Source organism: Lissotriton helveticus, chromosome 10 (assembly GCF_964261635.1).
Source record: "Lissotriton helveticus chromosome 10, aLisHel1.1, whole genome shotgun sequence".
Taxonomy (NCBI): Eukaryota; Metazoa; Chordata; class Amphibia; order Caudata; family Salamandridae; genus Lissotriton; species Lissotriton helveticus.
The window spans coordinates 1,089,514,440-1,089,658,618 of record NC_136071.1 but is presented as its reverse complement, the minus strand read 5'-3'; the positions used below and the strand labels follow the sequence as shown (position 1 = coordinate 1,089,658,618).

The window sequence follows — 144,179 nt, the reverse complement described above, 5'->3', positions numbered from 1 at the left end:
CTCCCTCCCTCTGTCTCACTCACACTAACTGTTACTCCCTCTCCCTCTCTCCTTCCCTCTCCTTCTCTCTCCCTCCCTCTCCTTCCTTCTCCCTCCCTCCCTCACCCTCACTCTCCTTCCCTCTCCTTTCCTCTCCTTCCCTCCCTCACACTCACTCCTCTTCCCCTCTCCCTCCCTCACTCCCCTTCCCTCACTACCCTTCCCTCACTCCTCTTCCCTCGCTCCCCTTCCCTCGCTCCTCTTCCCTCGCTCCCCTTCCCTCGCTCCCCTTCCCTCGCTCCCCTTCCCTCACTTCCTTCCCTCACTAACCTTCCCTCACTCCCTCCCTCACTCCCTCCCCCACCCCCCTTCCTCACTCCCCTTCTCTCACTCCCCTTCCCTCACTCCCCTTCCCTCCCTCACTCTTTCACTCCCCTTCCCTCCCTCACTCCCTCCCTCACTCCCTCCCTCACTCCCCTTCCCTCACTCCCTTCCCTCACTCCCTTCCCTCAATCCCTTCCCTCCCTCCCACCCTCACTCCCCTCTCCTCACTCCCTCCCTTCCCTTCCTCCCTTCCCTCACTCTCTTCCCACCCTCCCTCCCTCACTCCCTTCCCTCACTCCATCTCCCTCCCTCCGTCTCCCTCCCTCGGTCGCCCTCCTCCCTCTGTCTGTCTCCCTTTCTCTGTCTGTCTCCCTTTCCCTCCCTCTCCCTCTGTCTCTGTCCCTCTGTCACCCTCTGTCATCTCACCCTGCCTGTGTGTCACCGGGCTGAGACAGCTTCCCCAGCCAGCTTCCCCAGCGCGCACAGACACACAGCCCCACCGAGCACTTCACAGGTCTTTAAAAAGATTATTTGCATGTGAATACGGCTTTGTTCACCTCTTAGCGCCCCTGCAGCCCCACTCTGGCCTCATAGAATGAATCGCCCGGCATCACAGAGCAGCAGAGTCTCTCAGAGTGTCTCTGCAACCGGCAGTGTTTGCAGACACTCTAGGAATTTTTTTCTTTTTTAAACATGGGTACGATGTCTCATGGTCCGCGGGCCGCCACGGAAGGCTTGCCGGGCTGCTGCCGGCCCCCGGGCCGTACTATGAGTACCCGTGGCCTACATGGACTTGTACCGGAAGGCAGTAAAATGGCCAGTGAGATAGCGGCGGAGTGATGATGGTAGGGTGGAAGACAACATAGAGACTTGAGAGAATTGGGAAAGTGAGGACGCCAGTGGATAATGCGAGCATTGGCCAAATATTGTAGGGTCACCATGTTAGAAAGAGAGAAGAGAGTTCGGGAACTTTAAAGCAGCAGTCATCAATAGAAAGCTGTGTGTGTGTGTGTGTGTGTGTGGGTGTGTGTGTGTGTGTGTGCGCGCGTGTGTGCATGCATGTGTATCATTGAAAGCAGACATGAAGATCCTCCATGTTATTCACTTTACAGGTACATGGTCAGCAGAACTATGCTATGGTAAACAGTATGTTAAACAGGAAGTGTTTATTGTTAGCATATATTAAATTATGTATGAGAATTTTCAACGTAGAGGATGTCACAGTGACATGGAGATACATAGGGCCTTATTCGCAAAGGTAAACTTACAATTTAGATGTAAGTTTTCTATTTTTTGCTATTTACAAGACCTCTGCAGCCTAGATACTGCACCTAAAACTACACTCGAGGTTTTTGAATAGCAAAAAATAGTAAACTTACACCTAACGTGTGAGTTTAACTTTGAGAATAAAGCCCGTAGGGCCCGTTTAAGGGCATGGGGAGTTGTCAACTCCCACATTAGTAAGAAAAACACAAAACAGGACCCAAACTGATGTGCAACGAAGAAATAGGACACAGGGTTGCCTGTGGATTTGACTCCATCAGGCTCTGTAGAGACAGTGAGCGGAAGGAATTCCTATGCACGCTGTGGTTGAAAAAAGAAGGAAGTTAGAATACCTACCTAGCATCAATAAGTGAATTGCACAAATTGACCACCCTTATGAGGCACCTAAATTTTACAGTGCAGAAATACTGCTCATGCTGTTACCACTACCAGGGGTAAATGTAAAATAAACTGAGGTATAGGAATTACAAATGAGGCATTACAATTGGAATCAGTAATATTGCAGGGCTCATAATATTTCCCCGAGTAGAAACTCATGTTTCCACCTAAAACAGTATTATTGTTAGGGCCACTGTGTATAAAAAATATTACACATGGCAGAGAGACGGTTGAAACCTTGGGGTTAGATGATGGGGTAAAAAAAATTACCCACATTTGGGGGAGAATTTTAGGGGACCCATAATCCTGGAGGCAGGTAGCCAAAGTGGTCCCTTTCGCTCAGGTGGACACCACACAGCCATGCTGCACCACCCTGGAAGTTCTGTGAAGCTCAGTGGTGGCTGGCATCTACTGGGAGGAGGAGCAGGCGTGCGCCAAAATATACAAAAAATAAATAACTTACCTGAAGATGACCACGCGTCCTCTGCACCCGACGTCTTCTTTCACCGTCAGCAACCCGGCCAACAGGAAACTCCCTTGGCCAATCCTGGCACTGCTCTCACAAGTATGAGAGCAACTCTAGGATTGGTGGGAGTGGCCTGACTCGGCGCTCCACAGCGCTGTGGAGGCTTTCACTTTCTATAACCCAGCTGTCTTAAAGACATGTGTGGCTGGCCGTGGCAAGACGGACGGCCAAAAAGACATGCACACTTTAAACAGTGCACAGCCAGCCTACCCTCCTCCCTGCTGCTGCCAGTCATCAGCGGCCTGCCCCATCCTGACAATTTTTATTTTTAATCCCTGGGGCTTTGCTGGGGGGGTGGGGGGAGGAGTGGGGCAAAGCTCCTCCGCTCCAACGGAGGAACTGCTCCTGGAGAAGCTCCAGGTGGCAATGTGAAATAGGGGAAACAGCCCACTCTTTGCCCTGACTTATACAGTCTGGAATTAAGTCATGAATTCACTTTGTATTTGGCGTTTTTCATCTGGTGGATGCGAGTTCCTTCAGTATTAATAAGCGCCTCAGGCTGCTTGGTAGCTGTTTTTTGTCTTGTGTCCAAGTGTCCCCTATTTTGGCAGATAATCCAGGATCACACAGTTTGTTCAACTAAGGAACCTATGCTAAGGGCTCATGACTCATTGAGGCACAGATGACAGTTCATCTAAAGTGGTGCTGCTTTACCAAATTGTAAAGCCTGAAAAGAAGCGGGGACCAGGAAGAGGATTTTTTTGTGAGATTTGCGAAACTTCAGCCAATATCTGTTTTGAAGTGTGTCCTTTGTTAGCAGGAAACAATACAGTGAGTGTGGAAAATGCCCAGTTTATAATTATAAGCAATTGGCTGCTATTTATCCAACACTCAATAGCCTAATAAGTGCATAGTGTATTGCCTCTGTTCCAAAAAACACAATTTTAGGGGCTGGATTACACGCATTGCACTCGTGACTGAGTAATTTTGCACCAATAACTGATCAATATTTGCACCAGAATTTGCACAAACTCGTGCAAAATGTTACTTCCAGTAGATGTAACTAGTTCCTGCACTGGTGGAAGATTGAAAATGCCGTTTTGCAACGGTTACTTGTAAAATACCCAGACAGGCTTCTTTGATTTTCGGAAAGTTTTAGCAATCCGCACATTGGGGAATTAGAATTCCATGTGGGTGGCACCATCTTCCCGCAGCGCCCTGTCCGCCACTGTCACTTTTTCAGCCTGACACCGAGGACTGTCGTACATGAAATAGGGCTGTAAATGTTTTTAGCATACATATGCATGAAAGATTCTCCTTCGAATAAAAATTTTGCTGCGCGCTTTCAAGGTTCCAAGGATGTGAAATAAGGCACTCTGTCAAAAACCTGCGCATACGCTTGTTGGGAAAGGATTGCATTTTTTTTCACAGCCAATATGTTCAGAGAGCTTCAGCTGCCCAATATTTATGTCAAGTGCTGACTCTAGCTGTAGAAGTGTGAAATCTTAAAATGACTATACAGAAACACTGCCTGTCTAAGTGGTATTTTAGGAGAGCAATTAATCGGATACTGTTATTATAAATAAGCAACAGTGCTGGAGCGTGTGTCCTGGCACAATGCTCTTCCAGTTGGTGGGTGGCAGAGGCCAACGCTCAGCAGATGGTACAGCCCTAAAAGCCGAAATAATGATTGCAGTGATTTTCATTACTAGCTTTTGATGACACGTACAATAGTGTGAAAAAGGCCTGAACTATGTAATCACCGTAAATACAGTCAAAGGCAACAGATGCTCGTCAGACAATCGAACTGTTGACAGATGCGCAGCCCGGCGTCCCGTGCGCATGCGCGGGAGGCAGCCGTTTCTATGGGTAACCCGATGTCATCTGATTTGCAATTATTTGAATATTGAATAGGAAAATAATTACATATCTAAGTGCGCTGGAAAGTTATTCTCCATAGGTTGCAGTTCTGTGAATGGCTGCTTCATGCATTACCGCGGCCAATGTATTTGAGAGTTTTATATAGTGCCTCGTGCCTACTCCAGAGCGCTGTAAAGTTGAACCATGAAAGTCGGGGATTGTGGAGTCGCAGGAGTTGAATTAAATGCATGGCATGACTCCTATCTGATATCCCTCTGTCAGGCCCAGATATACAAAGACTTTGCCCTATATTTGGGTTCCTTTTTAACACAAACCCGACGCAAAATGGTGTGTTGGTTCTTACAAATCAACCCCGGTTGCGATAGCAGTTGGATTGTAACCAAAAGTAGTACAAAACTGCACAATCCACAGCCTTGCGTTACTTTGGAGCACGGGGGTGTTCCATGGATGGTTCATCGGCATTCCCTGGAAACCATTAATGGGATCTGACGCAAATCCCTGACTACAAAGAATTGCAGACAATGATTTACGCCAAAGCCCTGCACCTCATTGTGACAGGTGTAACGAAGAGACATGTTTTCATCTCTCCTCGTCTTTCCCTCTCTGCATCTGAGCTGCATTCTTTGGCACACATGGGAAGAGGGAAACGCCTGAAATCATAGTTTTGGTACAGGATTCTACCTCTTCCTGTATAAAAACTATGCTTACCAAAATGCAGACATGCTTGCACAACGGTGCAAGGGTGCCTGTGTTGACGTATGGCAGCATAAAGGGCACTAGTTCATGGAGAGAGCTCAACAGTGGCACATCTTAGTAGATACAGAGTTGTTCTTCTCTCTCTCATCCCAATAACACAGCGCAGCACCTTTACTTGTTGTGAGCAGTGAATTATCCCTTAGTAAATCTGGGGTCAATATCAACAGTTAATTGGTCTAGTCATGGATGGTACAAGGGTGCCTGTGTTGATGCATGGCAGCAGAAAGTGCGCCTGAGCATGGAGAGCTCAACAGTGGCACATCTTAGTAGATACAGCGCTGATCTGGTCTGTCCGTTCCAGTAACGCAGCGCAGCAACTTTACTTGTTTTGTGCATTGAATGATTTCTAAGTAAATATCAACACTTAATTGGTCTAGCCAAGGCCAGCCTGAATAACTCGGTTTTTAAAACGTGGGTGTTTGGGTTCTGCTGCCACGATCAGGTTCACAGCCGTCCTTAGCTTTGGTCCTTGAACCCTGAGGGATCTGTATCAGTTGTTTTAAGATCTGGAAAGTTTGGTGAGAGGAGAGTCTTCGTTAGGGTATAATGAGGGGCAAGATTTTGATTGTACTCCATGCTTTTCTTCTAGTATGCTTTATGAAGCAGACCACAAATCTTTAATTGATGTGCTCTTTTCGTGGCAGCTAATGAAGTTTGGCCATCCTAGCTTTACATAGTCACTCTTATGGGCATTTAGGGAAAGGTGAGCTTCATTACTTTGATGTTGGTACACTTTTTCATTCAATGTTTTGGGAAGTGCAGTGTATAAACCACATCACAGTAGCTAACCAATATTCACATCCTTGGGATATATATATATATATATATATATATATATATATATATATATATATATATATATATATTCTCCATGGTTGGTTCCTTTCGCCACTCCAACAGCGCTCAGTACGGGTGCGGCGCCCTGCAGCTGAACCACGCTGCTGATATCTTGTCCACAGCTCCCTCACAGGAAACAAATGGGTCGCACTCCACGGGTATTCTTTTTGCAGTTTTTTTATTTTTTCGTTTTTAAGTTACATTTCCACAGGCAGATGTTCCGATCTACGCGTTTCGGTATTACAAATACCTTGCTCACGATCAACCGTTCTCTGGGCTACCCCTTCAAGATATACCACAATACAATGTATTCCATACATCACTTCCTGTTCGGGGTGTGTCAGAGCCTCTAAGCTTTATGGGACATGTAGTTTTTTTACCAAAGTGTCAATATTACTTCATATCGCCCAATTTTTACATTTTATATTTCATTAGATGCAAATAAAGATGTTGTGACATGATGGTGATATTAGGTTCCCTCTAGTGGGATTAGTAAACAGTATGGTAACAATTTTAACTCCGTTTGTCTCTGAGCAGCTGCATTATTTGTTTCTAATATTTTCCCTCTGGTGGGATGACATTATATATGTAGGAATCATATAATTAAACTCAGCATTATCGGTATCACTGATTTATAAGTATAATTTGGTTCTCACATAGTGTGAGGCTTTCTTAGTGTCACAGATTCCCCATAATGCTTAATTCCACCTTCATTATTCTAACAACCGCTTGGGTGATTTCACTATTATAGTATCACATTTTCGTCATTACTTGTTTCTTTTGCACCTGTTAACATCAGTCAACATGGAGTAGATATATGTTGGGCATCACAAAAGTTAAGAAAAGAGAAGTTTTCATAAATGTATGTACAGTTCTTCAGATTGATTCAGCCCATAGGGCGTTAAGGTTCGTAGGTTTAGGATATGGCGGGATTCCTTTTGTCTTAAGAGTCTTTCTCTGTCTCCTCCTCGATCTTTCTTGGGGACACTTTCCAGACCAAAGAATTTTAGTTGGCTCCAGTCACTCTGATGATACAGTTCCATGTGCTTGGCTATTGCGTTAGCCTTGTCTTTGTGGATGGTGGCACGCACATGTTCCAGTATGCGTTTTTTAAGTTCACATATTGTGCTGCCCACATACCTCATGGGGCATGGGCATTCCACGACATAGACCACATGGGTTGTTTTGCATGTGATCAGCTCCTTTATCTCCCAGGTCTTTTTGTTGGACATTTGTACCTGTTTAATGGGTTTGGCAATCTGACACACCTTGCAGGCGTAGCACTTCACGAACCCCGTTGTTTTTAGCCACTCATCCTTTTTTGTTTTTTTAAAATGGCTATGGATCAGATGATCCTTGAGGTTCTTTGCCCTTCTGTAGGTGATCGTTGGATGTAGTCCCACCATGTCTTTCACAGTTTCGTCCAGTTGAAGTATTTTCCAATTACGCTTGAGGATATCAGCAATTCTTTTGCTCTCGTTAGAGTAGTCCATTATCATGCGTATGGGTTCCGCTTCCTCTGTTGATTTTTTAGGTTTTCTCTGGAGACATTCCTCTCTTGTTTTTTTGTCTGTTCTTTCCCAGCATTTTTTCACAATGCCTTTGTTGTATTTGCGTTTTTCGAATCTCTTCGAGGTTGCAGTGCTGTGTTTTTCCCACTCTTCATTTTCGCTGCAGATCCTCCGGATTCTCAAGAATTCCCCATATGGGATACTGCTGATCAGGGATTGTTGGTGGAAGCTGGTTGCTTCTAGTGTGGAGTTGGTGGCAGTAACTTTACGATGCAATGTTGTTTGAATTTGGTTCCCTCGAATATAGATCTCAGTGTCCAGAAATACAATCCTCTCATTGCTTATAACATAGCTAAATTTGAGATTTGGTATGCTGTTGTTCATGATGTTAAAGTATCTCTGGAAATCCTCTTTGCTGCCATCCCAGATGATGAGTAAATCATCTATATAGCGGGTCCAGCTTATTACTTTATTCAATGCTGTTTCGTTGCTGTTGCTCCACGCTATTTCCTTCTCCCACCATCCCATCGCCAGACAGGCATAGCTGGGACTGAAGGAAAATCCCATCGCCGTCCCGCTGTTTTGGGAGTATAGTTCGTCCCCAAACATGAATATGTTTCTGGTTAAACAGATCTGGATCATATCCAATATCATCTGGTTGTGGTGTGAAAATTCCATTTTTCGTTCTTTCAGGAAGTAGTTGCACGCTGTAAGGCCCATGTCATTCCCTATGTTGGTATAAAGGGAGATGACGTCCATGGATACCAATTGGTACGTGTCCTGCCATGGAGTATTTTCAAGTTTCCTGAGCAGATCACTCGTGTCTTGTACATAGGAGTCCAGGTCTAGTACAAACGGATTCAGAAAGTGATCGATGTAGTTGGCAATGGGTTCCAGGAGTGAGCCTTTGGCAGAAAGGATCGGGCGTCCCGGGGGCATCTTTGCGTGCTTGTGCAGTTTAGGTAGAAAATATATGGTTGCGGTAACTGGGTGCGCTACCGTTAGATATTTCCTTTCTTCTTCGTCAATTAGACCTTTTTCTGACCACTCAAACAGTCTTGCATCCACCATTTCCTTTATTTCCATGGTGGGATTTTTTCTCAGTTTGTCATAATACTTTGTATCTCTTAATTGACGGTGCGCTTCCGTGATATATGCCGTTTTTTCCAGTATTACCACATTTCCGCCTTTGTCGGCCATTTTTATTTCAATTTGTTTGTCTGCCGCGAGTTCCTCGAGCGCCTTTCTCTCCAATTCTGTTAGATTGTCTTTGTACTTGATGTTTTTCAGTTTATATAAGTCTTGGGTTACAGCCTCCTGAAAGAGATCAATTTTATTTCCAGGTGCCAATTGGGGATAAAACTTGGATTTAGGTTTCATCCCACTCAATCCTGCAACTGTTTGTTCGCAAGCTTCTTCCAGGGTGATGTCGCGATTCACATCATCATTTAAGTTTATCAGGGTCATCAGGGCTTCCGAGTCTTTAACTGATAAGGCTGTGACCCCTTCCTGTATAGGGACTTTATTAGTCCTTTCAGTTTTGTGCTTTTCCGCGAAGTATTTGGCTAGCTTGATTTTTCTGATATAGAGGTAAAAATCTATCCGGACTTGGGCTAAGTTCATTTTTATCTTTGGACAGAAGTTGATTCCCTTCTTCAGAAGTTGTTCTTCTGTTGTCGATATTGCCCTTTTGGATAGGTTGACCACCTGTAGTTCGTCCTCTATAGGTTCATCTTCCTGCGCATACTGCGCGTTTCTGTTCCCACCTTTGTTCCTTCGTTGCCTTTTGCACCTTTTTCCTCTCCTTTTTGGTCTTTTTGGGGCCATCTGCGTCCTCTCCCTCTCCCTCTTTGTTGTTGACGAGGGGGTAGATTCTGCTCCCACTGTTTTTGGTGCAGTACCAGTCTCATGTCCCCTAAAAAAGGCTGCTGTCCTGTGGCGGCCGACGTTCCAGGTTCTCCTTCATTATTCTCTGATATCAGGGAAGATGCGCTGCTCGATAGACTTATAGAGCTGGTGCTCAATACTTGTTGTCTCATTTGATCAAACTTTTTTGAGAATGAGAATATTCGACCTTCTGCGTAATCTGTTGCATCCCTGATAAATTTCTGATGCTTGCGTTCTCTCACAGTGTCCTCATGCTTTTCAATTTGCAGTTCTAGTTCTTCCTTGAACTTTGTCATGTCGGCATTTAGCTTTAAAGTTGCTAGCTCTTTCTCCATTTCATACAATTGTTCTTTTACTTTTTGTAAGCCGATTTCAATGTGTTTGACTAGAATTGCTACTAGTCCCAAAGATGACTGTAAGATGAATTCTCCCCATTCTTGTAGTAAATCATTAGAGCTGTCTTGGTGACTCGGCATGAGCATGATCCTTAATCCTCTAGGTACACGTTTCACCTCTAGGTATTCCTTTAGGGTAATTAATTCCCAAGACTTATTTATTTCCTTCCTGCTCAGTTTCTCCCAGTTTTTGAGTTTCGATTTGGTATCCGTTTTAGCTTGTATACTTGCTCCGCCAATTTCCTTTTCCACAGAACCTTTCTCGAACATTTGACGTAATAAATCATTACGCTTCGCTTCTCTTTTTTCCATCTTGCTGCCTGTCCAATTTTAATATGTGTCTCGTTATAGATATTTTATACTGCGCACCCGTGTACTACATGTCCCATAAAGCTTAGAGGCTCTGACACACCCCGAACAGGAAGTGATGTATGGAATACATTGTATTGTGGTATATCTTGAAGGGGTAGCCCAGAGAACGGTTGATCGTGAGCAAGGTATTTGTAATACCGAAACGCGTAGATCGGAACATCTGCCTGTGGAAATGTAACTTAAAAACGAAAAAATAAAAAAACTGCAAAAAGAATACCCGTGGAGTGCGACCCATTTGTTTCCTGTGAGGGAGCTGTGGACAATATATATATATATATATATATATGAAAACCAAATCCTTGAAAACACAAGTAGGGCAAGATCCACCCGGCGTTTTCTTCAGCAGGAACGGACCACACAGAAGGTAAAGTTTTTAAAGTGCACATTTATTTTCTTCCAACATGACGCGTTTCGACCAGGTTACCCCGGCCTTGATCACAGGGCAGGGCAATGATTATCCATTGAGTTTTTAGCTTGTGAATGTCTGGGCAAAGACACAACACTTCTGTGTGTAGCCTGTGTGTAGTGAATGTTTAGAGCGTATGATGTCCAACGTCTGGTAGGATGCAACAGCACTGAACATATCATGGGTGGGATAGAATGATGGTTTCCTCACATTTTAGTCAAGGAGGATAAAGGTCTGGCACATTCCTTATCAGTGGTGGGTGAGGTGCACTTAGGAAAGATGATTGTTTTGTTCTGCTGCTAGACCACTGGTGGGCATGGACTTGCAAAGCTCACATTTAGGGTGAGCCTTCTGATACTATGGTTGACAGCTTGTCTCCTAATTGGGACTGCCATGCACGGCATGGTGCTGCCAGACATGAATAAAACAAAATGTCCTCTAGGAGCGAGGAGAAAACGTTTTGTACATCATAAACAGTGCATTTGTATTTTCCGAAAGAGCCACTGGTTTAGGGGTTTGTCTTTTGAAAATGAAAAGGTGCTGAGAGGTCTGCTATACTGTCAGGTTATGACAGAACTGCAATCCTTGTTTTTTTCATCAACACAGCTCCCACTATGGATGTAGGACCTTTTTCAGTGAAAGAAAAAAGGATATGCACAAAAAAACTCACAAGAAACTCAAAATAATGTAACCCTGATACAGCTGTTGCAGGTGGGCATGCAGATGCAGTACCTCTTCTGTCGCTTCCCTGTGGTGGTTGGACCCGATATCCTTGGTGTGGTTTTGCCCCGACTTATTTCCTTCCATCCGCCTGCGTTTGCTGGCTTGTTTTTGCTAGCCATAGGACTCTGCACATTTTACCACTGCTAACCAGTGCTAAAGTGCTAGTACTCTCTCCGTAAAACATGGTAACATTGGCTTCCACCCAATTGGCACAATTAATTTACCTGTAAGTCCCTAGTGAAATGGTACTACTTGTGCTCAGGGCCTGTAAATAAACTGCTACTAGTGGACCTGCCGCACTCATTGTGCTACCTGTTTGAGGAGCCCTTTAAACATGCCTCCATCCTGTCATTGCAGCATGTGAGTGCAGTTTATACTGACATTTCGACTTTGCAAAATAAACCTTTTGCCTAAACCTTTCTTTTTAATACATATTAGTCACCCCTGCGGTATACCCTAAACAGCCATAGGGTACAGTGCAGTGTGTTTGAAAAGTTGTACATGTACGTTTGACTTTTACATATCCTGTTAGTGAAAAACTCTTGCATTTGTTTTTCATTACTGCAAGGCTTGCCTCTCCTATAGGATAACATTAGGTTACCTTATTTCATTTAATAAGTGAAAACTTTCAATTAGAAAGAAGCAGGAATGTCCAGGATGATTTGAAACCGTGTTTAGTTGTAATGTTGGATTTTAAGTCATATTTCTGAAAATTCCACTTTTAGAAAGTTAAAAAAACAGTAGATGGACAGAATGCTGAACAATGCAAGCATTCACCCCCAGTAATAGAGATCTGGGTTTATCCAATCGTTTTTTTGCTCACCTCGTGATTCCAATTTGAACCCAGCCTTATGCAAAACCGTCTTCACCCAATTCCTCATGGGAACAGGACAGCATGAATTGCCAGGCCAGGTCCTCCCTGGACCGGAAACAAGCATCTTGAGCCTGGTTTCGGGGTATCACTCTTCATCAGCCAGGCTAGCTTGAATCCAGTGGCACAGTGAGCACGGGACCCATGTCTGAGCATACCCTTCCCGCTTAGGTCGACAAAAGCAAAAAAAAACTATTGTTGGACAGAATGCTAGATCATGTAAACATTCATTCCCAGTCCAGTCACAGAGATCTGGGTTCAATACATCATTTGTTTGCTCACCACACCACCCCAGTAATATATTTTATAAAAAACAAAACACATAAAACGTTTGCTGATTTGCATGCACTTACACAGTGACCATCTTGTAACGTCTATGATTGCCATGTGTGAACCATTTAATGCCTTCGCAGGTGTGCGCATGCATGGTGTACATCTTGGAATACTTCTTATCTCAGTGTTAAGTAAACCAATTCCAACATGGCTACGATGTGCGTCTGTGTTTGTGTGTACATGCACACACATCGCAGCCATCTCGGAATGTTTTTTTTTTAGCATTAAAACAAAAGATTTTCCAAGGATGTTTCAATGCAAGCATGGGTGTGCTTTTGTTCATGTGCACACATTGTTGGCAATCTTATATTTTAAAAAGGACTCCAAGCTGGGCATCCAATGATACTGGTGATCACCAACCAGCGGGAAGAGTGAAGGGCCTGCAGTGAGGGTTAAAAAAGGAGCAGGGTTGGATGCTGCAAGTTTTACATATGAAGAAAGGGAAAAAGGGGAACAGAGACAAAAATGAGAAAAATAAACTAATCCCTCAAACAATGCAGTACATAATTTCACTATAGGTAGGCTGCAACAGAACAAATCAAAACAAGATAAACCTGAAATGCTCCTTGGCCGGAACCAGGACATTAATACGGAGGAAGACCTTCATGGAAATACGAGCAGAGTAAGAGATACACAAGGAAACCATTGAATCAAAAGCAAAGGGTCGGCCTAAAGCCCAGTTTATGTTGATTTCGATAGATCTGTTTGCAAACAGCCTAATGCTATTTGTAGGGAAGACATAAAAAGCCTGTAATTCAAAACAGAGGCTAGACATTCTTTGAAGGAGATTTAAAAATGAAGTTCATGCGTCCTATAAGAGTTCAACCTTCAACCTCCTGGAATTTTAAAAATACAAAAACGAGCTCATAGTGCCTTAAGGGAAATCACCTCTCCTGTAGGGTTTAAGGAAGATATAAAGGATGACCTTAAGCAAGGTTTATCCAATTCCAACGCAGATGTATGGTGGAATTCTAGGTCACTTTATTTTTGTAATATTTTCTAATATGTGCTGAATTATTTAAAAAAAAATCTAGACTTAGCCAATAGTCATTTAACTGTCTTCGTCACCTTATGTAATGCAGAGTATAATAGTCCTTTTAGTGCCTTCCACTATCCCTGCAGATTGGTGATTCTAAATCCTGATGCTTACCAGTCACACTACCATGAGCAGTGTGGCCAAACATCCCAATACTACATATTTTTAATGTCTTCAACTCCTCAAGTAAAAAGTATGCACCCTCTATTCCTGAAAAATATCCCATGATCAAACTGTTCCAAACCTCTGCAATCTTATTTCAATGAACAGCCTACACATCCCACATTGTAATTTTGACCTTCATCTCTCCATCTCATGATGCAAGTCTGCTAACTCAAATTATGCTGTTCTTTGGGTCCGTGATCCGGCTTCCCTTTGGTCAATCACATACATTCTAGTTTTGGTCTGCAAGGAATATTGATTTACTTTAATGTGTTTTCTTGTGTTTAGCTTTCAGAAGTCTCCTGGGATATACTTGCTTTGTACAAGGCTATAGAACAGAATATTGCATTATGTGCCATTGCATGATCATAGATGTAGCCTTCATTCAATTTTCCAACAGGTCAATTACAGCTATTGTATTCAACATAGTATTTAACAGATAAGTTGATAGCCAAGAACCCAATCCTCACTAACCTTGTCTCTTTAAATGGACTGGAACTGTCTCAACAAAAGACAGTATTAGAGTTGCAAGCCACTGAACAAACCTTGCACTACAAACATGGAGTACTTGGTAACAGAACTACTAAATGATTAAGCCTAATGATTTCAGGTTGCTTTTCTTCTTATTCCCTAAAGGCATTTGATATTGCTAATCACACAAGACTCGTAACTCATGTATAAAGTTCAGCGGAAAGCCCTGGAATAGTGTGCATGGTAAAGTGGTGAACTATAGGCACCCATATGTAGTTGAGTGAAGATTGTGAATGCTTTGGTGAAGTCTGATGAAAGTTTGTACAGAAATATTTGCCAAAGTCATCCTACAAGCATTCTGAGCAACCTATTGAGTACTGAGTATTGATGTCATTGTGTCCGAGCCACAGATAGACTGTGTGTAATGTAGAAATATGAGTACTCATGAACAATGACACTATGCATGTCGTCCACTCTGTTATAACGACAGTAACCTACCACAGAAAGGAAATAATATCCGACAGATCCTAGTTTATACAAGGCAGTCTCAGGTTACCGCGGCCTATCCCAAATTATCCTCTTTCCCTACAACAATTGACAATTTAAGATCTGATCGGGGAGGGCAGGAGTTAATGCACTTTCTTTAAAATGAAACAAATCTGCATCTATACAATAAAGTTTGTTTGCGTGCAGTTCTTTCAAAACGGGAGTGGTATCCCTAGTGCCAAATAAGGCTTGGGGGAGTGGGTCATGTGGCCCCTCTCTGATTTATTTAAAAAAGGCTCTAGGGAGGGGTCCCTAGAGCCTAATCAGGCTTGGGATGGGGCGCCATCCCTCATGGCCTCTTTCATAAAAAAGAAGCCCTGGGGATGGGGCCCCCGGGGCCAAACAAGTCTCCGGGGAGAGGGCCATGTGGCCTCCTTCCTTTTCTTCAAATGAGTGATCCGAGGGCATGAGATCCCCAGATCCTAGCAAGGCTCTGGATGGGGGCTGCGTGACCCCTCCCCTTAATTATTAATAATGACCCTGGGGGATAGGGTCCCCAGCGCCTAGCAAAGCTTGGGGAGGGAGGCTATACAGCCCCCTCCCTTTTAGTTAAAAGAGTGGCCCTGGGGGATGGGTTTCCCAGGACTGGACAAGGTTCAGAGAGGGTGGTCGCACAGCCCACTTCCCCTACAATTACAATAAAAAGGGTATGGGTTCCCAGGGCCACACAGGTCACAGTGAGGGGCCCCAAAGGCCCCCTTCCGTGTTTGTGAAAAAGAGGTTCTGGGGAATAAGGTCCCCAGGGCCAGGTCCTGTACCCAACACCTCCCCGCGCATGGCTGAAGGCTGTGTGCAGTTTGTGGTTGGCTGCCTTTTGGGGAGTTGGTGACAGGCCTCGTGGCTGACACCCCACTGTGCAAGGCTGAAGGCTGTGCACAGCATGGGTTTAACTCCATGCAGGAGGTCGGCCTTGCATGGTGGAAAGTAGGATTTACGTATGGAAATTAAATATAACTTTACAATAAAAGAACCCTAGAAATTCACTGAAATAAACAAAGGTTAAAGTAACGTTATAGTTAGGTGTGATAAAAATATCTGTTTTGTTTTTTAAAAACCAAACATTAAATAATGTTATTGTTAGTTGGGTTTGCCAGTGAGAACATTAATCTTGTGGAAAAATAAAATCACATAAATTCACCAGTTATAGTTAGCAGAGGTAACTGTAAGTTGCGCTTCACCATGCACTGCTTATGACCTCACATATCAAATCACTTATGACATGTTCTATGACATAATTTATGATATCACTGATGACATCTAAAATGATATGAAAAATTCAGTGAATTGATATATGTATGCACACACATACATATGCACTCTCTCTCTCACACACGCACACACATATATAAACAACTGGGCTTTGTAGTTTGCTGGCGTGCTTCCTGATTGCCAGTGGTGCAGGAAAGAGTGATACCAAATATGCCTTTTAACACCTGCACTATTTCTCCCCATCAAGAGAAAGCCTACACTCAAAATCATGAGAAGGCTCCATTTTGTTGCTGACAGCTCTTGACACAGGAAGAGTTTCAGCTGTTCAATCACATTTTGACTATTCAGTCAGCCTTTGTCATGATATATATATCACTCAGTGGCGATTCCCACTGGGTAGTTATCGTTAGGACAACACTTCCATAGGAAATAGTTTTTTTGGTTTGCTCATAACTTTGGTGGCGTCTTATGATTCTTCACACAACTTTCCCAAAAAAAGTCTCCTCCACCTCAGCTCCTTCCTGGAAAGTTTTAGGGTGATCCATCAAGCGGGCGTAAAACGGGGGGTCCCAAGACATATTTTGCCTATGCAAATTTCCCCTAGGAAATTTTGATACCAAATTTGATAGAAAGCTAGATCTTTACTCAGAAAGTGTGCTTTTTCAGGTACTACAGACCTAACTGATCAAAAGATTGGCTTCCACAACATCAAAAAAGATGTTGTGACAGACATTTTAGGGCTTGAGAACTCAGTCCTTTATCCTGTAAAAAGATTTAAGAAACAAAAGGGGGCAGGATGGAAAACCCTGACATCCAAATCCTCGTGGCCAAAAACATATTTAACGGTACAGCAAATCCGCAGATCTGTGGTCCTGGTATAAACAAAAAGATGGGCTCCTGCCCTTTTTATTTTCAATACCCCTGGGGTGGGCGAGGGCCAAAGGAGTGAACGAAATTTATTAGGAAAGGGAGGTGAGTGTGTGATTCCACCCTCCCTAGCCAATACAAGACCCTAGAGACCCCATCTTCCAGGTCCGATTTCGTTAGTTTGAGGGAGGGGGTGTGGGGCCCTCTCCCTGAGCCATAATATAGCCCTGGACACCAGGGTGAGATGATTTTTGGAAGGAGGTGGGAGTAGGGTCCCTCTCTGCGAGCCATCGTATGGCCCTGGGTTCTTCAACCCCCCGGGGCACGATGACATTCTACCATCCCACATCCCCCATGACACTATGCTGTTCCCCGCCTGCAAGAGCACAGCCAGGGCAATTCCCTGCCCATGCTCTTGGGGCAGAAAACACAGGATTGCTCCCGCCAGGAGGGAATGCATACCAAAGCTGCTTTCCCGGGGTGGGAGCAAACCATTGGACCGGGCCCCTTCCACATCTGGCATGGATGCAGGCTGGGGAGCTGACAGGGCTGCAGGGCCATGGGCCACACTCGCAGCCCAAATGTTAAAAAACTTGTTGGGTGGCCTAGGTAGGACTGGGGTACCAAAGGCGGGACCCATCCGAGTACTGATGAGCATCCCAAAATTCGGGTCCATCTCACAAACCCTTAAGGAACAACACAGGTTACAAATCAGAGCGAGACTCCAGTTCAAAATCTTATGCTGGGCCTACAAGGCCTTGCACCAGGCTGGTCCACCCTTCTTTCAAGAAATCTTCAAATGGAATGTCCGTGCTTCATCCCTGGGGTGAAGCGTTGCAAGACAGGTTAACATTCCCAGAATCAAAAAAGCACACTGGGGAGGAAGAAGTTTCTCCTAGTGTACCTGCAGATGGTAGAATTCAATGCCTGACCATCTCAAAGCTCAGCCAAATAAAAAAAAAATTAAGAAACAACTAAAAACTTGTCACTGCTTCATGCCTTGTCCCAAATCATCTTGATTTGACACCAGCTGCAAGACGCCGACTGGTATTTGAGTGCTTTACAAAATTATTAACATAACATAACATTAAAAAATAGAAGTGTGTCCGTTTCCCCTGCAGGGAGCAGGCAGGGTCTCAAGGGCTTTAAGGATCCCCCAGCAGTCCTAATAAAGACAGAAATCTGTGGGTGTCCCAGGTAGGACTAGGACACCCACAAAAGATATAACTAAATGCTGGATAGAATAATAAATGAGCGTCTTTAGCCGCTCATTTATTATTCACTGCTCCAGCAAACATTTTATTAAATGGCATTTTAGACTTTTGCATCAGAAGCCCAAGAATGTGCTCCTATTTCAATCATTTGTTGTTGTCACTATGGCTATTAGGAGTACTTTGTTTATCTGGCCTGATAAGCTTTAAATACACATCACAGGATGAAGGCATTATTATCGTTTTGGCTGAAAACACATTGATTTACTGTCCTCCTGAGTAAAACTAATAAATCGGTACTAATCGAAATGGACGTTTAATTATAGTATATTTTCCCCAAACACTACTAGGCAACATGTAGTTAGACAAGCAAATGAATAGTCCAGTGCTTGCGATTCCGCTGATGATTACTTATTTGTGGGGACAGCGATAACCTTGTGCTCAAGTCTTTCAGCTTTTGTTTTCCAGATAAATTAGCTAAACCTCAAACGCACAAAAGTCACTTGTCATGGGGCTAGCAACTGGGATACGAGATGTTGCAGGAAGCCCTACAGCCAGGGCACAAGTCCTAAAAAAAGAAGTGGGGGGACGCTGATGTCACAACAGGAAGTGACGTCACAAAAGGTGGCTTGCACTCAGTTGGAGTTTATAGTTATCGTGCATCTGCTCCCGGTAAAATAAGTGGGGGGACGCCATCCACCTGCGTGGTACCCCAACTGGAGCCCAGGCCTGCTGTTGATTAGAGTTCAGGCTGCCTCATAGTTAGAAGTCAGGATGTGGTGCAGTTTGTAATCTCGCAACAGCAGGGGGCCTTGCCATGGGAGGGGGCCCCTGGGGTGGTGCGGTTTGCGTCATTATCTACAGGTGAGTCGAGCTGATGAGTGTAGATAGGCCCTAGCTTTCAAGCATTGTGGCAATGACGAAAATTCCAGCCAAATCCATTGCATCTTGGAACTGGTTATTTGTTCCGTTTACCTCTCCTCTCCCCTCTGCCTCTTTCCCTCCCTCGTGTTGTTTACGGGTCCAGTTTGTACCGTGTCTGAGCTCAGTACAAAACAGCAAACACTTCAACCTATTGACAGCTTGCTCTGATTGAAACGTCCAGCCAGTACCCTGCTGTCCAAACCCTGGCACACTCGCCCCTCTCTTGCCTTTTATATTTTTAATTGCCCCTGACGTACAGGTATTTCTAACTGTTTTAACAATCACGTTTTACTGCCCGCCTCCTTTTGCATTGATTAGGGCAACATTTCATACTTTATGGGGCAATCGGGCAAAAGGATGGCGTGTGTCCTGGCTGCTGGCTCGTGCCACATGTCCCTCGCCCCAGCGCTCACGCACATCCCCAGCGCTAACGCGCAGCCCCAGCCCTCACGCACATCCCGAGCCCCAGAGGTCACGCACATCCCCGGCCGGGTATGGCTGCATCTGGTGCCCAAGCTCGGGTCTGTTACTCAGGGGCTCTAGGTGACGCCTACAGCCAGACGTCATTCACTGTATCCTTGTCTGAAACATGACACAGTACTAAGTTCTTGCTTTATAGAGTTTACCGCTAAAACCATTATTTGTTTTAACATACATATGTGGAAATATTTCTTGTTTTTATGTCCCTGTGCCTTTTGCTCGTAGCTGTTTACTCCGACCCATGCTCACCAGAGTGCAAAATGTACATGGAACACTTGGTTGCCGTACCGTGAGAGCAAAAGCGTTGCATACTTCTTGAATACTTCATGGGACTTTTGGGCAGGGGGGACGGCGTCCCCCTGGTAAAATAAGTGGGGGGACGCCGTCCACCTGCGTGGTACCCCGACTCGAGCCCTGCCTACAGCAGTAACGTGGCAGATCAGTGGCGTCCCGGAGGTACGGCAGCTTTACCGTGCTAGACGCCCTGTCTGCTGGATGGAACGTTCCCGTGCGTCCCTTTAAGGACGTCAATCGCTCTCCGCGTTCTCATTAGTTAGCCTTACGCATTGGTTAGCGCGAGCATTCCCAGCTGCGCTGGAAGCGCGCGCAGAGGAAACGGCTGAAAGGAGGACGGCTTAAACGCTTGGCGACGGTTACAGTCCAGACAGGCCATATTTTTCATCTCGCGAAGAAGTACACAAGAGGATACTCCCATATTGCTTACGGCTTATTGCCATTTACAGTAAATAGAGCTCCGGCACACGAGGCACCCGCGCGGTCTCTGCAACAGCACTGCTTAGTTTTGAGATGTGTGAGGAAATACAAAACCAGCTCTTTCCACTGTCTGTTCAATGCCAGAACTGAGTAACTCTTAAATATTTCCAGGACTAATGTCACTCTGATGTTGAAAGGTAATGACATTTTTTATTTCTTTATTGAGTTTGTTATTCTTGAAGAATGGGCTTAGTAACTAACCATTGGCGCGTTGGGAGGTGCTTCTTTTGCCTTAGCCTTTATTGCACCCTCTGAGCCTGTTACTTTCTCTCATGCCCAAGAGAAAACAGCCTGACATTAAATGCCCCATGTCTTGCATCAAGCATCGACCACCGCATGTCTGCACACACGCACACACGTGTGTGTCCATGAACGGATGGGCATGCATTGAGCTGTTTAGGCATAAATGGGGCAATCCCCTCTTCCAGAGCAGCCTCTGCCTCACAGTGCCTGCAATGAATTGCCATCGTGCCTGCAATGTGTATATAAATGAAAGAGAACTCAAATTATCACAGTGATCTACTAGAGTAGGGAGATAGTATGGGACTTTAATGAATACATTTTTGATTGATTATTACTATTGCAATTTTTTATTTATTGTGCTTTTTAGTTTGCATGCTCTAAAATAACGATAGCAATACCATTGACGATTTTGGTACACATTCTTATAGTCACACTTGAAACATACATTTAACAACATCGACTTAATATATACAATGTATACAATGCTAAACACTTTGGGTGTCATTGTTTTATATTTAAATAATTAATGAGAGTGCCGTATATATCCATAACCATGAATACACGGGTCGGATTCTCTTTAGCTAAACCTGCTTATTCTGACCCTATTCCTCACTGCTATTCCTTTACAAAAGCAGGGACATTCAATACTTTCTCACTGCCCTCTCCCTGGCGCCAACTTTGCGATGCATTTACAGGCAATTGAGATGTGCAATGAGTTCTACAAAAACAAATATAAACATTAAACGCATTTGATAGTTTCACAGAGAGAACACAACCTCAACCAGGACGCTTGAGACATTTCAATTCATACAGTGGACTCCCTGGTTGTTCTGGACCTGGAGGAGACCCATGAGTATGGTGTGTTGTGGCCTTAACTGTTTTCTCTATCGCTGAGTCCATCATAATCTGCCTGGGGGGATGGGTGATGGTCAGCAAAGGAAATCCTTGAACGCTCGGGACAAGTTAATGAATATATTGTACTACACACATCTTTTTGTTGCCAATGAATTACTTTTTTGTGCATTAAGATTTACGCATTGCATTTCGCTTACTCTTCTTTTTTTAAAAATTAAAATGAGACTGTTAGCTTTCCTCTCCTTTGCATGAGGAGCCACCTTTAGCTTGTGTCTGGATACAATGATTGCACTTATCCTCATCTAGGGTAAAGCAGCACAATTTGTCATTTTTAAATAACTCATTGAGCCTGATTTAGAGTCTGGTTGATGCTCCGTCATGTGATGGCTATCTCGTCCGCCGTATTACAAGTGCCAGAGGATATTATGTACTTGTAATAAAAAGAACAAGATATCCAGCACATTTGTGACATAGTAACCCATCTGCCAAACTCTCAACCAGCCCCTAACTATCTACATCAATATCCTTAATCGTGGCTGACTGCTCTGAGGGTGGTCCTTGCACTTGGTCTCAGTCTTCCTTCCTTGCTGCCCAAACATTAACCTTCAGGGCCATTGAAGTTTCTCTCATTTTATTGCCTTCACGATCTCCATCCCTTCCACGATTGAATCCTTGTGTCCAGCTAACATGAATGGCTTCTCTCTGCTTGCCAAGGTCTACTTCCGAGGTTCAGCCAACTTTTTCCATTCCTCAGTGGCAGGACATTCTGCTAAGGTGGAGGGATTAAGGGTGAATTATTTTGGGGTCTTGCACTGGGGGTCTTGTACTGTCAAGAACAGAAGCTCGGCTCTCCTTTCTTCCTTTTGGGCCTCCACAATCCTCTGCCATGCCACTCTTTTAATTCTTACCATAACTACCTACATTCTGTCCCTAGGATCCCCGAGTGATTCTGACAAACACGGTTCCCTGTCTATGGTGCAGGGTCCATCGCCACTGAGAGTGGTATTTGTGTAGACCTTTATACTGTCTTGCACATTGGTGATTTTTTAGGGCTGGACTGTTGCTAATCATGGCCCCATGTACAGAACAACAGACTTACATGCATTTTCGTATACACTGGTTCCTTAACAATGCCGCAAAAGAGGACGTCCCTACGTCCCTTCTAATTGAATACCACATGCTACAAACCATCTTCCCTTGACATTTGTCAGGGGGGGCGTTCTCATTGGACCCCATACAATATACAACCTGACTGCATAACGGTGCACACTGATCCCTGAAGGCTAATTTTTTTAAGAAGAAGGTAACTCATATTCCAGAATCAAGGTAAAAATGCAAAATATGTGTTTCACTTTATATAACACAAAGGGAAAAAAAACAACGGCAAAAAAAGTTGACTTTATTTTGGTGGCCAGATTAGGGAACTTAGGCAAATACTAAATGGATATCTTAAGTTCGATTGGCTATTATCTTTCTTAGGCTTCTGTGAACTGGAATAGAGTTATTAAACTTGGCTGCTGTTGGGACATAGACATGGTTAATCGGAAAATGGGTTCCCACCTGCTCCAACATTTTAATATGGTAAAAATGACCAATGAATTATAAAACTGAACTGATGGTAATATGTTAATCAGCAGCTCACCAGTGACACTTGACCTCTGCCGGCTTTGAAAGTACCGCCCCTGTCGTGGCACTTCTACTTTAAACTGAAGAGGCTCCGTTATTGAAGCTGGTTTTAGCGTTTATTTCCTATATATTAGTTATGTTGACAGAACGTAGTAGGCACTCATGGGGTTGCTCAAATGTGATGCTGTGAAGCAACAAATGAATAATACTGATATATATATATAGTTAAGGACATATACTAGGCAGGATGGTAGGGTTCACATTAAAAAACAATCTGAGTTCGTTTTTCAGAAATCCCTTTAGGGGTAACTCATATGTTGGCTTGGGAGGAGTTCTCAAAGTAATGAGGTTTATTTATCAAGCATGTACAAAGGGGCATAGAAGCTGCACGAGCTGAGTATTCCCGCTAGGAAACATTAGTTCCTGCAAACACTGAACAGCTGGACTGCTTTGGTTTGCGGATTGAAGCTGGCATTTGCAAAGAGATCCGTGCAGGATAGGTATTTGCAGCAAACGGTAGCTGGTAGGACACCTCTGTGAGTTGAGTGTCTGTTGCTGAAACACCTACCTGCTTGCAGGGCATGGGTTTAAACCCTGCCACGCGACTCAGCTATCAATCACTTTAAAGTAGACAGAGTGGGTGCCACTGGACTGGGCAATAATAACCCCTGTGACTTGCAGCTTTTGCAAGACAGCAGGCATGTCTTATGTAAAAAGTCATTATTAGTGCATGGGCTTCCAGGATGAGCTGGTCTGTAATTGTTTGAAATGTAACAATAATAAGTGTAGAAAATATATATTTTATTCAACATCGACACATGCCACAATTCCTATACCCAGTCCTGTACACAAGAGCGATTCCAAGCAGCTAGGCTTAGAGAGCACAGTGAGAAGGTGTGAGTCTACAAATCAAAACAGGGCAGTGCATTTTTTTAGTTCCAATGGGCAAGTAATTATTTTTGTATTTATTTGTTTGTTCATTTTATTTATTTGTGCAGCTTTATATTACACCAAGTGTTGGGAGCACATGAGGTCACTTGAGTGAAATAACAAGGTGAGTAAAGAAAATACTAAAGACACTTGAAAGTATCTTGTGCAAAAACAGTGAAACATTTTAGAAGATCATGATTATAACATTTTTACTTAACCCCTTCGCTGCGGCGGCTATTCCGCCGCAGCGCTAAGGGGGAGGCGGGGCCGTGCGGCGGTCCCGTGCTCGTGACGGAACCGCTCCGTCACGGCCCGCGGGCGAGCTGTGCTTATGACGGAACGGTTCCGTCACGGCCCCGCCCGCTCTTCAGAACGTCAGCGCATGCGCGGAATTCACGCCGCGCAGGCGCGGCGAGCGGGCCGTGACGGAACCGTTCTGTCACCAGCACAGCCCACCCGAGACTCATGACGGAACGGTTCCGTCACGAGCATCGGAGGGGTTAATTAAACGGAGATAAGGTATGGCAGGGACTCACCCAAAAATATTTTGGAACATACACATCCAGAGGACTTGGAGAGGGTTATTCAAGGTACGGAGAAAAGAGGTGCTGCCTCAGCGGAAGAATGTTCAAGTAATAGTAGGTGTGAAAGGAAGGCCCTGAGGGAGTAATTGAGTGATACAGTAATACAAGAGGAAATAGATAGAAGGGGAAATGATCAGAGTGCTAGGGGGACATGCCAAAAAGAGAAGAAATTCCAATTATTTCTTGAAAGAGTCTATCGATGTGGTGGTATGTAGACTCGGTGGAGATTTTCAGACTCTTACAGCACTCCCAGAAAAGGAAAGTTTCATCATACCGTCCTTTTTAAAAGCCGGAGATTTTAGGAAAATAAGTTGGGTACTGTGTAGGTTTTCTAATTCACCAGATATGTTTAGGTTTCAGGCTAAATAATGGAGGTTGAAGTGTGTAGGACCTTGTGGGTAATGCATGCCATCTTATGTAGTGCTCTTGGTTTCGTTAAAGCCATTTAAGGTTTGAGTGCACAAGAAAGATACAGTCCTATTTTTAGGTCGAGCCTGGGCAGCGCATGCGCTGCTCTGCGAGGTATGCTGCATTCAGGTAGAGACTTGAAGCTCCACCCACTCTCCACCCATCTTTTTCATTGGCTTGTGTCATTGTCCATAGTAAACTGTGGCTGTTCATTGGTCAATAGGCTTATTAGTCCCTTAGTAAGGCCTTGTGTCCTTTTGTAACCTCCCATGGCGACACCCCCGGTGACGTGTGTTGTTACTCTGTAGGCCTTAATTACAGCCTCTAAGCACTATTTTCCCAAATAGCTTTTTCCTGCAGGCAGGACACGCTTTAACATTTTTTATAGCATGGGCGCAGTACGCATTTGCAATGCAATAGGTCTTGCATTAGTGAGAATTTAAGCTATTGGCATTGTAAATGACAATGCATTTTATTTATCTGTTTTAAAAACAACACATAAATAAAAGGCATTGTCATTTACAATGCTAATAGCTCGAACTCTCGTAACTGCGAGACCTATTGCATTATAAATGCTTGTTTTGGTTCCTGTGATGAAGCAGGCAACAGCATAAATTACCACTTTTAAGGGAAAATGTGTATTCTCAGAATACTTGTCAAGAGAGTATTTCCATAGTCGATACTATATAACACTAGAGTTTTAAGTTCTTGTTCGGGTATATACTGACAAATTCCTTAATGAGGCTTCATTGGAAGCATACACTTTTGGCTATTGCATTGATCTGAGATTGCAGATTGAAACCTTTATCGAAACTGTATAGTTCCTGACAAAACATATACATAAAGTTGTTTAAAAAAGATAGATCCATGTATCGTCAGTGTACTGATGATATAATATAGCTGAATTGATGAGTATGACTCTAAGGAGTTCAAAAAAGAGGTTGAAACAAGTGAGCACCAATATAAAACCCTGAGGTACTTCCTGTGCCAGAGAAACAAAGCTAGGAAAGAATTTGATGATTTAAATGTATTGTGCTCAATTGGATAAGTTGTAAGAGAATCATTTGAGAACCATGCCTTCAATCTCTGTGAGCTAACTGAGAATTTAAATGAGCAGGAGTGACCAATGATACCAAGCACCCCTCAAGAATATATTTTTGAGTCGAGTTGCCGCACAGCTCTTGAGGACTTTCATGAGAATGGAAAGACTTTGCAAAGTCTGAAAAATATTGAGTTCATCCACATTTGCAGCGGTGGTTTTAGCACAGAAGTGACATGGCTGATCTTAAGGAAATCAGGAAAAGCCTGTTGTGTGCTAGAGAGGTTTGTTAACTTAGTCAGAACTGTCAGAAGACGGTAGGCCACATACTTTTTTTTTTTACTTTCTTTTTTTTTTTTTTTTTTAGGCCACATACTTAGTGATATTCTGGGTCCAGGAAATAGTTTGAGGTCTTAACTTTTGAAATAGTATTATGAAGATAAGTTTGGTCAAGGTGTTCAAACTTAAGCCATTTCACATTGGGTTTACAAGTAAAGGACAAGACTTACTTAGTGTCCTGGAAATGGGGTAAAGAAAGTTTAGAACTTTTTATTTTCTGGTCAAAGACCTCAGCACATTCTTCAGTAGGATTTTCAAATCTATATGAAGGAGAGTGATTAGTCACTGGTTTAAGTATGTAGAAGAGCTGTTTCGGTTGGGCCCTATCAATATTAATTACCAATTATCTTTTTATGTAAGTTAGCCTTGGTTTTGAAAATGTTTTCTTTGTAGTGCATTTTAGGCTCCCTTATAGTTTCCAGATGAAACAATATAGCCAATTAAGGTCTTTCTTTCCCCAAACGAATCTTTGGAAAACCAAAGCGCAGAGGCTTTAGGCTGTTACCCTTAGTGGTGATATTGACATCATCATTGCAATCGATAGGAAGAGGTTTGTGCTGAGTTAGACGAGCAAAACTATTACGATCCAAATGTTTACTATCGTGAAACCAGTTGAGATTATTTTTTGTTTGTCTGGAGCCTTAACCGTTTAAGACCGTGTTGTATCAGGTCAGCTGCTGAATACAATAATTGCACTGTTACCACCCCCAGTGAAGGTTCAACTTACCCAGAAGGACATTAGAATTTGATGGATGAGTAATTTGTCATATAATCTGGTAACACTTCGAGAAAGATTTGCCACCAGGACAGGGTTAGATGATATGCAGTCTAATGAGAGAGGCAGCCTTAATTTAATTTAACTTTGCATTCACTAAATGGAAAGAAGAGTATGCATTTCTAGCAGTCTTTCCGCACTTCACAAAATGTGTGTAACTGGACTGAGCTGTTCCCATTGGAGCAGGATCAAGACTGATTTGCTTATGACTGGGTCCAACTAGAGTGGCATATTGTGCAAAATAACGATGGACTGGGATGCGGCCCGAGTAATTACCAGTGGCTGAAAATAATTCAAGCATTCTAGTGAGAACTTTTTTGCATACTTTAGCATGTCACACTTAGTGGGATGAGTATGCACAGACATGGATCCTGTGCAGACTGTGACACTGGAACCAAGCTATATCTTGCTGATGAGCCCTAATTAGTGCAACACTGGTACTAGGTTGCTTGTGTTCTGGTTCAGGGATGACCTGACTTGGCAATTTTGGCTGGACTATTCCCACTGGAGCCTGGTCAAGCTGAATTTGCATAAGGCTGGATTCAGGGTTAGGTGGCATGGTGTGCACAATAACAATAGACTGGGATTCGTCCAGAGTGATTAACAATGGCTAAGATTAATTCAAGCATTCCACCTATCACTTTTTTGTATAATTTATCTGTCCACTGATCACAACTTCAGAATGGATTTGACTGGTTCACCTGTTCTCAAGCAATGGTGATGTTTGCACTGAATAGGGCATTGAGATAGTATTGGCAGGACTCTCCTTTTCCACTTATTAGAGACTCCCCATACAACATTTTGGTGTTCTGAATAGAGGAAATATATTGAGAATTTTTTGTAAACTGTTTAAAGGTTCTCATGAGAACTAAAAAAGGAAAACATTGGCAAAGTGAATTTTCACTTTCTTATATTATCTCATATTATGTTTTGAAAATAGCAAAGTTCATTTACTTCACTGGTTTTGGAAGTCCATTTTTAGGCCCAAAATTTCATGTTTGTGTTGCTGATTAACTAGAATTGAAAACTGGTTGTTTCAATTTGAGGCAAGAGTTTAAAAGTCACTGTCTTCCTTTCCAAATGTGCTTTCACACACAGTTTGGATAGGCATCGCAGCAGGAAAATTCATTTACATGAATACTGCATGAAGAAAAATGCCCTTTTGGTAGCTGTGGCTATTGAAAATCGCAAATATTATAAAACAAAGTAAGGGTAAAGGACAAACGTATTGTTTATCTTGTTGAACATTAACGACTTACAGTCTTGGTGTGCTCCATTGCCTTATATAATATTCTATTAAACCTGCAGGGTGCACTGCAGAAGCATACATGACTATGTTGCTCACTAAGTAACTTGTGCTCTGAATGAAAATTAACATAATATTCTAGTGGTATTCTTTGGAATATTTTGAAGCTCAAGCGGTTTACTAGCTAAGTCAGTATTACTATACCATTCAAGTAACGTCCTCTGAGGTACTCTTGGGAAGCATGTTTCTTTTTACCGCTGATATAGGGGTTTTAGTGTAGCTCAATATCAGCTGTCCAAAAAGACTTGTGCACATAATTAATTTATACTAGGGGTGGGCAAAAAAGTCTTCTCCTTCTGCGGAGTTCATGGAGTTTTGCCCACTCTGCGTTGTGCTTGTAACACGGCGTTCCGGAAAAACTCTGCCAACCGCCGCATGGCAGTTTTTTTCTCATGTGTGGCTTATCAATGTTAAGTTGGGGACCGAGAATGGGTGTCTCCTAGTGAGATTTTCGAGTGGTAGAACGGTATCCAGTGAGCACCCTTTCGCATACCGCGTAGTACCATTCACGCTAATTTTGCAGCGCTGAACAAGCTCCCAGTGCTAAAAACCAGCACAATGTACCGATTTCTGCCCGCTCACAGATCTCTGCAAAATCTCACAGTTTTTATGTAACTCTGCGGAATACCACAAAGTGAAACTCTGTGAGTTTTACCCAACACGAAAATAAACCTAGTTTGTTTACGTTAGCAACCAAGCATCATATGCTATAAGAGGAAAACTCTTTGATACTCTCTACACACATTATCTGTTTTGTTGCAGAGCAAGTGACTTATAGTCTACAGAAATAGTAACATAGCATAATAGTGGGATACTCGGTAATATTCGTTGACAATATGCTTGTTTATAATGTTATCAAAGCACTATATGGTTTGAGTCCCAATTACTATACCATTAACGTTCCATCTGTGGTACTCTCAGGAACCATGCTCTTTATATGACGATATAGTGTTTCTTGTTCTAGGTAAACAACAGCTGTCCGAAACTTGTTTGAATTGTCAAGCTAGTGATTTATATACTAAGTCCATATAACAAATACTAACTGGAAGGACCATCTTTTGTACTCTCTAGAAATGTGGTTGTTTATATAGTTGACCGAGTGACTTGCTGTCTATGGAAACATTAGTGGATCGTACTAGAGGAATTCTCTCTGCTATTTTTGGGAAATCTGACTGTTCTAAGTCAATTAGAGTTGTCCTAAAGATCTGTGCACATAACTAAGGGCCCCATTAGGATAGAGGGCGAACTTCAGTCCTCCCGCCACCATAGCAGTGCTGGGACCTTCCGTGAGGAGTGCAGTGGTCCTGCACTGCCAATTAGGATGCGACTGCCACCCTGGCGGTCGCATCCAGCATTTTTATCATTGCAGCGGGTGCTGCTATAAGCAGCACCCGCTGCAATGCCAAAGAGGCATGTTCTGCATTACCATACACAACGTGACAGGCACCGTGCAGTGCCTGCCACCTTGTGCATGGCAATGAAGAGGGGTACCATAGGTACCCCCCAAGTGCAATCTCCCACCCCATGCAAAGAACTGAACCGCCAGGCATCATAATAGGCACCGCCACCATATTCTGCCCGAGTTCCGCCCGACTGGCAATCGTGATGATTCCCGACCGGCGGAAAAGCGACAGACGGACTTTCTGTCCGCCACAGTACCCCGCGCCAGGGTAAAATGGTGAGGGGTAAATGAGGCTGTGATGGCAGGCTGATCGCCACAGCCGGCCGGGCGGTGACGATCCTCCCACCATCATAATGGCTCCCTAATTCTGAGGTAGCTTGTTTACATTGGTGGCAAAGCAGTTATGGTCTTCATCAACAATGCGGTGGCTTGCCAAGAGAATCTACCTATTTGGAAACATGCAATATTATGTTGGTTAACAAGTTACATTAACTAATTGAACATTAACATACCATATGAGAAAAAACCTCTATGGTATTACTTGAAAGGTGTCTGTAAAGTCTGTGTTAACCCTTACTTGTGATTGGCCGGCTTTTTGTGTATATAATTTTTGTCTCTTAATTTGATGTTTTCCCCCTAATATTGAATTTGAACTTTCTAAGGGCATTTTGGCATCATGGTGCTTTGATTGATTGATATGTATTCTACCACTGCTGACATCAGACCTTGCATTACATTGCATTTGAGGGCCTATTCTTTCTCCTTTGCCTTCTCTCCCTGCTCCTCTCTCTTTCCTCTCACCTCATCAACCAACAGCCACTTGCCCTCTTGTCCCCTCAGCGCCCTGGCATTTTGGATGCTGCTGAGTGAGATTTCGGCAGACAGCCATCTTAAAATATTTTTTTAACTATTCCACGATGACCACAAATGTTTGTGCGTGTACATGTGTCAAGCATCCTCGAATATATTTTGTTTTATTTAATGAAATCCCATTCAAAGATGGCGGCCTTGGCTGCATGTGCATCAGTGGTAGCCATTTTTAATTGGAATTTCTTTGTACAAGTATCTACATTCAACGATGACAGTGTGAGTGCATGATCTTGCAGTGACCATCTAGGATGAAAAAATAAGCTTTAGGTAAAACCAGTGGAATTCACAGCATGAAATATTGGTCTTGTCAATGCTTATTTTTTTTAGTGACCAAGCAGAGTCTAAGTCTCCATTACTATGCTAAACTGGAGGGACATTTTATGGCGCAATTTCAAATTGAGCTGCTCTCTATTGGCGATATAGCAGTTTATAGTTTGTCAATTGGCCACAAGGCCCATTTAAATTATTACGTTATAGACATTTCACCAGGGAGAATGTATTGTCACCTACCTAATTTTGATCTGAAAGAGTTCTTTAAAAACATATCCACGCCTAAAGAACTTTGTATATTCTCTGTGAACAGATGGCTGTAACTTGCGCCTTTGTTCCTGTGTTTTCAGATCTATGTTCTAATTTGTCTAAATCTCAAGGATATAATTATGATAATCCAGTGCTCTGGACAAAGGAGACACAGACTTTGTGGAAAATTAATTAGTTCACATTTGAATATTCCTAATTATTCTTTGCATCTGACTGTACAAAAATAGTTCTTCTTGATTGCCTGGGGGTTAAGGGATGAGCCATCATGACCCAATTAAACAAAATTACACAATAAAACAGGTTAACTTCAGAGTGTTTCTTTGCGCTGATCCCACGTTTGGTTTATATGGAAGAGGTTTTCTTAATGCTGGTAAAGAAGAGTCACATATTTGTTGTGACAGAGAACAAGGAGACCTTTTCCATATCAGACAAAGTGAATGATAGATGGAATAATGGACAATTGTATGCATATAATATTGATTGGTGAATACTGTGTTTCTTAAGAGATTCGTTCCTATCCTTTAGAGTAAAAAAGAGTTGTTTGAAATACTCATGCCTTCATTTTAAATGGGTATAATAAAAAGAATAGGCAACAATTAGCAGTGTTTCGGCAAAATGCTTTGGAGTGTGATTTGCTAGCAAAATCACATTGGTCAACTGAAATATGGTGATGGATTTCATTACAATTACAACTACATAGTATTATAACCCACAGCCAACACCAAAAGCTGAACATTAATGCCCTAGCCTGCTGAGGATGTTAAATAGTGATTAATGCCATCTAAACAGAATGTTAACTGCTCTCACTTGCCCTGACAGCAGGACAGAGACAAAGGTGAAGCCCATAATGAGAGAAGGAAGAGCAATGAATAGCTGTTAATGCCCAATAGTATGTGTACAAACAGATTATTAATGCCTGTTACGGCAACTTTACCCAGCACAAACAAGCACACCCATTGTCTTTGTCGGTTTCATGCTCTTTTCACCAAACGTAGACCGCACACAAACAAGATCATTTAGGGTTGTAATTGGAGTATTAGTTGAGGGCATGAGAACCCACCTCAAATTATAATCACAATCTTGTCAGGGTGAACCACAAAAGTGACTATATGAACCTGTGCTTAAATCTCTGGTAGCTTGGAACTGAAACAGTCAGACTTAACTTAGTAGCAATGCGTTAACTATTTTTGCAGCACTCAAACAGTAATAATGTGAAAACACAAAATAGAAAAATCCCAAACCAATTTAGAAAAATAGAAAATATTTTAATAACTAAAATGACAACAAACAAACAAAAATCCAATGAGTAGAACTGGAGATATGAATTTTTAAAGTTTGAAGTGAAAAATAAGGCCAAAAAGAAAAAAGCGCTAACCTTTATCTGGTCGTACTACACCATGACAAAGCTGAAGGTACAGGCCGATTGTGATGGAGCACAAGTCGAGTGCAGGACCAGGTTCATCTTGTTGGAAAGTTTATCTTCTGACTTGGAAACTTGCATGGAGAAAATGTGGTTGTCAACAAGTGGGCAGTGGGAAAGCTGCACACTGGATACGAAGCCGGGCTCAGCCACAACAGGTTGCTGAAGAGCGGTGTCCCATTGCAGACATTGATGAAGTCAGGAAAGCTCTGAGTGGGTGAATTCTGAAGTCTGTGCTCAGGAAGGCATTGATGTTGATGGGTTACTGCGTGGCGACAGTCTTGATGAAGCCATCTACGTTCTGACTTTGAAATATTCTGGAAGTCAGATCTCCTTCAGTGGGGCAATCCAATAGATTGAATCTGACTGAGGATTCCACATCAGTGGTTCAGATCAATGGTGGTCCTGGTCTCCCTCCAATTCTTTTGGCCTCCCGAATACACTCTCACACCATAGGAGAGCCATTAACAGTCAGGTGACCCTGGACACTGGCAGAAAGGTGCAACTGGCTTAGGCAGGAACATGAACATTTTCTAAAAGGGTCATTTTCAAAATAGTAATATAAAATCCGATGTGTCATTAGGTTGGATTCCAAATTAATATTAAAATGATTCCTTGAATCATTTTTCTAACTCGTCCCAAACTAAAGTTAGGTATTATAAGGTGCGGAAATGTAACCCAGTTTGTGTATACGGGAAAGTCCTCTTTGTCACGGTGCAAAATTACTTTGGAGGCTTTTCACTGCTAGGACATGTAAACTTTATATATACTGGTTCTAGATTTTTAATATCATGCCCCTATGGGCATTTAAAACACCCAAGATGATGGACAGAAAGTCCAAAATATTCACCCCCAGTCACCGATCTGGGTTTAATCCATTGTTATATTGCTCACCAAGTCACCCCAGTTCAGACATGGCCATGTGCAAATCAGTCTTGACCCTGTGCCTCATGGGAACAGTCCAGATTGAACTGCCAAGCCATGTCTTCCCTGGACCGGAATCAAGCATCCTAGGACCGGTTTCTGGCTATCAGCCTTCATCAGCCAGTATAGCTTGACTCCAGTGGCGTAGTGAGAACGGGACCCACGTCTGGGCATACCCTTCCCACTTAGGGTGAACAGCAAAAGACACAAGATGATAGACGGAATGTTGCACAATGGCAAAACATTCACCCCCAGTCACAGATCTGGGTTTAATCCATCGTTATTTTGCTCACCAAGCCCCCCCAGTTCAGACATGGCCATATGCAAATCAGTCTTGACCCTGTGCCTCATGGTAACAGTCCAGACCGAACTGCCAAGCCATGTCTTCCCTGGACCGGAGTCAAGCATCCTACAACCGGTTTCTGGCTATCAGCCTTCATCTGCCAGAATAGCTTGATTCCAGTGGCGTAGTGACCACGGGACCCACGTCTGGGCATACCCTTCCCACATAGGGCGAACAGCAAAACACACAAGATGATGGACGGAATGTTGCACAATGGCAAAACATTCACCCCCAGTCACAGATCTGGGTTTAATCCATCCTTATTTTGCTCACCAAGCCACCCCAGTTCAGACATGGCCATATGCAAATCAGTCTTGACCCTGTGCCTCATGGGAACAGTCCAGACAGAACTGCCAAGCCATGTCTTACCTGGACTCAACCCACATAAGGCATTTAAGGCCTGCCTTAGGAGTGACATACATGCTAAAAGGAAGGTTTAGGCCTGGAAGAAAGGTTTATTTTGCCAGGTCGAAATGGCAGTTAAATATGCCAATTAGGTGAATGCCAATTTTACAATGTTTAAAAGGGAGCGCACAAGCACTTCACAGCTGGTTAGAAGGAGTAAAGTGTGCAAAGTCCTATGGGCAACAAAAAACAGTTTCAGCTAATGAAGGAAAAAATCTGGGGGGATACCATGCACACGATTGTCCTTTCCAAAAGAAGTTGTATTCTAATTGGCTAAGCCTATCTCAGAAGTCCTTATAGGGTGCCTCTGTTTGATGCATGACTGTCCCCTTGAAAAATCTGAGTCAATCCCACATTAAGACCAAACGTCTCTTTAGCCAAGGCCATTACACCACTGGAAGCAAATAAGAACACATACTCTCAGTAACGGTTGGTGGTGGGAGTAGCTGCCGGTCGGTGACCTGGGGAGGGGATGGGCGGGGTGGGGGGTAGTAATCTATGGATTGCGGAGGATTACAGGTAAGTAAACATATAAATAAAATGAATTTAGTTGCTTGCACTGCATCCCCAAATGCGATGCAGTGCACCCAACAAAATTCGTTTTATTTATTTATATGTTTACTTACCTGTAATCCTCCGTAATTCATAGATTACTACCCTCCACCCTGCCCCTACGTCACCGCCCAGCAGCTACTCCCACCACCGGCAGCTTCTACATACCCTGCACCTGTACTTATAGAACGTCCTAATTGATAATTAACCAAATGGGAACAATTAGATCAAAAGTCCATATAGCACAGAAGCAGAACATGTATTGTTTCTTAGCCCTCTTAGACTAAAGGACTACTTTTTGAAAGGATGCTCTGTTCCTTCTCTACCTATTTAAAAAGAAGTGCTCAGTTATCCATGCCTTCAGTCTAATTTAAGGGATAGTTTTTCTTAAATGGTTAGCCTTGTCGTCACAGATACTTTGGACACATGAAGTCATATATTGATTCAGACACGTCACTGATACTGTCAGAAAGATAATCCTCATCCAGTTGTATCAAGAAACGGGCATAGATAGCAGCCAGGCTGTACCATCATCTATTGGTGCAAAAATGTCACTAGTGACTCCTGTGCTTCGAGGAGGAGCACACCATAATGACCCACTTTTTGTCTTCTTTTACTTCAATGATTACTCTATGTACCTCCTTACGTGTAATAAATGCTGCAGAATACGGCTATAATAATATTTTGCGATTGTTTCCAACAAAATCCTGAACACCTATAATGTACATGGATTCTCAGAGGTGCATGTAGCTATATGAAACTTTCATGTTCAAGCATAGTCATGTCAATTATACAAAAGCGTCTTATATAAAACAAATATTTGTCAGCATTAGGGCCATTGCAAATGATCTTACAGGTTTAGTTATCATTTTGAAACTCACTCTATAATGTCATATTAACAATTGCATCTTGTTAACTAAGTGCTTCATACATTATTTCTCCTGTTTCTAATTGCTGTGGATATTATTATTATTACTACCCAATTTAATGGGACTCAATTTCAGTGCTTAATTTGTAACAGAATATGTGACAGTGCCCAAATCTCTGTTCAGAATCCATGACCAGTTCCATTAAATGTCAGTTTACTAGCCTCTTTAATCCACTTCCAGACACCCAATCTGTCAATCTGTCAGAATCTTGCTTTTTTCATTCTTCATGATGGTTTTTTCATCTTTCTATTACTCCGTCTTTCAACTGTGCGTTTTTTCCTCTCTTGCACTTGGTAAATGTCTAACATAGAAATATATGACGGCCCCCAAAATAAGTGCTGGGGGCCATCCCTGAGAACCACCGTCTCAAATTAAGTACTGCAATTTACCCACCACTGAAGGATCAAAGGCTGAGTCGGGCTTACTGGTTTTGAACTTCTGACTTGCCAATCACCGGATCTTTCAGCAGCAAGCTTGCAACTTGCTGAGCCAAGATTTATTGAACATACATTTAAATTTAACAGTGATAGAACCAGCTCCTATTGTTGTCTCCTGAGTTGTAAAGTATCTCAATCAAATGGAACAACATGGCTACTGGCATGCACACACACACACCAGAAGTACTACAGGAAGCTTCTTACAGTTGCAAAGAGTGTTACCACCGTTGGTGCTGTTGAATCAGGATCTGAAATTACACTGGAGTCCCCACTGTGGTGATGCCAATAACTGACAGCACATATTGCTAACACGTCAAAGGAAACCTTGCCCGACTACATGCCAACACACACAGCTGGCTTATATGCTCTTTCACACAGCCGTCCAATTTCACATCAGCCTTAGGTGAGACAACACTCCTGATGTTAAAACATCTGTGATGTATCAGATGCGGGCTCTCGCTCTATAGCTTTCTGTATGTGAGGTACCAGGAAGGCTTTGAGGATGAGCAATATGGACTCCTCACAGGCATATCCATGGCTGAGTCACTGTATGGCCAAGATGCCTGTTGATGCAGTGTGATTGAAATTGTTGTGTCCTATGTAGAAAGACACTCAGGCTGAGCAGCTAGAGGCAGCAGGGCTAGAGTACATGTTATACTAGTAAATAGGATATAACAGAAATCACAGAAGCTATGACGCTTGCTGCAATTGGGAGGGAGGGGTCGACATTATAAATTGTCATGTGCAGAGGGGTTTTGTTGCAACCAGCAAAGTCTCTTTCTAGCAAGAATAGCATTTGGAAAATACATCAACCTATTACAGGACGATTGAGCGTGTGAGATTATTTGTTTTGTACTGTTGGATATTGATAGAAAAAAAATAATATGCTTCATAATTATTCAGGATCTGCTTGCCACCGCTCCTCCATTTATTCCCCATCCCACTCCACCTTCCCTGAGAAGCTTACAGAAAATGTGAATAAAGAAGTATTTCCTAATGAGAAAATTCATTTTGCTATTCAGCTAGAAAGAGGCAGGAGGAGAGGATGAGAGACACTGGAAATTTAGTGAAAGGCAGACAAACAGTTGGTCACATACCAGCAGTTAAGAACTATGGGGCACATGCATCAATATTGCATTTTGCGATTCCTTAATTGCGAAAAATAAGGAATCGCAATTAAGGAATTGCAAACTGCAATGCATCAAGAAATCGCTATAAAAATAGCGATTTCTTAAAATTCCTTAATTGCGATTCTCTGATTGAGAATTGCAAGTAAGGAATACCTCCCCATCCATTCCTAGGGGCCTAGAGGCCCATAGGAATGAATGGAAAGACATTCTTAATTTGCAATTCACCATTAGAAATTCGCAAATTAAGAATGCAATTTCAAGGGGCAGGGGTGTCCAAAGGACACCCTGTTGCACCCCTGAAATCTGCTTAGAAGTACATTTTGCACACTCACATGCCCCAAGGGCATGTGTGTGTGTAAAATGGAACTTTGAAAAATGCACTTTAGTGCATTTTTCAAAGTTTTCGCAAATTACCATGAAGGTCAACTTCATGGTAATTTGCTCCCCTTATTTGAGAATTCGCAAATTTTTAAAGTTTGATGCATTGCATTTAAGGAATCTCAATTTGAGATTCCTTTAATGCAATTGCAATTTAAGAAATCGCAATTTTGCGATTTCTTAAATTGCGAAAATTACAAAAATGTTAATACATCCCAAAAAATGGAATTGCATTCGCAAACGGCTGAATTTTGCGATTCGCACCATTTGCGAATGCAATTTCCATTGATGCATGTGCCCCTTAGTTCAAAGAATATCATTGGGAAGATTACACTGACATTTCCTTTTCTGGTCCAATACTAACATATATTTGTCTCACTCTCAGGCTTTTTATCGTACAAGTAAATATATGTAATGATATTCACACGTTGCCCTTGGTCACCATCAAATTCGGTCAGTAGGCTAGTCAACCCCTTTCTGATGACCTCAGTCAATGAGGGTTTTCGTGATATCAGTAGAGAAAGTGAAACATCTAAGAGCATTGTTCAATCAGCACAGCTGAGCTCAGCCTTTATAAAAAGCACCAACTTTCAACTCATACTACTCTAAAGGGTCCTTCCGTGCTTCCAGAAGAGTTATTGAGTGAACTCCCCATCACTAGAGTCCGTTTTTTGCAATGCAGTTTTAGATGCTTGATGTATGTATTCTTTCCTCATGTGTTTCTTCCGCAAAAACTACAAAGTATAAATTGTGAGAGATTTTTTTGTCAAAGGTAGATTTTGCCATCAGCTGTCTCATCCAGAATCCATTTTTTGTGCAAACATTTGCTTGCAATAAATTCCAAGCAAAAGTAAAAGTCTGTAGTCCTACACAAGACTCAGGGCAATCTTCTCGGGGGCAAGGACACTCTTTATTCTCTTTCTTGCACTTTGCTCACAAAGTGAATACAAATGTCTTATTATTGATTCATACATAGTTTTCCTGCACAACACAAACATATACCAAAATTCATTGGAATGTTGGGGGTGCGTCAGGTAAAATATTAGTTTGTTGATGCTATTTTTACGAAAATTTCAGAGTCTGATATGTCTTAAAAATGCGCCTTTAAACGTGCAGAAACAAAGCTTTCACAGGTTATCAACGAAAGAACTACGTGTCTAGAAAACCACGTGAAATTTAAATTGATTTCAGAAATAGTTTTCACATTAATTAACGAGTCTAGAGTTTATCTCAATTATAGACTTTTTTCGATCTGCAAGATATCACCTAGTCAAACCTTTGTCTCGCCCTTCTTTGACTGGTAGCAAAGGTGCCACTTGGTAGTCATTTTGAGAAGTTATTTGATCTCAAGTAATACCCATAAATATCATACTGGATTTTAACAATGCACTCATACCATTTGTATTTTTTTGTTTCTTATTGCTTGATTGGCTGATTCTTCATGCTCCTTCAAATAAGCGATTCAATACATTATTGTTTTCTGCTCAAACTTTGTGGTTGTGTTTGCCCTTTTTTAGGGTTTGACACACAAAAGCCTCTTTGTCTAGGTTTTGTTGCTGCCAGTGGTTGCTGGTCAGCATCAGTGGTGGGTGCTGGTTAGCACTTATGTCACAGGGTCTCATGTACTCTAATTGGATAACCAAGTAACCACTTTTGTGTACTTGACTTTCAAAGGGTGGTAGGTCCAAAACTTACAGCTTACACATAGAGATGGCAAAAGGATTTAAAATCAGATTTATTAAGACAAAAGTAATTGCAATTAATAAAATGAATGTCCAATCAGACCATAATCTTTGAAAAAGAATGCATTTTGATTACTGGTGGGAAAATATTTCAGTTTAAATAAAGAACCACAAGAAAAACAGAATGCCTTGGCAATTGCTATTGGCAAGATATGACTCCGAATTTTAATTATAAGGCGTCCTAGTAAGGTGCAGGAAATCACCTCTTATGGGGCTCTGTGTTCAATGTTATCTGTAGCGGAGTATATGATATTCCTGACGGATCATGTGAGCTTTTAGGTTTACTATCATTTCCATCTGCTACAGCCAGTCGATGGAGCAAGACAGACAACTACAATGCATCGTCTTGACCATGATGCACATACCCCGTGCTCTAGTTTTCTAGTGCACTGGTGGCAAGACAGAATACCTCACTATGTTTGCACCCAAGTAACTAAAAGTCTAGAAAAGGTCCACATTTACAAGTAACCCAAAATAACAACACCCAAAGTGACCGCTCCCAATGTCCAGAGTGTAGATTGTAGGGGCCAGTTAACCAGTTCACACTGGCATTGCATCCTTTTAATAGAATTTCTTGCCCCAGCAGAGGGGATTCATAAGGAATCACAGTTCAGGTGGAGATCAGAAGCGGTTTAAACTGGTTTTGCAATCCAAGGACAACTCAGGCAAACAACTGATAATGGATTAGGGATACCACCCAATTATACCAACCATGGATTCAAAATATCTCAGATTTTTATCAGTTGTGGTCCGAATTTTTAGTTAGCCAGAGTACCAACCAGACTGAGAATCCATTGAGCTCTCAGGCTCACTAATTGAGACTGGCAGTCTGGGTTATAGGACAGGGTTCAACTGTAAATTTACATATTGGTACCCCCATAACTCAAAGGGCTACACGGACAATTACAATAGAGATGAAATCCAGATACCTGACCACAGTCAACAGACACTACCTATACGCTCAGATGAAGATGGAAGGCAACCATGTCCCTCTTTTGCCTGAACGTGGTAGTGTTCCACATTCTTGCTCGACTTGCTGTAAAGGCAGAAGAAACAGGGGGTTATGACTTGTCAGGCTATGTGGGAAAACCTTTGACCAAAGGGAGGAAGACCGAAGGGAGGAAGAGAAACTGGTATTTTGGAAGAGACAAGCTGGCTGGCGCTGAAGCAGAACGTATATTGCTACAATCCACCAGACATCAACAGAGACTCTGCAGCAAAGCCATAGAGGCAGCAGTATGCTGAGTGCCACCTCAACAGGAAACAACAACATGTGTCTTGAAGGGGAATTGCCTTTTTGTGTAATCACTCACCATATTCTTTGAAGGGTGCAAATCCCCCTGCACAAAGGTTTCCAGTCAAATTACACACATTCAGCATGCTTCACGAATGCACATACATGCATGTCCACACATGCATGTGCACACACACACACACACACACACACACATCTGTTGGTAAATAGACCTGTAACTCTAAACTATGAGCTGCCACAAACAGTCATTTTGCCAAACCCTGGTCCGAGGGGATGCAACCAACCTCAGACTAGTGCTCAGCTGTGAAGTGGTAGGTAAAATTGTGGAGCACTTCTAGTCGACTGGCCTGGCGAGTTATATTGCCAAGTCCAGCGGTGAAAAACACAGAGATTAAAGAAGCTGAAAAGAGACAGATGGCACATCTATTCTAAGCACCCAAGTACTATTGTCCATATAGTCTGCTTATGGTCTTTAGTGCTATCTAACATATCAGTGTGTAACATGCATCTGTTTTACAATAAATGGTTCATAAACCATAAACCACCTTTTATTTGACTACTAATCATGATAAATGATAGCATGAATTGTTTTCAGTCTTAAATCCAAGGGGCATATGTACAAAAGCATATTTAAGGTCGGAAACTGCCCGATTCATAGAATTGGGCCATTACCGACCCTCAAAATAGATTTTTGATATGTACAGAGCACAAACTGTGATTCTGTAACATGTTACAGAATAGCAATTTGTGTTTAGAGATTCATTATTTGGACAGGCGTGTTTAGGGCGTCCCTTCCAAATACCAGATTGCAGTGCTTTGTAAGAATTTTTGCAACTGAATTACAGTTGCAAAACATTAATTCTTTTACCGACACCTCATGGGTGCTGGTAACTGGACCCCTTCCGCATTGTGAATGTTACTACAAATATTTTTTAGCAGCAAGCATAGGTCCAAGGGACAACTACCTACTCTTAAAAAATTTAACGTAAACGTTTCATTTAATTTTTTTAAACGCAACCTGTAAAATAAAAAATCACTTTATCAAAAAGCAATCACAAACTTGGTAGTCTGCTGACCCCAGCAGGCCACCATCCTGTGATGGCTACTGTTCCTAATGGGTCGCGACCTACCTCATTAATATTCATGAGGTAGGTCTATTGCAACTCCATTATGAATCAAAATTACTAACTTGTGCATTTTTGTACATTAGGAATTGCAATTTCCTAATTGCAATTCACAAAGACTCAAAATTAAGAAATCGCAGTCCCTAAATTCTGTACACATGGCCCGAAATTCAGTATTCTAATGTACTGCTTTGGCAGTGAGTTAATATAATACTTACACATACAACTTCAGGAGTGTGCAAATGTGTTTCATTGAATTACTGTACAGTAGCTGTTGTTTTTATTGAATCTATTAGCAAACTGGCAATCAGTAACAATTCCAAAAAATCAAGGTAATTGTTAGATTTGGGGGTCTCTAGTTGGCACAGGTAGGTACTTGTGACAAATAGGGACCCTTGCCTCTAGTCAGGGTAAGGGGGTACACTCGTAAATAACCCCTGCTCACCCCCTTGATAGCTTGGCATGAGCAGACAGGCTTATCTCTGAGGCAGTGTGTAAAGCATTTGTGACCACATACAGTAACCCAGTGACAACACTACAGATGGACACCACACAAGGTTTATATCAAACACTTCTCTCGATGCGGTGCAATACGACAGCTCCAGCGGCAACACCCTTGTTCACAGAAGAAACGGCAGCAGCAGCGACACGCTTCTTCCTCTTGAGTCGCGCTTCCAGCTCCTTGCAACACTCAGTCTCTCAGAAGGCCCAAAACAGCAGCAGGCACTTCCAAAGAACTCTGGGGAGCTGGGGTGAAGTCTGTTGTCCCTGAGACTTGTGCAGGAGGCAAGCTCTTTTCCAAGCCCTTGGAGGTCCTTCCCAAGTTGAAAGTAAAGCACACAAAGTTCTTTCTCCTCTCTTTGGCAGTCAGGCAACCACTGCAGTCCAATCCCCTAAGCAGCACTTCCGCTTAGGAGAAGTCTCTCCTCAGTTTCTTCAGGTTTCTCTCCTCAGCAGAGGTTTCTTCTTATAGTCCAAAAGTAATCTAATTTCTTGGGATCAGGGTCCCAATATTTATACCCCAAAATCCTTTGTTCTCTGAGGGCAGAGGGGTCTTTGCCTAGTCCAAATCAGTTCCAGGGCACTCTGTTTACATGACTCCTTTCCTTTCACAGTGCAGGGCAGAAACATCAGACGCCCCACAGGAGGTGGAGCCAGCATTGTGGAGGGAAAGCACAGCCCTGGAGCACTTTGTTGACATGATTCCTTCTCTCCTTTCACAGTGCAGGGCAGAGACATCAGACGCACCACAGGGGGTGGAGTCAGCCCTGTGGGGGGCAGGCACTGTCCTATTCTGGTCCCAGGTGCAACTCCTCCCTCCCATCTAGATTCAGATCTCTCTATTCACCACTGGGCTGACTCATTCTGTCTCCTGGAATCCCCCAGCCCTGTGACTCAAACTCCAGACAAGGAATACACAACCTAGCAGAGGCAGGCCTGGATAGTTAGACAAGAAAATACCTACTTTCTAAAAGTGGTATTTTCAAACACAGAATGTTAAAACCAACTTCACTAAAAGATGTATTTTATCACTCTGAGTTCAGGCATACTAAACTCGAATTCCTACCATGTTCCCTGAGTCAGTTAGGATTATAAGATGTAATAATCTAACTGCCCATTCTGGCCTATGGAGAACAGCTAGCCTTGCAAAAGTGAAAACAAAAAAGGCTGTAATTCACTATTTGAACATGCCACACACACAGGGCATGTCCTACCTTATACTTATAATGCACCCTGACCATGGGCCTACCATAGGGGTGTCTGATATGAAGAAAAGGGAAGGTTTAGGGACTGGCAAGTGGGTGCACTTGCCCACTCATCATGACAGTACCAGACTGCACACAGGATCTGCAATGGCAGGACTTAGACACACTTTTACAGGCTGCTTCTGTGGGTGGCACAACCAGTGCTGCAAGCCCACCAGCAGCATTTGGTTTACTAGCCCTGGACACTCCGGGTGGATTGTACTAGGGTCTGACAGGTAAACCAAATCAGCCAATCATGGAGTCACTAATCCATACATTAATTTACAATAGGGAGAGCATATGCACTTTAGCACTAGTCAGCAGTGGTTAAGTGCCCAGAGTCATAAAAGAGCCAACAACAGGTCACAAACAATTATAGGAGGAAGGCAAAAAGTTCAGGGATGACCATGCAAAAAGGGACAAGTCCAACAGTAATACATACACATAATCCCATAACAACAGCAAATCAATATAACATTTCAAAATGTTAAAACCTTTCTCAAAGAAGTTTTACATTTTTTGATTTTGTAGTGTGCAGAATATCAAATGTTTTGGATACCTCTTGAATAAAGTAAAAAGTTAAAGCAGAAGAGTCAGAATACCATGGGAAAGTCCGCCACATTACTTGAGAAGCCAAGCCTTAAACAACCTATCTGTGGTAGACCTGAACAGCTACAACTATCAGATGTGGTTTCCCCATAGGGCCCAAATGTCTCCCATGTATGACTCAAATCGTGTTGTTCACAATACAGTACTTCAGAGAACATTGTGAAGGGGAGGATGTGGGCTTGTCAATCAAAGTCTTTCAGTGGTACAATGATAACACAGCTGAAGTGTATTAAAAAGAACGCTGGAGTCCAATTTAGCAGTTGCTTTCAATATTTATTAGGTGACTGTAATAATGGGTATCAGTACTGGGAAGTTTTTTTAAATTTCAATTCCAAAGCCCCAACCTTTTTTAAACCGATAACATTTTAGAATATGGTTTCTTTATGTTACATCTGGTAGACAAACAAAACATGTGAGTTGTCTGTTGATGCATGCACATGAACACTTATGGATTAACTCTGAACTCCTGGGTATAATTCTGATGGGTGGTAGCAAGTTTTGGATAGGGTGACTCATAGTATGTCTGGGACAGTTCATCTGGGAAAATGAATTTAAGCCCTGTGTTGACCTTCAACAAGAATTTGGCTTGCCCTAGAGTGGTGCTGTTTTAAGTATCTATAAAATTGTAGTTTATAGGGAAATAGGTTTGGGGGTTGGGGGAAGTGATGATTCTTGAATGGGTCTATTCTGATCCGGTTAAAGCAGGTTTCTATCAAAAATATATCGACCGCTCATTGAACCACATTTACCAAGCCATGATGATATTACGGCACCTGGTGGAAAAATAGTGGCTTTAGAAACATCATTGAAAGAATGGAAACTTCTTCAAGATTAGGGTTCTGATTATGGTAATTAGTGAGTTGTTTGGAATTTATTGCAGGTGATAATTATGATCTATTCAGCTTTTTTGTGGAGTACTGTTCTCTGGCAAGGTGATATCTGTTGGAAATTCCAATACATGTAAGGAATTGGAGTGTTCTAGCATTGTAACTTACACTAGAGGGTTACACTTGCTTACCAGGCTACTACCAGTGGTGAGCAGACGGCACAACGCGGTCAAAACACCGCGGCGCCATTATTACGCGTCTTTTACAATGCAAGTCGTTACCACGACTTGCACTGGAGGGCGCTCTAGACTAAGGAATAGTAGATTTTCTATTCCAACACCTTCCCTACTGTACGTAGGCTGGAGTTGGAATAGTAAATCTTACTATTCCTAAGTCCAGCACCCTACAGCGCAAGTCGTGGTAATGACTTGCATTGTAAAAGATGCGTTGTGATGTACCGCGATCATTTTGATCGCGTTGTACCATCATACATCCCTACCAGTACATTACCATTATTACCGTGGAGCATTGCAATCCCATATCTGTTAGATTTTTGCAAATACAGCTCAGTAATCTAACTGCCCATTCTGGCCTATGGAGAACAGCTAGCCTTGCAAAAGTGAAAACAAAAAAGGCTGTAATTCACTATTTGAACATGCCACACACACAGGGCATGTCCTACCTTATACTTATAATGCACCCTGACCATGGGCCTACCATAGGGGTGCCTGATATGAAGAAAAGGGAAGGTTTAGGGACTGTCAAGTGGGTGCACTTACCCACTCATCATGACAGTACCAGACTGCACACAGGCTCTGCAATGGCAGGACTTAGACACACTTTTACAGGCTGCTTCTGTGGGTGGCACAACCAGTGCTGCAAGCCCACCAGCAGCATTTGGTTTACTAGCCCTGGGCACTCCGGGTGGATTGTACTAGGGTCTGACAGGTAAACCAAATCAGCCAATCATGGAGTCACTAATCCATACATTAATTTACAATAGGGAGAGCATATGCACTTTAGCACTAGTCAGCAGTGGTTAAGTGCCCAGAGTCATAAAAGAGCCAACAACAGGTCACAAACAATTATAGGAGGAAGGCAAACATTTCAGGGATGACCATGCAAAAAGGGACAAGTCCAACAGTAATACATACACATAATCCCATAACAACAGCAAATCAATATAACATTTCAAAATGTTAAAACCTTTCTCAAAGAAGTTTTACATTTTTTGATTTTGTAGTGTGCAGAATATCAAATGTTTTGGAAACCTCTTGAATAAAGTAAAAAGTTAAAGTAGAAGAGTCAGAATACCATGGGAAAGTCCACCACATTACTTGAGAAGCCAAGCCTTAAACAACCTATCTGTGGTAGACCTGAACAGCTACAACTATCAGATGTGGTTTCCCCATAGGCCCCAAATGTCTCCCATGTATGACTCAAATCGTGTTGTTCACGATACAGTACTTCAGAGAACATTGTGAAGGGGAGGATGTGGGCTTGTCAATCAAAGTCTTTCAGTGGTACAATGATAACACAGCTGAAGTGTATTAAAAAGAACGCTGGAGTCCAATTTAGCAGTTGCTTTCAATATTTATTAGGTGACTGTAATAATGGGTATCAGGACTGGGAAGTTTTTTTAAATTTCAATTCCAAAGCCCCAACCTTTTTTAAACCGATAACATTTTAGAATATGGTTTCTTTATGTTACATCTGGTAGACAAACAAAACATGTGAGTTGTCTGTTGATGCATACACATGAACCCTTATGGACTAACTCTGAACTCCTGGGTATAATTCTGATGGGTGGCAGCAAGTTTTGGATAGGGTGACTCATAGTATGTCTGGGACAGTTCATCTGGGAAAATGAATTTAAGCCCTGTGTTGACCTTCAACAAGAATTTGGCTTGCCCTAGAGTGGTGATGTTTTAAGTATCTATAAAATTGTAGTTTATAGGGAAATAGGTTTGGGGGTTGGGGGAAGTGATGATTCTTGAATGGGTCTATTCTGATCCGGTTAAAGCAGGTTTCTATCAAAAATATATCGACCGCTCATTGAACCACATTTACCAAGCCATGATGATATTACGGCATCTGGTGGAAAAAAAGTGGCTTTAGAAACATCATTGAAAGAATGGAAACTTCTTCAAGATTAGGGTTCTGATTATGGTAATTAGTGAGTTGTTTGGAATTTATTGCAGGTGATAATTATGATCTATTCGGCTTTTTTGTGGAGTACTGTTCTCTGGCAAGGTGATATCCGTTGGAAATTCCAATACATGTAAGGAATTGGAGTGTTCTAGCATTGTAACTTACACTAGAGGGTTACACTTGCTTACCAGGCTACTACCAGTGGTGAGCAGACGGCACAACGCGGTCAAAACACCGCGGCGCCATTATTACGCGTCTTTTACAATGCAAGTCGTTACCACGACTTGCACTGGAGGGCGCTCTAGACTAAGGAATACTAGATTTTCTATTCCAACACCTTCCCTACTGTACGTAGGCTGGAGTTGGAATAGTAAATCTTAGTATTCCTAAGTCCAGCACCCTACAGCGCAAGTCGTGGTAACGACTTGCGTTGTAAAAGATGCGTTGTGATGTACCGCGATCATTTTGATCGCGTTGTACCATCATACATCCCTACCAGTATATTACCATTATTACCGTGGAGCATTGCAATCCCATATCTGTTAGATTTTTGCAAATACAGCTCAGTGAATATCTTCCTTACTGAGCATAGCTACATCTTTTCAATGGTACAGATCAGAACACTTGATTTTGTAGGCCCAGAGAAGGTCCCCTAAATAGTTCAACCCATCATCTCTAATGGGATTGCCAAACGACTTTTGAATTCATATTAACTTCTTATTCAGCACTCTGGGTGCCTAGAGCAATAGCTTCCTCTGAATGCAAGGCCATTAGGAACTGTGCATGCCTTGAAAAAGTCCCAGAGGGAGAAAACACAGCTGTTTAGACACAATACATCAATCAGTAGATTTGTAGAGGGCTACTTGTCACCTGTGGGCGTATCTAGTCGCATTCCTTATATACTGCTTGCGAAGAACTATTGCTCTGTTTATGAACTGTTGACAGTAAATGCCTATTACAAAGTGGTACTTTTTGTTCATAACCAAACATCAAACATCTTTGATGAATTTCCATTGCTTAGTCTTATTTTATCAGTTACCGCCGTTTCCAGGTTCAGAAATTTGATCTATGGACATACTGTTCATGATTGTTGATGTTTGGAATTGCTACACCTTTATGCCACTTTGTGCTTCATTCATCTTGCTGTGTTATAAGATGACAATATCAGAAAATGCCCTGTTTTGCATTTCATTATATATATTACTGAGCATATTGTCAAAGGCTGTAAATTTTAGTAGAGTGGATGGAAGTCAAGGATGGTAGCGATATGAATATTTATATCACATATACGGAATAATTAATTGTCTAGGAACTTAGTAATAGATGTTATTTATTACCCATCTCAGCACTTTATTGGCCAGCTTAGTGGTATATAGTTTATTAACCTATGCATGGCAAAACCCTGAATTGACCCTGTTGGTGTTCAGACCAAAATGAACAGTGTAGCCTGAGCAGCTGCGGCCGGTGGTGGGAGTACCTGCGGGTGGTGACGTGGGGAGGGGGAGGGGCAGGGTGGGGGGTAGTAATGTATGGATTACGGAGTTTAAAGGTAAGTTAACATATATATTAATAAAACGAATTTCGTTGCGTGCACTGCATCACTTCGTTTTATTTATTTATATGTTTAGCCAGACTGGTGTACAGCTACAGCCAAGCTAACAAATGACAGAAGGGAATGCTTTTCAAAGGAAGGCCAGGAGTTTAGTAAACATTTACCCAACAGTTTAGGCTGTGCTGCTCCTTTTGATCATGTGGACATTCGATTTATGTATGGCTCGTCTCCTAAGATCAGCTTCACGTAGTGGCACAGAATGACACAGAGGCCAACTCACAGTGTTTAAGTGTTAGGTCAAGTCTTTCTATGCATCACAATTCCATTGTCTCGGACAGCCTGCCTAAATGAGACAAGTAAGCTAAGCTCAGGGATAGAAGCTGCACCTCACCTTCTCGGTTACTGGTCCTTTTGTTGCAGAGCTCATCCTGGATCACAAATTGTTGCCTCCTCCTGTCATGGCAAAAAAGTATCTCTCGTGGTTAGAAATCATTGGCCCTACTTTGGCACTGATCACGTAGGTTTCAATCAAACTTTTCAACAGAGCAACTTTATCAGCCAATGTAATGTCTTTGGATGACTCTATGCTGCTTTCATATGTCACTGAATACTTGGAGGTTGGCCTGCTTCCATCACTTGTCATAAGCCATTCCATAAATATCATACATAGTAGTGGCTTAATGCCAATCTTGAACAGCAATCCGACCACCTGAGTCAATTGTCAACAGAGAAGGTACCAACTGCAGTGTAATAAAACAATGTAATAAATGTCTGGTGTGTGTGTAACACACAAATAATGTTATAGAAAAGCTAAATGCCTCCACCAGGGATCTGAAATACAGCTAACATTGTACATTTTCAGCAGGTTGTTGGCTTCTGTTTATGAGTGGGTTATTTCGAAGGACATGCAGAGATTTCAACAAGCTTTAACCTAGAAAATGAATCTATAAAACTCGCAGATTCCTTTTCTTTCTAATCCAAGTGCTCAGACCTCGAATCATTAGCCAGCATGCCCTGTGTGTATTGCACCAAGTTAGACAATATCACATTGGTTTCTTCTTTTATCTCTTTCTAAATTGCTTCTGTAGATGAGGCGTGCTATTTGTATTTTGTATCTATTGGCAGGCAAATTGCTCCTTTAGTATTTACCAGCCCCAGGACCCTTTTATTGCTTACATGTGCAGCTGCATCAGAGTCACAGTCATAATTGTAAATGCCATTCTTCACTGTGAAATAATCTCATTTTGTACAAAAGGCAGGGGACACACAAAAAAGGTGACTTGAGAAGTACATCAAGCCGAAACATATTTTCAGTGTACTATACTGTACTATATACATTTCTCATAAGTACAAGACATATTTTTGTCAAGATTGCACAGACACCCCTCACTTTATTAATAGCATAGAGATTCTTATGTATGCTGTCAGTCTGGTAAAGGATTTTGAGTACAGCAAGGTAATGTTTATTGCTCATGGTTAAGTTTGGCCATTTATGCCAAAATAATGGGTAATTTTAAAAGAGAGGATTTAGGTTTGGTTTGTGGAATTGCATGGTTTATGATTAGTGCAATAAAAAGCTAATGCGGGATTCTAGCTTTAGAAGCGATGTTTAGCTGCTGCACTATGTTAATGCGCCGTCTTCCGTTTTCATTAATGAAGTTGTTTTAAAAAAGCCCTGTTTTCAAAGAATACCCTGCAGTGAAAAGCTTGGTAAAATCACTGCATTCTCTCACTGACATAACTTACACATTTCCAAGTGTTTGGAAAGGCCTTGCACCTCTCATGTCCCGCCATAACATTTGATGTTATGAAGTGTTCATGTCGATAATGATATGTTAAGCACTGAGTAAGGCAAGCAGAGTAAGGGAAGTGCCACTGTTGCAAATTTGCCTTTTTCGTGTGTGCTGTGGAAACAAGTTGAATTAATTTGCAAGGAAATAATATTTAATAAGTTACATTTTTTTAAATCATTAAAATTAAATCTATACTTTTCAAATATGTTTAAACCTGTGAAAGGTGATGCACGCAGACTGCAATATAATGAGCATTGCGCCATGTATGCCAAACGTGACATTTGATTGCATCCTGGGAGTTGTAGTCCTCATTTGCTGCACCTTAGCCAACAAAACTAAAACACCTGCTAAAGTGCTGTCCTGGATATCTGAAGTTCTTGGAATTAAATTGAAATTCGAATTCGAAAGTGTGGGAAACTAGAAATTTGCAGGCACATAGGTGTCTGTAAGCTTGGGTGCTGCTGGTATGTGCCTGGTTGCTGTAGTGCCTGTGTGTCTTCTTGATCCTGGGACCCCGTCGCTTGGGTGCATGTGCGGAAATCCGCTGGTTTGTATGAATGGATACTTGTATATGTGTGTGTGTCGTGTGGTTGGGTGCTTGTATATATTTTATCCTGTGTGCCCGGTTGATTGCATGTTTGGGGTATGTGTGTACGAACGCCTGGTTTGTGTTGCTGTATGTTGATTGGTTTGTGTGCGTGTGACTGTTTAAACCTCAGCCAGCATGGTTTCTTGTATGTCTGTTGGCCTCTGTGTATTTTTGTCTATAGGTACGTTGGTCTGTGAGTGCATATAGGCGATTAGAATGGTTTAAAAACCGTCTATGCTTCCATCTACTCCTCTGTCTCACTTCATATAAGTGCTGAGTTACTTTAAATGCAGCAGAATTGACATTAATGCATCAGATGTGTCTACGTTTGCACAGTATTGCATAATCCAACATAAAATGTAATATTGTCCCCAGCAACGTTACGCTTATTATATTTTCACAGCCAACATTTGTCAAAATTGAACAGTGTGTAAAAATATATTTTGAAATGTCAAATAAACTGCTTGGAAGTCCTTAGAGAGACAAATCTTCATATATGAAGGATTTGCCCGAAAGTCAGTGCTCTATAGAATCAGCCATTCGAATAAAGATGTCACAGGAATAGAATAAGCCTGACTGGGGAGATAATGACGTTTGATAATGGCGACATTTTGCTCGGTTGGATGCAAGGAGCGCGATATATCGGTATAATACACTTGATGCATGCACTCCGGGTGCTGCTCTGAGACTGATGGCAGATACAGTGTGTCTTAAAAGTACTCGTAGCTTCAATTTACATTTTAATGTCTACCTTTTCCTTGGGAACAATGGTTTTATTGCTTCCCATAATTGGCCCCGTACAGCAGATCCAATTTCTATGTATTTTACTTTCAGCTTCACTACCACAATAATGATGTAGCTTCATCGATCAAGGGTAGAAAAACCTCTCTACCTTAAAAGGGAGAGATGTTTCTTGCACAAAAATACTTTTATGAATCGGTTACCATATTTGCATATTCGTGGCTTGTGGTGTTCTGTGGGAGTGTGATGCAGAAAAGATAGTTGAAGATCGTAGGTACTAAAATGTTTCTCCTTAAAATTTCAAAAAGTAAAAAATGCAGCTGAACTTATATTCTCACGTGTAGGTGAGTTCTATTTGATTGTTTCTTTAAAGGAGACCACAAAAATCAATTAAGATATAATATACATCCAAAAGATAAAACAATTCTAAAAATCCCCTATACGGTATACCTTAAAAAAAATAAAAAATGTTAACATTCAGAAATAACTTGGGAAATTTTCCGAGGAATAAATAATTTCTAGTGCCTCCACATTGTCCAAGCACGACAAGGGAAAGAAGCATCACAAGAGATCCTTCAGGCCTGCTGAAGAGTGTATTATTTATCACATTCTGGTGCACAGCAGCTGGGCACACTAGTGCCCTCTGCTTGTACTAATGCACCTGCACTCTGTCTCTGGTCTACTGAGCTTGCTTTGGTGGTTGGCACCCTGGGAGAGGAGGCATGAGTGTACAGTGGGGGAGGCTCACATCATTCATGGGAAAAGGGCTATCTGATGCAGCTTGCAGCTGTGGTATCTTGGTGCTCCATACTGTTTGGTTTCATAGCAGAAGATACAAAGGAGAAGCAGTGTGTGGAGGAGACGTGAATGAGTGTGTTTGCACTGATACCTTGTTGCTGCTGTGGGTGTGATGCTGACATGCAGAGTAAATAGCGTGTGGCAGCTGAGTGTAGAGTTCAGAAGCCGGAGACTGGAGTTTCATCTTTTCATGTTGTAGATCAGAGTACGGTTATTATTAGCTTAAGTACTGTTCACACTCTTTTTCTCTCTTTTATACGTTTGAGAAGTGAGATCTTAAGTTAGCACTGTGTTATACTGTGTTACATTTTAATTTATTAGGTCCCTGATTGGAGGCAGTGAGTGATAAGGGTTTTAGAATAACAACTTATTTCATTATGTTACTGAATACTGTACACAAAGTATAGTGCCAGCTGAAGTGCTGGCAGTTTCATAATTGTAACACAATATAAAGCATCTCCTTTCAGGTTATGGTGTGCTGTTTTTACGGAAAATTCTGCTTTTCTGACTTTTGTCTGGCTCTAACATAAGATTACAGTAAGCACAAAGTCAGGACAGCGTTTTGGAACTCTTTCAAATGCTGATGTATTTGACTTTCTTTGCTGTTTGGATTGTCAGAGTGGTAGACCTTACATCGTACACGTGGCACTCTGGGGTCTCATTTATGTATATCTCTATAATAGAAAGGTCTTAGTGCCTCCACTGCAATGTGCAAACTAAGATGCGGGATGGTTGTTGTGTTGCATGACTATAAAGGATTAAATAAAAGGATTCTATAATCTGGTAAGTGTAATGCCAAACCCTGCTCCCAAAGCAAAAGTGAGCAAAAGAAGTAAAAATTGACTAATGGTACACCAATGGGCCTAATTTACAAACCGTAGCGGCTCGTCGAGGGAGTGGTGATGGGCGGTGAGGTGGGGCGGGGGAGGGGCAGGGTGGAGGGTAGTAAACTACGGCATAGGCCACACAGAGATAAGTAACTAGAAAAATAAATAAAATGAATTACATTGCGCGCCATAGTTTACTACCCCTCAACCTATCCCTCCCCCACCCGCCGCCCCGCACCACTCCCTCCACGAGCTGCTACTGTTCACAAAGTGCCTCAGCACTCATAGCGGAGGACCTGCAGTCGTGGGGAAGTCTCACACCTGGGGCGGGAAATCCGCAATGAGAGGTGAATCAGGTCCAATGTGTATCCTATAGTTGGTCGGATCAGAAGTTGATCTGAAAAATATTGAAGTATCTGCACATGAGATATCGTGCTCTCTGAGTCTAAAATAGCAACTATCATAATTTTTAAACAAGCAGAAGTTGAGGCAGATGTTGCAGCTCGTGAATAACAAGAACATTATGGTGACGTTCCATGAAGAGGTTGCTGCAGTTGAGCTTAAAACTACCCAAGCTGAATGCTCTGCCATCTTTTGCAGCAGATATTCATGCGATGGAGCACGCTTTATTTGATTTCAATAACTCCAAACTAGATAATGTTTGCTCAGTCCCTAAGGCTTTGAAATTAGGATCCCTGGTAAACTGGTCAGTTTGGAGCTAGGCACTCTCAGACTGATGAAAGATCTGTTGTTGTGAATGATCTGCGTAAACATGCTTTTCTCTCCTTCACAGAGGAGGGTGCAAAAGCTGATAGGGGGCATCACCAAGTGTTTGCTTCTGTCTACATGAATGTATTGCAGAATCTCCTTTCTCCAGCTGCTTTCAATTACATTGTGCAGTGTGGATCCCATTTTGGACAACTTGACCAAAATGTTTGTCTTCAGCGGCTCACCTTATGGTCTGTCCAATGTGTACCTGTATGCAAGGAAACACAAAGGGAATCCAGATGTTTTGTTGTCAATTCAGAAGGCCATTGGCAAAATATAGCAAGCCTACTAGTGCTTAAATCGGCAATAACAGATAAAGAAACAAACACACACTCTAATTTGGATAAAAAAACTAAACATTTGGGGCATGTTAAACAATGCTTCTGGATTAAATATCCTCATTAGAAATAATGTTTTAGTACACTCACAAGTGGAGAATCAATATTGTAGTAAACCAGGAAAATGAGGGACTTTGGAGGGCAGGATTTTTCAGTTCCCTTCGTCCATAGAGCCCTCCTAGATGCCAGGATCCTGTCCGATTTGTACAGTCCTCCTATATTTACCCAGGGGCCTTACTGAACTCAGGATCCTCCTCACCCCAATCTTCTCTGACTCATTGTGGAAGTGCATTGTCACAACTGTGAGTAGAGACGGGATGGCTAAAAAAAATCACATTGCAAAGCGCTTCTGCACTCTAGGCTTGTTTACTGTAACTACAGGAAAATGTCAGACCCCAGCCTCATCCTTTAGTGATATCATCTTTGTCCCAGCCACTCCCCTCTCCCACATTCCAAGATAAGTAGCCAGTGAATACTTAATCTCTGTCCTCCTGTCAGCACAGCCAGGTTTATTGTGTCTGGGCAGGGATGAGAAGTATTTCACACCTCATCAAAGAGTTAATAACTATCGGGGGAGTGGCAGCCCAGCAGAACTGATTTATTTAAACTAAAACTTCTAGGTAGCATAACATGTTTTTACAAAAAATATCACATTGCCATATATTAAAAAAAATCTATCTTTTACAACTGAACTGCTTTTTTGGTAAATATTAAAAATAATATTTGAATGACCCCTGTAGCATTTACTGAGTCCAACTTATGAAAAATGTACTTTAGTCAAGGGTAGGCTTTCTCAGTAGGAAAAGCCACAGTAGCCTAACCAGTGAAAATAACACTTTTTAGATTGTCACTGTAGGGACATACTGCATTTGTTTAACATGTCTCACTTCTAAACACCCTGCATTGTTGACTACAATGCACACTGAGCACTGTCTTATCTAAAGTGTATTCTTCTGCCTTCTTAAACAAAAATGCGAACTAAAAAGGCTGTTTTTTTTACATCTCTAGACAGTTTCCTTAAACATGTTGCTGTATTATTTGAGACTGCAGGGAGTCAGGCTACAATGGAAAGCCTGAAACAGTCTTTTAGAGTCACTCATTGCGGGGTGTAAATGTCCACATTCCATATGTGACATTCAACAGTCCATATGTGACATTTAACTTTTACGCCACTGGTGCAATTTCAGCACTGTTATTGTGGCCTTACTTAAATGGTAAATTTAGCGATTGCGTGCAGACAACCTTTCACCAATTTGAATGGGTTAGAGCATATGCAGTGGAGGGCTGAATGGCAATCTATCAGTGAACAGAGTCCAAATGGCCTGCAAAACGCATCCAACAAAATGTGGACCATTCAAATGTGCACTTGCTTACAATGAACATTAGTGAAAGTATTTTCCATAACACATCTTTTGTATCAGGATAATATTTCTTCTGAGAACGAAAATTAATTTCTTTAAGTGTTGTTTGCTTCCAAATTTCTGCTTCTCAGAACATTTTAATCAACAGGTTTTGCTATCACCCAATAGAAGCATTTTTGTTTTTTCAATGGCTGAAGGATGTAGGGCCGAGTCAGCCCTTTCAAGATTCGAATGAGCATTGAGTAGCAGAACCCTAGACATTTCGTAGGCAAGAGTATGATTGACGAATGCGCAGGGGCTGGAAAATGTGCATGTATGTCAAACTCAGATGCCTGGTGAAAAGAAGGTAGGCCAAGAGAATGCGGGTGAGGAGCACAGATCAAATATAATTAGATACAAATTTGAGTCATATCCACACCACCCTGTCTGCACTGCTTTGGGGAACACCAACAGGACAACAAGTACACATAAAGGAATTGAGTAGCCACCTGAGATGACATATTGGGAAACCTGTTTCAAGCACAAAGGAATCAACGATAAGGCCACAAAAAGTATTCCAGCACTGTTTCACTCAATTAGTGCAAACATAGCCGTCCATAAACCGTAATCGATACACAAAATACTATATGAATAATATAGCAGGATTTCTTGTGCCGAACTTTGGAAGGAACCGAAAACTATAAAACACTGTAAAGACCTTGGACAAGGAAGTCCTGGCATCCTGAAATAATGTCTTAACACCACTGTTGTAGTCTCTCAACTACCTTACGACCATGTGAAAAAACTGTGTGTTCAGCCAAGGCTGTATATAGTCAGTCTTGGCTTTCTTATCATGACACTTTTCTTGGTAAGTCTTTTAGGCCTAAATTTAAAAAGGTGATGTTGGAAAGTGGGTTATTGGTAGTGTAGGTATGCACCTACCACTAGTAATTAGTCCACTGACATGGTATAGGGTCCAGTAAAGTTCTCATTAAGTTAGTCCCCTGTTCAATCCTTGGTAGCAGTAACCAAGCAGTGAGTCCTAACTTAGGAGACGGGTATGGAAAGCATTTAAAAACACCAATTCATCAAATAATTAAACCATAACACGCAATAAAAATCCCATACAAATGTATAATAATAAGAAATAGAATTATGAACAAATGAAGACCAACATAATAAAAATCCAATGTAGGGAACCAGAGATATGAATTCCTGAAGATTAACCAATATATAGCGCTTAAAAACCTAGAGCGCCACTCTGGGACATCAGGTCGCACTTGACTGGGACAAAGTCAATGTTTCAGGCTGACCGCGATGAAGCCCTTGCCAGATACTCTAAGTGGGGCGCCCCAGTCAAAATGTTGCCTTCGCACTTATAAACTTTTCTGGGGCTTTTTCTTCCGAAGGCCCTTGCTGCTCCTCACCAGGCCGGATTCGGTGAGGGTTCACTGGCTTGCTTTTCAGGGAGCTCCTGGTCAAATCCTGGAAGGTGAAGCTCTGGAGGTTTCAGCAGGACGAACCTGGAAACCTGGCTGGGTCACGGTGGAAGCTAGTCGGCTTGCCTCTCGACATCGGGTTGGTCACCTCCTGGAGCTTTTTCCCATAAGTTCTCCAAAATGTTCCAAACTTCAGAAGATGGTTCCTGAATGTATCCTTGTATGCCTCCTTGTATGCCACAAGTGTCCAAAACAAAAATCCAAAGATCTGACATTTCCTGGATGGTCTCTGGATGGTCTGGACCACAACTCACACAATGCACTAGGCTAAATCCTTAAAAGCTCACTGGATGCACTCCACGATGGGGACTCTTGGTGGACATTATGCAGGTGGGCTCTGTTAACCTGTAGCTTGCAGGGAGGCAACTCCTTAATCCTTCTTGAAGCGAGGCATAGTCCACAGGGCTGTAGTACCAGATTGTGCAGCAGACACAGAGATTCTGAGTGCAGGCCTTTGGGTGTAAATCCAGATTCCGGCCGGGTAGTCCTTTTTCTCCTTGTAGCTTCAGGCAGCAGATCTAAGAGACTATGCAGCTCTCAGATATTTATTCAGTGCTCTGTGGTGACATGCAGGGGGCCCCTCTGTCCAGTGAGATGCTGGGTGCCACCCAAAAGCATGACAACGTCCTTCAAAGCGTGGCATCTTCTTGTCCCACAAAGCACTGCACCTCCAAAATCCAACGTGGATGATTTCTCTCCAGAGGAGTAAGAGCTAGCTAAACCAACCCACAATATGGTTAATTTCCATTAGCTCTACTCCCCCTGCCCTCTGCAATTTCCTGCCCCCTGTCATCTTGCTGGGGCAGAGGATGTGGGGTAGGCATGCCTGGCATTTGTTACTGATCTGCTCTCTCTTTGAGCTCAGTTTGATTTACCCAGCCCCCTCTGCAGGCCCGATCCTTCCCAGCTGCAGAGCTCTCCATCATATAACCTCTGCTACTGCCATGCCACTTATCATCTGATCAAAGCAGCCTGGCTAAGCCTGTTAAGGCTGACCAATCCACACAAACCACCAGAAGGCTGGAATTTGGCTTGCCGAAGAAAAAGTTCCATATCTGCTCTTCTGTACTGTACTAGTATTGCAATGTTATAGAGAGAAGTATCTACAATGGGGAAAATTAAATGGGCAGTTTGTCCCTCACCAGTGCTTATAAAACATCATTTATAAGACCCCTGCTTATGGTTACATGACCCCCCCCCCCACCCTTGGGACACCTAGAGGAGACCTAAGGGATGAGGGGAGTGTCTAATATTTAAGAGTAGGGTAGATTCTAACTTTTTAAGTGCCCATACAACTTAACTCGAGTCTGCACACAATTTTCTTTTAAAGACAGTCTGCAAAGCTAGGCTGCTTTTAAAATAACAAGCACTCAGCAGTGCACACATGCAAGTGCATGAAATCTGCTGGGCCTCAAAACATCCAAGCCTTATTATATACTAGGGACTTAATGGGTCTGTGAATATCAATTGAGAGAATTTACTTTTAAAGACCGGCTGCGAGGCATACTGCCTTTAAAAGGATAGCCGGCGCAAAGCAGCGCACACATGCACGTGCAGAAAATCTTCTGGGCTTCTAAACTTACATGCCACATTATCTACTAGGGACTCATAAGGTCTGTAGTTTCCAAACGTAAGTGTTCTTCTATTATCTGTACTTTTTTACACATAGCACTGGCCCTGGGCCTGGTTAACAGAGCCCAGGTTACAGTCGGTGTCAGTTAACACTAGTATCATTCAGCAAAAGCATGGGGGTGAGCAGGGCAAAGGGATGATTTTCTCACACGTTTGCAAAGGCCAGACATTGTCTTTGCTTATGCTTGTTGACATATGGATTGATGAAATAGCTTCACAGTGCAGGCACATATCTTGTGGAAAAGTCAAGGACTACTCAATAACAAACTTAACAAACTTTATAGTGATGATTAATTCAACAGTCCAAATGTCTGTAAGCACAGAGAGGTACTCCTCAAAACGACCTACTAGTAGCAGTGAGAGGTCGCAGCTTCACATAATCACGCTGATAATCAAAGTAGCCCTGGATGAAAAGCAAGACGGTATAAGATTGGTAATCGATTTACACGTACTACTGGTGGTAAATTACAATTTTACATAATTCAGAAAACTTTTAAACCTAGGCATGCAAGATTTACATACGCAGGAAGAATATGCGGCATTGGGATTCATTTAAAAGTGTGACTTTCAGCTGGGTGTCTAACCCCACAACTGGGTAGGTAGTCTATGTATTACACTGAATAACCAGCACTGGAATTTTTTTTATCACCTTTTAACTAACATTGGATTTTTTTCCCATTTAAAATGTTTCCCTCATAAGGGCTTGATTGAATAAGCTGTGCACAGTTTCTTGAAAAAGTTATTTTGCTTGCTTTAAATTCGTTTACACTTTCACTTTTTAAAAGTGCAGAACTATGGATTTGTCCAATTTCTAAAACATGGTAACACGGCGAACTTAAAGCAATTTCAGTTTGACTCGTGCTTTTGCCTCTTGAAAACTCTTTAGGTAACACGCTTGTCCCATTTCCTCCAGCCATAGGAGGCCAAATAGCTTTTGCACGTTTATTTCACCGCCTATTCGCCATTCCTATGAAAATGAGAGTATAGGTTTGGGGGTGGGTGGGAAGGAGGGGAGGGAATCATGTTGAACATTTGAGTCACTTACACCTGGATCTTCTAGGGTAACCTCTAATGTATTTGAAGCATGGAGACTGGGTTTGCCATTTTTGTCAATCACCATTACAGCCCTGATGATAATGATAGGGTGAGTTCTCTTTTAGTTACAAAGTCCTTGTTGCCCCTTAAACGGGATTCCAAGTTACGTGGTATTTGCTTTGTGCTAATTAAACATGTGCTATTTGCCCAGGCACAAACTGAACATTCCTTCCTGTAGGCCCACAAGTCTACTTATGTCAGGCAAAATCTGGAACGGAATAGTGTGCACTTCCGATTTGAGCCCCTAGGAATGGCTTTTTCCAGCCACTTGTGCATGGTTGAGGATAACAAACGAGGTTTCCAAACTTTGGAGCAAGAATCATTCACATAAACCTATCAACACTATCAAATGACACCAAAACTACCCTCTTTACCATTTTTCCAATTTATGTGTACTTATTGGTATTCTACACACATTGTGGAGCATCACAACAGAGAGCCAAGTGCCTGTGTTATAAAGTTCCAACAGAGTACCGTACACGGCTGAATACCAACCACCGATACCAACACTCCACCAAACAGAACAAGGCATATAGAATGGGCTCCTACGTCTTTTTCTCTTTTGGACACATAAACCCTGTAGGAGCAGGTGCTACGCTCTCTCCTGTCTCTATGGTCTGCAATAGATGAATCTATGTGGAGTAGCAGGATAAAATGCACCCCTGGGATTTACAACTGGAGACTGATCTCTGGATCAAACCCGCTACTCAGAAAGTACCATTCCTCTCTAGGATAAAGTCAAATGTTAGCCACACCTGGAGTAAATCCAGACACTTCCTGTGGCTGTAGTCAAGGTGAAAACATGAAGAACTTCAGTCACTATACCGCTAGCTAGCCATACAGTGCATGGTATTTAACTTTGTGATGATTGTGCTGAATAAGCAATACCTGTTTTGATGCCTGCGGGTACTCATGTCAATTTCCCTTGTATTAATGACTCCGGATTTTGTGATGAGTGTAACTTGCAGAGATGCCTAAGAGATTCTGGTCCAGTTTCACCTTTTGGTAAACACTTAAAAATGCATTTATATCAAGTCGTGGATCCCTAAAGCCTGTGGTGCTTAGATGCTAATATTCAAGTTTCTTTAAAGTTGTAATGGTTTAATAGTGCTTAAAATGATGCTGATTAATTCTCGCTGATAAACATGGCCTTGGCCAATATCTTCAATAAAGTTCATTTTTTCTGTACAGCATTTCTGATGACATCGGCATTTAATGTTTTAATCTAGCCATTATCCTGGTCCTCCTTCTCTGCCTCTTCTAGCTATGCCTCTTTCCACTTACTTTGCTCTGTCTCACATTGTATTTGTTCACCTTCTTTCCAACGGTGGCACTTTAGTGATGCACTTTTCTCTGCTTAGCCCTTTTTTTTACTAACACAGTCCTCTTGAAAGACCCCTTTTATCTCCACTCTAATTTGCCCTAAAAGCTTTCTGTTTCAATTTTCACCTTGGTAGCTGTCTTTCTGACGTGCCCTTTATTTCTACAATAATGCACTAAAACACATGCACCTTACTGTGTATTGGTCAATAGTAGTCCAGCGATAAAATTAGCAATGCATTCATTATAACAGGTATTCAGCGGCAGATCCCCAAAATATATTCCCAATCTGTTCTAGTGCAGCTCAAGGAAAAAGAGCATGTTGATCATGTGTTGATTCACTAATCTAATCAGCTCTCTGTCGCTTTTTAGCAAGGTTCGTGCGTTGTAACTCCACCGTCCTAGACACATGGGAAAAATTTATTAAAATCTAGAGCAGCGCAGAGAAGCAAGGAAGGTTCCTGCACTGAGTTGAGCTAGGAGGAGAGAGCAGGCCAGCACCACATCTGCAATGATATTGCATCGCTGCACTCTTCCACAGCACTAGCATTCTTCGGCTGCCTAGCACCGCATACCCAGCTTTGCACAATAGTGCACAAGGCTGTGTGTGATGTCTAGTATGGGTCTTGTCAATGTATATAACAAGGACCCCCTGAATGTTATGTTATGTGGTGAACTTATATCGCGCACGAATCATCGGGGGGCATCTCTGCGCTTTCCTCAGTCACACCTGGAGAGCGAAGTAGCAGGACAGAAGTCAGGGCCACTAATACAAATATGCTTTGAGGTGTTTCCTGAATGTAAATTAGTTCAATTCCTAGGTCAGGGAAAAATAATTATGAAGAAAAACAAACCTAGGCAATTGTATATTCTTGTCTACTCAATGGTATATGGGAAAATTAACAAATCAAAGAGAATTCTGTCTTTACTGTCAAGATTTTAATAGTTCATAAAAACTTTTTTATACACATCAGTTAAAAAACTGTATAACCATACAGTGTGGAATAAATCAAACATAGAGTTATAATTAACAATTCATTAAAATTAGCAATGTAAAAACCACAAATAAATAAAAAATACACAACAAAGGCAAAATAAGTGGCACAATAGTTATCGACGCGTGTTTCGGCGAACTAGCGCCTTCTTCAGGATTAGCCACAAGTTACCTGAAAAAAGAAAATATAACAATAATACACATTATGTTGAAAAAAGGGTTCTATTACTCATCTTACATCTCTATAAAAAATGCATCGACAGAACTCGTTTTCCCAAAATGGACAAGCAAGACTTATCAGCAATTTAAGTCTATAAGTGGGGTCTGCTTAAGTGCTCATCTACATCTGTGGCTACAGATGTAGATGAGCACTTAAGCAGACCACACTTATAGACTTAAATTGCTGATAAGTGTTCCTTGTCCATTTTGGGAAATTTTGATCTAGCTTTGTCAATGTACGAGTTCTGTCGATGCATTTTTTATAGAGATGTAAGATGAGTAATGAAACCCTTGTTTCAACACAATATGTATTATTGTTATATTTGTTGTAGATTGTACGTAATGCTATTTAATAAAAGTATTTTTTTATGAACCTTTTTCTTTTTTCAGGTAACTTGTGGCTAATCCTGAAGATGGCGCTAGTTCGCCGAAACGCGCGCCGCTAACTATTGTGCCACTTATTTTGCCACTTATTTTGCCTTTGTTGTGTATTTTTTATTTATTTGTGTTTTTTACATTGTTAATTTTAATGAATTGTTAATTATAACTCTATGTTTGATTTATTTCACACTGTATGGTTATACAGTATTTTAACTGATGTGTATAAAAAAACGTTTTTATGAACTATTAAAATCTTGACAGTAAAGACAGAATTCTCTTTGATTTGTTAATTTTTCCATATACCATTTTGTAGACAAGAATATACAATTGCCTAGGTTTGTTTTTCTTCATAAATAGTATGGGTCTTGTGCCAGAGATGCAGCCAATTCTGTCTTTTTAGAACAGGAGCGTGAAATGAGCTATACAGTGCTCAGAGGAAGAGAATGAATATTGAACAAGACAATATTAGTTGTTGTTCTTTAAATTTCACTTAGTGCGTCAGGGGGTAGCCAGGGAAATGTTGTGCAAACAAGGTGAGTACATCCAACCAGGTAAAACTATACTTAAACAATGGAAGTGTCCAGGTACAACTGTTGCAGTTACTGTGATAAGACGCATGGGTCAGACAAGTTTTGATATAGTGGGCTGGAGGACCAAAGGGAATGTTAGAAAAGATTGGGGAAGATTTACAAGCCCCCTGCGCCAACTTTATGCCGCCGTTGCATCCCTTCCGTGACTTAGTGGCGTTGTAAACAATGCGCCAGGATGCAACATATTTACAACGTGACGCATCTAGGGAAATGCGTCACGTCGTAAAGCCCTGCGCTACATTATACCTGCATCAGGTATAATGTAATCAGGGTGGGCGTTCTGTCTCAAGGAAGCCTTGTAAAAGTGACGCAGTGAAATCTACAAGATTTCACTCAGTCACTTTTACGACGACACTGCGTCAAAACTTTGCGCCTGCTTGAAGCAGGCGTAAGGAGTGATGCAGCATGATGGGAATAGGCATTCCTGACTATTGCTGGAGTTGCGTCGTGCTTACTACACAACTCCAGCAATGTGTTGCCTTTCTGACAAAACCTGCATCACGGATCTGTCTATCCTCGCACCACCGTGCGCTGCATTGTAAATGCGGCGCATCCATGGTATCGCAAGGCTATTTTTCAGTCAAGCAAATTAACTGGCGCATCTCTGCTAATATGCAGAGATGCGCAAGTTCTTGTAAGCCTGCCTCATAGGTTTAAGTCATATCAAAAAGGGTTTATTTAAAAAAGGCATTTACTAAGCCAGTAGATCTGCTTCTGATGTTTTAATGCACACAAGCAGAATTTGATGTTCTAATGTGCAGACATTTGCACGTGTTAGCACATTAAAGCAAGCTCTCTAGGCTTTGACAATGCTTGTTTACAATTACGACATAAACCGTTGGTGCCTTGCCAACACGGAGAAAGGTAGAAACCCTAGTGGCGTACAGCTATCTAGCAAATTTTATGTGAGTGATGGCTGGTAATGTTGTGAAATGATAATCTGGAATGGAAAACTGAACGATCCAATAAAGAAAATGGTTGTGAAATGCTACAAATCTAAGGGAATGCATTACATAATAATGATGTATTTACTGGATGGCCTGGCAGTGGCTTGTTAAAGTGATTTTTGCATTGGCAGTTGCTATTGAAATGAATGAAAGCATTCATATTTCAAAATGGCCGCCCCTTTCTGTCTGCTGAGCTGCATTTACAAGTACATTCAGTGTATCTGTAGACACAGCCTAACATGCATTGGCAGGTGGTTCTGGTGCTGTACCTATCCTGACCCCCTCCTTCCTCCCTGTGTTGTCTTTCATCGCAGGTAGCTGGGTGCTACTACAGGAGTTGGGTGTTGTGTGTCCTCATATATTTGAGATCCGCCCGCTTGGGTAATGCGTTGAGGTGATACCCGCCCTTTATTCCAGTGGGAGCAGTCTATGTGGTGGGATGGACTAGATTTAACCCCCTCCTCGACATATTGAGGAATTTCAAGTGCCGCATGTCAGTACTAAGGATCTTTTTTTTCTTTTCACACTTGTACTTCCTTTCTTTACTATGGAAAAAACACGAGTGTAAGTGCCAGGGTGCAAAGAAAAGAAGACAAGTCCATCTCATGATCAATATGGGGCTGTTTGAAAGTATGTATGTGTTCACTGACGAGGCATTCTTAAAGCAATTTTAAATGCAGTTATTACATTTTTTAACTAAAACATATGATAAAAAGTGGGCGGAAATTATGTTGAAGCCATGATCCAGCACATATATCACTGAAATTCCTTAGTTACCTATGCACGCTTAAGTTCCCGGTGAACTACCCAAAACTTCAAATATAACATCACAACTAACACAGCAATCACAATGGTGTCATTGTGACATCACTTATCATATTGCCAATTACACCATTAGCTACACCTCTGCATTGACGCACAATTTCACTTTTCAGATTCTTTTCTGCCAGTGGAAATTCAGTCTTTCTTCCATATGAAATTTTTTATGGCTATGCGAATTTGTCAGCTGTATAGGCAACAATTCATGTCCTATTAGAAAATTAAAATTTGCAAATTGAATTATCTGGATGGCCCCAAGCACTGCAGAGTTGATGAAAGCTCGCTTCAGTTTAGTTCTCTGGTTTATGCTTTAATGCGTGCCTTCAAGCGGATTGGCATATTGTTATCAGGAGGAATAGATGTGGTTTCAAGCCCACGACCCTGTGATCCAAATGTACTCTTTGTGTGTCCTGCATTGGCAGAGAGAATGAAACTTAGGGGTCTTATCACAAAACAGTCCTAAATTAATCTGTGCCATAAACCTGCGAATGGCCTTATTATACCCCTCATATGTATATAACACATGGTGGAAACAAAGCCTGCGATGCAACTGTGTGAAATGATGTATGCCATAACAAGCGTCGAGGAGTGCGGTATTCTCAAGCATTCTGGATGCAGGACCGTTTTCTTTACCCTAAATATATGTAGTGTGAACTTTCCATAGTTCCCTTAACCATGGAACTAGGAAATTGGTGACATTTAAAACACATCTTGTGATTTCGTCTTCGTGTTTAAAAAAATGTGGTGTTCACTTCTAGCACTTACATTAGATTTTAAGGTAATAAGTATGGGAAATGCACTTATCTATGATCACCACAGCCCACAAAGCTTCATTTATTTGGGGGCTCATGATTTGCATTGAATTGCATTTCCCAGACCTCTCCTCTTACTCCACAGCCAGCAAAACAAATCCATAACTGCTTAAGTTACTCACACTTGGCGCAGATTCCTTGCATGCACACCTAGAGGTTTTTGACTTGGTGATTTTGCAGCCAATTAGAATGCTGATTTATGACTTTTCTTATGTGTAAAAAATGGTTACACCCGTGAAGCAGAAATGAACTGCTTGGTTTGGCCCCTCTGGATGGTTCCCATTTGTAGAAACAAGATGGCCTCTGTGAAGCAAGTGGATAGGTTGGGAATGGTGCAGCCATTTTGTTGCTAGTGAGGGAACTTTGATAGATGACAAAGGCTTGGCTTAAAAGCAAATAGAGGAAACCGAGAATAGACCGCAAGTGATGAAAGGCACCTACAGCATCCCATTCTCTCTTACACCGCTACTGCCCTGTTTAATACCACTTATAAGAGACCAATTTTCCTAATGCCGATGGTTTCAATTAAATATCCATTATGACTTTTTTTTTATTCTCGCGGCTGCTAGCCCAATCCAGTCCCATCACAGCCTTTTCATTCCCCAAATACAGTGAGAAATAGATTACGGATGAGAGATTTTGATTAAAATCCAGCTCCCTGACCTTTCAACGTGTGATTGCGTTTAACATTTTCTTTCCGCGTCTACGGCGAGCGGCGCTTGACAATATTATAAAGCAGGCCGGAGCAGGTGGCGCGCATCTGAGGTTTCATTTCCAAGGAGCAGGGCTTCGCTCTGTTTGCGTGGAGCACCTGTCTGAAAGCCCACTTCACCATTCCCAGCCCAGCATAATTTATTCCATGTGCAGGAGCGCACTTGCGCACTGGCAATAAAGAAATAATAGATTTGCAGTGCCCTTTTCAGCATCACTGGCATATGGCGGATGACTGATTGCCAATTTTATAATGTGCAAATCTGCAGAGTGACCTTAGTGTCGAGCGGAAGAGGATTCCTCTATGTCCAAATTGTGAGAACTTGGCAAAATCCTCTCATTTTCCCCTGCTATCCTCTCTCTGCTAAACTTGGGTGCATAGAAAAAAGTTTAAATGCCTGTCTTTAGTATGACATGAAAAAGGTGATATACACATTTACAAACATCTTTTTAAATGATTGATACCCCTTGTGAAGTCTTCCTACACAAGTATGAGTTGGTGCATATCTTGAAATGAGCAATTTCATACAGTCCCTCTTGTATCTAAACAATAGTCAAAATTTCTGATTTTATGAAGTTACATCTGCTCTCCATAGTCAAGCTAAAATGACCTGGATACATTATTTCATACATTGTATTCTTGGTTGCCTGGTAAGGTGATGTTCGCTATTCACATGTTCAGCTTGTCCTATATTTCCTATATTTTCCTATATTTCAAGAACGTGTCCTCCTCCCTCTAGTGTTCAAAGTGATTCTTCCCATTGAAGCCAACTTTTCCATCTCTTGCGTCCAGTCTTAATCTTCCTGGCTGATTCCCAGTCCTTTTAGCACTATAGGTTAGCCAAGAATGAGGGCCGCTTCGGTCCACCCTCATGTTGTTGATGTGAAGGCGCCGCCCTTCATAGACAAGTCGTGAAGAGCAAAGGTCTGTCAGTCTGTCGAAAGTGGCGGGTGTTGTCACAATTAGTCCTTGCAGTAGATCAGCCCCCAGTTCTACTTCTGGAAAGACTAACGGCAAATATATCATTATAAACGTTTCTTATTGTATCTCCAGGTTTTACCAGAATTAGGGAACTTCAATTTCTACATTTTTTGCAGAGCCTTTGTAGTATTACATTTTCATTGAACTTACGGCGCACGCACCCATTTAACAGAAGAGCTTTGGAAGTTTCTGACTTTCAGGGAGTTCGCCTCTTCACACTCTATTGTCTCAGTGTCTAAATACCTTGGTTCGGTTGGTGGCACTGGATGAGAACTTTCCAACAAATGTGGAGCTCAGATCAAATTCCTTTACAGCGTCTGGTGGCAAGAGTGACATGGTTTCAAATGCAAGAGTGTGACATCCTGAGATGCAGCTGTGGCACGCATTAGTGACTCTCATCGAATGGTGCATATCATATTACTCTGCGTTTTTGGCATCATTTAGGTCTTAAACAGCTTCTGAAAGGAGAAATATCCTTCTCCTTCACAAAAAAGTTGCTCTACGGTGACTCGACAGAGGAGGGAATGGGCAGTCCAGGCAGTGGTGGCCCGTGGATGGAGTTCCGTGGGGCGGTGAGGCGGGGTGGGGAATGGTGGGGGTAGTAAACACTGGAATATGGATGAACGGAGGTAAGTAAACAATTAAATGCATAAAACAAATTTCGTTGCACGTGCTGCATCGCATTTGCCCGCTACTGAGTCCAGGATACCATTGCACTGCATGAACACCATCAATAAAGCTGAAAACTAATTTTGAAACTCCCTTCCAAAGGAACCACTGTGATCATGACTATGTTCATAGGATACTTCACACAAAATAAGTCTTAAAGTCCTGGATTATCCCATGTAAGTGTTCCCCCATGCTTACTCTTCAGCCCTTAGCACTAGCAGCATGTTCCACAACTTGCTCTGTGCATCACCAGCCCTGTGGACTACCGTCCCTATGCACGTTACCCTATGCACAAAAAATCCTGGAACTAAAGTTAAATGCATTGTGATCATTAGTTCTGTGAAGATTCCCAGTGGGTTTACAGCCATATGTTTTCATGTGTTCCAGCACAGTAAGTGCCTTCCCAACTTGACACTAGTAATACATTAAAATATAATTATGCTAATTCAGAACTAGCGTCTTATCCCCGATGGGTATAGTGAGGAAGACGGAATGGATGTTGAGTGCATGGTGGAAACGAGGCCAAAACCAGTAGGTGATCATCCCAAAAGGCTTCGAAACAGGTTTCTGACCAGGCCCTAGCCCGTTTTCATGGACATTCCTCACCAGGAGGGGGATATGATTAATTTGAAGACTGTTGAATTGAAAGGTCTAAGCCTTGATTTAACGAAGCCATTCAGCAGAACCATTAAACAGCATCATTGCTATAACTGGGCTTGCTTTCCAGAGAGATCGAGTGGGTTAGTGTTAATTCGCTGTATGGTTTTCCTACTGGTAAGTTCCAGCAGCTAAGAACGTCACATGTACTTACTGTAATTTACATTTTATCAGTCAGTGCTCTTGGAATCCTCAATGCCAAAGAACAATCAGAATCAAGTACCACACATGCGGTGCCAGAACCCTCCTATCAAACTACCTAGAGGTTGCATACTTATAGATCACAGTGTCACCTATAGCTCTACAAACATCAGAGACGTTATTTGCCCAGCAGCAGCCTCACCCTGCTTTGCACTCACCTATATATAATCTTATTGAGCACCAGGCATCCTTGCCTGTGCCAAAAATACATACAATATCATTGTATATAATAGTTCTGTAATGTTTATGCCTTGCAACCTTTCTAAATGTGCTTTTAATCATTTTGTAAGGCAAGAGGAGTTCGTGATGACCTTGGGATAACCTTGCTCTGTTACAGTTTTTTTCAGCAAATTGAATAATTTATTGAAGCGATATCCCGTAATGAAAGGTGGCTTATGTCAAGGAACACGCCAAAACGATGAGCACAATTAAATGTTCTATAATTAAAATACCTCGTATGAGAGAGCTAGTTTACTGTCATTTCAAATTAAAATCTGGCTCCGGAAGCATTTCGAGCACTGTGCCAAGCAGGTGGATCTTTATGGGCAGAGTCAACCATCAAGTTATAAAAACTATGCCTAAATGAAAATTTAATATAATTTAGAGAGACATCTATGTAAGGTCCTTGTTCAGCAGTCAGAAGGAAATGCCTTCGCATTAACCTCGAAAAGGAAACATTATGTAAAGGTCATGGTCAATGGACACAGCTATATCACTGGACATCAACGAAGTTGTGATAAATTCTAATTACTTTCTAATGTCCGCCCACATTAGTTCATTTAAAGCAAAGTGGGACAACATAGGTCTAGAGGGGAGGAGATTGGATCCCTTTCAGACTTTATGAATAACCGCAGGCTGTAAAATATGTCCATTTAGGTTAATAGTATGTGAATTTGTCTCTGATGGATATCCCGAAGACCTGTCATGGATCCAGCCCTGCTGTGCGTACATTGTACACCTTGATTTAAAGAGTAGCCAGTGATGCCAAAAAAACTCTTGGCTCATACAACAGTTTATGGGCACTTTTAACATTGTACTACTGATTATCGACCTCCAGAATATCATAGTTACATAAAAATGGAGGACAGAATATTGAGGGCCAAAATATCGAAAGGTAAGTGCATGTAGGGAAATGTATATTGACTATACCGAACTCGACATCTACGTACCTTGAAGATATATGTACCACGTAGGTACATGTATGTGAAGATAGGTATAGAGAATGTAGATGTACTTACCTGTCAATATTTTTTTTTAATATGTTGTCCTTGATATTGTATTCAATCGATATTCTTGGATCGACATTGAGTGTGGACACCTACTTCATACCTGTGTGGTAATGTTAATAATGCATGCTGTTGATGGCTAGAGTATTAGAAAAAAAATAATCAATAGTTCAAAAATAAAAGCAAACAACTCATTATTTTGATTAAACTCATCAATACAGTAAAGTTAAGAATGTATTCCAAATTAAGGATAGTTTAATCTAACAATAAACCTGGACTGATCGTCATTTGGTATGCAAGGTCTGATTTCAATTTAATAACGATGTAGTTGTCTATAATCATTCTAGAAAAAAATGATATTACATCTGCCTACACCTGACTGATAATTTCAGCCGTATCTATGAGGTGGGGTTAGAGAACTGTTATATTGTGAATTAAATGTACGAAAGAAGTCATAGATTGATAAAAAAAATTTAATGAACACTTGACTCTCCATAGATAAATAATGTTCGCTGTGTCACTGCATTTCATTAGTGCTAGGTTACCTTTTCATCTGACTGTAATGAGACCATCACATTGTCTTCACCAAAAAACTTCCGCCATTTATGACCACATTCATCCCTCTTTGCTCAGTTATTTATTTCCTGAATTTAGGAATATGGTTTTTGCATCCAATGTGGTATATAAGAGTTTGTGTAAATAGGCTGTTAAGACAACACAACTAGAACATGTGTTTTGTGTGCAGTGCTCCAACTTGTATTTATCAATGAAACTTTGACCTGCTCAATATTAATGTTCAGTGCAAGTGAACAATACAAGACAAGAGCTTTGGTACCTGAGATGTTCCCAATATTGTCACACATATAATGAGAATTCACACATATATCAGAACATTTCAAGCAATGGGACAAAATCAGCAGTGCCAGCACAAACCCCTCCTACTCTGCCCCATACTTCTAAATATACATCTTAAATTCAAAATTGATGGTTTGTGGGATGTGCAGAATTGCTAGTGTATGAAAGCTATGATACAAAGTAAGGGTTCCTAAAACAGGCTGAAGGTGAGACATATCTGTCTTTTGGCTTTGTCAAATCTTGCTTTGTCATGGTTTTGGTAAAACTTAATTGTTGGGGTAGCTGCCAGTCCCCCCCCGCCCCCCCGATATAAAAAAATAAATAATTGTCTATAGGCAAATCATTTTTTTGGTCTAAAAGGCACACTTTGTCGTAGTAATCCCTGACCCTCACTGAAGGCAATTACTTTGCGTGTGAGTGTGCATCTTGTAAAAGAGCAGAATACCATCACTCAGAGTAAAGTTAGCCAATCGCTGAAGTGGGCGGACCCATTGCCACATGCTGTATACTGTAGTCAGTGGAATTAAACAGTGAATGGCAAAACAACAGACCAATGGATGAAGAGGGCTTGCTAAAGGACCCTATACGTAAATATAGTATATAAATAATTTAATTAAAATCAAGCCAAAATGTCTTGACTAGTACCAGACCTAAACAGTGAAAACATCATTCTACGTCTAAACATTTCTTCAGTTACCTCCGAAAATGTACGAAGTCGCTGTTTATGATATGGAATCCTACTCAACTGGAATCAAAAACTCTGGGTAGCATGGACCAAGACTGAAGAGCAGCATTGACCAGCCTCGGTTTTGTATATTAATTTCCATCACACTCATCCATCCATTTGCTGAGCCTGGCACTTTCAGAAATGTAAAACAAAGAAATCTAAGTAAGTCTTACGTGAACAGACTACGGACAGGACGTTGTACAGCCACGGCCGGCAGTGGGAGGAAATGCAGGGCGGTGACGTGGGGAGGGGAGGGGCAGGGTGGGGGGTAGTAATGTATGGATTACGGAGTTTTATAGGTAAGTAATGTGGGACCATAGGTAATAATCTGATTTGATGCATCCATCCTTTCTCAGGGTCATTGCGGTGATTTTGAGCACAGCAGGTGTTCGCCATTTTTCTGCCCTCTTCCTCTGTACTTGATACTTCTAAAAGACACCTTTGCTGCTGTTCTAGACCCATCCAAAGCGAGCAAGACTGACCGTATAAACGCCATCTCACACAGGCCATAGAATGATGCACTGCCTGGGATGGCATGTGTAAAATGCCAGTCTGAGGATGTCACACTTGAAGCAGGGCCCAAAATGTGACATGTTCAGCCTTCATGACACAGAACACAACACTGACGTTTGCCCTAACGCAATGGATTTTGTCTAACACAGGGAACAACGTGAGGTGCTGCACGCTCCATTAGAAATAGCCTCAGACCTGCTCCTCAGGCCGCAGCAGTCCAATTTTCAGAGCCATTATATCGGCAGCTTTTCTCTTTAGAGCGACATCCCCGGCGCTGATTAAAATGGCGGTTTATCGAAGCGGATGTCGCTTTCCTGGGAAATGGGATGTGACTACGAACGCTTTCCACACAGTGCACCTCGTGGGAATCTTCCATTCTAGTTTTCAGCCCAAAAGTAACCCTTGTTTCCGCCTAAAGAGGGGAGTAGAACCACAGACGCAGTTCTAGCATGTCTTCCGTGGAGTCGTGGCACTTGATGGAACACAACGGTGCTTCATTTAGAGCAGCGATTTTGTTTTTCAAGTTTAAGAAAGGTTTATTTCAACAACATTTTAAAAGCGGTACAAACACATGTAAATATATAATGTTCATAGAAAATAGGACTGTCAATAAAAGACAAGAAAGGATGAAATTGAATGTATAGAATCAACATTATTTTATACTGAGAGAGCGCAAACTGATTTAAATGAATGAGTACATCACACTTACCTGTAGTAAGCACAAATCATGAAGAGAAATGCCATGAGTGCTAATAGTATCTGCAAATATATTCAAAAATGTATAGCTAATATAGAGATTTAAGTAGAAGTGGAACTAATACAGAAATGTGTGACATTATATGATTTTAGTAGACGTGATTATTTCTTAATCTATGTCGTGTAGCTGTTAACATGTAAGATGGCAGGTGGTTAAACGCAGAACGTGGTAGGCCTCAGGGCCAGAGCTGGAGGGAAAGGGAAGGTGGTTCTTTTCACGACACAGATTGTATTAAGGTTTTTGGTCATTGCATTAAATAGGCCATGATTTATAGAAATGTTTACTTAATAATAGAATAAGAGTATTAACATGCTTTAATTAATGAAGAAGTTGAATATTATAATCGTTATGAGAAATATTGTAGGCCTGAAATGTTTTAGCATTGATTTACACGTACATGTCTGGGCTGAGAAATGTTGCAAGCCTTTTTAGAAGTATATGAGAGTTGGGTTCTTGGCTGCAGATATCTGTCTGCAAGGGATAAGGGGGGATCCAATTATAAATGAATGAATAGAGGTCTGTTCAGTAGACGGCCCAGACATGGAGGAGGGTTCCGGAATGTTTAAGGGGTATCAGCGGGCCGGAGAAGAGTCTGAGAAGCAAGGTCAACTCTAACGTCTGAGGCCCAATACAAGGCATCATGGAAAAAGCCAGAAGATGCACCACGTGAGGGGCGTCTCGAAAGGGGCGTCTCAAATGTTGTAGACTGTTTTGTATTAGGGACAGCACCCCTGGGTGGAGTTAGAGCAGAGACCTGAGGACCCTTTAGAGAGCGGATGGGTAGGCAGAGAGGGGTCATGACTGGAGAACTATAGGTTTTCACCAAGAGACTTAGAGTGGGTGACTTCCCTTGGGGGTCATTCACTGCTGACACCTTTGTTAGGTTGGGATTTGGTTAAGTAGGGATACCATCTAGAACAGGGTAGGGACGCCTAACCTGTGTGTTTTTCCTCCAACCTAAATGAAGGAGAGATATGCGTCAATGCTGATAGCTTTATTATTTTTAGAACTTGTGTTAGTGATTTCTGTTGCTCGTCTGAGGGCTTTCCGAGAGCACATGTATGTAATTGGACCTGTGTATCTCGTGAATCTCATTCTGAGATGCCTGTATTTGCAGCTCATTATATCTTTACAATAAACTTTTGAAAACTAGAAGTTGTCCGTGATCTTTGGGAGCAGAGTCTTTTATTGGGTGAACTAACTTGGAAATGGGTGTACTGTTTTCCTCCAAGACAGGCAACAAAGGTTCAGTCGACCAGATCGAGGTTTAGATCAATAGATATAAGGTATCGATCAAAATCTCGCCCTTTCAGTTGGTAGCTATAGAGGATGGTTGCCTTCTTGAGGACGGTGACCTAGGCCAGGTTAGCTTACCCCAAGGCCCCTAGAGATCGATGATCGGAAGAACAGCCCGCTGAAGAAGATCCGGATGACGTGAGACAGAAAAGGCAGCAGTATCGGTCGAGAGTGAGTATAAAGGGTTATGCGTGTTAGATTGCGGTGTTTTGTATTGTATCTATGTTGTAATGTCTGGCGGAGTTGAATGTCTGTAGAGTGACTGTGGAACAGGTTGTGAGCGCGCGCAACCGGTGGAAATCTTAAGTTCAAGGAGAGCTTAAGTGGTTCGGGTGTATCGGACACCCAGAATAATTGTCAACTAGAGTGAAGGGGGTCATGAGGTACCATTGATCACCCGAAAGACCGAGATAGGGGGAACGTAAGAGTGAGTGCGTGAGTAACGGACGCTGGTCGGAAGTTACTGTGTGTGTAAGCAACCTATCAGAGAGACGATAGACATTTCGTCAGTTGTGTTGACAATTACAGATAGACTGTGGACGTACAGTCGAGAGAGAAGTGACCGCTTGGTCGGAAGTAGTCATTTTTCGGTGTATGAATGGGACGCATGCATAACCGGGAGACGAGTTGAGAAAGGAGGGGTGCTGCTGCGAAGCGGAGAAAAGTGACGTCAGAAAGTGTCGCGCTGTGATTGGCCGACCGGAGAAAGACCGCGCTGTGATAGGCCAGCTAGCGAACACGTCAGACAGGGTCGCGACGTGATTGGCCGACCGGAGAAAGACCGCGCTGCGATAGGCCAAGCTAGCAAAGCCGCGACAGGATTGGTGGATTGTCATCAGGAAGTAAACAGAGTAGCGAGGCTGGATTTTGTGCGCATAATTATGAAGTGTTTTAAGTGGCTGAAAGCGGTGTTTAAGAAAGAGAAGCGAGGATCGTATGAAGGGGAAGAAGCCCCGCCGGAGGGTACGCCAGCTCGTTACATGGCAGTAAATGTTGGGTTGCATACGATCCTTTGGATATCAGAGTGGAGTAAGATTACTGAAGGAAATGAGGAACTGACGTTCCCGAAGTACGGGACGTTCAGATTAGAGGTGTTACATCGATTAAAATCAGTCATGACCTCAATGAGACCCTTGCCTAGACCAACCCAGTTTGAAGCTCTTGATGCATGGCTTAGGGCAGCGCATGAAAAGAATATGAACAGACGACAAGAAAGGGTGAAACGATCGGTAAGGGCAGTACAGGATGCCAGGTGGGATGCGGATGCTAAAAGATGGAGAGTGCATAACATGGAAGTAAATAAACTGTACCCAGTGTTAGAGGCGCCAGTAAATAAAAGCCCCCTAGAAGAAGATGAGGAGAGCGAAACAGAGGATAGCCTGATAAACAGATTATTGACAGACAGGCCACCCCCGTATAATAGAGCAGGGGGAGAGGTCGAGAATACTGAAGGAGAAAAGGGGGGCAATGCAGGAGAGCATAGACCGCTTCCCAGTTCAGAGTGGGATCCTGAGCCAAAGAAAGAGCTGTCCCAGCCTAGTCAGGTGCAACAGGTAGTCGGTAGGTTTGTGGTACAAAGAGCGCCGGAAACGGAAAGCGCCACATCCTACCCATTACCAGATGCACTACAGGTACCTGTTACCATAGGTCCTATAATATCGATATATGACCAAGAGAGAGCAAGAGGGGAAGAACGGAAACGGAAAGACAGAGAAAGAGCAGAGGAGGCAAGGAGGAACGATACCACTAATTCCCCAAGTCAGATGCCGATACCCAGAGAGTGGAGCACCCCGATGCACACAGGAGGGGACCCAGGAGGAGATCCTGGGGGCCCTAGATGGCCAATGGATTTGAGGGGATCTGGACGAAAATCCTTTCAAGAGTTAAATGAGTACATGAAGCAGTGGGATGAGGCAGTGAAGGCTCAAAAGAACATCATCGCTGCGGAAGCAGAAAGGGAAAGTCAGGACAGCAGAGCACGGACTCACTGCGGGGCTGGGGAGAGTAGCCCGGAGTGGGACTGTAGAGGGAGTAGGGGAGTCACCCATTGGGCCCGGGGAGGAGATAGAACGGACCTGGAAAACGGGGGCCCCGGGAGTGGAGGGGTGGCGCGCCCAATACTCAGTGAAGGGGAGAGGAGAGCGCAAGAGTACAGAAATAGCTTTAAGTGTCCACACTGTGTGCCCGGCACCAGAGAACTGAATGGGAGTTGTGAGAGGTCGCACCATAGACCCTGTGATGATGGAAATGAGCGCAGCTCAGGGAATATGGGGAACCAGGAAGGATCGTATCGGATACTGAGCGATACGAGGCAAAGGGAGTGTAGCGACCAGAGGGAAAATAACAGAGAGATGTGCGGTGAGAGGAGAGAAGAAGATGAGAGTGGGCAGAGCAAGAGTAGGGGTAACAGGCCCGTGTTCCATCACCTTCCAAGATCGGATGGCCGAGCATGGGACCTGGAGAGATGGGAGCAAGGGAGACCACTCATTAACTCTCCCGAGCCCAAACGAAGAGCTCGAAGTTGGGATGGTAGGGAGACCAGTGAGCCCCCTTCGAAAGACATATTGCGAGCTGAGATAAAAGCCAAGAGACTTGATGTCGCCAGCTTAAGGTCAGATCTGGATGACATGGTAGATGGTACCCTGCCTTTAGAAAGAATGGAAATGTATGAACAGGATGAAATACTGTATATGGCAAAGGACATTACTCGAAAAGCGAGAGCAGTCCATGAGAAGTTAGTCGAACTAGCAGGCAAATATATGGTGGACTTGTCAAGAACCAAAGCATTACAGGGTAACCACAGGCTACATTACACAGATCGAGACCTAGATGAGAGGAGAACGATTGGGCTGAAAACACACATAAGGGAACTGATTACTGGAATAAGGACATGGAGGGCACTAGATAAATGGGAAGAGAGGTGGTCCAAGAAAGGGACCGGCAGAAGAAGCATGATTGGTATGACACCAGGACAGCAGGGAATAGAAGCTTACCCTTTGCGTGAAGTTGCAAATGGGAACTATGTACATGTCCCTTGGAGTAGGGGAGATTTAGCTGCTTTTACCACCTCTTTCCCCAAATTACGAGAGAACCCAGTGGAGTGGTACAAGCAAGTGGAGAGATTTGTAAAAATCTCAAAGGTCCTTTGGATAGATCTGAACACGCTGTTTGACATTGTAGTACCAGGAGATCTGTGGACAGCATGCAAGGTTAGCGCTGAGTGGCCCACAACGGAGCCAGAGAGAGATGCCAAGACTAATGGGCCGTCCGAGATTGTGATGGCAAAATTCGAGAGAGTGATGACTTGGCTGAAAGAGAAGGTGCCAATGCAAGACATAGATTGGGTCAGAATAGACCGAACAAGACAGGAACCCAAAGAGACAGTTCACGAATATTACGAGAGATTGCTGAAGGCGTTTAAACAGTATAGCGGCTTGGATGTAATGGATCCAAAAGACATAGGGCAATTTGTGTCCAAGTTCGTCCTGGGACTGAGACCGGATATTAGTTTAATGATTCAGCAACACTCGATTTGTTGGCAAACTAAACCCCTAGATGAAATACTGAGATATGCAAGGTACTGCTGTGATGAGATAGACTCCAAGGCTAAGAAACTAAAAGAAAAGTTGATGGTGGTACAGATGCAGGCAGCAGGAAAGGGGGGACCACAGCAACAGCAGCAAGGGACAGGTACAGGAGGAAAGAAGCAGTACAGTCAGAACAAGGGTAATGAGGAGAGTTCCACCTTTAGACCCAGAATAGACATAGCTACCTTGAAGAAAACGACTAGGTGCCACCAGTGCAACGAGGTGGGGCATTGGAAACGCGAGTGCCCCTACAATGTAGAGATAGGAGAACAAGAGATAGAGGAGGAAGAGGTCCAGAGCGCGCCTACAAGAGGGGTAACGCCATACCAAGGAAAGGTGCTCAAAGGGGGGGGGGCTCCTCCCCGAGCCCAGTTCCCGCAACCTCCTCGAGTAGGGAGTATGGGTAAGACCTATAGACAAATGCCCCTGTTTGTAGAAGGGGAAGAATGCTATTATGTGGACCCATTAACCGGACAGAGAGTGGAAAGAGAAGACTGCACCCTCGGGGCAGCCTTAGAGGTGGATCAGAGGGGACCCTATGTTGAAGCAGAAGTAGCAGGGTGCCCTACGACATTTCTGGTGGACACAGGAGCCACTAGATCCACGATCAGATCAGCTGCAGTTCCAGACCTGCCCATGTCTGGAGAGACCATACAGGTGGTAGGGGTCGCAAACAGGAGAATAACCAGCCAATTGACAGAACCGGTACAGGTGAAAATAGGGAAGTACAGCGATGAGCACCAGTTTGTGGTTTGCGATTCAAGCCCTGTGTGTCTGCTAGGAAGAGACCTGTTGTGTAAATTGAATTGTACTATATACTGTACACCTCAGGGAGTGGAGGTATTGACCAATGATGATGATGCAGATTTCAAAGTTGCAAACTCTAGGATATGCGTGGAACTGTACCCTACTTTAACAGTAGAGGAGCTCCCCTGGGACTTGAGAGAGACAGTGGCATCAGAAGTATGGGATTTCACTGGGGAAGAGATTGGATTGGTCAAAGGGGTGGACCCAGTGAAAATTGTAGTGAAACCGCATGCTGAGTTCCCAAGAACACCCCAATATAAATTGACTCCAGAAACGATTGCAGGCATAAAACCCGTGATCGAGTCCATGATTAAACAGGGAATACTGAAAGAAATCGTGGGTAGTCCATGCAACTCCCCGATTATGGGTCTGCAGAAACCAAATGGGAAATTTCGGATAGTACAGGACCTTCGAAAGATTAATAACATAGTCGTTTCGTGTTGTCCAGTGGTACCGAATCCATCAGTGATACTGTTTCAGATTCCATTCCAAGCTGAGTGGTTCACTGTGATCGATCTTTGTCAGGCTTTCTTTTCGATCCCTCTGGACGAAGAAAGCCATTTTCTTTTCGCATTTAAGCTGGAAAATCGCGTCCTAACATGGTGTCGTATCCCTCAGGGGTATACAGAGAGCCCATCGATCTTTAATCAGCTTTTGAAGAAAAATCTTGAAAGTCTAGTGCTGCCCCAGAAGTCAGTTCTGGTCCAGTACATAGACGACCTCCTTGTGGCGTCAGAAACAGAAGAAGCTTGCAGGGAAGACTCCATTGCTTTGTTAAATCACCTAGCTGCCAATGGGCATAAGGTGTCCCCGGGAAAATTGCAGTACTGCCTGACAGAAGTGCAGTACTTGGGACACAGAATTGAGAAAGGCAAACGAAAAGTGTCACCAGACAGGATAGAGGCGATCATGAAAATGAATGCGCCTAAGACACAGAGAGAGGTCAGGATGTTCCTAGGGATGGTGGGTTATTGCCGACAGTGGATCGTGAACTTTTCACTGAAAGCAAAGCCCTTGCAAAAACTGACGCACAAAGAGGTGAGTGATCCGGTACCATGGGACAAAGACTGTTTGATGGCATTCTTACAGCTGCGAGAGGACCTGTGTCGTGCTCCGGCATTGGGAATGCCTGATTACAATAAACAATTTTTTCTTTACTGTTGTGAGAGAGAAGGTTGTGCGTTGTCTGTGTTGGTCCAAATCCATGGGAATGCCCGTAGACCAGTTGCTTATTTCTCGGCTACTTTAGACCCAGTAGCCGCAGCGTTGCCCGGATGTCTCAAATCCGTTGCTGCAACGGGTGTCAGCATTGAAAGATGTGAAAATATCGTTATGGGGCACCCGTTAGAGGTGTGCGTGCCACATTCTGTTGAACTGTTAATGACCAGGACCAAAACACAGCATCTGACCAACAGCAGGCTCACGCGCTATGAGCAAGTTATTCTTGCTGCAGAGAATGTGACCCTCAAGAGATGCTCTGTTTTGAACCCTGCTACTTTGATGCCACTTCCAAATGATATCGATGATGATGATGAATGTACAGACCATGACTGTCTCGATGTGACTGAACTATGCACCAAACCCAGACCCGACATCGTAGATGAGCCACTGACCGACCCAGACGAAGTTTTCTTTGTCGATGGCTCATGTGTAAGAGACGAAGTTGGGCAGTTGAGAGCAGCTTATGCTGTTTGTACAATTGAAGGAGTTGTGGAAGCTGGGTGCCTGGAAGGAGTACACTCCGCTCAGGTAGCCGAGATTATTGCCCTGACACGTGCTTGCTTAGCAGGCAATCAAATTCGAGTTACCATATACACCGACAGCCAATATGGGTATGGGGTAGTTCATGATTACGGGCAGTTATGGTCTCAAAGAGGGTTCATGACCTCTTCAGGCTCTCCCATTCGCAATGGAGAGTTTGTGCGCCTGTTGTTAGAGGCGTTGCAATGCCCGGCAAGTATCGCAGTTGTAAAGTGCACCGCACATACCAGAAATGAGGACTTTGTTTCGAAAGGCAATAGATATGCTGATGAAGTTGCGCGGTATTGCGCGGAACAAGGGTACTCTTTCACAGAGGTGGATGTGGGTGGAATAAATGTAAGAACTGAATTAGCCATGATACTGGAAACTGTTGATACTTGGGATGAACTGTCAACCATGCAAGAAAATGCTCCTGATTCTGAAAAAGAAACATGGGAAAAGGCAGGATGTGTAATGGGTGAGACCCATTTTTGGGTCTCAGCAGACGGCAGAGCAGTGTTGCCCAATGAGATGGTGAGTCCAATGGCTAGGCTCATACATGGTCCCGTACACTTAGGGAGAGATGCTATGCTGAGAGTGTTTAGACAGACTTGGTACAATCCTAAGTTTAGAATAGCAGCAGAAGCAGTGTGCCAGCGTTGTGTGACCTGCCAGCAGCTGAATGTAGGGAAAAGAACACCAGTTGCACTAAGTCATATAGGAAGGTCTGGAGGTCCATTCAATCGAATGCAGATAGATTTCATTGAAATGCCAAGGTGCAACCACCTCCGCTATGTCCTGGTGGTTGTTTGTGTGTTCTCCAGATGGGTTGAGGCATACCCTACACGTAGGTGCGACACCCTCACAGTGGCCAAGTTACTGCTTAGAGAACTCATTCCTCGCTTCGGGGTGCCGGCCTTTTTGGAATCAGATAGGGGAACACATTTTAACAGCGAGCTTGTGAAGATGATCTGTGTAGCACTAAATATTGACCAAAAGCTGCATTGCAGTTACCGACCAGAAGCCTCAGGAATTGTGGAGCAGATCAATGGCACGATCAAGAGCAGGATAGCAAAAGTTTGTTCCTCAATGACCCTGAGTTGGCCTGATGCCCTGCCATTGGTCCTCATGAGCCTTCGTAGTACCCCAGACAGAAGAACAGGGTTGTCACCACATGAGGTGTTAATGGGGAGAGCAATGAGGCTGCCATCTATTCCAGCTACTGCACTGTTAAATATCACAGATGATATGATCCTGGACTATTGTAAGGGGCTGTCTGACGCCATGCGTTCTGTGTCCCTTCAGGTGCAGGCTGCCGAGGTTCCAGCGTGCCAGGGCCCTTGCCATGACCTGTACCCTGGGGACTGGGTCCTGGTGAAGAAACATGTGAGAAGAAGCTGCTTGGATATTCGTTGGCGTGGGCCCTTCCAGGTCATCCTGATCACAAACACAGCTGTAAAGGTGGGAGGCCTGCCCAATTGGATCCACGCGTCACATACGCGAAGGGTTCCAGCACCTCTGGAAACAGCTCCTCTCTCGGATAGACGTCCAGCTGAGGACCGAGAAGCCATAGAGGGGGCTAGCCAAGCTGTAGAGGTGCCAGCGGAAGCAGGGAACGAGTCTGACCAAGCTGAGGACGGTCAGTACAACAGCGAAACAGACGACGCTACAGAAGGAGAAAGTAGCTGGGAGTACGAGTCAGACCCTGACAGGTCTGAGAGAGAGCGAGAACAGACAAGAAGAAGAAGGAGTAGAAGGGCACGTGGAGAAGCTAATTGGCCGCAAAGAAGGAGCTCTAGCCTGAGGTCAACTCCAGAAGCAACCCTTCCTCCGATATCAGAAGACTCAGACCCAGAAGAAGGTGCTCAGGGCGCTGAAGCACCGGACCGAAGAAGGTCAAGAAGAGTGCGTGTGCCTAACAGAAGATACTCCACACCTGAGTGGACATATCTGGCGTCAAATGTCTGTGAAACCGGAGACAGGGAGGATCCGAGCGGTGGTGGTGTCCAGTTCTGAGCCCATTATCACCGTGGAAATACGACTGTTGGTACCCGGTGTCGAACAAGAAGGGTCACTAACATTCATGCTCCCCAGACCTCCCCGCCTCAGCAAGTTAAAACACATGTTTCTTACAGAATTGCAATTCCCCGACTTTGGTACAACGATAACAGCACATGAAGAGCACAATCTTCGTTTGGAAATACTGAACTATGCTATTGAAGCTGCAACCACAAATCTGATAGTAGACTGTTAAAGGACTTTGTAAATAAAGCAAGCAGGAAAAAGAAGATTACCTAGCGCCCAGGAAGCAGAGAATTTTAGGGAACTTCCCTTGAGTGGATGGAGAAGGGCTAGGGTTGTCTTTTTTTTTGAACTGTTAAAGGACTTTTGCGAAGAAGGTTGTCAGCCTCCAGTTGTGTGGATTCTAAAGACAAAAGGATTGAAAAGAGACTGTAAAGGAACGAGAAGAAAAGAACTTTTTGCTAAGATAAGAGAGAGCCAGATTGTCTGACGAAATGGAGGCCGGCACCCCGAACCGCAGAGCTAAATGTATAATAGGTACACTAATAGTAGGAGTGATAATATTAATAGCTTTAGTGGTAACAATTTCTTATGTAAAGGGACATGAGGAAGAGGTGAAGGTAACTGATGTGAATTCTGTAGTAACACTTACACCCACTGTTGCTGGTGAGAAAAGGGAAAACACTCAAGAGAAAGCGTTATTAGCTGCAGAAGCCCGCAGGTTACACGTGGACGAGTCCCAAGGAGACTTTAGGTCAAATGCTTATGCTAAACTTTTATATGAATACGTGGATGCCATGGAGGTTAAGGATTGCTACGTCTGCATGCAGTTGCCGGCGTCTGTAGATGAAGGAATTCGCTATCATCACCTCCCTCTGACATATGGCATTACATGTAGCTTATTGCTTAGTATATTTTATGAGAGAGATAGTTTTGAATACTATTTCTCAAATTATGATTCAGTGTTGCCAGAAGTCCCGAATTATAAGCAGATGAATAAATGGGATTACTGGAAGAGTGAAGACAGATTGGCCAAGTTCTTCATTCCTTGGATTACCTTAGATACTTCACATGCCCGTAGAAATAACCTGACATGCAAGGTGTCAGAAGTCGAGAAGAAGTTCATAGGGCAGGTGGATGATCGTTATAGAAGACAAAAGATTTTGAAAAAATCAGGACAAGGGAAAACAGATTGGACCGAGGAAGAGAAGTCACACCAGAGAAAGGGTAGTAGTGGTCCAATAGCTTTAGATAAAGCGCAGAGAGGAAAGTTATGTCTTCACAGAGCCAAAACGTATTATGAAAATGTATACGTTGGAGAAGTTGACTGTGAACATGCTTTTAATTTAGAGTATTACACTAAGGATTTCCTGAAGGGAATGCAAGTGATTCCAAATGTGTATTTTGTATGTGGAAGAAATGCTTACGTGAGACTACCTGACAACTGGTATGGATCATGTTACTTGGCAATTGTCTTCCCCAAAATATATCATGCACAAGACTTAGTGATCATTGAGGGTCAGACATCATCGAGGGGAAGGAGAGATGTAGGTGATGCCGAAATGGTTGGAGATGTCTTTGGAGCTATGTTCCCTCTTTTGGGAATAATCCTTAATGATGTTAAAATTAGACGACTGGCAACAGTTGTCGACAGGTTGTCTGCCAGCACTGCTCAGTCCTTAATGCTGGTAGAAGGAGAGATGCAATCGATAAGGGCTATGGTTCTTCAAATCGTCTTGCATTAGATGTCCTACTAGCAAAAGAGGGCGGAGTCTGTAAGGCTTTGAAGGTCCAGGAATGTTGCACTTACATTCCAGACAATTCGAAGCCCCTTGAGAAAGTTATTAAGAACATAACTAATATTCACAAGGAGATCGAAGACTTGAGTAGAGAAAATGTCTGGGAAAAGGTGGGCCACGGAATGAGTACAGTTGGAGGGTGGTTTTCCACCTTAGGCAAAAGCTTTGTATGGTATATTCTAAAGCCTATCATCATAATATTGATCTGTGGGATCATATTGTGGGGATTGGTGAGGGTATTCAAATGGTACAGAGCAAGAAGGTCAGAAAGGGCCCAAAGAGAACAGCTGCGGAGATTGGCTGCCATACAAGATAATCAGTACAGGAGCCTGAGAGCTCTGGAAGCGCAGAGAATGCTACCCATAACTTCAGTTTAAATGTTAGTGATGACCCCGAGAGGTCATCAAAGGGGGGAACTGAGAGAGCGCAAACTGATTTAAATGAATGAGTACATCACACTTACCTGTAGTAAGCACAAATCATGAAGAGAAATGCCATGAGTGCTAATAGTATCTGCAAATATATTCAAAAATGTATAGCTAATATAGAGATTTAAGTAGAAGTGGAACTAATACAGAAATGTGTGACATTATATGATTTTAGTAGACGTGATTATTTCTTAATCTATGTCGTGTAGCTGTTAACATGTAAGATGGCAGGTGGTTAAACGCAGAACGTGGTAGGCCTCAGGGCCAGAGCTGGAGGGAAAGGGAAGGTGGTTCTTTTCACGACACAGATTGTATTAAGGTTTTTGGTCATTGCATTAAATAGGCCATGATTTATAGAAATGTTTACTTAATAATAGAATAAGAGTATTAACATGCTTTAATTAATGAAGAAGTTGAATATTATAATCGTTATGAGAAATATTGTAGGCCTGAAATGTTTTAGCATTGATTTACACGTACATGTCTGGGCTGAGAAATGTTGCAAGCCTTTTTAGAAGTATATGAGAGTTGGGTTCTTGGCTGCAGATATCTGTCTGCAAGGGATAAGGGGGGATCCAATTATAAATGAATGAATAGAGGTCTGTTCAGTAGACGGCCCAGACATGGAGGAGGGTTCCGGAATGTTTAAGGGGTATCAGCGGGCCGGAGAAGAGTCTGAGAAGCAAGGTCAACTCTAACGTCTGAGGCCCAATACAAGGCATCATGGAAAAAGCCAGAAGATGCACCACGTGAGGGGCGTCTCGAAAGGGGCATCTCAAATGTTGTAGACTGTTTTGTATTAGGGACAGCACCCCTGGGTGGAGTTAGAGCAGAGACCTGAGGACCCTTTAGAGAGCGGATGGGTAGGCAGAGAGGGGTCATGACTGGAGAACTATAGGTTTTCACCAAGAGACTTAGAGTGGGTGACTTCCCTTGGGGGTCATTCACTGCTGACACCTTTGTTAGGTTGGGATTTGGTTAAGTAGGGATACCATCTAGAACAGGGTAGGGACGCCTAACCTGTGTGTTTTTCCTCCAACCTAAATGAAGGAGAGATATGCGTCAATGCTGATAGCTTTATTATTTTTAGAACTTGTGTTAGTGATTTCTGTTGCTCGTCTGAGGGCTTTCCGAGAGCACATGTATGTAATTGGACCTGTGTATCTCGTGAATCTCATTCTGAGATGCCTGTATTTGCAGCTCATTATATCTTTACAATAAACTTTTGAAAACTAGAAGTTGTCCGTGATCTTTGGGAGCAGAGTCTTTTATTGGGTGAACTAACTTGGAAATGGGTGTACTGTTTTCCTCCAAGACAGGCAACAAAGGTTCAGTCGACCAGATCGAGGTTTAGATCAATAGATATAAGGTATCGATCAAAATCTCGCCCTTTCAATACCTTAGCAGTGATTTTTTTTGTCATGTAAAGTGGGCAGCTTCCGACGGGCACCATCCTTTAGGGCAGCGCCTTTCGCTGTGCCGACCTCACTAGCCGCTGCTGGTGCAATTTGATAAAAAAAGTTAGTGCCTAAACTGCTTTTTCTTTTAAATTACTTTTCTTCATTTTTTGGGAAAGGAGAGGGGATGGGTGCTGAATCGCTACAGCAACTTTGCTGAAAAAGTCTGTTCTACTTCTCGTGTGCTTATTAATAGCGCACTATGTCGAAAAATGCTATTTTTAAATAGAAATTATATTTCTAATGGTGTGCAGTGTAATAAAAGGAACAACACAATGACTCTACCGTTTATTCATGGCAACGACACCATTAAGTAACATTTTCGTCACTGGGGGGCAAATGTATCAAACGATTTTTTTGACGCAAACGCTGCGATTCGCAAAATAGCAGCGTCTGTGACAAAAAAATCAGAAAATACGGTGTATTATTGAAATCGCATCGCAAAATTAAGGAATCACAAAATTTGCGATTCCTTAACTTTGCGTCAGCATTTAAGGAATCGCAAATTGCGATTCCTTAAATGCTATGTATGAAGCACCCAAGTTGTGCGATTCCTAATTAAGAAATCGCAAATTACCACCAATTTGAGGTTTTCACAAATGCACTTTTTGCCATTTATGAAGGAGCCATGTGTCGCACATACATGCCCTTAGGGCATGTATGTGCGCCATATGCGCACACATGTAAATTTCAGGGGTGCATCAGGGTGTCCTTATGACACCCTTGAAATTATTCTCAATTTGCAATTCGCAAATTGAGAATCGCAAATTGAGAATAACTTCCCATTCATTCATATGGGCCTCATGGCCCATAGAAATGAATGGGAAATTATTCCTTAATTGCGAAATCGCAATTTGCTATTCGCAAATAAGGAATATTAAGAAATCGCTAAAAAATTGCGATTTTTTTTTTTAGATGCATACCATTTTGCAATTCTCAAATAGCGATTCTCAAAAAATGGCTATTTGAGAAACGCAAATTGGTATATTGATACATCTGCCCTTGGGTCATGAAAGGAAACTTTTTATTTATATAGTATGCCTTTCTGAATTTTTGCCTCTCGGAATGGGGGTATGACTGCGTTACCTCCCACTCAAAGGTGTGAAACTCAGAATGACGTCATAATACCAGATTCAGTAAATACGGTACCCTGTGCTCCTTGGTGTGAAATTACTGCTCCAAAATCCTGCATGACTCTCAACGGGCTCGTCTGTGTTTTAATCAGGGGCCTCAAAATATTCTTGTCCTCAGGACCCGCAGAAACTAAACTTCTGTGTAAGGGAGACTGAATGACAGTGAACACCAGATAAACAGCAAGCAAGTGCCCGTTTATGAATGCAGAGGTGTACGGCCCCTGGGGAGTTTACGGGAATGTCAGAATGGCTAGTAGTCTGACATGCCTGCAGGTAGGGCCAGGCGCTAGGCATGGGCAGTGTGGGCAGCCTCCCAGGGCCTCGCACCCTGCCTACCAGGATGGGGCCCGCACAATGGCAACACCCTACCAATCCTTGTGGTACCCCTGCTGATCAAAGTGAAAGAAATAGGTCTCTTTACATTTGGGCTCATGGGAGGGCCCCCCTCCCCCCCTGGAGCCTCTAATGGATGGTGTTTGAAGGCCTAGGGGAGGGGTGTCACCTCTCTGGCTGCTGATTCAGAGACTCTGCAGGACGCCCATTGTCAGCACTTTAGCCCACACAGGTTTAGCTCTAAGCCCTAAGCAAATCTCACACCTTCAGTAAAAAATGGGCTGTAAAAGAGGTATGTGAGGGTGGCAGAGAGGAGGAGCTGCAGCCCAGGTGGAGTTTAAACAAGCAGCCTCCCCTGACCCCGGAAGATGTCACTTATGTAAATTTCAGGGGCCTCGCAAAGTCCCTTTTGCCCAGGGCCCCGAAAATCCTAGAACCGGCCCTGCAGGCTGCAGGGGAGGGGCGGAGTCAGTCATATGCAACGTTCTACAGCACAGTCTCTCCATAAACGGCCTTCCTCTGCATGCAGATGGAGCAGTAACCATATTTGCAAGTAACTTGCAAACCAGACAAGTCCCCTTGAAAGTCCAACGTGCGCCTGTAACGCTGTAATTACGTGAGTGATAGCAGGGTTGGCGTTGCCCTTTTCAGTATTACCAGAGGAACAGATTCGCATTGACCTTTCCGGGAGTATGGAGACAATATCTCCGCCGCCATCCATTGTTCCGAACTATTTCTCCAGTGCCTGGTGCCGCTTCCATCAATATGAGCATGGAAATGACCTCTCCTGCTGCGCGGCGCACAGATCTGAGCAAGAGAGGCAATTTAGGATAATTACTAAAATGAAATGATCTCCCAGTGATCGCGTTGTTACCTTTATAAGTGTGGAAATAATCTCCAGAATTCATGCAGCCGCTTGCAAAACACTACTGCTACCTACACCCAGCACATAGGAGCCTATTCACAGTCATTTTGGAGCATCTCCTGAAATGTAAAGTAGTACAACAGTAGTACTCTTTTACATACCTCTGCATGTCTTTGTGAATTGGCCATAAAAAGTGGAAATATTCAGGGAATATTCATACACACTTAGTGCAAATAGCAAGGAATGTGCCCTCTTTGCAGTTTTACTAATAACGAGTTGAACATTTCAGGAGATGCTCAAAGGAGGGTAAGAGAACACAATAGGATCAGGGGCACAGCTTCATGAGGGTATGTGGGGTGCTACACCCTCCTAATATATCTATTCTCTAGTAAATTGTTGAAAACTGGTGCTTTCAGTTGGGTGCGATGAGTAGCCTGTCGGATTTCATCTGGGATTATTACATACACACACAGACAAAAACAGGCACACACACACACTGTCTCTCGCCTATGTTTTAAATGTCTATTGTCTATGTTCTGTTATTTTACAAAATATTGTGTTTTAAGTGCCCCTTAAAATCTGTACCCCACTCCTTTTCCACCGCCTGTTAATCTCCCCTTCTGCACTGATTAACTTTAAACATTTTGGAATATGAGAACTCAAGGGTAGAATGGCACTGAAAGACGTGCTGGAGCCTTAATGCAGCCTAACTGAACATGCAGCATTTCACAAATAAAGGGCTTGTGTTCCTTTGAATATACTTAGCTCTCCCTAAGGTAGCCTGCTCGAGTTCAAGGCTTAGTCCTTTCAGAGGTAATACATGTATTACAGGTACAGTTAAGGGATAAAGAATTTAAGGGACAACATTTGAAATGTACAGAGTAATCAGTTCAGTTCAAACGTCTTTATTCGAATATTTCATCATAAAAGACATCCATAACAGGGTATACCACAAGAGAAGAAAATATAATATAAAAATACCACAATATTATCACATAAGACATGATAAAATACATCATAAATAACCACAATTAATAAAACAGTATTAAATCAGAGAAAAGACGTGAGAAGAAGAGATAATAGTAAAACCATTGATTCAATCAATTAACATATGGGTGCCTACTCCAATAATCCACATCCACCCCAGAAATTTGGCAACCGAAATTGCCACAAGTTCAGATGTATTGGTCCTCAACAGCCAAACTGTGTCCTGCGCCACCCAGGTTCCCAAGGTTTGACAAATTGGTTTCAACCACTTTAGCCACGGCGATCTGTAGGCTGGGCAAACAAAAAGAACGTGGCCTATGGTTTCTTTTAAGTCCCTACACCAAGGACAAAATTCATTAGACTGCCCCCACCATTTGGATGTAAAGGAGTAATCATTTATTTAACAGAGTAATTATTTATTACAAAGATGCAAGAACCACACCCCACAAAAAACATTATTTACAGATGGAGGCCATCAAACATTTGGGAAGAATGGAGTTCCTCCTGACCCTCATCCTACTAGAAGGAGTGGATGAATTTGAAGTGTCCACTACAGAGCCTTGAACCAAACTGGACATCTCTCCAGAAGAACCACCACACATGTCGGGGTTAGACCCACTCTGAACAGGTGAATCAGAATCGCCATCCGGGTTAGACCCACCCCAAACAGCTGAGTCTGAATCCCTCACACACTCACTACTCATACCAGGGCTAGACACCAGCATCCTCTCCCTCCTAGCACCACTACACTCCTCCTCCATCCACCAACCAGAGTCAGCACCGAGAGCAACCGTGGGTGACATTTCACTACCCACTCCACCATAAAATGTAAATGTAAATCCAGTACTTGTATAGCGCACAAATCGCCCCCCTAAGGGGTATCTCGGCGCTGGGGGCCGTTGAGAAGATTAAGCAAGCTATTGCCCAGAGTCACATGGTGCTAGGCAGACCCCTGCCACCAGAGCCAGGGATCGAACCGTGATCCCCAACGTCCAGTGTCAGTCACCCTGGCTGCGGCGCCACACCACTTCCCACCATCAGTAACCCTATTAACTAAGGCTGCATTCCCTTTACTTCACCATTTACTGTTCTCAACCATAATGGCATTCTTGGAAACCTTCACTAATGCATGGAATAAAAAAACTTGGAACCATCCCTCTTCTGCAGATCAGGTCTCCTGATCTTCACTAAATCATGAGCATGAAATGAGACGTCCTTAACCTTGTGTAGTTTGTGATATCTATCCTTGCTTTTGTTCTGTCCCTCTAGCACCGTGCCTCGCACTTCCTCCTGACCAGGTATCCTGCCGCTGGCTCCAGTTTTATCCAGCACCCACAAAGGAAATAAATCACAAGAAGAGTGCCTACCACTTAACAAAACAAATGGGCAGACACCGGTGGAAGAATGTGGGGTATTACGGTAGCTCCACAACCTGCCTTGGACTGCCTTCAAATCATCCATCCCAGATACTGTGGGTATCCCATCCTTGTCGCCAAAACGTGTTGTATCAGACAACACGAAACCGAAGTGTCAGTAGGTTGAAAGTGTTTTATTTCTCAACAGCCCATGGCCACAGCTCAGCAGGTCCCGAAGTCGGTTCACAATTCCCAGACTCGGAACGCTTTCCCAGAACGGCCGTGTAGGACTCTACCCACACATTCTACACCAACTCAGAACATAACAGTAGCGTTTCTTGTCATTCTCATTTACTTTCTTCTTATACTACAGCTTTCCTTTCTCCTCCTGTGCTTGGTCCTCTCCTGTTGCATAGCTTAACATTCTTTTGAATGGATCACTTGCATCCTTTCACTGCCTATACTAAGGCAAATATGTTTTTCTTTAGCACTCTACGAGAGTGGATGTGTTTTCTTGTTCTCTCCCTCATCTGCTGTTTCACCTCTCCAATCCCCCGCAGTCTCTGAGTTTCTCCCCCTTCCACACAGCTCATCCTGCTGCTTCACCCACACCCTGCGCTTTTTTGATTTCAAAGCCAGCCATAAACCAAGATTGGTATTCACCATCTTGGAATGGTAAAATAAAAGCACATGCATCATCACACTGTAGTTGCCAATAAAGAACAGCATATGCAAGAAGCATGGGCAAAGCCAAAACGTTGGTAATGACATTGAACGATGCAACCCACTGGCTTTGTCATGCTTATTTTTTACTGAAGGATTTCCTAGTGGCTTAACCCCTTCTGTGCGGGGGTAATTCACGCGCTGTGCTGGGGGGCGGGGGGCGCGCGCAGTGCCCCGATGCTCATGACGTGCTCAGGTCGTCATGAGGCACGGCGCTCGTGCGCTCATTTATTTATTTATTTATTTAGAAGTTTTCTATAGCGCTAACAAGACCCGAAGGTAGCAGAGCGCTTTACAGTAAAAGGAAAGGCATGGTGAGCAAAAAGATACGTAACAAATAAAGGCAGTCCTCAAAGACAATGTTGGGGGAGGAGAAGTTCGTAACAGTAGGCCTTTTGGTAGACGGATACAGAGATAACACATAGTTCAGAGGGAGATCCTAGTTATCTAGGACCCAGGGAACGGGTGAGGAACAAGGATTTGAGTTGGATCTTGAAGTCCGGATAGGAAGGTAGAGTTCTGATATGAGGGGGGATAGAGTTCCATATTTTGGGGGCATTTCCAGTGAAGGAGCAGTCCGCAGTTTTCTTCTTTCTGGTTTTTGGTGGGATGAGCAACAGGGAGTTGGAGCTTCTCAAATATCTGCTTTGGCCTGCTTTTGTGAGCTTGTTAGCCAAGTATTCTGGTTTACCGGTGTGGAGGGCCTTGTGTGTTAGGCAGGCCGTTCTGAAGGAGCTACGCATTTCCACCGGGAGCCATTCAAGTTCTTTGAGTGCTGGGGAGATGTGGTCAAATTTTTTGCATCCTGTGATCATTCTTGCTGCCGCATGTAGTGTTGTTTTTAATGGAGCCAAGTGTGATTTGGGTATACCTGTAAGGATTGAGTTCCCATAGTCCAGTCTAGATAGAACTAGAGATTGAGTGGCTAGTTTAAGGTCTTTGTTTGGAATAAAAGGTTTTATTTTGTTCAGCAGTCTGAGCTCATCATGACCACACCCGTTCCCGTGGAACGCTCAGCACAGCAGGGGAATGATCCCCGTGTGTGAGCATTCCACGGCTCATGACGAGCTGAGCTCATCATGAGCATCGGAGCGCCGTGCCTCATGACGAGCTCAGCTCGTCATGAGCATGGAAGAGGTTAAAAGGATGCACAGATGTTTCGCCTAAAATCTGCAGTGCTCTGTGAAGGTTGTTGTATGCAAATGAAGCGGCGATTTTGTCCCAGGCAGGGAATTTGTTACAAGGACAGTTACACAAACAATATCATAAATTAAACAACCGTCTGGTCGCCATTGCTGAGGCATTATGATTTAGCCGGGGAAATGGTTTTGATCCCCTGTGCTGCTTTAAATGATATTAAAGGGAGCCAGGCTGTGCTTATAAAAATGTGAACAAACACATCTAATGATACACATAGGTGCACTGATGATATGGAGGGTTCATACAGAGATGCAAAAACATTGATAGTGAATCACAATGTCCATAAACGAAAGAAAGGGTACATACATGTGTAATAAATCCATACCGTTCATTGCTTATGCTTGTCGTGTTTCTCTTGTGTATTGTCTGTTCACTGTGCATCCTATTATCTCAGATTGGAATGGATAACATTGATGCAAAGGTGTAGCTGTCAAGAGGCACTGTGTGTCTCAAAGATGCTGTGTTTGTTGTGTTTGAAAGTTAATCACGCTTACTCTGCTGAGCTGTGAGCTCTGAACATCAGAAGAGGTTGTATGTCAGAATATCATATGCAGAAATTTCTTCTGATACAAATATTGTGAACTAAATATTGTTTACAAATAAAATATATACTGGGATTTGTAGAGCTTGTCTTATCGCTATTGAGGGTATCCAGGTGCTGTCCATAGGCACAAGGAAGATTAAGTGATTTGCCCAGAATCACAGGATGTTGAGCCGATGCAGAGACTCAAAACTGGACCCCCAGCTCCGAAGTCAGAAGCTCTGGACTTTACGCACTATCCTCTCCCTCTACAAATATATTGTCCCCTTCTGTATATTTTATTATTTACTCCTCTGGGGTGATATTTCTTGAGCATCAGATGATATTCTCACCTACCACACCCAAGAGGGCCCATCTCCTAAAGGCTTACTGGAAAACACATTTTACGGCAGACTGTTTTGGGAAAGATGCAAGATTTTTGCTCAAGTAGAAGTCTGCCGTCCAAATATGCAACAATGTGTTTGAACGCACAGTCACACTTCAGCATGATGCTGTCATTGCATGGTGTGTCCCCATTCCTTAAGAGTGGTATTTTGCAGCTTTTTGGTATCCCAGAAATGTAGGACAAGAAGATGTGTTCCCCTAGTGTGATCCAAAAGCCGCGTCAACCCTTGCCAGGTCAGAGCATTTGTCACACCTGGACCACTTAGACATCAGGGTAACATCTACTTCTGCATCCGCCTCGTTTGAGGATGGTTAGTTAGGCAAAGCCATCATGGCATCAAGAATTGACAGGATTCATCCCTTAGCATCCCAATGAGGTGATCTTCTTTAAACCCTGATGTCCTATGGTACATGAAAGCAACAGCAGTTCCTCAGAGCTCCCTTACTCTTACCCTCTTTCTGGCTCTACATGTACACTTAGGGGAAGAGAGCAGGAAAGGCCTGAGTCTGCAATCTTTTTTACAGCTATCTAAAACATATTAACAATCCAATAATCAGCCAAAGATTTCACTGACTGTGAAAGATAAACCGCAGATGTTCAATCAGTGTCATTTAAAGGATTTTGAGTTTCAAGCAAGACACATTTTAAGGGCCCCTTTATATAAAAAATATTGAGTTTTATTACCCATTTCCTGTTAAATCAAGAATATATGATGCCAAACACGAATAACTTAACTTTAACAGAGTCACACAAAAACAGCTGAAATATGTCTTGCCTGGTCCTCAAAAAATACTTAACATGACACTGTGTAGCTGGATAGGGTCAGAGGTAATGGTAGATAGAGAGATTTAGATAGAGAAATAGGAGAGACAGGAGCCAAATAGAGAGAGAGTACATTTTCCCAGGGGGCCACTGGACAATTCCTCACTTTGCCCATGCCTTAAAGCGACTCTGAGATGTTTCATGCACTGGGTCAAGGAGACCCTGGCACGCACACGATCGTGGATGAAGTTTTGATGACAGGTCACTGTATCGACACTGGGATAACTCACAAACAAAATAAAACAACCTGCTTACTGAGACACACAACAACAACAAGCCATGTCAATGGCAATTGGCAAGGGATGCTCATATACAGAATACTGAACACAACAGAAAGTACTGAGGAGACATGATGCAGGGGTGGGCACTCTCTCTGAAAACAAAAAGGCAATCGAGGCCAGGTTGCTTTTTCAGACTTGTATAGTTTCAAAGCTTCCTGGCTTCCTTCAGCACCAGATAGTTCGATATGAAATCTCGTGGGCTCTGAAGGTAATGATTGATTTCCCCCTGGTATCTTGCGGAAAACACTAACACTCGTGGAAAAAACTGATTTAATGAAAGCAAGTGTCATCGGAAAATTGACTTTTAAGTCCTAAAGCCTTGGAACACAAAGATTCAATTATAACAAGGCAGGTTTGAACTAAACTCATGAATTCATTCTTCGGTTATTAGAAGGCACTTGTATTTGTGATCAGGGATTGATTATGCTAAGAGAGGGCGCACTGTGAGCGATAAGACATGTATTGTGCTTGATGTGATAGTTCTGACCGACACCTTTTTGATAAGCAAAAATCGACCTGGTCAGCCATACTCTTAAAAGCCACTGCCTTGCATTCAACCCCGCCGTGAAAGATCCTGTCCTTAGCTAGATAAATGATGCACTAGTAAAGAAATATGAAAACAATAATTGATTTTGCTTTGCAAGCATTTTACCCTTTAGAAAACCCCACGGATGAATACATTATACAAATAAGCCATTACTTTGCATGCAGTGGGCGCTAAAATCTCTACTGTCCCTAGATGTCAGAAAAACAAGTGTCATCGATACTGAACACAGGGGGGCGCATTTTTTCACGCCCAGAATGATGAAAAGTGGAGTCATTCCTGCTAGGATTTAGACTCGTGGCTTAAATGTGTTTGAGCCTGAACGTATCTCACTGACATACTTTGATGACATAACGCACAAACAAGGGTACAGCAGATAAAAGGAATGGTGTTTTCGCTTTCAGCAGTACTTTTTTTTTGCCTGCAGTGATATTGTTCCAAGTCTAAATAATAATCTAAATAAAATCTAAATAATGTCCATTTATTTAATGAAATTACACAGTAATGTAATTAAATTGCAGACACTGCGTAAAATGGCATAAAAAACTAGAGGGATGAAAGAACGAAATCACCAGTCAGAAACATAGTAAAACTTCTAAATAGAGAACATCAAAATTTAAAGGCAGAGGAGGGGCTGTAGCGCCTGGTGCCTGTTCTTGGATGCTTCTCAACACCATAGGGAGCGGGTTCAAATGTAAAGCATCCAGGGGGTCGAGTGTTCTTCTTACCTGAAGCCTTTAACGCTGGAAGATTTTGCAACTTGAAAGGTATCGTTTGATCAGGGTGAACGCCAGAGAGGCCTATTTTAACTCCTTTCTGTTCATCTTCAGGGCCCGAGTTCTAAAGAGCATGTTGAGTCGAGCAGAACAAGCTTATAGCCCATAATTGAAGCGATCCAGCAACAAGTGGATTTAAAGGTATTTAAATAGCGCCCTCTAGCGTGGCAGCAAGAGGATGCCCAGGAAGAGAACCTAGGTGAGCAGTAAGAGTAGAATCAAAAATACAGTTGGGAACGACCAAAGGGAAAACAGCTTGGTATTTAAATAAAAAATTGAAAATGTTGAAAATGTTCTGCCCCAGAAAATATGGGAAACAATGACACATTTTTTCGTATACAGTCAATTGTATTTGTTTTCACAGCATAGTAAATGATGTCCTTAATGTTCACCAGGATAGGGCAATCCTTATTGGGCTCTTCAATGATTCCCTCACTATCAATCTCCAACAGTGCCTCTCATCTCTCCATAGCCCCTCTGTCACATGTATTTCATTTATTTTATAGTGCCTCTCATACCAGTGAAGGGGATTGTAAAATTTACATTACACATACATGCGGAGACAATGAATAGTAAATGAGTAAATCAGTGTATCGAAAATGTTCATTGAGGCCAAGGGGACTACAAGTTGTAGGATTCACATGTCCCCCATACTGGTAGGCATTTTTTTACGAGTGCTTGATCTAGGGAAGCAAAAAATCATGATTCCGACGTAACACAGTGGTTAGGATTAACTTTACTAATAAGAATGTATTTCTACCCAAACAAATCATTTTTAGCCAAATTAGAATAATGAAAGCTTGGGACAAAAAAAGCATAATTTTCTTACCTAGATTACAATTCTAATTTATGTACTGGACAGTAGCAAAATGATTTCTGCGACAAAAGCAGTAAACCACTGAGCTATGCACATAAAATATTGTACTGTGAGAGAGGTGTGGCGCCGCGGCCAGGGCGACTGACGCTGGAATCTGGGGATCAGGGTTCGATCCCCGGCTCCGGCGGCAGGTGAGCCCAGCACCATGTGACTCTGGGCAATAGCATGCTTAATCTTCCCGACGGCCCCCAGCGCCTAGAGACCCTTACGGGTGATTGTGCGCTTTACAAATGTGGATTATTAATATTACTGTGATCTGCATAGTACACACTCTTTGCAGCAGGCATATAACCCATTGCGCTACCTTAGATGAGTCAAAACTGCCACTAGACAAAACTCTGATCTCTCTCTAGCAGGTACACAGAAAAATAACATATTTACAGAGATAAATACAAGTTGTTATACAGTAAAGTTTACAAACTTAGAAATAAAAAGCCTTATGTTAGGTTACAGAGCAATTGTTCATTTAAGTGTTGTGAAAAAGTCAGGGCCATGCCATTAAGGCAAGGGCATATGCCTGGTGGGGAGCTTGGAGAGGAGTATTTTTGTGAAAAAAAGTCTTTTGAAGAGAAGAGTTTTGAGGTCCGATGTGAAGATCCGGAAAGCAGTGGGGATACACAGGTTATGAGGCAGTGAGTTCCAAATTCTAGTCGCATTCCCTAAAACAATTGCCCCCTACATCATTCTCTTTTGAAAGTTGGAGGTTCAAACAGCAGATTCTCAGCATTTTGCGAGGGTCTAGAGCCACCTGATAACGTGAGTTTGTTTGCTAGGTAGCAAGGGGTAGAAGTGTGAATGGCTTTATAGGTGACACAAGAAGTCTTATATATGCTCCTGGCTTCAATAGGAAGCCAGCGAAGGGTTGTCAACAAAGGAGTGATAGATTTATTTCTTTTGGCCCCCAAAGACAAAACTCACAGCTGAGTGGAGGATGGATTTTAAAGGGGATAAGTGGGTCATAGGGAGGCCTGCAAGAAGAGAATTGCAGTAATCCAGTCTCGCGAGTACTAAAAGTTGGACAAGAGTTGTCAGATCTTGTTCAGGAATATAATGTCAGATATCCCAGAGAAGTTATAGAAATGTGCCTTCTTGGCCATGGTGTTGATTTGGGATTTGAGGTTGATTCTTTTGTTCAGGATGACCCTAGAGATTTTGCCTAGTTTGCCCCACTAATGATGACCAGAGTTTAGGAGGGAGGTCAGCAAACGCGCCTCACACATATCCAGTGGTACAGGAACAACAGAAGCAGGTCAGAATACATAGGTGGAGACCATGTCAACTTTGTCCATGCATCTCCCACATAGTATGAAAAAATGTGATCTTTTTTGCACTTTGAAACGGATCACCTTTCTTGAGATAAATGAGCCGAGCTTCCAAACCCATTAGGCTATGTAGGAAAGTGCAACTAAATTAATTTATTAAGACAACGTATAGACGTAACCCAAAAATCTACAAAGATGCAAATCCCATGCACAACGATTTAAAAAACAAGAACTTCAGAAGAACGTTACTTAGGCTCGTCCGGTTCACACCAATTGGAAGATATGACTTTTTGTTGAGAGTGCCCTAAAAGAAAATGTAGTGGCTGGCATAGCTAATGTCGATCCTTGAGTGATGTCCGAGAATGGTTCCTTTCTGAACACAATTTCATTTGTGCCCTACAAAAGTTATTATTAACAGAAAATATTCCACAAAACACATTCCCCCTGCCCCCAACGGAATGTTGACTTATAATTATGCGACGAGAATGTCAACACTTAATAGAAAAAGACAGATCAATATAATAGCACCAGGCCTTTAGGAAATGAATAATGTAGAACAAATATGCTGGCACCTAGTAAAATAGTTTACTTTTTAAGGGAAGCCAGAAGAGCCTGCTAAATTCAGACATCCTAGACAATATGCCACATGATTTCCCCAAGGCTAAAACTACCCTTGTGATGCGTGGAGTAGAAACACCTTCCAATGGTGATGCAAGCACCATACCTAGGTTGCTCATCTTGGCAGACCGACCCTGCACACCCACTCTATTTGTGCACTTAACCTCGTTGCTCCTCACGGCAGCCAGGGTCGTAACTTCCTTTGGGACAGCAGGTGCAGTGGCACCGGGGCCCACAGGCTTGAGGGGACCACCAGATCTTGATTATTGCCCATTTTACAATTCAAGCAGTAGTCAGAGGGCCTGTTTGCTTCCTGGCACTAGGGACAATGATACACTGGGTACACTACTGACCTCAGCCCTGCCTCAGCGCGCCTACTCTCTTTGCACGCTTACCCTGCTAGAACCTGGCAATGCTCTTAGTAAGACTTTGAACATGAGATAAATATAATGCAAATTGAAATTGTGTTGTTACTTAACAATTTAAGTTAACATGAGTAAAGTGCTGTTTCTCTACCAAAATGACATACACTGTCTGGAATGTATAACTGTTGTTGTAGGTTATCCATGTGCGCGCTAAATTGAATGTTCTACCAATCAGACAAGCTCCAGGAGTAAGATGGGCAGTTAAGCCTTGCTACCAAGTCAAAGACTAAAAGAGAAGTAACTGTCAAGTGAGTGATCTTGCAGGAGTATATCCTGCTCTGCTAGTGCCACTGACGTAAGTGGTCCTGTGGGTGAGGTGTCTGGTGATTGATTGTTTAATTCTTCTCTATATCACTGTGGCCTAGTTAATATGAATCCAATGATTAATGTGCATAACTTCCGCAATGCTACATTCTACATTTGGTGGGCATGCTTTCAGGTGGTCGTGCTCACTGTGTAGGAACAGGCTGGCAGGGCGAATGGATGAGGTTTCCACTCTTCTGTGCATCACCGCAGGGCAGGTTTTTTCCTATCAATGATTCCACCTTTGGGGGATGGCCAACTTAGGAATGGTGGCAAGGGAGCACAGAGAGTTTTTCCCCACAAAGAGCATTAAAGAGAATAACCAGTAGATTGAGTCTGTGCATGCTCAGCCTGGTAAATCTGAGAACGGCTACATACTGAGACAATGACCGTCTCTTGCGCCCATGATCAGGAACAAAAGGCTGCCCCCTGTCTCTTACCCTTGAGTCAGACAGTGCCCTTGTGATCTTTGAGCTCAATCCATTGTGGTTGCAGACTATTGATTCAATTCCATGTGTTCAGCTGTGCCAAGCTGGAGAACCTAGTGAGTCTGTTTTTCCCTGATCTCCTCATGACCTTGCATTTGGTTGGTGAAGTAGTTTGCTTGTGCCAACATCCTGCCCACAGTGATTGCTTGATGATGTTCATGCAGATGAATTCACAGTGCAGTACCACCACACATGCCAAAGGGATCCTGGCTCTCTTTCGATCAGCAGGGCAAGCTCTTTGTCATTGCACTCCCTCATCATTAGGTTACCAGCACTTTACTCTGTATTACCTAGTTGTTGGAATTGGCCCTTTTGGCAGGTTCAACCTAAACTTTTTTGCGTTCTCCTAGCCTTTTTCTGTACCCTGGTGTTGGTGATTTTAGGCCTCTGAGCACTATAGCACTGTGGTCCAGTGTAAAGTGTGTGCGCTGTCTGTGTATGTGTGGTGAGATGGGCCTGCCCTCTCATAGGAATGCATGGGGGATGTGTGTGTCCCTGGTAATTCCTGGTATGAGAGGAGTGCAGGGGCGAGTTTAGTACGTATGAACTCGTGAGAATAAATGCTGCACGATGGTGTGCATAAATTTATGGTGACCGGTGGAGAAATGCCACTTTTAGAAATTGGCATTTCTGTGTATTGTGTGTCTGCCTGCCTGATGTGAATTGCCTGTCTGGCTTGCGATTGACAGGAGCTGAAAGGTGCGGGTAGCTCCAGGAGCCAGTGGGAGTCAGCCCAGTGGTGAATAGATAGATCTGCATGCAGATGAGAGGGAGGAGTTGCACCTGGGACCTGAATAGGACTGTGCCTTCCTTCCACAATGCCGGCTCTGCCCCTTGTGGTGCGTCTGATCCCTGAGCCCCCTAACAAAGGAGAGAGGGGCTGGGCAAAACAAAGTGCTCCAAAGCTCTCCTGAACCAGTTGCATCTGGTTCTCCCACCCTGCATATTGACACAAAGGGATTTTGTAGTATAAATATAGGGGATGTGACCCCATGAAAAGCCCTGTTCTGTTTCTGATCCTGATGGAGGGGGGGGCTTGCTGCAGCTGGGGGCCCAGGAGGAACTGCCACAAGGGCTTGCCTCCCTGCTGGAGAGCCCTGTGTGCTGGCCTCCTTGGGCCCTGCTATGCCCCTCAATCCCTAAATGCTGTTGCTGTTGGAGCTTGGGCTCCTAGCGCTGTACTTCAGAGTGCTGTACTTTAGTTTCTGAGGAAGAGAGGAGCGTGTGGCCTGGCAGCGCGGGGGCTGGAAAGTGCCCTGAGGGAATCCCGGTGTGTGGGATTCCCCCTGCGCTGTTTTCTTTGGTGGGAGCCCACCCCGCATTTTGTCAAAGCCCAGCGGGAGCCTACCCCGCTTTATGAGTAGTTATGCATGTGGGTGCCCACCCCGCTGCATATTTCAATTTCTAAGACAGCCTACTCCTCAATGTCGCATTTTTGATTTTAAAACTTAAGCGGGAGCCCACCCCGCGTTTCACCGCCGCGGCTCGATCACCGTAGAGGAAGCCTGGTGCCCGCCTAACTGTGGGCAGGGCGCCAGGTGGAAGTGCGGCCGGAAGCAAAGGAGAAGCCATTGCCCGCCTGACTGTGGGCGGGGCGCCAGGCTGAAGTGCGTCTGGAAGCGAAGGAGAAGCCGGGCGGTATGCAGGGAGGAAGACAGGAGCCTACCCTGCTTCCCCTAGTGCCCATGAGGGGTCCCCGGGTCCCAGGAGGGTACCCAGGTGAAGAAGAAGTGCAGCCGACGCCAGCGAGGCTCTCAAGAGTGAGAGAGCCCCGCCCGCTGCCCGGGTGAAGTCAGCAGAGGCGCCCAAGTCAGGAGTTGGAGCGGGGCTCCCGTGAGCGGTTGGGTGCCCCGGCAGACCGTGGAGAGGAGACAGAGTCCCCCGCCGCCAGGTGAGCCGGTGAGTGGAGCTGGCTGGGGGGAGCAAAGTCGAGGCACCACGCCGGTGCCTCTTTCCCGAGCAACCCCGCTTGACAGAGGGCTGCTCCAACACTAGACACAGTTGTTTCCCGAGCCTGCGTGGCTCCAACGACGAAGGGGGTACATTGCTGTTTAAAGGGCCAGAGGGCCCAGTGTTATTGTGCTGGTCATTTCCATGAGCATTTTCAGTGCCCCCAGTGTGGAGTGATTTTCACAGTGGCGCCGCAGTTGCGGGTCGCTGCAAAGTCTTGCCATGATTATTTTAGAGCCCTGTGTGGCTCCAACAGGGGCATGTTTATTTCCAGAGCCAGTGTGGCTCCAACATGGGGCAAGATATTTTAAAGGTCCCATTGGGTGCCAGAGGGCCCCGTAGTCCTGGGCCCTTATGTTGATTCCCAGCTGTCCCGCTTGCTAGAGGGCAGCTGCTACGTTAGTTGTGGCCATGATTGTGTTAGAGCCCCGTGTGGCTCCAACTTGGGCATATTTGTTTAGAGGGCACAGTGGGTGCCCAGGGCCAACATTTGGTCCTCCCAGCTGTGCAGCAATTGGTGCCAGCAGCATTGTTTAGGGCATTCTTTCTTCAGGGGCACGTCTTTTAAGTTAGGAGTGAGATGCACTCCTTTGCCCCATATTTTCACAGCTGCGCAGCACTTAGTGCCAGCTGCTACGTTTAGGTTTGCGCAGTGGCGCACCTTGACTTCTGCTGCATGGGCAGCGCGGATGACATTCTGGACACAGGGCATTTGAGCCCCTTTAGAGAGGGCCAGTTGGCCAGGGGGACTGTTAGGATTGAAGGGCGCCAGGCCCTAATGTGATTATGTGAGCTAGGAAATGTAATGTATGTACTATGCTTAAAGCACCCTGTGTTATTCCTCTAAATGTGGTCTTTTATGACTATGAGGTCGTGCCTACTGTGGTTAGGTTTGAGATATTCTCTACTGTGTTTTATTCCCTAATGTGAGTTATGCGTAGGAGGTTAGGGTCTAATGTGTTTAGACTTATGAGAGGATTGCATAATGTGTTTATGCTGGTGAGGTTGGTGCAGAATGTAATTTGCGCCTAATGTGATACTGTGCAGAATGTAGTTTTTGTTACAGGCTGATCCTAAGTACAGTGATTACCAGTGGTTACTGGTTGGACGTTTATGATCTGTTTTACTTTTACTAAGTTCGCTTTGTGATGGTTCTGACAGTGGTGTAGTGGGCCCTGTCAGGTGTATATAATCCCTTATAGATATAACCTAGTGCCAGGTGGCACCATGTATAATATGTGTTTACTATTCTTATGTGTTATGAGAATACAAAGGATATTTTTGATATAACCTTGTGTGGAGTTCGTTTTGTGGTGTGCCTGGGATGTTGTTGCTGTGTGCGTGCGCAAATGCTTTACACATGGCCTCTGATATAAGCCTGCTCGTGCCAAGCTACCTAGGGGTGAGCAGGGGTTATCTTCAGCGTGTAACTCCCTTGCCCTGACTAGAGTGGTGGTTTCTGCCTGGCTTTGGCACAAGCCTTAGCCAACCAGAAATCCCATTTCTAACAATAGTATATATAGTATATTTTTTAGAATTAAACATACTTCTTTATCGTTAATGTTAAATGTTTAGAGAGAGCATTACTTCTGTACTTAACATATTTCCATAATATTGATATTTATCACATAAAACATAAGTTTGTGGTATTCTGAATACAGTTCACGAGTAGAAGTCTTGGGGCCAGATGTAGGTAGCCCAGTACCGGTCGGTAACGTCCGAAATTACCGAATTTTGGCCGTTACCGAACGGTATTGGGCATTTGAGATGTAGGGGCTAAAATTAAGGATTCGGTAATTTACTGAATCGGTAATTTAAGGAATCGGTAAATTACGATTCCTTAGAATACTGATTCGGTAAATTACCGAATCCTTAATGTAGGGAGCACTCAAGTGAGTGCATTTCTGAGTTAAGGATTCGGTATTTACCACCAACTAAAAGTTGGGGGTAAATATCAAAAACCTTTAAAAAAGCTAATTTGTGCTTTTCCAAAAGTGCCATGTGGCAGACATACATGCCCTTAGGGCATGTATGTGTGCCACATGTGTACCTGTGCACTATTCAGCGGTGCAACAGGGTGTCAATGTGACACCCTGCCACCCTTGTAAGGCTTCCCCCCATTACCGATTCGGTATTTACCGAATCGGTAATTCACATACATCCCTATGGGCCTCCAGGCCCATAGGAATGAATGGGAATTACCAAATCGGTAAATACCAAATCGGTAATTACCAATTTTTACCGATTCGGTAAAATTTACCGAATCAATACCTACATACCATTTACTGATTCTGAAATACCAAATCGGTAAAATTCGGTATTTTAGAATAGGTAAATAGTATTTACCTACATATGGCCCTTAGTTCCTGGTAACACAAAAATATTTAATCAGCATCCCGATTATTCATATAAAGCTGCAAAATACATCCTAAGAAAAAAATATTGGGAAAGAAATAAACAGTAATTCAGCGCCTTCTTTTTTGAAGGATATCCACTTTTTAAAATAGCATGTAAAATATGCAGATAAAAATTCATCATTATCTGAATATGTGTAGCTAACATTGGTAGGTTTTCATTACACAGACAAAGATTTCCATCTTGATGCTAAATGGAAAATAAATTGTACTGGTTGTAAAAAATTAGATTATTATTTGGGGTGAGCGACTGCTCACTTCAATGAATAATCACAGTCTTTTTCATGGTAAACTCTCTGAGCCACTAAATTGTGCTGAGTTCAAACCCAGAGTTATGGCCTAGAGCAGACAGGTTTAATTTAGGACAATGTTAAAGTGTTTATGCAGTTCCAAAACAATAATAAAGAAAAAATGCCAAACCATAAAAATCCCAAACTGAATTAGAACAATAGAGTAAATTTAGCAAACCAAAATGGCAAAGATTTATAAGGGGAACCGGAGATATGATTTAAAAAAACAAAAAACGTTTTGAGTACATAATAGAGCCAAAAAGTGCTAAGTGCCAATGACACTCTAGGGTTGTAGTAGATTGGAATGTAGGCACAATTTTAGGCTGACCGCGATGGAGTACAATTTAGCTACACCAACCAGGTTGCCAGTTAGAGTCACCAAAACAGATAAAACGTTGAAAATACAGCACAATAAAGATCCCACTCTAATTTATAAAAATGAGTAGGAAAATGTAATAATAACCAAAATGATACCAAAACGTCAAAAATCCAACAAGGAGAACCAGTTATATGATTTTTTTAAATTGTAAGTGAAAATAGTGGCACTAATAGTAGTCAATGGTCGTGGTAGACTGAAACCTAGGCATGATTTGAGGTGTTGTAGTGCAAGTCAGATACATCAAGTCTAGAGCCTGCAGGCAGGAAATTTCGAAAAAGTTCCAAGGTGCAAATCTGAAAAGGGACTTTATTATTCTTTCTGTGGAAAAACTCTTCCCCAAGTGAGACGCACCTGAAATAAAATCCAAAGCTGTGTAACAGCCAGTCAGATATGCTTTGCGGTTGGTCTCCTCAGAGCTCTGGAGCAAACGTTTTGAAAACCTTAGTACATTAGGAGAAGCACTAATAGACTCTTGAGGTGTCCGGTTTAGGACAACAGCAAAGTCCCAGCCATATCCAGTAGCCTGAGGGGAGCTGGGATTCTCCACGGGAATGTCATTTTCAGCATTTGTATGTTCTTGGAGCCACCAAGGAAATCAGCCTTTTCATCTCTGGAGATTTTTTCCGTCCTTGTATTTCAAGTAGAAGGGGGTCCAAAACCCTCACATCCTTCTCATAGATCACAGATGCCGAAAGCAGAAGGTTGAGTCTATTTGGTAGCCTTTCACATGTCTAGAAGTGTTCTGATGGAGCTGCTTTTGGGTGCCACATTTAAGCTTGGCATCAGCTAAAGGGTGTAGGTGTCTCCTGGGCCCTCCCTAACCAATGAGGTAAATGTTCCAAGGGCAACCATACCTATGTTTCCAGTAGTTCCTGTTTACCTTCCTGCAAACAGGCCCACAATTACATGTGCCAGGACATTTTCAAAATGAGGAAAGTTTTTGCCAACAGTATACTTGAGCTCTGAGGGCTGGGGTGTGGCAGTGTCATATGTAAATCACGGATGTCCTTCCATATCTCACACTATAATCCTGATTGAATCCGACACTGTAACCACAACAAACCCAGAGACATAAGCCTAGTAAGATGAAAGCAACTGGATAGGGGACACACAAGAACTGACTTGGCATCATGTGCTCTCCCTTTAAAGTGCGCCCTAGTATTACATGTCGCCCAAAAGACCTGTCAAGCAGGATTTCATGGTGTGGTGGCAGGAGGATGCCCAGAGTCCCCACTCTGAATATTCTGGGGTATTCAGACGAGTCGTCTCTGCCCATTCAGGCAATTTGCTCCTGGGGCTCATTTCAATCTACTTTCACACCTATTAATGAGCTGGAGTACAGGGTGGGGTCTGACAAAGGCTAATACAAATTAGCCTTCTGAGGGTTCAGGCAGGTAAAGGATAAGTTTTTAAAGGTTACTTTTCCATAAAAGGTATTAACAATCTGGCTTCACAATTGAATTGGATTTTTAACAACTATAAAAATAGTAGTTTAATATTTTTCTAGTTATTCCAATCCCCAAGATACAGTATTAGTATTTTAATCTGTACTATGTTTTTGTTTTACATAGGACAGCTAGTGAAAAGAGTTTTTAGGGTCTTGTCACTACAGGGATTTGATAACATTAATTTTCTATACTTCTACTTTTAAATACCATGCACCCTATCTTCTGGGATACAAGGCCTATATAGGAGTGACTCACTAATATTTATTTTAAAGGGAGGTTTTTACTGTTAATTTATAGGGGTTATTTTACCAGATCAAACTGTAGGGTTTACACTACAGTAGTCAGGCTACAGTGGTAGGCCTGAATCCATGTTTTCCTTTGTCACCCTAGTGGATGGCATGATCAGTGTAGTGGTCCAAATGAGACTTATAACTTTTGGTGCCATGGGTATATCTTCACACTATGCACTATGGCGTTATAGAAAAGTTAAGTAGGCAAATCATGAATTATCCAATTTCAACATGTTTTAAGGATCAGAGTGCACAGATTGTTCACTGGAAAGCAGTTCCCTCATGTGCAGAGCCTAAAAAACAGCAATAAAATTCAGCAAAGATATGGGAGATACTCCCTGAAACAGGTAATTTTCTCACATGCAAGGAGTAGGGTGGTAGAGTTCAGAGGCGGAGAACTGCATGAGAAGCAACTATGAGTGTCCAGTAGCAATAAAAAGAAATACACATATAGCAGGAAAGGAGAAGACAAAGATAGTGAAGAAAGCAATACAATACCATATTCCCAATGAGAACTGAAATCAAAATAAACAATACTCCTATCACATCATCAGAGGAAGGATACAAGACATCCAGTTAAAATACAGTGAGACAATGGGCAGAAAAACAAATAAAGTGGAGAGCAATAGACAAAGAAGCAGGGACATGAGAAAGACAAGGAAGCCATCAAATCATGAGCAACCCAAAGGACACTCTAAGTCTGTTTTGGATCTCCAACAGATAAGTAAAGCTATTTTTTAGGCGAGACTAAGGGTGGAAGTATAGCGAAGTGGACAATGAAAAGGCATGGTGACCTGCAGCAGTGTGTAGGCAAGCACTGGGAAGGGGAGCCACAATTAGATAGTGAGTCTCCAGTCATTAGTTAGAAGAAATTCTATCACCATACTATGTTAGTAGAGACGGTGGGTGAATTGAAACTGCCAGGAGTAACTAGTTGAAGAAAGTGCTGACACAATCCAGCACTATAATTGACAAATAATAACTGTATTACACACGTGTTCTTACGGGAACATGAGGAGGCAACATGGAAAAAAGAAGCAAAGTACATAGCAGAGTTTGACAGTGTATGTGACAATTAAACTTCTCTGCGAGATGTGTGAAAGGAAAGGTGGGAAACTGAAAGAATATTTGGGGAGTTGGAAGGCATTTTCACACAGTTTCATACAGCATGCTCCTCATTTAGCCTGTGTGGTGGAGACAGCTGTTCCAGCACCCCAGCCAGGCCACCTAATTGAAAGCTGGCCATTGTTAAACTACTGCAAACATTGATGGACAAACTTCAGGGGGAAACGTACTTTCAGTGGTGTAGCAGGCAGAGGTTTGGGGGTAGTCTTCCCCAGGTGGCATGAGTTTTGGGGGCTCTACCTACGGCCATCGAGGGGTGGCAGATGCAGGGACCACAGACAGCCCCACTTTTACCTATGGCTGTCACGTGGCGGCAAACGCCCGACCGCCACGGGCGGGAAAAGGTCTAGCGACGCCACTGCATACTTTGACAGCAGGCCTAGCATGCCATGGTGAGATATTCCAACTTTGCTGATATAACAGGGGCCTTTGTTATAGTTAGTTATTTTTTGCCCAGCAGAGGAATACAATTTCAGACATTTTTGTGTTGGAGCACCATCGTTTCAATGGTAGTCCAGCAAAGATGGGACAGTCTGCCCTAAGCTGTGTGAGACATTGAATACCATATCTGGTGATGTCAGGTCTACTGAATAAGTGTTTATCTTGGAAGAGTCAAGAGCGATTCTCCTTTTGGAAACTTCCCCTTCGGATTGCCATCTATAAAGTGCAACACAAAGTAGAGAAGGACTAATGGGCATCCTTCTTTTTATGTCGGATTTCTTATTGCTACCCTTTTCTAAATGAAGCCTGCAAGCCAATTTATTGTTTAGGTGTGGAAACCTTAGTACAAGTGCCCTCTTCTCTTTTTACGTTTGCTTCTTTGTACACATCTTCTACTGACACAAATTGTTCTCCACTATGAATTCAATGCAAAAGATAGGAAGGCCCAATGGCAACTATATTTTTCAAAGTTTGTTCCTACTTTGTGTCTTGTGGTGTAATATTCATCCCCAAAACATTGATTTTTCTTTTTTCACATAAAATGATCTTTCTTTATAAAAATGACGTAGTTCCAAGTATCTATATTGTCTTAACACGTATTTTTCACACTCCAGTTGACAATATATGTGCTGTTGTTTCCTCCTTATCTCCCAGTATAACAGATGCGATTAACGGTAAAATGCCGTCATGGTGGATAATGTAGCACAGAAGGGGTTGAGTTTGGTGAAAAGGGTATTCTCTTGCAAATGCAAAGCTCTGACAGGGTATGCCACCTCTACAAAAGTCCTTTGGACTCTGATCAGACAGAGGAAAGAAGGATTATTAGAGCCGAGCACATACTGGGCTGTCTCTTGATACTATCAGTGCATGTCCTAGAATAAGGAATTATTGGGTGGTCATGTAAAATGGGATTGAGATCTTCTTTGAACCATCATTGCCTGTCTTGGAAATTGTAGTAGTACTACTGGTTCCTTGTTATGTTATGGTACAATGTGTGTATTTGTATAGCACACAACTCACCCGGGAGGGTATCCTGGCGATGAAGCAGGAGCTGTATGGGCTGAGCCAGGGTCAGGGCTACGTGAAGAGCCAGGTCTTCAGTTTCTTGCGTAAATCACGACCTGAAGAGCTGGCTCCAATGTGGAGTGGCGGTTTGTTCCAGGCTTTGGAGCAAAGAAGAAGGCACAACCTTGTAAAATTAAATTATTTCGGTGAACAGAGATTGGAGAGTCGTTTGCCCTTTACTTTTTTAATAAACATCTACCTCTCCATATCTTAATTTTTTTACCCTTTTTGAATGATGTTCTTCTATTTTTTATGCATTCACTTTTGGACCTGGCTCTCTATAAAGTACACTAAAACGAAGTGCACTGTGCAGAGAGTTTAGTGGGTCCCAGATTGCTATACAGAGGCAATAGTAGATAATACTAACACTCTATTTGTGGTAGTGTGGGCGAGCAGATACGCTTATAAGAGGGTAGTGCTAAGCAATTGTTGTGCTCACGGAAGCAATTAATGAGACACACAATCAAGAATAAATCTGAGACCAATTAGCATAAATATCACAGATTGGATTTTAGTTTTTCAGACCAAGAACTTCATTCACAGGCAAGTACTTTTTTAGTTATGAAGTTTCAGATTTTGGAAAATAACTCAATTACGTACAATGAAAGTCTATGGAGAAATATAAAAAAATGCACATAGAATCAAACAGTTGGTTCTCTGGGTTCACCATTGGGGTTTAGGGTAGTTGCAAGGCCAGGTCCGATGTTCCACTAGCGGATCATCAGGAGCATCCTAGATTCGGCCAGGAGCAGGGTAATGATGTTATTGGTAGCAGGAGAAGAGGGCCACCTCAAAACAGACAGGACCAGGGGATTTACAGATAAGTCAGGAGGACCCCAAACGAGGGATCGGGTCACAAGGGTCTCAAGACTACGAAAGCAAAGCTGGTTTGTTGGTACGGCATGGCTCTGGTTGGTTCTGGTGTCTTCACACTCAGTGGGGAGACAGATCGGATCCTCCGGTGCTGGTGTTACTCTTTGTTTGGTTGCCGCGTCGGCGTTGCCAGGGAGCAGCAAATCGGTTAGCTGGACTCCGCAGGTTTGGTGCCTGAGGACTGCAGGAGAGTTGTTCCTCTACTCCAAGGGTTTTCTCTGGCGATTGTCGAAGAGCTGGCATTTCTTCGGGGTTCTTGGAGGCCTCACAACAGCAGGATGAGACAGCACACCCTGATGGTCGAGTCCTTAACGCGGCAGGCAGGATTTCACAACAAAATTCTGCAGCAGGTACTCTGTTCTTGGACCAGCAGCTCTTCTTTGAGGGATGACACCTAAATACAAAAGTTAGGGGCATAAAAGGGAGTGACAGTTAGTAGTCAATGGGCTACATACCTGTATGGTGTCTACACCCGCTATGGGACCACTTTGTGTAGGAAGGAGTACATTCCTGACAGGCTAATTCCTTCCATCCCAAGATGGAGGAATTGGACAAGTGGGGTCCACACAACCTGCTCCATCTGAGTGGTGGTGCTGGCTCACAGTGTTCACACCTCCTGCCAAAAGTGGGATCTGGACAGGGGGGGTTTGACATTTTCCACTAACTGGAGAGGCCTGGAACGCATTTTAATGGTGGTATATCCTTTGAAGCTTCCTGCATTGGCTGGCAGATTCTGCTTGGAGGAGTGTAAAACACCCTGCCTAGAGCAGGCTTTGTTCCTGGTCTCTGAGAGTAAAGGCTCTCACCCTAGTAGGCCCGAAGCAAACATGTCTAGTAATGGCAGGCTGGCTGAGACTAGTTGGTAACCACACTAGTAGCTGGCCGGTTTTCAGGGGACCCCTCTAAGGGCCCTCGGTGTGCATTTATTAATGAATCCCTCACTGGCATAAGTAAATATCCAGCCCATGGTCTCTTTATGGCTTCCCTGAGCATTTATAATTTCCAAGGATGGACTTGGCGATTGTAGGGTCATATTCACTAAGGCAAATATGTCCACACATGGGATATAGTGCACCCTGCCTCAGGGCTGTAAAGCTTGCTGTAGGGGTGGCTTACCTCTTACTCATGCAGTGTCTGTGGGCATGGCACACAGGGATGTGTGCCATGTCGACTCTTCATTCTTCTCTGCATCAAGGCATGCAGTCTACACTGGCAGTGTGCATGATCTTGGGGAAGGGTCCTTAGGGTGGCACAGTACATGCTGCAGCCCTAGTGGACCCTCTTCAGTTCCAATGCCCTAGGTAGTAGGGGTACAATTTACTAGGGACTTATAAGGTGGCTATAGTTGTGCCAATTGAGGTACAGTGTTAGTGAAAGAACTCTGGCAAAGGGGACCTGGTTAGCAGGGGCCCAGTGCACTTTCAGTTGAAATCACATCATGTTCCAATCAAAAAGTGGGGCCTAACCATGTCAAAAGAAGCACTTCCCTACCTTCAGACTCTCTTTTTCTTCTTGATTCTTGTGCTGATAGCAACATGTCTAACTGTCTATTCCTGTACTGCTCACCTGCGGCCATTCGTGTGCCAGAATGTTGATCTAGATATTTTTCTAGTCAATGATTTTAAGAATTATTTAGTTTGTGACGATATTGGTACCTTAACATGTCTGTTACTCTTATTAATAATACTAATGCTACTGTTACGACAACCACTGATAACATCACTGCTATTTCTACTACTATATGACATATACTACTACTTTTTTACTATTCATTTTATTACTATTTCTCCTCCCACTATTACGAATGTTACTATATCTTTAAGGGAAACATCCTTTACAATGCAACTTTTACAACGCACTACCATTACGACGCAACTTTTACAACGCAAGTCATTACAACGAATTGCGCTGGAGGGCGCTCTAGGATAGGTAATAGTGTAATTACTATCCAACACCTTCCCTACTATCCACGGGGACTGGAGTTGGAATAGTAAATTAAACTATTCACTATCCATGAGGAAGAGGTGTGGCGCCGCGGCCAGGGCGACTGACTCCGGAATCTGGGGATCAGGGTTCGACCCCCGGCACCAGCGGCAGGTTAGCCCAGCACCATGTGACTCTGGGCAATAGCTTGCTTAATCTTCCCGACGGCCCCCAGCGCCTAGAGACCCTAACGGGTGATTGTGCGCTTTACAAATGTGGATATTATATTATTATTATATCCAATGCCCCCCAATGCAAGTCGTTGTAATGACTTGCGTTGTAAAACCTGCGTCATAATGGCATGCGTTGTAAAAACATGCGTTGTAATGACATACATCCTATCTTTAACCGCTTTGGCTGCATAAGCTTCAGGGACTACTATACTATCACTACTCCTAGAAGCACTGCTATTACTATGCTTCCAACATGTTCAGAATGCAGCAGTTAAAACTCTTCTAGGCTCAAAATAATATGATCATGTTTCCGATACACTTTAACTACTTGATTGGCTTCCAGAATTAAAGACAATCATCTTTTCACAACACTCTGTAGCTGGATGTCTGGATTGTGTATTTCTGAGGGGCGTAGTTCAGCTATGATCCCCTCACACAGGCACAATCCATTTTATATAGCAGACATACTGTGCATGCCTCAGGCAGCACAATATATCTTCCAAAATGTAGCTGTCAGGGCACACATCAGGGCATCACGGAAGCCAATGAAAAGCCACAAAGAGCAGCATGGGCGGGATCCCCAGCACTTCATCAGCTTCTTATAGGGCTGTACTTCCAGTCCTATCAAGAAGCTGGGAGAGGGATTAAGATGAGTGTTCTCCTTTTCAAACCTACCCTTGGTTCTCCATCTGACTCCTCGTTGGGAATCATGGCTTGCTGGCTCAAATGCCTAGCACCAAATTCTTGCTCTGCTACTGCCATGAAACCTTCAAGTTGCCATCTAAGTAGGCAAGATAAGTTAAAACGATATTTCTCTCTGCTTGTGTGTAAGTGAAGGAGAGTGAATGGGATTGAGTAAAAGTGTGTGTGTGTGTTTGAGTGTCAATGAAAGTGAGTGAGAAACTGAGTTTAAGTGTGCGGTGTGCATGAAAAAGTGAAAGTGAGTACGAGAGAGTGAGTGGAGGAGTGTGAGTGTGTTAGAACGAGTGATTGGAGGTTATGAGAGGGAGTGGAGGTTAGTTGGGACAGATATCAATCGTGCAGCAGGTGCAGGTGCACCAGAGCCCAGAGTCAGTGAGTGTGTGTGTAGGTGGGTTAGTTAGTGAGAATGAAAACCAGTAAGTATGTATGTTTGTGTGTGAGTAGAAGTGAGTGAGAATGAGTAAGTCAACGAATGTCAGTAATAGTGAGTGAGGGGAAGAGAGTAAATGCGAGAGGGAGCGAGTATGAGTGAGGGAAATTTTGAAAAAAAATGGGGTGAACTCCTGGCTGGTATTATGCCACATGACTTTAAAATATCACCAGCCACCACTTCCAGCAGCAAAGCTTTGATTAGCGGTCTTTTGGACTAAATGTATGAAATATAGGTTCCTTGCTTTCAGAGTGGAGGCTGCTCAAGTATGAAATAGCATCCCATTGGAATTGGAATATGTATCCCACCATTTCATTTTCCGCCAAAAAAGCTTTTGAACTGGATCTTTACACTACAGTGTACTACTGAGATGAATCTGAAGTCCATGCTCAATATATTTTTTCTGTCAAATGCCAAGAGACTCCTAATGATTCAACGTTTGTGCTGAATAATTAACTAATAATATTAATAATAATCACTCATACAATTATTATTTTTAAGATAATATCAACAATATATATACTAGATATAAAAAAGTATGCCTCTGGGCCTGTATGATCACCCACTGTTTCATATGGTGATAGAAAACACAGAGCCCAAATAGAGACAAGCCTTTTGTTTTTTTTTGTGTGGTCAATGTATGCTGGTAGCATCATGGCCTGGAGATATTCTTGAAGACTTTACCAATTCTTGAAAAAGGCTCTTAAAGATCTACTCCCCATGAAGGGACACCAACTATTGCATGGTTGCCCAAAAGTGTAATTTTAATATGGCGGTCCAGAGCACCAATAGGCATATGTGGCTGTTCACATCAAGAGCCATTGGCTGGCTTCCCACCAGCCAGTGAAAAGTACCCTTCGCCCAGAAAAGGATACTGTTACCTAATGAGGCTCTATTCTTTTGTATGCGGTCCAAGGCACCCTGAAACACTAAGTGTGGGAATGCTATTCTTTGCGTAAATACATTTCAGCCCACAAGATTGACCAGATACATTTGCAAAAACTGATACAGCCTTCGTGTATATGATCTGGTTCTGAAACAAATAACAAGTTGGCATGAAAAAGAATGACAAATTGAAATGCAACTCTAGTTGTGTTGTAAAGTCATAGATTCCTTGCCTAGCAGATTACTTCATGGAACACCAACAATTTGTTAGAAAAATGAATTAATGTACCTTCAAACATTAGAGGATAGTAATGATTTTTTGGGGATCTAGTGAATATCTTTTTATAGATTCACATTCCTGCCAACAATTTGCTATTGTTGCAGCGGGTACTGGGCCTTTCTTTTAATTTAAATCTCTGGTTTCTCATTTCTATTTTCTCTTTGATGTGACATACGTAACTGGTAGTCACTTGATCCTCCGTTGAATCTTGCATTGTGCCACTGAGGGGTTGGATATAGGAGATCTAACATCTGGTGCATCCAATGAGGATCAGGAATTGGATAACCGAGTCACAAATTCGTAATTAAATTCACGTATATAACTCTCAACACCGAACTATATAAGTAAAGGATTATTACTGTGAGTCCGAATCTCCTGAACAAATCTAGCCAGACTAATACCATGCAGGCTAATAATTCTGTTAAGACAATACAAAATAAAAACATTAGTACCTAATGATCTGAAATTCCTCTATACTGATCTCTCCCTCTCATTAATAAATCTATTGGCATGCACAATCAAATTAAGGAGAGAAGTCATGATAAACAGAGTCTATAGTTTAGTTAAAGGAAAGCTCATCAAAGATAACAAAAGGGTAATAAAACATTAATAAACATTTAAGATCTAAAGAGTGCAGAACAGTCTAATTAGTTGGGTTGGCCATGAAATAGAAAGGGATTTGGAGAGTTCAGCAAGGACATAAACTATGACAGCTCATATGCTGTGTCCCATCATGAAACAGTCCAAGTATGCTGCACACAGCATATACGTCAGCTGGGAAAGAGCAAGTAAAGTCTGCAAAGTTTCCCAAAAAGCAATCACCAGGGTCTCTCACAGAGACAGCCAGCCTGAAGTAGTCCGTCCATCCATCAACACAAAGAATAACATATCAACCAGCTCCGGGGAGACACCTCCTTGATCACCTCATTGTGTCAGACCACTATGTCCATTGGTCAATTCGTATACGATGATTGTCACACAGAATAAAGGAAGACGCATAATATAGCAAGAGGTGGTATTGATCACTTTGTTTGTCAGATCATCCACTATACATAGACCTTCAAACAATGATCCTTTAGTAACAGCCACAAGTTAGTTCAAGAGGACAGTTTCCCATAGCAGATGTTTCCGAAGTATCAACTTATGTTGTAATAGTCCTTGTAAGCAAGTGAGAACTCTTCCAGTAAGGCACAGTTTCACGTCAAAGTGTAAGTCAAAGCCAAGTAGAGAAAATGCAGGCCTTGAATAAAGTTATTTTAAAGTATAAAGTAGTGGGAATATACATTTTATACATTTCGTAGGGGAAATTTATATTCCAAAAATCCTTTTGACTTATAGGCACTCAGAATATGTTATTTGTTGGATTGCAAAGATCACATGTAACTATGACACATTACTACATTTTCAAAATACTAAAATATAAAGTTATTTCAAATCACAAAATTACTAATATAGTTTCACAAGGTTTACATTTGTATGTATATGAAGTTTATCTGACGGTTTCAAGAAAATTACATTCAATATGACTGTGTAGGAATTTGCTTTTCAAATTTGGTGCACAATTTAACATGTGCAACTGATGAATGAAAACCTTCCAGTATCACTCGTAAAATTATCTAAATTGTGTTAGATTTCAGTAATTCTCTATACACTTTACTATTTCAATGAGGATGGTTAGGAATCTTATAACATATGAGTACCTCATTTTAACCTCTTAATACAATTGTAATTGAAGCTGGTTAATAAAGTATGAACCTTTATTATTCAAATCATATGATTATATATATTCTACAGTTATCTGCATGCTTTTATGTGTGGTTAATGTACATTTGTTCACAAGTTCCTCAAAATGTTTCAGTCGGTTTATGTGTCAAGCCAGGGTTTTGACAGCTTTTCAGCTGAATCACTATGCAGGACCGAACAAATTTAACCACCTCTATTCACCATTGTTGCAGACACACCTCTCTTACCTCCGATGAATTAAAATAAAAACATTAACCACTGTATGACAAGGCAGGTACCAAACAAAGACTAGAACAGGGGAAAGAGGTTGAAAGGAAAACACATTTTTGTATCTTACTGTCAAGCTGGAAGCATCCATTACAATGCAGCAACGCTGCAGCAACACCCACACTCTTCCAAGAGGCTGAATATATAGTTAAAGAGCCCTTTGAGAGTCCAGCAGGTACCAATTTACTACAAGGCATTTGCACATAAAAATTCTGATAGGAGATAAAAAAAACAATAAACTAAAGAGCTGTCTGTACCGCACTGTGTATTATGGCTATTCTTTACATTGATAAGCAGTTCAAAACAGCACATTCTAAAGCTGGCTGCCATTTATCAGTTGCTTTGACATGAAAGCAGTTATTAGAATAGAAAATGAGAAAGAAGGTCTCAGGGCCAACTGCATGACTCGAAAGCCTCAGACTCTCAGAAAATCAATGCGAGGAACAATCAAGTGCATTTGTTATGTCAGATGAAGAGTGGCTCTCGCATCAAATCAGAGCCTCTTCGCGAACCAGCTGCGCTGGCTGCAAAGCGCGCATCTCTGAGCCGGCAACATGCGCACCAGAAACCTCCACTGCGCCGCGCGCAGAGACGCGCGCCACTTTGATGTGCCTTGAAAAGCAAGCTTTTCTTTCTAACATGCTTTGTGGTTTTATGCCATGTTTTGTGGGGATTTGTGTCATAATCCCTCTTAATGTATCCCTGTGAACTACAAGAGTCAAAGAGGCCTTCTGTGCAGACAGAATGTGAATGTGGTGGGCATTGTGAATTGCACTGCGGACAGTGCAATAGCAATAGGGGGCAATAGGAGGTTAAAGGGGCAGGCACATTATGAATCAATGAATGTGGATGAATGAATGAATTTAGTTTTTTACTATATTATCATTTTATTATTGTTTTTATACTGACATGGTTTGATCACTATTAAAAAAAAAATGATACTTAGGGACTTCAATACTATCGCCTCATGGCACTGTTCATCAAAGTACGGCCCGGGGCCCACATGCGGCCCACCTGACCTTTACGTGTGGCCCCCTGGCCAACAGCAGCACTGGGCTGCTGTTTCCTCGACTCAGCAGTAACATTAAAAAGATGTTAAATAAACGGCTGAGCATTTATTTAAGGGTTAAGTGAAGCTAAAGAAAGGGAGTAACTAGGGTGTCCTGCACCTCTTAGCTGTAGAAACATCTTGCTGCAAAAGTGTAAACGTTTTATAAAGTCTCTTCAAAATTCAAAAAGTGTATTTCTTCAACATGCAGTACCATTTCTCCTTAGTACATCAGATTATATCAGTGTGCTGAGAAGTATTTTTTTGTTTAAAGTGATAGTTTTTAAACATGAATTTAAAAACATTAATTCTTCCTCCCACCATGACAACAATGCCAATATTAAACTAAGAGTTAGGTCAGTTGTTATGTGCATCCTCTTGGGTGGCCTGGGTTCCTATTCTACATCAACAACTCCTAATTCATTACATCACACACAGGAGAGGGTTTTGTAAAGAGCACACCATGAAGTCATATATTTTGAGATCTTCTTATATGTGATATGAAGAAAAAGGAGGGAAAGTGAAAACAACTGCCTAGGATCACACAGTTTGGCAAAATTGGGAAGCTGGGATTAATTCCTGGTTTTCTTGTTTCACATTGTGCAGTTCATCACTAGATATATGCTTTGCTTTCCCTAAACCCACTGTCTCACAGACACTGGCCCGCTAACCCTCCTGCCCCAACCACCACCCCGCTGGGATCAACGCGGCCCCTTGCAGATCACAGACCAAACATTTTGGCCCCCGGGGAAAATGTTTGCGAGTACCCATGCTCTATGGTTTCAATAAGTCATCTCTGGAGGATTCTTATCAGCATGCAAAATCTGCTAATGAAAACAAACCTTCTTTTGTGCTGGGAATATAGCATGGTCTTCATTTTGAAACACAATACTCCTCCTCAGTTGAGCAGCATTCTTTGTCTAGCCTTAGTTCTCCCACTGGATTTATGCATGGGAGGTAACTTCCTTCCAGCAGGTTTGGCACAGACAGTATTGTGAAGAACAGCATCCTCCTTCGCTCAGTCCTGCTAGTCGCTGATGTCATCAGGATTGGATTGCAATTTTGGATGAGTTTTGATTCAACATTTTCACTGTTTGGCACCTGGCCACCCACGTTTCCTGTCTGTTTCGTGCTAAATTTGCATATTTGCAGTTTGCTAATGGGTGACACTTCCTAGACTCATGAATGACACTTTGTATGACACTTTATTGCGAATTTAAGTCATTGACACAATCAGAGAAATGTCATGCACCAGTTGCAGGAATTTCTCCCAGACGCAAGACCACTGCCCCATAGCAAAGGACTTGTCTTAAAATCAGCAGCGATTGTCCTAGCAGCACAAATTAACTTTATTGTAGCCTCTCACATTATCAAAACTCTACCGGCAGTATTGTTTCGCTGAAGGTCGTTCGCCACCATCGCCTTTCTAACAAAACCATGGACACAATCGCTTTCCCATATTGTATAACTATGATGCCACTGCCTCTCTCGTCATAACTGAGGAGTACATCATACTTTGGAAACCTAAAAAATAAAAATAAAATTACCAATGCTATGGTATATACCTGCTCTGGGAGCTAACCATGTGAACATCAAACCACACCTCAAGGGACTGGATTAAGGAGAAAGACCAGGCCTCTTGAATGTGCCACAGAAATGCTTGACTAAGTTTATATACATAATCCATTTACTGGTGTTACAATTTCGTCCAGTTCAAGGGTCATTCGTGCATTCTGTTATTTGCAATCCTGCATCTAAGGAGGCAAAAGCAAAACTGCAGTGCCAGAATGCAAAGAAAAGAAAGCAAAAGCTCACGCCTGGTGAGATAATATGAGTTCTATGCAAAAGGAAGCTTTTAATGAAAGTGTTTACCCAAATCACTGATGCTTTTGTGTGAAGGAGAAAGAATTTGCTTCGTTCATTTCAACAGATTTTAGATTTTTATGCATGCATATAATATTAAAAGCTGATTGACAGTTCTATTATTTTAATGTATAGACCTGGCACCGTTTTTAATCCACAAGTATTTTGCTATTGCTTCTGCTTTCCTATTTACAATGTCTGTTTAAACAAGTCATAGTAGTGGGAAATGTAAACTCTAGTTTTCCGTGCAAATCCTTATGGTTGTCAAAAATTATATAGCAGGTTGACATGCCAAGCCTTCTGCTGTAGCTGACGTATTTCCTTTTATTGTATGATGTCCCAGTCATGATTAAAGTGCATATATATTTGAATGAACATGTTGGCAATGTTTAGCTGTGTCACGAGGCCCTATTTCATGTGTGACCCCTCTTTCCAGTTCTGTCATTTAAAACCACATCACGGTGAATTCTGGGAGTTGTAGTTTGGATTTTCTAATGGGTGAGTGAGTGCCCAATGTGCAAAGTGATGTAAAACTTAAAGGTGTTCTCATCACTGGCTGAAGGTCTTAAACATTCCAGAGCCAATTGACCACTATGATCGTCAAAGTCACTCACTCGATATGACGAAAGAGGTCAACTGAGCTCCCAATGCTGCCCTGGTAAACAGCTGCCAGCAGCCTCCATGTCAGTCTGCTACCTCAGCTCTCTGTTGACGGGCTTCCTGTTGGGAGATGATCATGCAGCCAGCTGCAATGCTGGGAGTGGCCACATCTGGGCTGCCAGGGAGCGAGGAGGAAGCGGGCGGGCGGCATGCCCAAGCCTGGAGAGAGGCAGTCTGTGGTTCTGCCTCTGTGCAAAATGTAAATGGACAGTCATGTAAGTCTGCCTGAGAGCACAGCAGTCGGTCACTCTCAGAATCTGACTCTCAGGGGCAGATGGTGCCAGTGTACATAAGCTTCCAAAAGTCTCACAGTCCAATCAGAGGATGCTCGCCACTGCTGCTGTAGTGCACAGTGTGGGAAAGGCTCTGCCGCTAGGGACCCTTTTCTTGCTACGTACAAAGCAAAATCAGAGGAGCAGCTCTGCTCCCGTGCACGGTGCACAGCAGGGGCGGATTGGCAAGGCGGGCATTCGGGCATGGGCCGAAAGGCCGGTGCCTCAGTGCCCTCTGTGGGCCGTTTTTTTCTCCCCTGTCCCAGTCCACAGAGAGTGGACTAGGAAAGGGGAGAAAAAAAACGGCCCACAGAGGGCACGGAGACAGACAGAGAAAATGAAAGCAGCCTCGCTGTGCGGCTGGACAGCGATTGTCACCTGTGGCCTCTCCTTCACCCCTGCCCTGCCAAGCAATCACGCTGAGGCTGGGGAGGGGTTATTGTTTGCAAGAATCGGCCTCCCTGGGGGCCAGGTGTTTCTCGGGCCTTTGAGCCATTTTCACCTCAGCCCAGAAACGGTGTTAGTCTTAACACCTCGCCCACAGCCCTTCACATTCAGGGCATAGTGGGCGAGGAAGAAGAATGGGTCTTGCTGTGGGGGCCAGGTGATGTTTGGAACATGCACCAGCTTCACCTCAGCCTCCCCCCTGGCTACCTTGGATGACCTAGAAAGCTGTGTTTTGTGCTCCCCTGCCAGGACATTTTCGCATTTTCCCCGAGGCCTGGAGGGCTGATTAATTTACTAATTGCAGGGGCCTTACCTCTGTTCATGTGCTCCTGAGCTGAAGGTCTGGGGAGAGCTAAGTAGGTTAGTAATAGCAGTGGCTTTGCTGCTTTTCAGATGCTCCTGTGCTATTTTTTTTAGTTGCTCAGCATGTAGGCCATGGTCACCTTGGCCCTATGTCCTGGCAAAGAACAGTATCCTCCCACTTTCATTCCTTGTCTGTGCAAATGGTGTTTCATGAAAGGGCACGCCCCTTGAATGTGGGCCACGCCCCTTGAATTTAGGCCACGCCCCTTGAATGTGGGCCACTTTTTTCGTCAGTGCCCGGGCCGAATTGTGATCCCAATCCGACCCTGGTGCACAGGTAACTCACAATGAAACAGAGTCCCAGAATCCAGTATCCAGGGTGGACGTTGATGAATTGCTCTAAAAGGAGTAGGTGGTGTTGTTTCACCAAATTCTACACATTTGCTGAATGTAGTAAGTGGGTGAATCCATTTTTCGAGGCACAGAAAGATTAAAATAAAACACTGTAACCTACTTACTGAGCCCAGCTGAAATGCATGATTCATTTCAACCTTACAGTAAAACTGAAAAAAATCTGATATGGGTTAGCCTAACTCTAGATGAGTGGCACTTGACAGGGCTCGGACACAAAATGTAATTACTATCAATAGGGAGTGCAGTATGCTTTATATGTATTTTATTACACTGATATTCGTATGGCAGCTCATACATTTTTTATTTAAATCCAGCCATAAGACAAATGAACATTAATGTGGCTAAAAGCATGAAGGTCTGCACAAATTATTTTTAATATACATTTTATAGCCTTTTATAGCCTTACCACCCTCCCGGTACCTGCAGTCAACCACCAAAAACCTTCTCACCACCTACACATATATATACAGCCACAGTTCAGAATCGTGTATATTTATCCTCGTTGTCATCACCCAGCTGTAAACTAAAGAATCGAACAAGACTTCTTGAACTTTTGGAGAGGTCTGAAGACCAACCTCTTCCACTTAGATCTGTATTGGATCTTTCAGTATCATCCCTTGCTCCTCAGTTTGTTCAGATGCTCAAGTCTGCATCCTCTATGAAGGCAATCCAAGGCCCAGGCTAGTTATTCTCCATCCTTTTCTTTTTTTTTTCCATCTCCTCCACAGTGGGTCTGAAGACCACCCTCTTTCACTTGGATCTCTATTGGATCTTTCAGTACAACCCCTTGCTAAGTAAATACAATCTTTGTATGCGAGATTGGGAACGTGCAATCAGTGTGAAGCAAAACTCTGTTAGGACATGCGTGTTTGTTGTTTGTATTTGTTGTAGGGAATAATATGGCTGCTGTACAAAGATCTGTTTAGATTTAAATGTAAATCACGTTGTGCACTCTGAATATAAACCCCAAAACATCGATGGGAAACTATATCAAGGACAAAATCGATTAAAAAAAGTGTTGACAGGTAACCAAGTTTAGGTTTAATACTTCTTACTCCACATATATGTACCTAAGCAGCATATATATCGTCATGGTTTGTAGATGTGGAGTTAGGAAAAGTAAATCCGTACTTTCTTTCTTACAAGCATTTACCTTTGGATATTTTTCCCCGCTTTGATATTCCATCCTTCATTCTCCTGTCAGGCGCACAACGCCCATTGGGCTCAAACAGGGCCGGACTGGGAACCAAAACCGGCCCTGGCAATGTGCTCGGCCGGCCCCCCTCCTCCCCCTGGGGGAGGGGGGGATGCCACCACGCTCTTTACTAGGGCCGCTTTTCCGCCGAATTTGTAACAGGGCCGATTTTGCAGCTTTGCTGCAAAAATGGCCCTGTCACAAAAACGGCCCCCAGGGGCACAAAAACGGCCCCCACCCTTGCGGCCGACCGGGGAATTGCCCGGTGCCCGCAACGGCCAGTCCGGGCTTGGGCTCAAAGGGCTTCAGCACCCGCCGTCGGGTGTGTCAGCCCGGGCTGAGACAGCTTCCGGGCACACATACAGCTGCATCGAGTACTTCACAGGTCTTTCAAAGACCATAACGAGGCTTTGTTGTGTTTTCACCCGCCCCTGCATCTCCACTGTGTATATTGTTGGAAGAATTAGCCCCTCCCGAAATTTTTAGTAGCCCCCCCCGAAATTTGGCTCTAGTTGCGCATCTGACTCTTGTAACATGATATTCTGGGGGTCGATATTCAGTAGTACGGTCATAAAATTACCGGACCCCCCCCCAACCCCCCCCCCGCTTTGGTTCATAAGCTAAGTCATTAACCCTGCATATGGACAAAATGATTGCATCAGCTCTGTTCACAGCTCCTAATGTTAGACCAGCATTGCTGTAGCACTTGCAGCATCAATCTGCTGACTTCCACAACACATTTTCCCTCAATCTATGTAGTTGCTAGACATTAAAGCATTAATATTAGGTGTTGTTACCTTACACATTCCTGTATTCTGTTCCTTTTCAGAAAATTGCTTGTATTAAAAGTGCTGATTACATATGGGGTGTTGTTTGTCTTTGTCTGATTTTCATGTGTTCAGAAAAATCTCAGGCCTATACCTGGAAATATATAAGAGTTGTAGATTACCAAGTGTCAATGTGTAATTCTGAGAGCAATGAGTTTTTGACCATTATTTTTGTTTATTTCGCCACATATTTTTCCCCATTGAAGAGCCCTTTCCCTGCCATCGCCATTAAACCTGGGAGGAGGGGGGAGGGTTTCCTGTCCATTACCCGATCCTGAAAAAAACACTCCCAGATAAACACATTTGTGTACGTTTTCATCAACTTGCAAATTTGTAGGTGTTCACCTCACAAAAAGTTTGGTTTGTGTACTTGCATTAATATTAGGTACATTGGGGCATATTTATAACATTTGTGGCACAGGGCAGCGCAGCAAGTCACCTTACTTTGCTGTTCTGTGTCACGGGGAAAGAGCAGGAATGCGCCCATATTTATCCAATAGAGCGCATTTCTGTCCTTTTACCTTGCACTGGCTCCATTTTGGCTGCCTAGTGCCAACACAGGCACCCTTGCACTAAGGTGCAAGGGTGCCTGTGATGTAGGCAGGATTGTTTATGTGCATGAAGGGGCCCCTTCCTGCATAAAAAGAATCCTGAGAGGCTTTTTCCTCTTTCTATGTGTGCTGCAGAATGCAGCACATGTAGAAAGACGAAAAAATTAGGATGACATAAAGACAGATCTCCTCGTTACACCTCTCCTGGGAAGGCAAATGATTTTGATGCATTCCCAGGTTTACAAGTCCTTGTAAATCTGGGAATGCATCAAAATCCATGGGAGTTACTTGGGAACGCCCACAGTAATGCCCATGGAATGTCAAGCCACTGCAGAGTAGCTCAATGCAGTGATTTGCGCTGCGTTGCGCTACTCCAGATTTATGAGGCCACTCAGAGCCACGCAAAGTGGCTTTGAGTGGCTTCCTAAATCTGATTTAGAGGTTTGCATAGCACATGTAGCACATTGCATAGTGCAAACATGATACAAGCCTCCCATAAACATGCTCCTTAGAGTATATGTAATTATAAATTATTGTATATTGGTTGCTGGCTGGAGCAGATGCTCTGTACATTAAAGGGAAGCGGACTCATAAATCCACTAGGAGAATACATTCTATTTTTGACATACAGATTGACTTCTGTCAGAAACACCACGCTCAATGAGTGGATAGACTGTCTGGGATTCCGGGTCAAAAGTATTTCGAAAACGGAACTTTCCAAGATGCCGCGTGGCTTAACCCCTCCCATGCTGATGACGAGCTCAGCTCGTCATCAGCCACGGTGCTCGTGTGCTGATGACGAGCTGAGCTCGTCATGGCCGTTAGAACGCTCACACGCGGGGATAATTCCCCTGCTGTGCTGAGCGTTCTAAGGAACAGGAGTGGCCTTGACGAGCTCAGGTTGTCATCAGCACACGAGCACCGTGGCTGATGACGAGCTGAGCTCGTCATCAGCACAGGGGGCGCTGTGCGTGCCGCCCCCAGCACAGCGGGGGAATTACCCCGCAGAGAAGGGGTTAAGACTTGGCGTCAAGTAGTGCACTGTGGGATATCATTATATAGACATGGGGAAGCGAGTACGTAATACTGGGGGTAGGAGGAGTGTTCCACTTTTGGTTGGACTCCTGGTACTCAAAAAAGTTCTTGCTCCTGTATCCTAAGAGCACTGCACTCCGAAATAGCCCAATGGCGAGGTTTAGCTCTATATCAGAATCCAGAATACATAAATAAACAAACAAACAAATAATGACATATTTGGATATACTTCATAAATATTGTAATGAATGTATTTTACAAGGCAGTTGGACAGACTGTGTTTGTTTTCCTGGAAAGCACCAGTTTATGAATTCTGACAACTGAACTATTATTGCATGCAGCATCCCACCCTATTGATCCAAGGCATGAACAAGGATATTATTGCTATTAGAATCCTATTGGCCTGTCCATGCTTCTGTCCTACACTGGAGAGGCTCCCATGGTCCAATAAGTGTGACTACGAGTGGCATATGTCTGGTTTTTCGGAATGTAATCCAAACGTCTGCAGCTTCCTTGCTCTCGAACTTTCCAATCTTCCACCATTACCATAAGACTAACCACTCTGAACCCTGGTTCAGCGAGGATCTAAGACGAAAAAACAGGAATGTAGGAGATCAGAACATGAATGGAGACTCGACCACAAACCAGAAGACAAAGGGGTATATAAAGCTAACTAACAGACTTATAAAAGAATGATTTTAATGGAGAAAAATAATTACTGTGTGACAAAAACTAGAATGGGCTATGAATTCCTCTAAGGAACTATCTGCAACAGTTAATAAATTATCAAAGCTACCAGACACTAAGAACCCCAATATTAATTGACAATTTTGTAACAAATTAGCATCTCATTTTGAAGACAAAGTCAAACTGGTTTATGATTCCTTTTTAGACATTAATCCAACTGTTGATCTAAATAACAGGCCGCTGAACAGCACCCACAGCGCCAGTACTCTATCCCATTTTGGACATCTGAAGGTGGATCAGACCCAAAGGATACTGATGCAGATTAAATCAGACTCTCCTGAGGACCCATGTCCAGCCAGAATAATTAATCTAGCCCCAGAAGTTATAGCCACATACCTCACGGCCCTGTTCAACAATGTATTCGTTGCCGGAGATTTTCCTATGGACTGGAAGAAAGGGTCCATACTTCCACAGTTAAAAAAAAACAATTTGGATGCCGCTGACCCTAATAATTATCGCCCAATAAAACGACTACCATGCTTCACCAAATAGGTTGAAAAAATCGTCAATCAAGAAATACCTACTTTTTTAGACAATGTAAATAGTCTTGATCCTACACAGTTTGGATTTCGTAGTCACCATAGTACCGAGCTGGCGTTGGTCACAGCTATGGAAGAAATTAGGCAGACGATAGATGGCGGTGGAAATGTGGCTCTGATCCTTTTAGATCTTTCAGCCACATTTGATATGGTTAATCACTCTGTTCTAATCAATTTCCTGGAATCAATTGGGATCAAGGATAACGCACTTCAGTTTATCACCTCCCTTTTACCTGACCGTATCCGGACAGTCTCTCTCGGTGAGTTTAACTCACAAGCCTTCACTCAGCCTTGTGGGGTCCCTCAGGGCTTATCCCTCAGCCCCACTCTATTTAATCTTTATGTTACCCCACTTGCGGTCTGACAAGATCATTTGGTTTTTTTTTGGTTTCATACGCGGATGACACGCAGATTGTTGTGTCAATCACCGACAATCCCGAAGCCATAATAGCCCAGTTTCATGACTATATGTCTCACATTGGGAAGTGGATGAGCAGTAACTGCCTACAATTAAACTCCTCGAAGACTGAGCTCCTGTTGTTCGGCAATAATCCTTCTTTTTGGTCGTCAACTGGAGGCCCCAGAAATTGTGGAACCTACCTATCCAGAGTGACAGAGCAAAAAACCTTGGAGTAATCATTGACAGCAAACTATCCTTTGAATGACAAATAAATCATATCACCTCAGCATGTTTCTTTATTTTAAAAACCCTATGGAAAGTGTTACCTTTCATTCCATCAATTCTGCAGAAGACGGTAGTTACGGCTCTCATTTCATCTAAAGTAGACTACTGTAATGCGCTTTTCAACAATATTTGAAAACAATTTTTACATAAGCTAGAAACACTGCAGAATGCCAAAGCATGGTTATTGCTAGGCAATCCAAAACATAAATCCACATCCCAAGCATTGTTCCAATTACACTGGCTTCCTATATGTAAACAAATTCAGTTTAAGGCTCTCTGCATTGCCTTCAGAGCACAACCAGGAACTGTTACAGCGTTTTCAGCGCTACACCCTGGCTCGCTCCCTGCGTTCATCCACCAGTGGAAATCTTATAATTCCTAGATTTAAGAAAAGCAACTGGGGAGGGAGAGGATTCATTCTATGTACACCGAGGCTGTGGAACTTGCTTCCAATAGAACTAAAATCTAAGACAAACCTATAGGAATTCAGGAAGAACCTGAAGACTTGGCTTCTCAATAAATAACATGCCATTTTCCAGAGCCTTCATGCTGTCCATTCCGCTCAGCACCTAGATACCCCCTGGTGATTGTTGCGCTTTAGAAATTCTATTTCATTCATTCATTCATTCATATAGCTCTCACCCTCCTCATACATACCCCTTCCTGATTCTCTTCCTTTGCACCTGACTCCTCTCTTACTTTGCTGAATGCATAGGATGCGTTCCCATCTGCGTGCTCCCATCGCGGCTAGTACGTGCTCTAATGTTTGCTTCCCTTATTACTGTGCACGTTCTGGGAGCCCGTCCTGGCTTCCTCTTTATGCCTTTCTCTTCATACTTGTATTCCAATTGAATCGGTGCACGTAAACTATTCTAAAGTAATATTTTCAAGACATCTCTTGGAATTAGTTTGACTTTACTCTCTGAAATATGTACAAAGTGTCATAGTAAATTACTGTTTCAATGTAGGCACCCCATTTAGATAGTACTGTGTATATACCGTTAAATGAAAACTTTTGGGATACTGTGGTTTATCTTTTTAAAGTCATGAAATTACACGGTTTCCACTCATACTAAATCCTTAAAGTATTTGGTACCCTGTTTTAACTAAAGTATTTGCTGTATGTGGTAACCCTTTAAAAAGACAGTTTTGGAGAAGTGTTTCTTCAATTGTGGCTCCTCCTAAATGGCGGAGGAGCATTGCCCCGCCTGCTGCGAGCACAGCAGGTAAACAGTAATAAATAAAATGGCATAATAATGCCCTTTTATTTTGCCACCAGCTTGCGCTGTGCGCAGCACAAGCATGAGGCAAGGGGGCAGGGCTGCATCATGCTATTGCAGGATTTCTGCTGCCCCTTACAATGCGCACAACGGGTGGCTGGCTGGATACCTACGGCCAGCCCAACATGCGCACTGTACACCCAGCAAATCCCTGGCTGTCAAACAGCCAGGGGATTGCTGGTACAGACACCCAGCCTTAAAATGAGTGCTGGGTTAGCCTGCTCCCACCAATCCTGCTGGAGCTGCTGAGAGCAGTTCCAGGATTGGTCAGGAGTCACGTTCCACTGGGCAGGAAGGGAAATCCTTACCTTTCCTGCTCGTGGACGTCACACCACGATCACCAGGGGTGCTGCACCAGGCTCAACATCTTGGAGGTGAGTTGGGCATATGGCGTCCCCCCATATTTTTTTGTATTGCCAGCCGCCGCTGTGTTTCTTGCTAGAAGGGGAGTGTTACTATATGTAATGTATGCAGTGCCAAGCATTAGAGATTCATAGCTTACCCATCACAATAAAGATTTTTGATTTGATAATTCTTCTCTTTAAACTAATTAGAGAAAAGTTGAATTCCACTCCTCCTGATTGATCTATTCTAAAATGTCTTTCTTTTTTCCTTTCGTTATTTCAGGTTTCGTGTGCGAACTTGAAGAACAGCGGAAAGTCTGACCTTTTCAAAACAGGAAGCTCCAAAACCACGCTAAAGCACATATGGACAGAAAGCAGCAAAGACTTGTCCATCAGCCGCCTCCTGTCACAGACTTTTCATGGTAAAGAAAATGAAACGGCTTTGGATCTGCGATACGACGCCCCGGAAACTTACACAGAGCAAGAGCTCTGGGATTGGCTGAGGAACTCGACAGACCTGCAGGAGCCGCGGCCGCGCGCCAAGAGACGGCCCATCGTCAAGACGGGGAAATTCAAGAAAATGTTTGGATGGGGCGATTTTCATTCCAACATCAAAACAGTCAAGCTCAATCTCCTAATAACTGGGAAAATTGTTGATCATGGCAACGGGACATTTAGCGTTTACTTCAGGCATAATTCCACAGGCCAGGGGAACGTCTCCGTCAGCCTGGTGCCCCCAACTAAGATAGTGGAGTTTGACTTGGCACAACAAACAGTGATTGATGCCAAAGATTCCAAGTCATTTAACTGTCGCATCGAATATGAAAAAGTCGACAAAGCTACGAAGAATACGCTTTGCAACTACGACCCTTCAAAAACGTGCTACCAGGAGCAGACCCAAAGCCACGTGTCATGGCTCTGTTCCAAGCCCTTCAAAGTGATCTGCATCTACATTTCATTTTATAGTACAGATTATAAACTAGTACAGAAGGTGTGTCCTGATTACAACTATCACAGCGACACGCCTTACTTCCCTTCTGGTTGACAATAAACTGTGCGAAAGACTAGAGTCCAAGGAGTATCAGAGGTGCAGTGACAGGGCTGGCACCTCCATGAAGAAAGCCACGTCTTCTGCCTGGAATGTGTCTGCATCTTTGCTTGTGCCCACTAAACGAAAAGACAGTTATTTTACAGTGAAAAAACATCTGTATCAGTTTCTTCCTAGTTAACACCATTTACTGGTATGTCCAATGTGTTAGTTACTGTCCTTTATGACCAAACAGAGAGAATCACTCTCAGATTTGATGTATTGAGAATGATGGTGGAAGGGTGTCATTTTCTGATGGATTATGTTTCAGGATCACCTAGAAGCAAGGATTGCCACTATGGAAAAGTACTACAAGACCTGCTTGCATTGCCAATGGTTATTCACCCTGTTCCTTCAGTACAATTGGCCTGGATTACAACTTTTCAAGAGTTAAGGATTGATGATTAAGAATATAAACTGAGATACAGTACAAGGACACTGTTTGCGAGCATCCCTTATGATATAAAAACAGGAAAGCAAAATAAAAAAGGACTTTCTGCTAGCACATGTAGGCACTCTCAAGGTGGCTAGGGTGGCACTTTATCGATGGAGTTTGTCACTGATAAAGATGAGTAAACATTTGGAATTTACACACAGGCACACCCTGGTTTTTCTTTGACCTTGTTGCCCTTTGCCCTCTGAGGGCATCAGGGTGACCCAAGCTGCCGAATACTGCCAAGCTATGTTAGAAGGGAAATGCCTGTTAGAGACCCTGTAAGTTATAAGTGGCTGACTTATCTTTATGACAGTGTAATGTAACAAATTCAATATACTAGTCTTCATTTGTATGAATGGTTTGTATTGTATATAGTTTAAACAGTGTCACTTGAGCCGCTTATTAATATTAACTTGTAATTGTCTCGCTGCTTGTTATTGGTTAAAAATACAAACAAGAAAATGAGGAGTCCATTATATCAATGTACCTGTAAACACCATTGAGAAGGACAGAACATGTACAAAACATTTATTCAGCTAAAGTATTGTTGAAACCTATACATATAAGAACATTACAGTCTGTATTTAGATATTTTATTCCTGGAAAAGGTGAAATGTACATAGAAATAAAATACTTAAAGTTGAGTTTCAATATTTGTAGACATTGTTCTCGGAGGGTCTGGTTGGATGCACACTGTATGCTACTCTACAAAGGTGATGTATGGCAGTGGATTATTCATTTAAGACACATTCAAAGCTGCTCATCATGGAACCTGCTAATAAACAGAATCAGTGTATATTGTGTCATGCCCTGGACAGTGGGCACTAGGACCCCGATGTAGGAGTGTGGGAGGGGGCCGACACTAGACACCACTTCCGGTCAAGGGGGACGGAGTTAGGGACACTCAACGACGGACAGGGCAAGGGCAGGACGCCAAACAACGGCTGCTGTAAAGAAACAAAGAAAGGTACCTGATATCGATCGTGGTCTCCATTTAGATCAGTTTCTGAATCGGATAAATCACTGCTGTGATGTAGCAATAGCTGATAACAAAACTTGTTACTCACTATTGTTACGAAATAAAGGCTTTCCAGGCTAGAATAACAGGGCTCTCTGAAGGTTTTCACCTCAATGTCTATTTCATGCCACTCAGAAACCCCCGGATAAGATCATCCTCGTAATTCACTGTTACCCACCTATAATTCTATATATCATAATCTACCACCTCATTGGTGTAACAGAAAAGGAGCACCCTTGGAGAATATGATGAGGAGTCCTTAAGTAGCCCATATTTCACAGATATTCAATCACATTGGGCTGAATGAGGGCACTGCATGGTTGGGGGGGTGCCTGTTGGATTGTCCCCCCACCTCCTAATCCCGACTGCATCAAGGTTGCTGCAGGGGCATGCATTATGCCCGTTAGCACCATAAACAACCTGTTGGCATTTAAATATTGAGTTATAGTAAATGGACGTGAACACATCACTTTTTGCCCATGCTTTCATCAATACTTGGCACATTGCTTGCAAGAAAGACAAACATCACCGCTACTGCACGTCTACTTTTACTCTACTGCGTCTGACACTTGCTCACTTTCATATAGCAAGCTTAGGCTTCCTCTTTCAAGTACAAAAGGATCCTCACATGCAGAATGTGTATGAAGTGGTTTTACTGGACAAGGCTCATAGGTGCAGGATGCAGATTCTATGAAAACAAATAAAGATTGGCACAAACAGCCCTCACAAATTCTTATCTATTTACTGCAGGTTGGATCAAATACTTAGTGGTGTTTATGACTTCTTTCAAACTGATAATTTTGAAGTAAGAAGATTTATGATGCCAATCACTTTATAGCATGAAGTTTGTATATGAACTGCGACCACCACTTGGAGTTTCTTAATTTACGATTGAATTCAAAGGAGTTTCGTTTCATGCAAAGTTTTGCTGGCATCCAGTGTTTAACCCCTTCGCTGCGGGGGTTATTCCCCCACTGTGCTGAGGGGGAGGGGGGCGCGCACAGCGCCCGCATGCTCATGACGAGCTCATGAGCTCTGGTGCTCCGGTGCTCATGACGAGCTGAGCTCGTCACAGGTGCATTGGCTCCCGTGGAACGCTCAGCACAGCGGGGGAATTCTCCCCGCACCTGAGCGTTCCATGGCTCATGACGGGCTGAGCTCGCCATGAGCACCGTAGCGCCGTGGCTTCTTAACACAACCGCAGAGCTCAGCAGCCGAACAGAAACTGCATTTCTCTCCAGTGTAGTTTTTTCTGTTCCAAAAGTTTAGATTTTTTAACGCACAGTGCAAAAAAGAAAGAGCTCTCCAAGTACATTACAGTAAAATGGGTTGTTGTTCGCAGTTCATACACGTACATATGATGGTGACCACCTTGTAGTAAATGAGCAACATAAAGGGTGAAATCTTATCAAGCAGCCTCTTAGTATTCTGCAAAATCAACCCATATGATTCAGGTAATATGCATCCATTCAAATCCTGTAATAGTCAATATTCAGGTGAGAGTTTTAACCCCACAAATTGTACTTGGAGAGAAGGGAAATAAAAATTAAACTCAAGGGAGGGAAGATATAAAGACAGAGTAAGATAACATAAGAAATAGTTGGAAAAGGAAATCTGAGAGGAGGGACTGGAAATGAGAAAGAGAGCCAAGTAATAGGTCGCTATGGTCACAAAACAGGACATCGTCTAGCAAGGATAACTGGCACTTGGCGTAAAGGGAGGCCAAAGGACTTCTACTATATTTTATTAAAAATGGAATCTAAGGAGGTTCCCCATATGCGTTTGGAAGGGGCATGGTTGCTACTGTGGTGAGATTGAACAATGTGCGGGCTTTTTTTTTTAAGTTTAAAGTTTATTAAAAGAAAAAATAGAGAATACACATGAAGAATAGTAGTAGACATGAACTAGCAACAATACATACTGATTACTACTAAAGGGGGAGGGATGAGAGAGGGAAAAAAGGGGGGAATGGAATATCTTAATAAAACAGTACAAACAAGAAATTCACTTGAAACACAAACCTTAATACATCAAAAAGGAACAATAGTAAGTAAGCTGTAAAGCATCAATTCCAAAATTGCAATAATTAAAAAGATAAAAGGAGTAATAAATAAGGAATAAATCTAGAAGTGTAAAGACAACAAAAACTTCATGAAGGTTTTCGAACTTCATCTGAGGTATTAGGTAAAATGGCCGAAGATGAAGCAATAGTTGTTAGGTATAAGGATAAGGGGAGCCATAAAAGATCTCTTTTAATGGATAAAGATACAGGAGTAACATTATGTGTGTCCAATCTATGATGGAAACAAACAGCATTCCACCAAGCTTTGAAAGTAACTTTGTCAGCTTGTTTCCAATTTGAGGTTATTAAATGAAGGGCAATTGCAAGCAACAGGTCAATTATTAAGGGTTCGGAGTTGAGTGTGGCCAGGGAAGTGATAGGGAACCCAAAAAGATGTTGGAAATGGAAAAAGGAATTTGGGTGTTGAAAATGGTATTGATTTGGGACCAAACTAATAGCCAAAAACGAGAAAGAGAGGGGCAGTCAAAAAGCATATGTTTTAGATCAGCTGAAGGATCTTTACAGGTCCAGCAGGTGGAGGAAAAGTCAGTGGAAAAGGAGGCTAATTTCATTGGGGTGAAAAGGAGGCGTTTGTAAATAAAATAAAGAGTCTGAGAAGTATTAGCGGCTCTTGACGTTTTATGAATTTTTAACCACAATTTGTCCCAAAAAGGAATAGGCCAACATTCAGTGAGATCTTTTTCCCAGGCCAATTCAGATTTCACCTTGACCCTGTCAGAGGAGAAAAATGAAGATCTATAAAGAGAAGAAGCCGATGTAGTGATAGATAATAGAGGGAAAAGAGTAGAACATCTGGTAGGAATATTGGGTTCAGGTGGTAAAGAAAGAAGATATTGAGAGAGAGGAGGAAGGAGTAAGTCATATTGAGATTTACAGGAAGAAGGTAAAGAGAATTGTAATTGAAGATCTGAGAAGGATAAAGGTGTATTATGAGAAACTAGTTGTGAAATCCAGATTAAACCCTTGAGTCTCCAAGTTTTCCAATAGACAGTCCGACCTTTGATGCCTAATAATTGATTATGCCAAATAGGTTGTTGATCTAACGAGATAAAAGAAGGATAAGAGGATGGAAGAAGAGGAATCAATAATGTACGTGTATGAGAGATCACTAAAGGATGTAAGGAAGAGATATTATTAGTAAAAGCGAGAACTTCATTAAAATGAAAAGGAGCTATAAAGTGTTTTTCAATAGTCAACCAAAGAGGAGGGTAAGCACAGTGATCCGGAGAAAGCCATCTAGAGGACTGTCTTAGAGAAAAAGCATAATGATATGATTTGAAGTCAGGAAATTTGAGGCCACCAGAAGTTTTTTCTGCTTTAAGGGCATTAAGAGCAATTCGAGGAGATTTATTCTTCCAAAGAAATTTGTTTAATATTGAATCAATTTTTTTGAAATAAAAACCAGGAATGTGCATAGACAGGAGATAAAAAATTAGTGGGGAGAGCATCATTTTAATAGAATCCAGTCGACCCCACCAGGAGGCAAAAAGGGGATGGCAGCGATCAATAGATGCAGAGAGAGTCTTGAAAAGAACATCGAAGTTTTCTTTTAAGGTTTCTGGAATAGTGGGAGAAAACCATAATCCTAAATATTTAATCTTAGAGGATTTCCAAGAGAAACCAGTAGAGATAAAATCTTGTTTCAAACAAACAACATTTAAAGGGAGAATTTCACATTTATCCGAATTAAGACGATATCCAGACAATTGAGAGAAGGTATCAACTTGAGAAAGAAAAGCTGGAAGAGAGACAGAGGGATTAGAGCAATATAGAAGGATGTCGTCCACGTAAACAGACATTTTAACATGTGTAGTGTCCAATTTAAAACCAGTAATCCTGTTGTCCAATTTAATTTTGTTAAAAAAGGTTCTGAAGCAACAATAAATAAAAGAGGGGATAAGGGACAACCTTGACGGACTCCTCTGAAAAGGGGAAAATAATCAGCTGTTTTTCCATTAACAAAAATAGAGGCTTTGGGACCAGAATACAATAGTGAAATAAGAGAGATTAATTTAGCAGGGAGCCCAATCCATTTACGAGCCTGAAACATAAAATCCCATCCAATCCTGTCAAAAGCCTTCTCAGCATCCAATGCTATCGCAGCAATGGGATAGTCGAGAGAAGAAACTTTACTTAAGATATTAAAGAAAACTCTGGAATTTTCTGAAGATAAGCGACCTTTGATAAAAACCCGACTGTTCCGGACCAATAATATTGGGTCAAATAGGGTCGATACGAAGAGCAAGGATCTTTGCAAGAATCTTATAGTCAAGATTAACCAAGGAAATAGGACGGTAATTTCTACAAAAAGAAGGATCTTAATTCTTTTTAGGAATTAAACAAATTAAGGCATCTTGAAAAGATCCTGAGGAGGACCCTTCTGTAGTAAAACATGTATAAAGTAGTAAGAGATGGGAAAGAAGTAGAGAGTCGAAGTGAGAATCAAATTCAACGGTAAAACCATCCGGACCTGGTGCTTTGCCTCTTTTTTAGAACCGACACTGCATGCATAATTTCGGACAAAGTGATATCGGATTCTAGTGGGGCAAAATCAGTGTCATGAGTAGGAGGAGAAGGTATCGATTGAAAGAAAGAGGAAAGTTCAACAGAGGATGGTTGTTGCTCCGGCGTGTACACATTTTTATAGAAAGAAACAAATTCATTTAAAATATCATTATCCTTAAAAAACGAATCTCCAGCATTATTGCGAATAGAGTTAATTTTAGTTCGTTCTTAACGAATTTTTAAATAGTTGGCAAGAAGTTTGCCCATCTTATTCTGACCACCGTAATACCGGGCACTGCTTTTTAAAAGGTAAGAGGATGCAGCTTCTGTACAGGATTTATTAAATGACATTTTTGCCTCAATAAGGTTTTTTAAAGAAGTTTCAGAAGATGAGCCATAATAATCATATTCAAGTTTTTAAATTTTTGCCAATAACTGAGCATTTTTGGCTTCAAAAAACGTCTTCTTTCGTGAAACAAAATTGATGATGAAACCCCTAGCTGCTGCCTTAAAAGAGTCCCAAACCATTACTGGAGAGGAGTCTGGAACGGAGTTAATAGAAAAGAATTCAGAAGCAAAAGAGGTGAATTGGCATTTGAAATTGGGCTCTGATAGTAAAGCATTATTAAAACGCCCTCTACCAGCATTGGGAGAGAATGGTAGCAAATCAAAATCGACAAAAACTGGAGCATGATCTGATATGAGGATGGAACCAGTCTCAGCATGTAAGACACGTTGAGATAAAGGTTTACTGAGAAAAAGATAATCTATTCTGGATTGAGATTTATGGGGGGCAGAATAAAAGGTATATTCATGTAAATCTGGGTTGCAAAGCCTCCAAATGTCAATTCAAGCTTTGCGTCTTATGGCAGAGGTGAATTGAGAGTGCATTTTGGTGTTGGAGAATTTCACAGAGGATCGTCTATCTAAAATAGGGTCTAGTATCTGATTACAATCACCTCCAAAAATAATATAATCTTCATCAAAGATAAGAAAACTAGCTCCTGTTCTTGCTAAGAGGTATTTCGGTTGGTGCGTGACGTCGCCATAGAGAACTTGGAAAAGCAGAAGGAAATGAAGCAAATCGGTAAACTGAAGAGGGCAGCTCGACAAGGTTCAACAATATGTTATTAAGACGTTGAAAAAGTTCTAACCAGCAAAAAAACATGCAAAGATTAGAATAAAAACAATACGTCACTTGTGCGTGGACGATTCCAGAAGGATAATATGTCAATTAAACACTATATAATATTGAAAGGCTACAAAAAATGAAGAAAAGCCTCCCTCCTCAAAATTGTGACAGCAAATATTCTGCCCACATTGCGAACAATATATGGAAAACATATGCTATTTCATAATATAGCAGGCACAGGAAGTAGCGTGAACATAGAGGGCAGCAAAATATTACAAGTGACCTTTCCTCATAATTTAGCTGTCAGAGCATAGCGATGTTGAAAATGAGGAAAAGTGACACAATGTTACATAGCTGAGGAGATTCAAACAAGGCAGTTGCCTCAGGAATTTAATACGAGTGTTTTTTCAACCAGTAACGCCACAAAAAACTCTGTATTCAGTTCGCCAAGTCAGTTTAAATAGGTTGTGATGAAATGCACCCGCAATTTAAAAGCATTGTGAAGAGAGGAGTAAGGCACATAAAATAACTGCAGAAGGTTGCCAGGCTTCAGCCGCTCCAAAATGGCGGACTCGCCTCAAACGCGATCTGCCGAAATGAAGAATAAAGCGGCACAACGTGCGTGGCTCACCCGGTGGCTCCAGAGAGGGATTTCCAGAAGCCACCGATGTTCCGCCACTAAAATCCGTGAAAATGGGGATCGGACACTCTCCTAAGAGACCCGAGCGCCTCCCGTCACATCACGGTCCGACGGAGCTCACTGGATCTGCCGCCATCTTCCTTTGGCGCCGAAGACGCGCCCCCAATGTGCGGGCTTCTAAGATAAGTAACCCAGGCCCACCAAGTGTGAAAAGAAACATATTTAAAGTCTTTCCAATCAAGTAGAGTAACTTTAAGAGCAAAGGTAGTCAGAACAAAATTTGATTATTGTCTTTAAGTGAGAGTGGCATCCCAGCTGCATGCAGTCCAAGAGCAATAGTTTGAAAGTCTAATAAGATAGTTGTGTTAGATACTCTACGTAACTAGGTCACTATATCTTTCCAATATGTGGTGAGGAAGGGACATGAAAAGAACACGTGTTCTAGGTTGCCTCTAGTTGCTCCACAGGACACCAAGGTATTAGTATCCGTCCGCATCAGTTTGTAGAGTTTCTGAGGGGTCCAGTAGATCGAATGCACGACAAAGTTCTTTGTCTGTAGCAACGAGGGGATAAGTTTACCATGGAGCAGTAGGGACCTGAGATTACCTAATTGTTATCAGACTGGGGAGTTATGCCCTTAAGACTGAAGTACATGGCTCTTTTATTGCACAGGTTGAAACTGAATTGGACAAAATTCTCACATAGTAATTTATAAAGCTTGGATGCTATATGTCCACATGATTGGACACACTTGAGGGCAGAAAAAACAAGAGTAGTAGCTAGACGGCCTAAGGTAGAGATTCTAGCCTAGAGCTTCAAGAAGTCATGGAAATTCAGGTTGGGTAGTGAGTACTTTCCCTTCAAATAAGTAAATGACAGGGGCTCCTTATCCATGCATAGATCCATTTCTGGCCAATTCCATTCCCAGCGCCGAATGGCTAGACATCTATAGCCTCTTATTATTCCATAAAGACATGGAGATGGATATATTAATGTTGGAGACTAAAAGTTTATCTAGTAGTAATAGGGATTTAATTGTGTCCTTTAAAATGACATGGGAGAGGGCAAAACAGTTGTGGGACATAGCTAAATTCACCATTAAAAGGAATAGGTGGCTAATGTGTTTTTCAATACTAAGCCTAGGCAGGACATCAACGGGATTCAGATCCAACCGGTGTATAACATGAGCCACTAGGAATGTTGTTTGATGGTTTAACCAGTCTGAGACATTACAACCACCTGTACTTACGAGAGACCTAAGTTATGTTAAACTCATTCTGGTCCTTTCATTATTCCAAAGGATCTCAGAGCAAAGTTTGCCTGTCGCTAAAAAGAACGAAGTGGATAGGCAGATTGAGGACGTACTGGATAGGAAGTTAACGAAGGGCGTCACCATAATTTTCAGGGTTTCCAACCTACCCCACTATAATATAAATTTGGGGTACCAAACGGACAAAAGATCTTTAAACTCATTGATGGTCTTGCTCTTATTCTGGGATGTGGATTCGGCCAAGTTGTTACAAAACCAAATACTGAAAGATTTAAATAATTTAGGTCGCTTCTGGAATTGAGTGTTACTCAGGCAGGTGGGACATTGAGAGGCATAACCTCCGTTTTGTCCCTATTCAAGGAGTGTCTTGGAAAATAGGAGAACTCATTAATTATATCCAGTATTATAGATATAGCTATTTCTGGTTTTTCTGAGAAAATTAAAATGACATCCATATAAGCAGCTGTTTTATAAACCATGTCATCAAACTTTATCGCCTCAATGTCTGTAGATATAGGCAACATTAATATCAAAGGATCAATGGCCAGTAAAAAGAGCAGTGGTGAGAGTGGGCCACCTTGATCGGTGCCCTGTAGAAGAGGAACCAAGGAGGACAGTTTGCCATTGACTTTGATTCTTGCAGTAGGCCTACAGAGCCATAACCATTTTGATATAGTCATTCCCTAGGCTGGACCTAGTGAGACTAGCCTCAAGGAAGGGCCAGGACAACTTATCAAAGGCCTTCTCAATGTCTAGAGCTATGAATGCTGAGGCAGCAGCTTGTGGAAGGGATGTTTTTTTTCGATTACTTGACAGAATAGCCGGATATTATCACATGCTAGCCTGCCTTTACCAAAGCCCGAGCTAACACTTTAGCATCTATCTTGGTCTCCATATGTATTGAGGAAATCGGTCTAAATTTGTTAGGTTGAAGGAGTCCTTCCCTTCTTTTGGGATCACCACAATAGGGGCCTCCGCAGCGGCACCTGATACCTCCCCCAAGGAAATAATATTTTTTTATATGCTTTCTAAGGCGACCATAATTGTGGGCGCAAAGGTTTTGTAGAAACTTATAGGCAGGCCATACGGATCCGGACCTTTTCAGATGGAATGAGCTTAATTGCCTTCTGGATCTCGCTCCAATCTATCAGCATATTCAGACGCCAATGATCTTTAGTAGAAAGGGCTTTTATTGGTGAAGGCTAAAACCATTTTCAACAGCTGTCGTCGGAAGTGGTGACTGAGTGGAGTATAGTTAAGTATAGAATTTCTGAAAGATTTGGAGAATGTCACTTGTTTTTGTTTTGATGGAACCAAAAGGGTTTTTAATGTTAGAAATTAATATGGAGTTCCTCTTAAATTTGAAGTAAGTGGATAGTGTTTTTCCAGCTTTATTTAGATAAAACAATATTTCCACCTTTCTGCATGTGCCAGGACCCACAAGTGTGTGTAATTGCTCACAATTCTATTATAATCGTATTTCAGATTTTTTAGAGTTGTCAAAGCAGCAGGGTCTTTCGAGCCTCTGTATAAAATATCCTGAGTCTTGATATCAGACGATAATTTGTCCAGGGAAGTTCGACATTCTTTGCTTTTCTAAGCCATTCAGCTTATAAACAGTCCCTGAAAGAAGTTTTTCAGGGTGGCTCAAAGAGTAACTGGAGAGGAGATCAAGGATGGGTTATCATTGAGGAACAATGTTAACTCCTTATTCAATTTCCTTACATCAGATTCGTTCGCCAGAATTTTGGTGTATATGTGCCATGACCGTTTTTAACATTGAGGGTCTAGGAGTCTGAAAGAAACAGAGAGGACTGTGTGGTCTGAAATGGAGATGTGCTCAATAGAAGAATTCAATATTCCCCGTAACAGGACATTATCAACTAATATGTAATGTGGAGGGGAAGGGAAAAGAAGGTAAATCTATGAAGCCATGCGAAGAGTAAGGTGAGTGTATCGCTATATGGGCTTTGGGGATTCTATATTTAAAGGCTTAATTCCTATCCAGGACAGTATCCATTGGTAAGTTAAAGTCCCCACCCAAAATGAAACGGGCCTTCGTTGGAAGTAGCGCAAGTTTGGCTGCCAACTTGGATCAAAAACCAGGATTATCAATGTTCGGAGCATATATGTTTATTGCGAATACCTCTAAGATTCCAGGTTGGAGTTGAGTAATCAGCTACCTGCCACTGTCATCCTGTTCAGAAGTAATGATTGATAAAACAGATTTTCTTGATATTAGGGTAACAACCCCATTTTCTGGGGGACAATGCCAGGGAGCAGGATAAGTCATGCACCCAGCCATTGCACATACAGGATGCTTCATTGCGACCAATATTTGTTTTCTGTAGAAATACTATGTCCCCATTCAGGGAGTGACAGTAGTGCGAAACCTTCCTGCGCTTAACTGGGTGACTAAGCCCTTTTGTATTAAGGGAAATTACTTTCAGCGTAGACATAAGTCAGACATATTAAGCTACAACGGACTGTTTGGTGAAAGGAGTAATTGTGGTCCACCTAACGACCAGAGGTGAGAGTGCACTGTAGGTAGAGACATGGCTCTGGCAAAGAAAAGTCTCAACAACAGAAAAGGGAAAAGGAGAGGGTTAAGCCTTAGTACATGAAGACCCCCTACAATTATGGGAGAAGCCCCTCAAGGAGGTGGAGAAGTGCAGAGAAGGCTGTGGTGCACACATGGAAAGGAGCTGAAGCTCTCCACACCACCACATGCAAGGTAAAACAACAATAACAAGCTAGACAGCCCAGATATGTGTATACAACAGGGTGGCTTATCAACACATATTATATAAAACATCTTGACCCACTGGAAAGGAGGACATATGGAAGATCAACAAGTGTAATTATCCATTTACATACCCCATCAGCACACAAAAACCGGCACACTATGACAGTATACATTGAACATTGCTAATCCCAACCCCGAATAACATGAGCAGGTCGCCCCAGATCGACAGTCACAACAGGCCCACCCTGCAAGAAAAAACTGCTTCCTGGGAAGCCTTGTTGAACACTGAACTATCTAATTACTAATAAGTAGTTGATAACCCTGAGAACTTTAAGGGCAAGGGTAAAGGTATAAACATGACAGTGCTACCATAAGTAACAAAATCAAGGACAATCAGGATCATCTGCAAGGAGACATTATGTCTAGACCTTGAGTTATGGATTTGCCCCAGAGAAGTGTAGGTCCACAAAGAAAGAATGAAGACAGAACCCACTGAATTACTACAATAGCGGCCTCTGTGGCCGTACCCGATACCTCCCCTTGGGAATGCAAAAATGTTTGTTGTGCTCTTCAAGGCGACCATAATGTTGGACGCAAAAGATTTGTAGAAACTTATGGGCAGGCCATCTGGGCCCAGAGCCTTCCCAGATGAGATGAGCCTAATGGCCTTCTGGATCTCACTCTGGTCTATCGGCTCTTTCAGACACCTCCTATCCTTGGTAGGAACGGCGTTTATTGGTAAAGACTGCAGACATTTTAAACAGGTGTCTTTGGAGTTAGTGACTAAGTACGGGTATAGGTTGGTATAGATATTCTGAAAGATTTGGAGAATGTCACACATGTTTATTTTGGTGGATCCTGGAGGGTCTTTGGTGTTAGAAATTAATGTGGAGTATATTTCAATTTATTTGTAAGTGGTTATTGTTTTCTCAGCTTGATTAACATAAAAAACGTTTTACCTTCTGCATCCACATGGACCCACAAGTGCACGCATATGCTCACATTTTTATTATATTCAGATGTCAGATTTATTTTAGTTTTAGAGTAGCAGTGTCTTTCTGGCCTCTAAATAACATTTCTTGAGTCTTAATATCAGCCGATAATTTATCCAGGGAAGTCTTTGGTTTTCTTAGCCATTTGGCATATAACATGTCTTTGAACAAAAGCATTTCAGGTGTCCCAGAGAGTAACTGGAGAAGAGACCGAGGATTTGCTATCTTTGAGGAACAATGTTAATTCCTTACTCAATTTCCTTACATCAGATTCGTTCACCAGAATTTTGGTGTTCATGCAGAGGGGAAAAGAAGGTAAAGTAAGTTCCGATGTAATTATGTAACCTCTATACATTTACTAAGCCATGGGAAGAGCAAAGTGAGTGCATCGCTATATGGGCTTTGGGGATTCTATATTTAAAGGCTGAATACCTATCCAGGACAGTATCCATTGGTAAGTTAATTCCCCACCCAAAATGAAACTGGCCTTCATGGGAAGCAGCACCTGTTTGGCCGCCAACTTGGACCAAAAACCAGGATTGTCAATGTTTGTAGCATATTTTTTTTATTGTGAATACCTCTAAGTCTCAAGGTTGGAGTTGAGTAATCAGCCACCTGCCACTGCCATCCTGTTAAGAAGTAATGATCAATAGACTCGATTTTCTCGATATTAGAGTAACTACCCCATTTTTGGGGGGACATTGTTGGGGAGCAGGATAAGTCATGCACCCAGCCATTGCGCATAGAGAGGGTTTCCTTGTGACCGTTCTTTGTTTCCTGTAGAAACAATATGTCCCCATTCAGTGGGTGACAGTAGTCAGAGACGTTCCTGCACTTAATTTGGTGATTAAGCCATTTTGTATTAAGGGAAATTACTTTTAGTGTAGACATAGGTCAGTCATATTAGGCCACAAAGGACTGTTTGATGAAAGGAGTAATCGTGGT

The 144,179-nt window shown here is 42.7% G+C and overlaps 1 protein-coding gene across 1 annotated transcript; it reads left to right on the top strand.

The window, feature by feature from the left end:
- Window positions 1-59,932: 59,932 nt before the first annotated feature.
- On the top strand, window positions 59,933-131,499 carry NXPH1 (neurexophilin 1). The gene is made up of 2 exons (XM_078662848.1): window positions 59,933-59,992; window positions 129,609-131,499. Exons 1-2 carry the CDS (start codon window positions 59,933-59,935, stop codon window positions 130,368-130,370), a joined length of 822 nt encoding a protein of 273 aa, XP_078518974.1. The 3' UTR covers window positions 130,371-131,499.
- Window positions 131,500-144,179: the final 12,680 nt, after the last annotated feature.

Excerpts from the sequence above, each read along its gene's own strand:
- NXPH1 (XM_078662848.1), top strand. The coding sequence starts at position 59,933 with ATGGAGACTGGGTTTGCCATTTTTGTCAATCACCATTACAGCCCTGAT. Across the intron at positions 59,993-129,608 it reads GCCCTGATGATAATGATAGG|GTTTCGTGTGCGAACTTGAA; the intron begins GTGAGTTCTCTT and ends TCGTTATTTCAG.